Source organism: Bicyclus anynana, chromosome Z, assembly GCF_947172395.1.
Source record: "Bicyclus anynana chromosome Z, ilBicAnyn1.1, whole genome shotgun sequence".
NCBI lineage: Eukaryota > Metazoa > Arthropoda > Insecta > Lepidoptera > Nymphalidae > Bicyclus > Bicyclus anynana.
Genome location: NC_069110.1, coordinates 11,778,862 through 11,899,470, shown reverse-complemented (window position 1 = coordinate 11,899,470; position 120,609 = coordinate 11,778,862). Strand labels below are relative to the sequence as shown.

Sequence of the window (120,609 nt, the reverse complement as noted above, 5' to 3'; positions counted from 1 at the left end):
CAAGCGCGTAGGTTTCTAGTTGAAAATAGGTTAATTTTCTTATGATTTTCCAAGATTTCCAACGTACATTGGTTTACATGTTTCACGCCTGTTGGTATGGCATTTAAATTTAGCATGAGGGAACCTGAAATAGATGCTCGTTAACGGTAACCTATTAATTATTATTTCTATTTATTTGCTCAAGTCAAAGTCTATAAGCAATGCACATTTCTCACTAACGATGACGCAAATTTTCGTCCTATTTTGGTATCGTATTGATAGACTCAAGGATATTGAGTTAAAATCAATGATATTTTATACTATAGTACGCGCGTTAACAACTGAGTCTTAGGGCCATAAATCATTTCTCTATATCTATCTCGCTTGCACTTATGGGTCTTATGGAGCCGTCTAGTGAAGGGTGTAACAATGAAAGACATATTATCGATAAGTAAAGTTTATTATCGTATCTTGTTCACAAAATTAAAAAAATTAACAATATTTGATTTAATATAATACATATTTCATATTATATAATTATTAACTAAATAAAATTAATCTTCATCTGAGTCTTCATCATCAGAATCTTCGTCTTCTGCCAAATTTATTATAAGCGGCGCGTGATCTCTAATTAGAGCTTTTTGTAAATCTTTGTTTTGAAGTTCTTCGGCATGCCTAACACATTTGGCCCAGTCTTCTCGTGTGACATTTTCTATGGCTCGGTGGAGGTGATTTTCGACATCTGCTATCTTGAAGGTATTATTATTCTTCGCAACTTCTCCCTTTACTTGTGCCCAAATTAATTCTATTGGGTTATATTGACAGTGATATGGAGGGAGCCTTATTACTTCATGACCTCGTTCATTTGCCAGATGGTCTAAAGCGTAGACCTTCTGCGGGTTACTGGCTTTTACTTTTCTTATTAATTCTTCAATAATTTCGTTGCTGGAATATGGAATCTTTTTCTTTGTCAACCATTCTTGAATTTCAGCTTTCCTCGTGTTTCTTGTGGGTATCTTTTCCAACTGTATCGAATGATAGCTTGCGTTATCGACAATTATAACTGAGGGCTCTTCAAGTAGATTCAGGAATTCGGAAAACCATGCCATATATGTTTCGCCATCCATTTCTGTGTGGTAATCAGCATCCTTTGATTTCACCGCTTTAAATATTAGCTTCGCATCTGGAACGAAGCCAGTCCTTGCAGAACCCGCATGGCAAACTATTAATCTTTGGCCTTTTCCCACAGGCTGATTCTTGAAACCTCCTTCATCGTTGCTTCCAAGCCACATCCTCTTTCTTGCATGGTTTTGATTAATCCATGTTTCGTCTAGATAGAAACGTGGTCGCTGATCGTTAGTTCTTCTAAGTAAATCCAATTTCCTTAAAAAGTCCATTCTAGCACAAACAATATCAGTTCTTTCCATTAAATATTTACGTCCTTCGCTATTTTTCTTATACTGGAACCCAACCTCCTTCAGTAGTATTCTCATTGAAGTGTTGCCGCATTTAAAATCGGGTAATTGTTCACGGAATTTTTCTAAAATTTTCGCCACGGATGGATACTCTCCATTCTCATAAAATGAAGCTACAGTTCGCTTCAACACACTTTTATCAAAATCGTCAATATTAGTGACGGTTTGTGGTTTCTTAAAATTTGTTCTTGGTATACAGGTACTGCCTGATTGTGATACTTCCGTCTTGATTCGGTCCACTGTCGCTCTGCTCACACCACAAACAAATGCGGCCATTTCACGTGGTTTGTTGAAATTTAGAGAAGCCACTTTATTCGGATCACTTTTCAATTCATTGAGAAACAGGAATACGTTGTGAATCAGTGTTCGAGCTTGAGGGCTAATATCGCCATGTAATTTCTTCAGATCAACGTTAGAAAATAAAGTATCCATAGTGCGCAACGAGTAACACATGAATGTATTTATTTAATTGCAGTAAACACATTTATAGCAAAAAAAATACGCAATGCAATTACATTAGAAACCGACCAATCAGAATCGTCCAAATCATTATTGACTCATCATTAGCACGTGCGCAGGTAGCCGTTTATCGATAATTAGGGTGCGCAGGTAGGCGCGCTGCACATTCCTATCTTTTTTGACTTTTATGACCGGACGACTCAGATGATAACGCGCATACTATAGAGACGGGGCATTAGTGCATCAAAACTGAGGTGGACTAATGTATAATTGTCTTAATTTAATTTAGTCGCTTATTATACAACGAACGTTATCAGTAAACAAATAATACCTAAAGTCAATATGTTCAGGAAGTGTAAAAACTATATACATAAATATATAATGGAATTAAAGACAAAATTGTGCATGAGTGTGCTCAGTGTCAACGCGATTTTACCGTTATGTGGAATGTAAAGTCAAACATTTTGTTCTGATCGTCTTATTCTATTGTCTTAAACACACATTAAAAAGCTTTCGCTTGAGTGTTGAATCAAGACTCGAATATAGAATCCAAAATCTCTGAGACGGCACGTTTTGTGAAGAGATATCTCACTCTGACCAGTTGCTTACGCACTCAAAAATCTGCCATGGGAGGACTGGACTTTAAAAATTGTAATAGTGGTACAATATACTCGTATTATTATGTTTTTAAAAGCTTTGTGGGAAATTAAATTAAATAAAATTATATATAAAAAAGAATCTGCAACTATATATAAAAGGCAATATATATTTAAAAATTCTAATACTTTTAATTAAAAGTAAAAATTTAGAATGTCAGTCTTCTTCCGGACACTAACTTCGACTTAAAGTTAAAAGAACTTATCAATCACATTTGTTTGCCCATTTTGGTATTTAAGACCAAAACGGGCTTTTTATTATAATACCGTGCTCAGAAATTTGTTTATAGTATCTGTTCCAAGACGTAGGCATGCAGATATATGAATCGGTACATCGGAACATCGGTATATGAACTTACGAAGCTATTCTACAGAATCAAATTCCATTGAGCAGACCACGATCGATATGCGCTAATGAAATTTATAAGTTAACCACAGTTCTACCAGTTTGATAGCATTTGATGTTGGCTACTACTACTAATTGCTATAAAGTTATATAGATGGAGTGCCAAATTAATGCAATAAAATACTTGTGTATAAAACTTTGTACATAGTTATATCGTTAGTTAACTATTGAGTAATCCCGGAGTCATAAAGCTGCGATAAAGGCAAGTGCAAATATTGCAGATGTACTATTTCAAACAAAAAATAAGGAAAAGTAGAGAAAAAATGTGGAAGCCTAGGCTGTTCTGAGTGGTTATACCTGCAGTGGGAGAACGACTAATGTGCCACTTTAAACAATGTATTTGTTACTCAATTATACAATCAATTGCAAGTTATTGTCTACGATCGATCTTGTCGTATAGTGTTGTTCATACACAATACACAAAATACACCAAAGTTGTACTTAAAATGTTAGACTGTCAGAGAGAATAAAAAGTGATTTAATGTCTGAATGTCACCTTCGTGTAGATTCAGTCAACTTGTAATTGAGAGAGACAGATATCATTATTTACCTAAATTATCGTCTAGACATGTAGCTTCATTATCCATCAATAGAACTATTAATATCGGCGGGATACTATCTTCATACTCCGTAAATACACCTTTTTCTTTTCGAATAAGCTGCAAATAAATTTACTATAATTATACACGTGATCCAAGTGAGCGTCAGCTGATCCATTTGAAAAGCTGGTTTTGTAATTATATTGATACACACACACACATCATAATTTGCAGAGATTATTTATAGATTTACTCTTATTTCTTCCGTTAAATTTTATTGGTACTACTAAAAGATTATAATAATGTTTATTGATGCTATGTAACCTTTCGTACTGCTGCTCTTTAAACAACCTTTCGGTTCTTGGTATAACCGATAGTAAGTGGCGTGCACTTCATACTCGTACTTGCAAAAATGCACTGCCATTACGATACCCGTACTTTAAGTAACCATACCCTAGTTAAAATCCTAGTGCACGCTAGTCGGACAGTCCTCTGTGCAAAGGATGCTAAGAGGGAGAAGAGACGCTGATACACATCTCCGGCTACGATTACACTACTTCAGAGTGGATTTTAAGGTTATTTTTGATGTTTTTTGTTTGCTAGCACCCTAATACGAAAGATCAATACAAAAAAGAATAGAAATTCCATAATTTTATGTCATGATTCAAAAACTGTAGATACGTCATTTGTTTTCTTTTCTGTATTATTATTATTTAACAGGTTGTTACTAATCTAAAACACTAAAAACAGCCACTAACTAAGTAAGTTTTATTTTATAATCCACATTGAAGCAGAGTAACCAACATTTGTTAAAAAAAAGTTTTTTTTCGAAATTGGTACATTTTTGCCCCATATAACATAATGCAGTTTGATAGCTAATGCTCTCTACTATCATTCTTTCAAGTGGTCGCTATGTGTTTCCAGTGACTCTGTATGGATTGAATACCAATTAATCTACACAATAGTGTCCAAGGGTGGAAAAGGCCCAGAAAGGAAAAAGAAGCAGAAGAATATGAACCTTTTGCATAGTAGGTTGATAATAAAAATTAAAAATCATCCGCCAATTAAAATTGCATTCACCAGCTACCATTTGGTAATGTACATCAGTTCGCTGGGATTCATTTTCAGATCCCAGATACCTGCAATAAATTACAAAGAAAAAAATGTATTCTGGAAACTCACTATACATTGACTTGATTTTAGGGATTCTAACATTTAAACAACCTTACGTTTTATTACCGAGTAGGTAATGAAAATTGAAGTACAAAAATATGCTGATGATGACTTGACTTGTTGTAATATATTTCATCTGGATTTCATCTGGTCTGGATCCTTGAAATCTGCTAGCTCCCAAAAACAATACAAACTCCATAGTTGTACTCATCTATAGTTATAGGAGCATGAGCTGACAAACTTTCAGTTTTTATAAAATGACGAAGGTCTGTCTCTCCGTCTATAAGCTGCCGTGAGTATTTTTGCTAATATAGAAATTCAATAAAATTAAAACCAAAACCAATATTGTGTTTTACCGTTTTTTCATTTTAATATTTTCAGGGTGTAATCTAAAAATGAAGAAAAAGCATCGTGAACTCATACCCACGTGAACACCTACACATCTCAGAATTTTGTTAATTCTCAAGGTATGAGAAGTCTATCGATACGCATTGGGCCAGCGTGAGACTCGTACTCAACAGTGAGCCAAATATGGGTATATATTATTGATGATGATGATGATGATGAATCTAATAATTATAAATACTTACGCTCGCACATATAAATCTGTACTCCTCGACGGATAATTGGCTTGTGAATCAAAAGCTCGAACTGAATAAACTGTAAGTCTCAGTTGATATTCTTCCAATTTCCTCGGAGTAATATCAACGGGAGGAGGTATGCTTGCATCGGTGTTTAAAGGGAAAATATCCACCCACATGTGTAGTTTACCCTAAAATAAATTAATAAAAATGTGTATTAAAAATGTAGCAGTAGATAGAATTACGTAGTAAAAAATGTAGCAGTAGATAGAATTACGTAGTAAAAAATGTAGCAGTAGATAGAATTAAGTAGTAAAAAATGTAGCAGTAGATAGAATTACGTAGTAAAAAATGTAGTAAGTAGTAGTAGATCTTTTACTAAGAGCACATTTCGGAAAACTATCGCTTATTACTGCCGGAAAGTATTGTATTATTGTGTTCTGATAAAAGGGTATGGTTGAAATTTAAAGTGAAAGGTCACTCTTCACGAAATCTCGAAAACCGCTTAAAGTAGAAAGATGAAATTTGGCAGGGAGGTAGTTTATAGTTAGTAAAAATCCGCTAAGAACAGATTTCGCGACCGGCTGGATAAAGATCTATGGGTGGACAAGGTCGCGGGCGTCCAACTTCATTTTCGTGATTTCGTGATGAGTTAACTTTACGCTTTTCTTTAATTAAATAATAAATAATATTTTTTTAGGGATAAATAGTATATTCAATGTATACATGATCAGTTCCAGGTTTTTCCGGATTATATAGCGTCCTCGTTTCAACATGTTCGGGGACTAAATGGTAGCCACATATTGGTATGGTGTGCCATTTACGCAAAATACCTAAACATAAGTTCTGTTTGCGTTCTGATGCGGAAGATAACGTTATCTCTGAAAAGAGTAAAACAAACTAAGTTGTAGTTATTAAATCTATACAAATTTTTGAGTGCTGAATGTTGCGATTCCTACATATTGTATTATTGTCAAAATCGCTAACTATGGATATAATTATCATTACGAATCACCATTACGGATGACGTAATTGAACTAAATTATTGAACATGAACGATCGTTCAAATCTTTTGAAAATGTATCCAAGGTCGAACTCAATAAACTTGTTCATTCTAAAGTAGTCTCTATTAAATTCAAAATAAGCTTTTAAGTCGATTGGGGAGTAGACGCTTAGTCGTCGCGTGGTGCGTACGTGACAATCGTCCTGAAGTAAGCGCGGCCACAGGCGCGACGTCATAGCGTCGAGCAGTAACCAGGGAGTTAACTCAGTCAAAAAGGTGTGTCACAAACACTCGGACAGGGGAAATGGAGCGGGGTTCAGTGACTCCGCTCTGCACCCTTGCTCCGCTTCGCATTACTCCGTTTTTCCGCTACGCTCCCTCGCTCCGCTTTGGCGGACAAGCAGCCTTAGACAGTAGAGTCCTCTACAGCAGCGGTTTCACCATTTTTCGGCGGAACCCTAGCATAAGAAAGAAGTAAACTAAAGACGGAAAACTCTTACGTCTCGTGGCGAGTGGTAGCGCGCCAGAAGCATATCGGTTTCCTCCATGGAATTTTGGAATGCAATATTTTTGAAACAAGTTAATTGAAAATGAATAATAAATTACTTCAATTAATATTATCTCAATTGAAGCGATTTACAATATGGAAATTTTGAATTTTCGAGAAACTCTAAGGGCCTTTCACGGAACCTCAGGGTTTCGCAGAACACCTCTTGGGATCCGCTGCTCTACAGCATTATAAAGTTAGTCACACTGATGATGATGACCTTCATAATGAAGATGATGCTAATGATAATGAGTTTCTACATTTACCTCTCTCTGTGTCTTTATATTCAACGCCATTTACCATCACAGTTATGGTGTCGGAGAAAAATAATGGCGGAGGCAAATGGTTTATTGAACATAACTCTTCAAGTATTGCTGAGGGCTTGATACAATCGCGCCAGTTGTATTTTTCATTGCTGTAAAACGGAAAAAATTGGAATTAACGACGGCTTCCGTGGCGCAGATTTACAAGATGGAAGTCCTGGGTTCGGTTCTGGCATCCCCGGCTGGACCACCACCCTACCGACAAAGACGTACCGCCAAGCGATTTAGCGTTCCGGTACGATGTTGTGTAGAAACCGAAGGGGGTGTGGATTTTCGTCCTCCTCCTATCAAGTTAGTCCGCTTTCATCTTAGATTGCATCATCACTTACCATCAGGTGAGATTGTAGTCATGGGTTAACTTGTAAAAAAAAATATTTGAAATACAGTAAGTATAAAGAAACTAGTTAATATTTTAGTGAAATTTAAGAGGGTTGTAAATGCATGGGTTGTTTGATTGAAATAAATAAATTTCTTAACCGTAACTTTTATTTATTAATAGTGAACGATTTCGTCTCATCCGATACTTTGTATAAAGGGAATTAAATTTCGCTATCTCTCATATTCTATTCTAGTAAGAAAAAAGTCCAATCTTCAATGTAACACACGTTCTGTTCACTCATTAATTATTTTTATATGATATTTTTAATAACAGTGCTTTGAGAATTACAATGTAATTATATGATACTAAAGTGGGTAACTAAATATTAAATAGAATAACTAATAGACTACAAGCCCTTGAAAAAAATTACCTGGGATATGAACTAAAGTGATTATCGCTTAGAAGGCTGTTACTATATCAGAAAATAACTCTGAGCACTATGTCGTCACTTCTGAGCGGTACAGATGAGTACGCGAGTGAATGGAATTTCTCAGGTACAAATGATGAATTACGACGAATTATTAATGTACGGCTTTGTTATAGTGTTAAAGATGATTAAAAATAAATGTCGAAAAACATAGTGCTGTACTAAAGTGGTTGTGCCGGAAGTCAGTATAAATTTTTATAGGTAATTATTATACCTTTAAAAATTTATATAGGTATATAGGTCATTTATTACTGAACGACATTTGTGTAATTTCTTTTCTATACATATACAGATAGGTACTTTACTCGTAAACCCTGTACATATTACATATTACATAATGATCCGGTTCAAATTTGACCCGAGGGATATAAACGTAAAAAAAATCTATGTTAAAAAATAAAAAAAAAATAATTAAATTAATAACGAAATTAATTTATTATTAAACACGGATAAACTCTCGTGATAATAGGTCGGAGTATGCCCAACTAGTTTCGAACCCATACGGGGCCCTTAGTCATGAGCAGGTTCTTGCATCGTGGCGCGATCCAAACTGCGAAGCGGCTGCGCGACGCGCTGCTGCTCGCATTGCGCGCTGGGAGAGGGGTTGAGTGGTGGGGAGTTCCGCCTCTCTCTCGATCTCTCTCTGGATCGTGCCGCGATGCAATATCCAGCTCATGACTAACGGTCCCGTCTGAGTTCGAATCTAGTCGAGCATACTCCGACCTTATATCAAATGTGTTTTAGCCGTGTTTCATAATCAATTAATATGAATAACACTCACGATAGTTTAAATTCTAATTACGAAATATAAAAACTAGGATCAAAAGTTTACGAAAAGTCACGAAACGGATGATGATGATAATGATGATGGATCATCAATAAGAAACCAAAAAGTGCCTTACGAGCTATATTCATACGGGAGACCAACTCGAGCACGATGCTTTGAATAAATTCTATCCTCTAAATCAATGTTAGTACAGCCTAGAAATTTATCTGGTTGTGATTGTTCGTAGTTGTAGAGCGATATTGTCAGGAGATATTCCTCTGGAAGTTTGCATTTAAATTCGTACATCCTGCAAAATAAAATGTAATTGTATCTAATATACTCGAACTATTTAGTCTACGGAACCCTGCGCTTCGCGTGGCCCGATACACAATATGCCGGTATGTTTTTAAATAATTAATTATTCATGTGGGGGTTTGAAGACTTTGCACATATTTCTAGACGTCATGACAAATCTAATGAGCTTTAACATGTATTTTTTTTTCGCGATATTAGTTTAAAGTTTTTGATAACGTCGTATGCTTAAGTAGGTACTATGAATAGTACCTACTTGCACTACAGACTAGAGTGTGACTACTGTTTCGATTTTTTTTTAATTAAGTGTTTTGTTTTTTTGTGTTTTTGTTGTAAGTACCTTATTCAAATGGATATTTGACCATTTCGATAAGGGACTTACAACTAAATGTTTAAATTTCGTCTGACACTATAAAGGTTGACGAAAAGATAAACGATATCGTTTGTTGAAAATGATCAGCGCCATCAATGGCGGCTTGCAGAACTAACCGTCCTTATCAAATACATTGCAGTCAGCGCGGGGCACCTATCCGAATAAAATATTATGTCTTTACATATGATTGGCGTTTTGTAAGGGAAACATATAGTCCATTTTTTTTAATTAAATATATTTATTTAATCAAAGTATGTTCTTGTACCATTGCTTTACAAGCACACGACTTATTGTTTCGAGTTTGCTTTTCAGCTATTAATACTTAAGCTTAATGTTTGCTTTGGCTAATGGTGTTTAATTTAAGGAATGGTGTTTTCACAAGAGACTTTTTTTTGTTTATTGTCTTTGTCAACAACGGATATTCTAAATTAGATTTCAAGATTTGAAAACATTTCAAATTCCTTATCTCCACTGACATCCACTGCTAATAGGTTAATTCATACAACACGTAAATAGATTAGTGTTAAAATAAATTTAAAAAAAATGGACAATCCAAAAGTGTAAGCATTGTAATTGAATTTTCCACAATAAAATTGATTAATTATAAATTGAATTGCAGGGAGACGCTGGATGCTGGCGGCTCGATATCGTTGTGCTTGGAGGTCCATGCAAGAGGCCTATTTCCAGCAGTGGACCTCCATCGGATGGTAAGATAAATTAAGTACGAAATTATATTACTATAATACAGAATACACTCAAAGATTTCTACAATTAGTTATGTAACGTGCCTACAAAATCACCGCGACAAGTGATCTGAATTTCTAGTCCACTGAGCACAGACATGCACAACTCTGTGTATACTTACATTATATATTTATATGCATATAGCTTTTACACTTCCTGAACACACAACTCGACATTGTAGACAATATTATTTGTTTTAATAACTTTCGTTGTTTACTATTATACTAAATGAAATTAACTCAATTAGCCACTTTTGTTCGCCTCAGTTTTGATGCGCTAGAGACATATCTAATAGTACAATATCTTTGACTGTACCTATACTGCATAGATCATAAAATAAAATTGTCGATTTATGAGTAGAGTTGAGTAGAGAATATATATTTTAATTTAAATTTACGTCAAACACAAAAACAAAAATAAAGAACATTACTTACTCTTACCTGCCAAATAAAGGGTTCAAGGTATTTGCTACGTAATTACATCTGTTTCCCAACTGCTTCTTACCACAGTTAAGTATTAAGTATGGATCCAATTTCCCGGTAAAATAGTCTTTGGTTTTTAGATTGAATCCCTTCACCAAGTAAACCCTTACTAAAAAGCTTGCTGGATCGTTACAAGGGTGATCATGAAAATATCTGCTAGATACAAGATTTAAATTAATACACTATTCAATACATTTTGTATCCTGTATTTTATATGTTTTTAGTTCTAGTCTTTTCTTTCATCAATTTTTTATTAATTTTTCATTTTTTATTTCAAAATTTGTTTGTAATAATTTTATATAAAATATTTATGTACGTAGTAGTTTACTTTATAGTATTGTAATCTGTGATTTCCGAAGCTGATGTCATAGTTATAATTTTAATTTATATTACTATTATTATAATATGATTATGTACTATGATGTTGTAAACCCTCAATAAAAAAAATAAAAAAAAAAACCTTCACCCAAGGTCACATGTCCTGGGATCTGCTCGTGATGTTTCCTCTACCACAATGAAATAAAATTAATGATTTGTTTGCATTGATTGATTTTTGCAAAATCCCTGTCAAAGTTACTCGTCGTCGTCACATTACAATACAGACGCGGCGGGTGTTTTTGTTTATTAATATGTACAGGTAAATGTTGTGTAAATGTAAGAAGGTTTTTACCCTTTATTTAAATCAACGCCGCTGTCAGTAACTGCAACCGTTTTACCCGGTGGGGGCCACCGATATATTGCTATTCCCGCCTTTAAAATCCCGCACAAGCACTGCTTGTCATTTTCTAGATCTGTTTTCTTTCCATTATAAAGTTTAAGCGAAGAACACCAATCTCTAAACTTAGAGAACTCCGGTTGACTTTCAAGCTCTGAATCGTATATCTACACGAAAACAACACTTTGCAATAAAAAGGATTAACGATAAAATACAGATAGATTAATATTGCTTTATAGATCAATATCTGAGGAAGTTCTCTGAATTTTCAGATTTTGTAACAATTTTAGTAAAATGTTCTAACAACAATTAAGTATATGACGCTCGAGCGCCAAAGCGCAACTCAACTCTATACTTTTCGTGTGTATAGGTACTGTGTAGCCTCATAAGCGTGACTATACCGAATACACGACTTGTAGTTGCGTGCACTTCATAGATGCAAAAATACCTCGCCTACCCTGAGGATTTATTACGAACCTATGTTGTAGGAAGTATTTTTCAATTTGTACATATAGTGCATTACCCTATGAATATTATTTAAACGGGTAAATACCACGATAAAACGATGTCGATATTTCGACCCAGTTGCATGGATCGTGGTCACGACGGGACTGAAGTTGCGAGATGCGAAGTTGACATCAGCTGTTAGGGGCAGAATCGATCTACGCTCTTTCTAGTTCTTTTTCTTTTTTGAACTACCTTGCGTTTTTGGCTGTTTAGGCAAACCACACTCACGACATCGCTTTTATTATAAGGCGTTTCGCGGCGCCCTCTATGTTTGCACAATTCTACCACCGGGTGCAAACCAAACCAAGAAGGCGCCGCGAAACGTCGTGACCATGATCCATGCAACTGGGTCGAAATATCGACATTCAAAATATCGTCGTTTTATCGTGGTATATACCCGTTTAAATAATATTCATAATGAACAACCACGAAATAAGTCTAAAATCATTAGTGCATAACTTAGTTAAAAACCTTGTGCAAGCCACTGAATGGTCACTAGCGGTGGTTGATGTAGGCTTGCGACTATTGCTTTGCGATCAGAACATAGCCCTATACCTTAACCGGAACTACTTACTAAAGGACATTTGTACAACTAAAACAATAAATAACTTACGGTTATTTTATCTGCTGCATTAACATTGTCTTCATCTATAAAGTCCTGTAAATGGTTTAACATAATTAACTTGCTAACAATAATCTATACTGATATTATAAAGCTAAAGAGTTTGTTTCTTTGAACGCGCTAATCTCAGGAACTACTGGTCCGATTTGGAAAACTCTTTCAATGTTAGGTAGCCCATTCATTGAGGAAGGCTATAGGCTATATATTATCCCCGTATTCCAACGAGAACGGGAACCACGCGGGTGAAAACGCGCGGCGTCAGCTAGTCATATATAAAGTAGTAGTCTAATTCACAACAATAATTAGACTATACTTTTTTACGCGCGGTAGATAAACACATTTATTCTTTGTTATCGTAATCCATCAGTAAACTAACTATCAAACCCCTCGTAAATTGACCTGCATTTACACACGTTTTGCTTTTTGATACGGTAAAAAAATTATCAAATTGGTTAAGCCATTTACTTTTCACACCACCATCGAATTCTTATATACAGGTTGCTGGGAAGTATTTTCCATAACTCTGGGGTATTAATTCTTTACCGAAAATAAAAAAAAAAAATCAAAAAAATGTGTTCTAAAATTAATATTTTCGGAGTAAATAATATTTCTTTTGTAGATATTAAAATGTGTCCCATAAACGTATCCTTATAATTGTGGCGTAGTCAAAATATAATATTTTATAATGCTAGAATAGATAAAGGCGTGTGTTACACGGATAGTCAGAATTACTTAATAAGGTTTTATATTTTAGTTGAAAAATTAGTTATGCAGTTCGGCTCCAATAAGTGGGCTCATCAACGCCTTGAAGTTATGGGTAATACTCCCTAGCATCCTGTATAAGCGCATAAAAATTTTCTATGTCGCCGATGGCACTCTTGTGAACTATCAAAGCGAAGCTTGATTGGGATAGTTTTTATATAACACAGAAGTTATCTTAGTATACTCTCAATACGAGTATAAACAGTATATTAAGTCACCTTACTTACTTTATTGGATCTTAAATATTTCAACCACCAATCACTTTCATCGTCACTAAGTGCAGTCCTCGATAATGTATGTTTATTGCTATTCAATATAGGTAGCAGTGTACATTCTTCCTCTTCTGGTTCTTTATAGCAACATTTTGGCCATTTTCTGCGTTCTACTTTACAATTACCGGAAGACCTTTTAATATAGTTGTTACTTCCGTAATCATTTGCGTGTTTGAATTGCGAAAATTTCTTTATGAATAACATTTGGTTTACTGAAATTTTTAATAGTTAAATGTACATTAAAATTATAAAGAGGTAAAGTTTGTGGTGATGTAGGAGGTAATCTCTAAATCTACTAAGTCTATTTTGTAAATTCTCTTACCCACTAGAAAATTACGTTATTTGTGAGTATAATTTTATCCCTGTATTTTCACAGTAACGGGAACTATTCGGTGAAATCGTGGAGTGTCGGCTAGTTAAATATAAATTACCATGATCACTGACTCTGCAAGGATCCCTGTCAGAATTAAATGACAGGGATAGTAATAATATCTCCGAGGCAAGAGGATGGAGAAGGAGAGAATTTTTAGAATGAAAAACGGCTCAATATTTTTAGTCTGATACAAGACTCGAATCCAGAACCTCATGAGCATGATACTCATCATTAACATATTTTAAATAAATGATGAGTATTGCCTTATTCGGCTCACTGCTTCAATGCAGATTGGCAAACTTTGCACACCTTTCAAGACACGTGATATTTAATTTCCTAAAATACACAAAACTAAATATATGGAGATGCATGTCCAGAATCGAAGTCAGAATGACCTCTGATTCTGGGCATGCATCTCCATATATTTAGTTCACTCCATATATTAAATTCACTGAGCTATAACGGCTCTTAACACAGAAAACTGTTAAAAAAAAGCATTTGTGAAGCGAACTATATTGTGTTCTCGAATCGCGTGATAAATATACCTATTACCTCACGTACGTGATAAAGAAAGAGTTTATCATTCTTACCCACCTTGTATGAAATCTGAAGACGTTATCGATGCGCGACTAAGTGACGCATCTCTTTGTTCTTTCGGTTGCCAACTTACAATATATTTCGTAGGGTTCTTTACACTCTTCGTACCGAGGTATAGAGTTCTTCCAAAAGAGCTGCTATCGAATAACTTAATATTCAACAAAGGATTATAACACGCGTCATGTAAGGGTGCTTCAAATATCTCTGACATACGACCGTCATAAAAATTGCAGTTCGCTTGTTTATTGGCAATGACTCGTGATTTTATGGCTACGTCTTCAATCTCAAGAATGACCCCGGGCTTCTTTGAAACATTCAGGCTACGTAGACCCCACCAGTATACATCAATTCTAAAAAAACGATCAAACAGGAAATACATAAGATTCTCATTTAATTTCTTACTTACTATATATATCATCACGACACATAGTTGCATACCTAACTATGGTAGACGCTGGCATGTTATGATAAGCAAGAAAATATTATGGTGTCTGCGAATGTACCAGGTTGTTGCGTAGTCGTGCGTCAGTCAGTACCTACCCTAGGTAGATAAAACTGATCAGCCCCCCTAGCCTAGTGGCACGTCGATTCTCTTTCTACGATCGCTAACGCTTCGAAAACTAGAAAAATGTATGGGAATGACAGATCTTGATCACGTGACCTGTTGATAGCAAATGTCATTACCATACATCTTTCTAGTTTTCGAAGCGTTAGCGATCGTAGAATGAAATCGTCGTGCCACTTGGCTAGGGGGACTGATCTCACTCTCTAACTTGATCAAAATACAGGATGTTCGGGAGTTTTTCCCATAACTTCAAGGTATTAACGAGAAAACTTATAGGAACCGAATTGCATATCTAACTAATATTTTATTAACTACAAAAAAATATGTTTTCATACAAAGTAATTCAAATAATACCGACTATTCATGTAACATACGCCTTTAGGTAACAAACGACAACGTTGCTTTTTAAAACATAAATACGTTAGGTTACAATATTATAATGATGCGTATAAGGGTCACATTTTAAGATCTATTTACAAAAGAAATATTATTTACTCCAAAAATATTCATTTTAGAACACATGTTCCTTGAACATTTTGAATTATTTTTTGTTAAAATATATAACCCTAGAGTTATGGGAAATACTCCCGAGCACCCTGTATAGCATATAAAATAATATTCAGAATGAATCTTAGTCTTAAGTTCGTACGTGGATCTTCCGATAGATGTCGCTATTATACTGGCATGTTTATTTATAATTAACTTTCTAATCAGTGGTACATACGTACTTATATGAGGTAAATTTTGGTAATGGATTTATCGGTAGAGTTTCCTGATTCCCAGGTACATTAACTTCTTTGCAAGACAAAGCAGATGCGACGTAGCATTGCTCAACAGAACCGTATGTTGTAGTTTTCAGCACCTTTTCAGGTATCTAAAATGAGAATAAAAACATTCGTTAATTTAATTACTTAAATAAACAAAATAAAAACTCAGCTCTGATTTTAAATATTTTACACACACAATTATTTTTAAATATAATTATTTTTACAGCGCCATCTACGCAAGTACGTTAAAAAAGCTGAAAACTACATAGGTGGAGACACATAAGATGAAAAAGCTCGAACCTACAAAACTGCCTTTTATTCTAAAACTTTTACAAGCACCATACATACGGTCGTAAAAAAAACAATAAAGTAGCGCCATCTAACAAGTAAGTTAAAAAAAAACGTTGACACGTGAGTTATGCTGAAACTACACAGGTGGAGACACATGACAAACCTACAAAACTGCCTCTCATTCCTAAACCTTTACAAGCTCCTTATGGTCGTAAAAGAAACAATAAAGTAGCGCCATCTACACAAATATATTGAAAAAAACGTTGACGTGAGTTATGCTAAAAACTGCACAAGTGGAGACACATGAGATGAAAAAGCTCAAACCTACAGTACTGCCTTTCACTCGGCGAAATAGTTCACCACTAATAACACAGAGGTCGCTGTATACGTTTCAGTGAAATTCCAAAGCTTGATTCATCACGCCGCGAATCCGAATCATCTTTTGAGCCAGCTCTACACTCGCGCCGCATATTCACGCCGTGATATTCTCAGACGACTCTAATTCCAATGAACTCTACACAAGAACACGTACTTTCATAGTCGTAAAACTTAATAAAATAGTTCGCATTGCCCGACGTGAAAGAACTAATTAATATGGCTGATGACGAATCTTAAGAAAAATTTTGATAAGTTGTAAGCCGCAAAGCCCGCGAAGTCCTCTACATTCATAATAATTAATGGTGTTCACGAAAACTTTGAATGTAGAGCGCGTATTAATATATGATCAAACGAACTTCTAAGTGAAGTTCGATCGTTATTATGAGTTGCATCATTAGAATATTAAAGCGCATATTAATTAAATCTAACTTTAAAGGCCCCCTCTGGTGGGAACTTACAACACTACGATAAAGGCAAAAGCTACTTTCATGTTAACTACAAAGCATGAAGCATGCAATCCAGACTAAAAGCTATTCCTGCTCCAAAAGCTTTTAATAGATGGCGCTTTATCAACAAAGTACAGCGACGGCGAGAGATGGCGTTACTTTGTTAATAAAGCTCGTCAGCTTAGCAAAAATTTTTTTTTTCTAATGGTAGGTGTAGTAAGGTTTTTAATGAAATTCTTAATAACAAAGAGGCTCAGAGGTGTTTGGATCAGTTACCACATTCACACAGGAAATAAAGAAATTGTAATGAATTTAACCATTGTAAAATAAAATAATGTATGATTTTTAAAAGAGCAACTGTTCAATTTATTGCCGGCGCTTTTGAGTAGATCCTATCCTCCGAACTAGTGGTAGAGTCACTAACTTACTCGTCGTTATCAACCCATATTCGGCTCACTACTTAGCTCGAGTCTCTTCTTAGATTGAGAGAGGTTAGGCCTTAGTCCATCACGCTGGCCCAATGCGGATTGGCAGACTTCACACACGCACAGTATTAAGAAAAATCTCTGGTATGCAGGTTTCCTTACAATGTTTTCCTTCACCGTTTGAGACACGTGATATTTAATTTCTTAAAATGCACACAACTGAAAAGTTGTAGGTGCATGTGCATGCTCCGGACCGGATTTGAACCTATCCCCTCCGGAATCGGAGGCAGAGGTCATATCCACTAGGCTATCACGGCTCAATTACTAACTTACTAGTCCCTTTATAAGAAAACCAACTTATGGTTTCAAAAATATCTACTTGTTGATTATGCATATTCGAAAGAAATGAATTTAGAGTAGGGCAGTTGACTCATATCAAATTTAATATAAACAATATTGATTTCGTGTAGTACATGGAATAAGGGGCCGAAATATATCGATATTAATTAATAAAAATTGAGGATTTCTCATAAAACTAAATTTAAATCGTGTATTTTTTCAAATTTTCCAAACTAACACAGTTGATGTACTAAACGTCAAAGTAGGTAATTGTTAATTAATATTTTTGTCAAACGCTTCGTTTGTAAGGGATTTGATATAGCGACGTCATGAAACAGTTGAAATATAGACCGTCATGGCCGACAGGCGTTTTGGCTCGTATTGTCAAAATCATATTAAAAAACTAAAATTTTCATGTAATCACGTCTCAAAAAATATGATTTTTTTTCAATCTAGTAGAACGATAATGTATTATTTATGAACATTTAAAAAAAGTGTCACTAGTCTATTTGTTTCTTTTCTGTGTTTTGATCTGCAATCTATACTAATATAATAAAACTGTAGAGTTTGTTTGATTGAACGCGCTATCTCAGGAACTACTGGTCCGATTTGAAAAATTCTTTCAGTGTTAGATAGCTCATTTATCGAGGAAGGCTATAGACTATATATTATCTCCGTATTCTTACGTGAACGGGAACCACGCGGGTGAAACCGCGCGGTGTTAGCTAGTAATAAATATATTAATTTCATTTCATTATATCTATACTCACATATAATAATTGGACGGACAGAAGTACCACGCCAGTACATTCAGTGCCTTTGTACAAATCATACCACTCTAACTTGGGCGCTAATTCGGAATCTGCGTTGTCTCTCACCATTGGATGAACTTCGCAACGGCCAATTAATTCAATTTCCCCCTATAAATTAAAATAAAGCCTTTGGTATACAACTAACACAGAAATATTAGAGATTCTCTTCAATAAGAGAAATACGTCCCACTACAGTCTCACTCTACCTTATGCGGCCTCCGTAGCGCAGTGATATGCGCGGTGCATTTACAGGAGGTCCTGGGTTCGATCCCCGATTGGGGTTTTCTTAATTGGTCCAGGTCTGCCTGGTGGGAGGCTTCGGCGGTGGCTAGTTACCCTAACGACAAAGACGTACCACCAAGCGATTTAGCGTTCCAGTACGATGTCGTGTAGAAAGCGAAAGGGATGTGGATTTCATCCTCCTCCTAAGTAAGTCCGCTTTCATCTTAGATTGCATCATCACTTACCATCAGGTGAGATTGTAGTCAAGGGTTAACTTGTAAAGAATAAAAAAAAAATACCTCAGACCTCGTAATACAAAGCCTCACGGAATAACTACTGGCTGTTCATCTATACATAATATCGGATGCCGCGCGGTTTCAGCCGCGTGGTTCTCGTTCTCATAGGAGTACGGAGATAATATATAGCCTATAGCCTTCCTTGATAAATGGGCTATCTAACACTGAAACAATTTTTCAAATCGGACCAGTAGTTTCTGAGATTAGCCCGTTCAATCAATCAAACAAACAAACAAACTCTTCAGCTTTATATATTAGTATAGAAGTATAGAGTATAGATAACAAGGAGGTAATTTTTATCGTACTGTGGGTAACAGTCTCTGGATCCACTGAACCGATTTTGAAAAAATTTTTCACCATTAGAAAGTCACGTTATTTGTTAGTTTCAAATCTATATATTGTCTCCGTTACACGGGATCGTCGAAAAGTGGTTTATTATTATTTATGTTACGTCGAATTTCACAGGTTATTGATTGATACGAACCGATAAGTCGGTATTGTTGACTTCCACCAAGACAATAGGCGGATTGTTAAAGAGACGCTCAGAGGTCATGTGCACCATTTTGTTCATCTTGAGAACCTGATTCCACACAGGCGATAGCGTTTTACATTTAACCTTAAATAAAAGAATATTAAATTATTCATACGATCTAATGTATTGTAAACTACCTCGCTGATCAGACATATTTAGTTGATCATATTACATTTTACATTATCAACCCATATTCGGCTCACTACTAAGCTCGAGTCTCTTCTCAGATTGAGAGTGGTTAGTGGCAGACTTCACACACGCAGAGAATTAAGAAAATTATCTGGTGTGTGGTTTCCTCACGATGTTTTCCTTCACCGTTTGAGACACGTGATATTTAATTTCTTAAAATGCACACAACTGAAAAGTTGGAGGTGCATGCCCCGGACTGGATTCGAACCTACGCCTACCTCCGGAATCGGAGGCAGAGGTCACATCCACTGGGCTATCACGGCTCTCAGTTGATCATATACTTTGTCAGAAAAGTAACGTATACCGAGGCAAGTCTTTATTTTATTAGTCTGAGGTTTTGATCGTCAAAGATCACACAAGATCAAGAATGTAATTTTAATCACATACGTTAGCGATTCGGAGGGTGTTTAATTATCCGTTCTACCCCAGCCACAAATCTTAGTTACGCATATGGAAACCATCTTGTAACCAAATATTCTCGTATTATATCATTTGTTGCTCATAGCGCTTCATTAATCCTTTCGACATGGTATTGGGATAGTGAAAATTTAAATACGTTCATTTTACTATCTCATTCAGAAATGTAATAAGGATCAGAACAAATTGATATAAATATATATATATTTAGGTAAACAAGATGAAACATACGAGTAAATGGTTTTAACTAATTTTCTATTAAAAAAAGGTTCATGATGACTTGAAAATATTGATATAACGGTACAGTTCAATCAATGTAATCTGTAAAGGTTATTAGTCAAGTCAAGTAGTAAGTAAGCAGTTACTAGTCAAGTCAAGGAAACGAGCTAATAAAATTATGCATACTGCAGATCTACATGAATTATAGCGGTTTCTTTCATTGGCTGTCGATTTTTTTTTATTTTTTTTATTTTGTATAAGCAAGCGCTTAGCTGCAATCACGCCTGATGGTAAGCGATGATGCAGCCTATGGTGGAACGCGCTTGCCCAGAAGATGCCTATTCACTCTTGACTTGAGAATACCCATGTTGTAGGTGGTGGGACAAACGGAAGCTGGAAGAGCATTCCACTGCAATTCATGAATAATATGAGACGAATATCTTAGCATTCCATGGATTCACCGTGCGTGAGCCGGGTCCATCGCGTAGTAGAGAGAAGAACTCCGAGCAGAGTCCTGAACTTGTGACTACAGGATGTAGGGTTCAGAAATTCCTTGACGAGTTCTCTGCCCGTGTTGTTCTCCCTGCCTAGCCAAATTTGGTAAGATCCTATTCGAGCAGCTTTGGATACTCGTTCTAACATAGAACTAGCTGCACTTCTAGTGAGGCCAAGGTCTTTAAGCAAGTTATAGAGAGATTTTGCTGGTAATCCTCTCGCACCTACTTCTACGGTGCAAAGACTAACTACATAGCCATTTTTAGTTAGTTCATTTGTTAGGTCATAATATTTTTTCACTTTTAAACTGTGGTCCGGAATGTTAGTCTCCCACGGCACAGTAAGCTCTACAAGTAGGTACTATTCGCTTAGTTTGTTTGGACAAAAGGAAAGCATTCTATCTCTACATACGTAATTAGGAAGTGGAAGTGGGATATGGAGATTCACATTTGCGTAACTAGAATAAATACCCATTCGAGATTTTGTTCGACTGAAACTTTACTAACCTTTGTCTCTATAACGCTATTCATGGCATTAATTCTAACAAATGTTTGAAGAGAGTCAATTCCATTTATATTACTGAATAACTTTGCCTTGTAAATGAAAGCCCGACACTCAACCATCTGTAAATAAAACGTTCTTTATTATTTCGTTTTTATCGTTTTCAATGTGAGCACCAACGTAATCCCTTCGCGTTGTTAAGTAAGAGTCGAACGAGGTAAGCACATCCCACTCGTATGTACACCTATCGAACCGCAATGCCTCTTAAAATAATCCGCGCAGCATCGGTGTTCGCGTACGAATGTGATTCCGAAAATTTACACACCTACCCTACACGTGTACGAACATTATCCTAGAAAAACATAGATGATAAAATATACAGAAAAATATTTATTGTTACTATAATAAAAATTATAATATTTATCGATTCACTACTCTTATGGCCGTAATACGGCCTCCGTGGCGCAGTGGTATGCGCGGTGGATTTAATGACGGAGGTCCTGGGTTCGGTTCTCGGCTGGGCCGATTGAGGTTTTCTTAATTGGTCCAGGTCTAGCTGGTGGGAGGCTTCGGCCGTGGCTAGTTACCACCCTACCGACAAAGACGTACCGCCAAGCGATTGTAGAAACCGAAAGGAGTGTGGATTTTCATCCTCCTCCTAACAATTTAGTCCGCTTCCATCTTAGATTACATCATCACTTACCATCAGGTGAGATTGTAGTCAAGGGCTAACTCGTAAAGAATAGAAAAAAAAATAGAATAAGTTAGGTTAGAATAAATCACTATGCAGTTACACAGTATGCGTCTTACCCGCACAACGTCACGGAACGCAAGTGTGGTACGACTTTTTAGTTTCCCCGCGCCCGCACCCCGCAGGCAGTGCTAGTTGTTGTTGCATACATTTATTATATGTTACAACTAGTACACATGAAGTTCAAAAAAATTTAAATTGTATGTGCCGAACTTCATAAATGAGTATGGTAAGCGAAGGCTGGAACATATTGTTCGAACAATCTTTAACGGTTTTCCGGATACGGTAAAGAATCTATTAAAAGATACTAATATACTCACGAACGTACATAAGCAAAAACTAAAGAATAGTAGATTGTTATACAAGGGGCTGAAACGACCCATTATATACGAGAAATTTTTAGAAACCGAGTGTATAATGGGTTTAGCCCCGCGTGTTACACTATATTTTTTACTACGATTGCGAGAAAATAAAATAATTCCGTACGGTAATTCAATGTTTTACTTTAATTAAAAGTTAAATGTACGAACTTGGAAAAATTTATGTTAAGAGAGATGCTTTTACCCGGTAGCGGTTTAATTTCTTAAAGTTTCTTCGTAATTAACTTCCTCAAATGTAGGAAACATAATAAATATATACATTTTACGTGTTTTTCCTTAAATCCCCTTTGTACATTTTTACCCCTTACGTAATGTGAACTGGGATGAAAATAATTATTCACGCGAAAATATTGTGTTCACCTGTACCAATCTGGGGATTGTTGCATCAGTGAATTTAGTTGATAATTGGAAATTAAAACACCTGCGCCCGTGATCACCATACTGTGCACTTGCGCGTTAGCTGCTAATTGATTCCATTTAACGATATAGTTATATCGTCATCAAGGGTTTTTCACTCAGGTTTTTTTTATATTTATATTATTTTAACAGTACGAGATCCAGCATCAGAAATATTTACCCATATTACGCCATTTAACTAGACAACCTATTTGCAATGTGTTGCTGTTATGACAAAAAAAAATTGTTGTTGTGAATTATTCATAATTATCATATCAGCCGATGGACGTCCACTGCAGGACATATGCCTTTTGTAGGGACTTCCAAACATCACGATACTGAGCCACCTGCATCCAGCGAATCTCTGCGACTCGCTTGATGTCGTCAGTCCACCTGGTGGGGGGTCGGCCAACACTGCGCTTACTAGTGCGGGGTCTACATTCTAGCACTTTGGGACCCCAACGTCCATCGGCTCTTCAAACTATGTGCCCCGCCCATTGCCACTTTAGCTTCACGACTCGCTGAGCTATATCAGTGACTTCGGTTCTTCTGCAGGTCTCCTCATTTCTGATTCGATCACGCGGAGAAACCCCAAGCATAGCTCGCTCCATCGCCCGCTGAGCGACTTTGAGCCTTTTTATGCGGGCCACAGTTAACGACCAGGTTTGCTACAAATTGTTAGAAAGTGCGATATGTAAAGTCTAACGTACCATAGTACTACATTTTATACACATATTAAATGCCTTAACATTTAAATGGTAACCGCTGGGTAAGCTGGACTCGAACGCGGATCTTTGCCTGTACAGTCCCATCCAAAGAAGGAGCTCCACTTTTCCTGCGATACAATGGCAGCTACTAATGCAATTTACGTGTTTTGGACATACAAGAGGCTGTAAAATAATAATGATCAATTCAACATAATATAATTGAATAATACATAATATCCATAGTACGTAACAAGCAGATAACCATTGTAAGGTACGGCAATATTTATAAATATGAATTAAAATTTAAACCTCAATTTTTTTCAAAGTAAAGTGAACTTTAAGTAGCAGTTATTAGGTCTACTTTACTTTGAAGAAAATTGAGGTTTATAAATGTATTCGTCAGGGTTAGTAATACTATTTAAAGTATAGAATAGAGATGTCATCAGAATTCAGAGCGTGTGCAAAATTTCATCCTACACGAAGACCGGGAGGTGGGCCAAATTAAGACTCCAAGATTTTTTTTTACATACATAGTTAAAGTGATTGGGGAGGCCGCCATATTGGAATGACGTTTTCTTAGCAAGTCATGTATTGTCATCAGAACGCAGAGCGTGTGCAAAATTTTATCCTACAGGAAGACCGGGAAGTGGGTCAAATTAAGACTCTAAGATTTTCTTATATACCTACATAGTTATAAGCTCGGGGAGGCCGCCATATTGGATTTGAAATGACGTTTCTTAACTAGTCATGTATTATCATCAGAACTCAGAGAGTGTGCAAAAATAGCATTCTGCACGAAGATCGTGAAGTAGGTCAAATTAAGATTGCAAGATTTTCTTATATACATACTTACAAGTAAAGCTAATATAAAGCGTGTAGAAATCCAAACATATTCCTATAATTCCTATTAATTTAATTTTCATCTGTGGAACTATCTACCGTTTGTTCCGAAAATCCGATACAGCGGATATTCACGGATCGTTAGCAATTATACGCGATTAAACACTTTACACGATTTCGATCACTTGTTATTGTGTATAATGGCTAGTTAGTAAAAACAAGTAGAAGAGATATTACACTCATTACGGGAATTATCCTGCACATACGGATACTTTGCCGTAGTCGAGTACGATACTAAATATTGTCATTTAACGCTCATTTGTATCATCAAGCAGTATTGATGTGTTTTGATCTGAATCTGAAATTTGGCACTAAAGGATAAGCTCAGGATATAATCTCATCTTTCTTTTATGAAATTTTCAGTAAAAATTGTCAGCCTGGAGTGGGAAATTGGTGCTGTTAAACCCTAATCCTTGAAGAGCAAAGTAAGTTTAACCCTACAGTAGCCGTGCAGTCTTGCACCTATAAGTAACGGAAATGGTCGCGCAGATTACATATTGCTAGCCACAAACGGTCAATTATTCTGACGTTTCTATAGCACCCATGAATATAATTGATCGTGTGTTGGTCACTGCGTACATGACTTGTATGGTATGCCGCGTAGGTACTGCCGTTTGCTTTTCAGAGACGTGAGAATAATTGACCGTCAATGGCGATCTTATGTAAACCATCACCAGGGGCGTAGTTACCGCCATATCAGCCGTATCAGTAAGGGCCCCGGACTACAGGGGCCCCTTACGTGTGAATGCAAAATTAGTAAAATGCATCAGGTAATTCACAATCTCTCCCTGGTTAAGGGTGAGCCTATAAGTTGGAAACATACGTTAATTCACTGTCATATTTATTTAAAGCGAGCATTTTTCTTTCTTTTGTGAGAAATCTTTACCCTCCATTTAGGCCCCCCAATTAACTTTGATTCAGGGCCCCACCAAGACACACTACTCCACTGACCATCACAATTAGCGGAGCTCCATTGGCCTAATAATGGTGACTGGTGCTTGTGCAACTCTGAACAGGTCTCTCAAACGTTCATTTGAAAATACCTTAGCAGTGCAATAAGCTAAGGCTATCCCTTTCAGCATTTTGTATTGGTAGACTACATACTCGTTAATTATATTATGTAATCCGCGCGACTACTCCAGGATTAAGGACTCTTTTTTTTCCTGAATCTCTTGTCTATCTCCAGAATACTTAATAAAATTACTTTGTAGGGAAATTGTAGAATCAATTTCTTAAAAAAATTAACTTACTTTCATATAAACGGTTTGGATCCGTCCACAGTCCTTGCCACTTTGCTCAGGTATCACCGAATGTATAACATCAGCTGCAGATATTTTCATATATGCCACTCTGGAACCTTCATTTAATAGCCATACTATGATGTCGGGCCAGCCTTCGTAACTCTATAAATTCGAAATAACTTTACAACGTCTGATCTTTCGTACCACCTTAATCTTCGGTTTAAAATATATTTTATACATCATTTTTTACTTAATTAACATCAAGAGGCTCGATAACTGCCCGCTGAAGCATTGCTTCAACTAAACCGAACGTAACAAAAATAGGTATTTTGAAAAAAAAAAATGGAATATTATAACAGAGTCGCGGGCATCAAATAGTGATTTTTTTCAAAGTTTATGTGAATAAAATCAACGAGACGTCTAAATTTTCTATATTTTTTTCAAATTCGTGTTATTAAGCAATTTACTAAATTTAATTTAGTACAGTAGTATTCATAATATATTTTTTTTGTATAATCATCATCATTATCAACCCCTCTCTGCTGAGCTCGAGTCTCCTCTCAGAATGAGAATGGTTTTTTATAAATGGGTTAGGCCTTATAGTCCACGCTGGTGGACTATAAGGTCTAACCCCTAATTTTTTGGTATAACTAATTAAAAACATAGAAAAAACCATACTTTATGAACGATGTTATTAAGGTTTTGCACCAAATTGTGCAACTCCTTTAAAAAGCATTTGATTGTTTTCTTCGTGATATCTCTAACATCAATTTCACAGGTGGACGAAGAGACGAGTTTCAGTTTTGGTCTGTTTTTTAATTTAAACGATATCTGATCCTGTATTTTTTCCTACAAATAAATAGCTTACTAGTCAATTATTTCTTTTTTCTTTAAATACCTAACGTTTCACTGGAATGCATAGATAGAGAAATCTCATATGGGAAATTTAGATTAGGTATACATATCTTTTTTCAATTTGTTCGAGCAGAATTTAGTGTAATGCATCGATACAGAAGTCTCTCTGCCGAGACTTGTTCTATAGTCTATGGCATAAATAGGTATATTTTACTCTGTACGGACTCTTAAATCTATCGGTAAATAATAAAAATTGGCTGTGACAGATGGACATTCGGACACACGAATGGGTCTATGGGTTCCGTTATCGTACGTACGTTCCGGAACACTAAAAAATCTTAAGTAAAACGAAATCAACAAGATTAGATCAAAATAACACAACAAAGTATATTCAAAGAAGACAAGAAAAAACAAATAATTCTGTAAAATGTTGGAACGAATTGAATATGGCGTGCAATATTTTCTTAGTTGATTGAGAGAAACATTGCTATTTGACTCAGTACAAGACAGTCCAGGCGCTTTACTATATTATAATGGAGCGCCTGATATTTAGAAATATATATACCAATATAAATACGCAACGCAAACGCCTCGCTGGTACAGTAGTTAGCCTATGTGGCTTTGGAGTCATGGAACCCCTACTGAGTAAGAAAAGCTTGCTGAGCTTTTCTTACTCAGTAGGGGGTGTCTCATTCTTCTAAGAAATTTTCAGTTAAATTCTCAGTGCGTCGTAGAGCACGTTTAAACATCGGTCTCGATTATTATCATTAAAAACTTTAAAGAAAGATGAGCCCCGATTGGAGTAGCGTGATGGGTTTAAGCTCTATATCCGCTCTCCTATAAGGAGGAAGGCCTGGACCTGTGTAAGCTGACAGTATATTTTTAACTATTTTAGTAACTTTCTATAGCTATAACAATGTTAGATATATTATGTAGGTACTTGTACGTAATAAAACATCTTACGATTTCCTCTTTCTGCAGAGCCAATTGTTTCAAATCCAATTCAGTATTATACTGTCGCATCATACTTATATCTTCGCCGTCTGAACTATCCGGGTTGGAATATTGTACAATGTCTAGGAACTTTACAATATGGCCCGAGGTGTCGTCTAAGGCTTTGTTTAGTTTATCCAAGAGATCGTTAAGGGCTATGTAATCCAACTTCTTCAGTCGATGTTTAACTTCACCGATCGCTATATTCTATTCAAGGAGCCAGAGGTGAGAAATCCGATGTAATATTATGATATAATTATATCATAATATTACATGGGGTTGCTCACCTCTGGCTAATTATTCTACTTGTATTTTAGGAATACTGTTTGGCTTTGTTTATAAAAGTAAAGTGTACAGACAGAACTGAGTTTACAAATCATCTGTCTAAAACAATGGAATTCATAGACATTGTGGGGTTGCCCCCAGGGGATCGTACACCCACTGAGTGTCGAATTTAAACTTTATGTGTTTGAGAATTTGATTCTCAGCGCGTGAATGCAACATCTGTGAATTCCTCTATATTATGTGGTTTCTAAGGTTTTTAGGTTCCAACTTCTTGAAAATATTCTAAATAATTAACAGTGTGTTTCTTGTGCTGACGTTTTTTTTATTTACTAACAAACGCGTTTGTGCTGTCACCTTTCTAATAATTCCAAAGCCATAACGTCTTTCTGAAATAAAATAAAGTCGCCTATTCACAATCAGGCAGATTTGTCGCTAACAACCAGTATATGGAAAAATCTGCTTGTGCATGCTACGGTTTGCGGTTAGACAAATCCCCTGACTCAATAGCGTGCTTTTCATAGATGCAAAAATGCACTGCCTATTCTAAGGATAACACAAACCTGTTTGGGACCACAGAATATACTTATGCACGCCCACTGCCCTGACTAGTTTGTACATGGAGGTAAAAGTGCATGGTTTATTTAATGCTGAACTTGATATTATGACCGATGGCATAGTGTTAGCAACCAACAAAGACAACTGCATGTGCACGGCTCATCAAAATACATAAGGGTCTGGTCTCAGAGGCCTCAGAGCTTCAAATGACTGAGTGCTAGTGTGGTGTGGGCAATGACGGATTTATCTTATAATTAGTAAAGCGTGGAGTGAGGCTCTATGTTCGTGTAGTGAATAGCGGGCTGAAATGTACATTGTTAAGACTATTTACACATAGTTACTGTCATCTGAGCGTGACAGTATTGAGGAACCACTACTTGAGTATGTTTGTGTTAGACAAACAATGGTTTCTTTTGCTCCAATTTCGGTATAATATACATAGTATAGGTATAGTACAGGCATAATTGTTGTAAGACCTGTCGTGCTGTATGAATATTGATATCAGAATATTGGGCGGTGAAAGGGAAGGATAGGTAACGAATGCATGTGAACGAAATGCATGAAATGAAAAAATAAAATAAGGAATGAGTAAATAAGAGGACGTCTGAAGGTGGCGCCAGTGACAGAAAAAATGAGGAATAGAAAGTTAGCTTGGTATGGACATGTAATGCGAAGGGAGGAAAGTCATATTACTAGAAAAATGTTGAATGTGCAAGTGGAAGGACATAAGAGGTGAGGAAGGCCAAATAAGAGATGGTTGGATTGTGTGAAAGATTACATGTGTGTAAAAGGAGTGGATAATGATTTGACGAGTAATAGAGACGAATGGAAAAGATTGACATATTTTTCCGACCCCGCTTAAGTGGGATAAGCGTAAGGAGATGACGATGATACATAGTATATTTACAAGTGTGACGACAAACCGGACTGGATTCGATTTGATTAGGTTACTTAAAAGTGCCGTCGTAGCGTTCGCTAGTTGTAGTGAGTGCATTGTCGACTGAATCGTCAAACCAACATCTATCTATTAAAAATTTTGACCCAATAACGTGCTTATTTATGTGTTCTGTTGTTGTGATATATATAAGAGTAAGTGTAGACGATCAGCTTTTGCCTAACTGTATATAATGTAATTATTTGTCAATAAATTCATGATCTCAATAGACTCGTGAAAAGTAGACATATGTTTAACTTAATGATTGTTATTGTTAATACAGGTAGAGATCAAAACAATATACGAAAAATATAATAGGTATACAATAAAATCATGGATATCGAATATTTTCTCTCCTGGTAGGGTACATAAAAGCGAATTCGAATTTCGAGAGCGAAAAAGTGCAGCTTAATGGACGTTGGACGCTCCATTATAGTATCCTATTACTACAATACACTCTTTTTAACAAAAAAATTCAACCGAATAAAAATCACAAAAATAACTAAAAAGCGAAAAATAACATCGTATGTGCTACCTTCTGATTACTTTGAACGCAGTGACAAGCCAGTGGCGTATTAATTAAAGCCGTTTCTGAAAGAAATACGGGAAAGAACTGTCTGAAAATCCTTTAACTTCATGATTTATACGGCTTGAGGTAATGCATCTCAGGGTTGGATTCAAAGTAATCAGAAGGCAGTACATACCTTGTTATTTTTCGCTTTTTAGGTTATTTTTTGAGTTATGAAGTCGTCGTTATCAACCCATATGCGGCTCACTGCTGAGCTCGAGTTTCCTCTCAGAATGAGAGGGGTTAGGCCAATAGTCCACCACGCTGGCCCAATGCGGATTGGCAGACTACACACATGCAGAGAATTAAGAAATTCTCTGGTGTGCAGGTTTCCTTACGATGTTTTCCTTCACCGATTGAGACACGTGATATTTAATTTCTTAAAATGCACACAACAGGAAAGTTGGAGGTGCACGCCCCGGACCGGATTCGAACCCACACCCTCCGAAATCGGAGGCAGAGGTCATATCCACTTTGTTATTTTGGCTCCAAGTTAGTCGAGTTATGAGGTAACAAACATTAAAAAAAAGGCATACACGTTGAATTGGGAAATTCCTCCTTTTTTTGAAGATGGTTAAGGCACGTGCTGTTATTACAAGAATTGTTGCGAAATAGATAAGAGATAAAATATTGAGAACCTTATCAATTACACTAGGTAACTGATCAATTTGAAGACTTATCTGTGTGGGTAACTTTAAGAGATCATATTAAGCAACAATTTTTGTATTTTACAAAAAGGATTAGACTGTTAAAAATAAGTACCAAATTAGCAGCAATTCCGTGGATCATGTTGTTTCTATACATCCTGAATCTGAAGTCTGGAAGTCTAGTAGCGATTTGAAGTACAGGGAATGCGTTGCAGAAAAATAAGTAGCCATAAACAGGCTGATTGTCAACTACTTTCAAACATCCTGTATAATGCATCTTATGTGCTCCTTTAACAAAAAAATAGTATAATCTTGCATTTCATCATATTTTATAATTAAATAATATGATAATAAAATATAAAACTCACGAGTTTCGTTCATCATGTACTTAAATTCTGAAAAAAAAAATATTTTTGCCAATAATCTATACTAATATACAGAGGTGAAGTTTGTGGTGATGTAGGGTTATGTCTAGATGCGCTACACTCAACTTGCGGCCCGCGGGCCGCATGCGGCCTTCCCGGCTTTTGTTGTTGGCCCATCTAGGACATCTGATATTAAAAAAAACATTATGGAAACTAACCCCGCGGGCCTTTTACCCACCGATAGTCGCCCGACGCCTCACGCGTACTGTACTGTACTATTAGCATCTCTTGATTTATACGCAATTTAAAAAAATAATTAAACAAATAAAAAAACCCGACTGCATAAAGAAATAAAACAAGCTCAGTCCAGAAGTGTAGAAAGCAATTAGAAAACAGTCGGGACCTTAGATATTGGATAGAATTATTTTCTTCTACATTATTTAATAGGTGCCGACTGTTTAATTTCGGATTTATTTGTTACGTTTATTACAAAGTACGATAACTTATACGTCCAACCGAGGTTAAGCAATATATTCTACGGAACGCTCAATATATTCAATAAATTCTACGGAACGCTCGACTCGGACTCGCACTTAGCCGATTATTTAATTTAGTCTATTTTATAACTTCACTTCACAAACCTGCTTGCACCTATAGTCATCCGCCTCGCGTATTTTGTATAGACAACTAATAAATAACGTTTTTCTAATTGTAGTTTTTTTTTAACATGGTCATGATATACCATTTTAGAATCCTCACAAGAAGCACTTGAATTTGATACCCATATTGCAATATTAGAAAAAAATAAATTTTTTTCACCTCGAGTCTATAGAGTCTCACAGTCGTCTTGTTATTTTTTTTTAGTGTCACCTATCTAAGAACACTTGGGTAATTGAGACAAATCTAACGATATCCTAATTACGTAAATCCGTTCAGTGGTTTGAAAGATATGAGGTAATAAAGAATATTACATACATACAAACATACATACATATATACATACATACATACAAGATACGCGCGAAAAACATAACCCTTCTTGCAGTCGGGTAAAAACTATTATCATACCTATTACGAAAACCTAAGAAATGATTTATTTATTTTTTGCGGCCTACGATACTATGACTATACCCCTGTTTGTGGCCCCTTGATGAAAAAGGTTGAGTACTATTGGTCTAGATTTACTAAAGTTACTTTGAATAAACATTTACCACAATTACCGTTATTTGTTAGTGTTATACACTACATTTCGACAGTATATTTACTATAGTTTCGGTTCCCGTAAGAGTACTGGAAACTATGTGGGTGAAACCGTGGGGTGTTTCCTATTAGGTATTTAATATAAGATAAATATGAAAATCTCGGTAAATAAATAACTCACATCTTGAAAATAAGTTTTATATTTACCGTCTTCAGCCAAGTTGTCTGAAGGCATCTCACTAATTGTAATAGCAACGCCACAAAATGCACCAACTATTTCTCGGTCCAATAACGACACCTCAAATATTGGACAAAATATACAAAAATCTTCCATGAGCCACAGATTTTCCTTAGACACAAATAATAATTAAAATACATATTTAATGACATTGTCATAGGTCCCACTCTGCCGTCATAATTAAAAAGGCCACAACTAACATTTTGTAAATGTTGTGCCCTTACAAGCATATGCTATCTTTGTCTAGTTTGTTGCTAAAAATGCACCAAAAATTAGTCAGATAGGCCTTTTTTCCTGATTCCAAATATGTATATAACTCAATTTTGAAAAAAATGTTAGTTGTGCCCTTCTTAATTAAGACGGCAGCACTGTATCTCATAAGAAGGCACAGAATATGGATGACGGAGTGAGCTATGCTGCGATCCAGCACCAGAAAGTGCAGTGTCGGTCGACCTTTATAAGGTAGACATCAAGTGGATTACATCCCCGTAGCCCAGTAAACGCTGGATGTTGAGGGTTCAAGACCGTGGTATTTGGAAGTCCTTATAGAAGACCTATGGCCAACTGTGGACTTCATCGTCAGATGTGCTGCTGATGCCGTGTCTAAGAGACGTGGTATGGAGAAGAATGGGATGTGAGATGGAAAAACCTTTAGTTTAGGATATATTCTGAGTTGCTGTATTCAATATTGAGGTTACCAAATTGATGAACTTTTTTAATTGCGTAGGTACCTATAGCTTGGCAACCTCGTTCGAAACACTCCCGATTTTGCGAGCGGGCCGGGGGGCGTGTAGCGATGGATGAAAAACCCACGACTGATGCACGTCACTTTTCCGTACGCACAATTTAACATCCGCGCATTCTTTCCCCCTGTCGCCCGCATATCATGGAAGTGTTATCAATAAACTTACCAGACTATGTAAAAAAAATTAAATCATTACTTTAATGAATAATATACGAGTATGTGATGTTTTTACCGGTTTCATAGGAGCGACGGGTTCCTTGGTAATACTTCTAAGTGTTTGCTGATAAAACGGTACGATTGTGTTAAGCGCAATCAATAAAGTACCACGGTGATAGGGTCCATCTTCATTTATCCCAAAAGATCCTTCATTCACCCCAAGAGACCCAATTGATGTGCCGTACATATGAAGTAGCGATGGGCCAAATGTCGGCAAAAAACCTCAAAAATAAAATGTACATCTTTAAAGTACTATCCTACGTTATAACAATGAACGAGAAAGTTTTTATTGGTGTAAAAACTATGGATTGAGCTGAAACTTGGAATGGAAACTATTATAGTCTTAAGAGCGCGCAGCGCGTCGGTAAGATATGGATAAAATTGATCACGGAGCGATTGACGCGCGACGCAAATTTTATGACGTGAGCGCCAAAACTATTTTTACCTAATTGCAAGTAAATTAAACAACATAACGAAAAACAAAATGGCCATGTTCAAGATATATACCTAATTTTCTATACAAAACAAAAATTTAAGAAAATAAGTTTGCTTTTCCTGAGATTGAAAGCAAAATGTGAGCAAAACAAGTATTTTTCAAAAAAATAAACTATCGAAAAAAGATTTACAAATTGTGTATTTTGTATAGTCATAACGAAGCTAACACTTTGAAATATCATTTACTCAAATATCAGGCTCCTAACTTTTCCAAAATCTGAGATTCAGAACCATTTGTAACCACCAAATTACATATTGCACACTCTTATGTGTGTCACTCAAAAAATACATTTAATTTTTCCATTGCAATTTCCAATCCTGTCCTATTACAATTTTATACAACGGTAATTCGAAAGACTATATTTCAGTTCTTATTTCTGATGCCTTCGCTTAATTTTAGATGATTTAAACGTGTCAGGCACAGAACGTGGCACATTATCTTCTTAACATTAATATCAATTTTTAGCGTTGCTATATTACAGGCCATACTGCCCATCCACTCATTTATTAACTGAAACTGGCAGTTTGATACTGTGTCGATCACGTTAACGTAAACGCGAATTTCTAACGAAACAGCGCCATCTGTTGCACTACTGCACAACGGTTTCAATTCCATGTAAATTAATGAAAAAACGGTTTCAATGATCTAGTGGCCGAACCTGCATCTAGTGGCCGAACCTGCAGGCGCAGACGCTTTCGGCGACGAAGATGGCGACGAGATGGATGACGCACATACCGGATTTGACACCGCCCCAGCGCAGGATAGCGAGTAATTGCAGTCCGCGCGGGGCACATGATTGACATCGTCGACTACCCTTAGGCCGAAAGGTCTCAGCCCCGAAAGGGGCTGGAAGAACATGACCGGGAGAACAAGATCCCCCGCGCCTTACCCGGGCAAGGAGGCATAGCCTCGAGGCCCGTACCCCCACCTGGATTTTTGTCCGGGAGGAGATGACCTGCCTGCAAATTCGCATTTACGTTAACACAATAGTAAAAGTATGAAAACATTGAAAACTCCCACTAAGCACTCAGGTACTTTTTAAATCGGGAAGCTTCGTTATACTAAGGTTCAGCATCAGCATTTGAATAAACTAACCATTTTCGCCATCATGAGATATCTGTCCCAAGTTTAAATAAGCGCAAGCCAAAACTCGAATAAAGCATCCCTCAGCCGAACAAACTTCGAAGCGGATAAATTGACTCATGTTTGGAAACATTTCCACTATCGATAACTTTTCGCAGAATACGGGATTTACGCTTCGACGAACTGTTGCAGTTTTCGCCTGCAATTCAATAATTTCCATATTTATAAATCCTGTGAAGAGTAGTATATATACAATCTGAATCCGCTTTTGTTTATTTGCCGTACTGTATATTTTATTTTCATCGTAAATAATCTATACTAATATTATAAAGCTGAAGAGTTTGTTTGTTTGTGTGATTGAACGCGCTAATCTCAGGAACTACTGGTCCGATTTGAAAAATACTTTCAGTGACAGATAGCCCATTTATCGAGGAAGGCTTTAGGCTATATTATATTTTCAAAAAAATTAGGGATCCTTCCTTAAACTCCAATAATGTTACCCGAGGTGTACAAAAGTATTATTTGGCATGGCGTGCGCTGCCAAAACTTTTGTTGATGTTAGAATAATATAATGTACTACAACTTTGCAGAACACATCGTTTTCTACAAAAAATATAGCGACAGCATATATCTGTCTTCTATATTTTAGCAGATATAGTACCTTTTGTACTTTAATAAATTATTTAATTCATGTAGTAAGGTTTACGTCATTATTTACACAACTAAACTTAAATCCTTATCAAAATAATAGTAGTATCCTTCTCAAAATAGTAATGTATATTTATGATTGCAGATTTTAAGCCCAATTGATACTTGAATTGGACTGCTAAAACTTTAAACAGGCAGTTACAACTTTTTATATCATTCGATTGTGACCGGTGGGCTACACCCAAATAGGAGTGAACCAGTAACGAAATTGGTTTGTAGAGTTACAATGGCCACCAAGACGAAGATCGTTCGATTATTCGACACAACATTAACATATTGAATGGACAATAATAGGGAGTTTATTGCTGTTTTGGCAAGCAATAGTAAATTAGAAGATTTTCAGACATTAAAATGTGCGCGAGTGATATTATAAGGGTTCCGTTTTTGTACTACGTACGTTTGGAACCCTAAAAAGTGTAGGTAACTATAAAAACTATAGGTAAAATAATAGCCATGATAGCCCAGTGGATATGACCTCTGCCTCTGATTCCGGAGGGTGTGTGTTCGAATCCCGGTCCGGGGCATGCACCTCCAACTTTTCAGTTGTGTGCATTTTAAGAAATTAAATATCATGTCTCAAACGGTGAAGGGAAACATCGTGAGGAAACCTGCATACCGCATTGGGCCGGCGTGGTGGACTATTGGGCTAACGCCTGTCATTCTGAGAGGAGACTCGAGCTGAGCAGTGAGCCGAAACAAGACTTTGAAAAAAATAATCTGAAAGGTTGTCACCCATCAAGTCATGGTATCACCATCAGTACGTAACTACGGAGTTAGTTAGTATCACCATTTCTACCATTCATTAGTTCTATATTTTATTTTATAAGAGAAAATTATAAAATTTTTCATGTTTTTTATAATTTTATTCATTGTTAGCCCAGTGGATGTGACCTCTGCCTCCGATTCCGGAGGGTGTAGGTCCGAATCCGGTCCGGGGCATGCACCTCCAACTTTTCAGTTGTGTGCATTTTAAGAAATTAAATATCACGTGTCTCAATCGGTGAAGGAAAACATCGTGAGGAAACCTGCATACCAGAGAATTTTCTTAATTCTCTGCGTGTGTGAAGTCCGCCAATTCGCATTGGGCCAGCGTGGGACTATTGGCCTAACCCCTCTCATTCTGAGAGGAGACACGAGCTCAGCAGTGAGCCGAATATGGGTTGACGACGATTCATTGTAAATAATTTTAAAAGAGCAACTGTTGTATAGATAGCCGGCTTCTCAACCGATTTCTGAACCGATGGTAGAGTCTTCTTTGTCTGACTTGATATTTCAAAAATTCTTGTAAACTAAGCTTTCTTGAAATCAATGAATTTTAAATATTTATTTTTTAAATCAAGCCGCAGGAGCCCTACGAATATAATATTTAAGAATGTCCAGCGAAAAGGTTGCTATTATGCAAATATCTAGTAACCTAGGACCTAGAACATTATTTCCCCAAGAACATATTTTTAAAATAAATTTAATGAGTAGAGTATTATCACTGCTGCTGAATAATATTATAAAGACGTAAAGTTTGTGAGTTAGGGAGATTGTAGGAGTATCTCTGGATCTACTTTTGAAAACTATTTTACCAATAGAAAGCTACATCTTCACCTAGTAACGAAGGCTAAATTTTATCTTCATTTTCTCACAGAAACGGGAACTACGCAGGGCGTCTGCTAATTAAAAGTAAGATCAACACTTGCGGAAAAATATAGCTTGAGTTTTAAATAGCAAATATTTTAAAGGGTTAGGTACCCTTTACGTAGTTCTAAAATAATATAAATGAAGAATAGGCTTACCACAAGACCACAAAAGGAAACCCGGACAAATGTACTCGGAGGTTTCCCCGAGCGTCTATCACCTTGTGGCTGCGAGCCACTTGATATGCCAAATGCTTGGTATATCGTGATCAAATAATTGGCCAATTGCTGTTCGGAACCAGAAGGCAGGAGAAGATTGCTGGGTAAATTATGCAAAAAAATTAACAAATATTAAATGTCAAAAAAAAATAATAGAAGAATGACATTATGAAATGTATCTTCATCTTGTTGGTACTGAATTAATTATATCACTTTGGAGCATGACATCTGCTATCACTTTTGTTCAACTTACTTACCAGGCTTACTTACCTACGAGTATATTCTGTTCAGGGATTCATCATTAACAGCCGATGGACGTTCACTGCTGGACATAGGGCTCTTGCATGGACTTCTAAATACGACAGTCTCGAGCCGCCAGTATCCAGCAGCTCCCTGCAACTCATTTGTTGTCCTCGGTCCACTTAGTCGGGGGTCGACTAACACTGCGCTTACCGGTGCAGGATCGCCCAACATCCATCGGCTCTTCGAACTATGTGGCCTGCCCATTGCCACTTCATCTTCGCGACTCACTGAGCTATGTCAGTGACTGGTTCGTCTTTTTTTTATTTCTGATTCGATCACGCATTGAAACTCCAAGCATAACTCGTACCGTCGTCCGCTGAGTGACTTTGAGCCTTCTGATAAAGGGTTTAGGGGTTAAATAAATCATTTTAATAAAACAATCTTACTCATCCATTTCCTTATTTGTTTCAAGCAGACTTGTAATATGTGTTTCTCCTCTAAATATAATTGATATATCCACTAGTAGAAATCCAGCGGTTAAGGCCCGTGTTTGATTTTGGAGATTTGAAAGTTGGACCCATTTATGGAAGACTTGATGATCTATAAAAGTTTGACCCTTCAGAATTGTTTATCCCTCAAACTTTGTGTATGTGATAGGTATTTATGGTGAATCGGACAAAACATTATCAAAGTAAATCATGGTGGAGGCGCGTTTAACTTATAAGTAAGTAATAGTTTATACTATAAGAGAAAGACCACAATATTATGCAACTAAAACAAAAAGCCTGACCAGTCTGTGATTAGCCTTTAGGCTATTTAAACAATTGCTTAAGGTATCCCGTTTAGAAGGGGGGGTGGACCCCAGAGGCACCAAACATACATTTTTTGTAGTTCTATGTATCCTTAATAGACCCATCGAATGGGGGAATATTGCTTAGAGTATCAAGCTTCCTTAAACCGGCACTGGGCCTGACTAGAACTTTAAAAATAATCCAATTGGTTATTATGTGTCGGAATCAAGATATGAAGCCAATCCGAAAATAAAAAAAAAACATAGATTTTACACAAACATTATCATTAATTTTTTTCATTTTTTTATTATGCATCTCTCTCACCCAACGCTTGACTACAATTACGCCTGATGGTAAGCATTAATGCGGTCTAAGTTGGAGCGCGCTTACCTTGAAGATGCCTATTCACTCTTGCTTTAAAGGTGTTCAAATTATAAGTGTCAGGAAACACAAACGCCGGAAGGGCATTATCATTACTTACGTGGTTGTATCCAAACAGTCCAGAGACCGATACTAGCTTCACCAAGCAAAGAAGATGGAGCATAGCATCTCGGTTCCATTACAGCGAGCCATAAGCTTGACTGCTGGATATCACGAATACTTGTGCAAAGCTCGAAAACAAAACTCTACAAATATGAGATTTCATTACTCGATGTGTACTGTTTACCAACAAAAAATTGGAAATGAAGGTAGAAAAAGGTTTATTTTATATTAAGTATCTATTGTTTGTTTATAAAATGTTACTCAAAATATATATATTAACTATATCTAATTGTTCTAAGTTATTAATCGAATTTAATATCATTAATTTAAGATCAAATTAATTAAAATTATTATAAAGTGTGAAATATACCATAATTTTCAATTTGTTTGTTGGTAAACAGTACACATCGAGCATGGCTGTAGTATAGAATATCTTATTATTGTTAATATTATAGGATTCTATATGTACAAGTACATGTAGTTGTATTTCAAAAACGTCTTCCGAAAAAAAAAATGCTTACACCATTTTGCAAGTATTGCCATAAAAAATTTCCAGGCGTAAATATAAATAATTTAATACTGCTAGCGTATGGATCTATGGTTTTAATTGAGCTTGTCGCATAAACATTATTTCCGCCATTACATTTTTTTTTAATTTGAATAGTATTGAGGTGAATTATAGACAATTTTACAATTATTGTCATCATGAAAAATCAGCTCTAGAGTAGGTACATGTGATTTGAAGAGTCTTAGGTATTATAAAAACTTGATTACGTATCAATAAATCAATATCAAAAAATATTTTCAAAAATACTTCTCTGTAAACAGGTTCCTGCATATTTCTACGAATACTGGTCCTGTGTTTAATTTTCCCGAGGTTCACGATTGCGTAAGAATTAAAGGAATTGCGATTGACCCAAGCAAGTTTTCTGGCTTCCAAAACATTAACTGAAATCTATAATTAAACATTCACGTAAAAGGAAATACGTTTAAAATAAAAAAAATTACGTCATGTCAGAAAATTGTTGGTATTTATGTGAATTACAGCTTGAGAAATGCTTTACAGTATTCCTAACTGCTCTCAATGTTATTTATGCATACTGTAATCATACATAGTCTTCCAAGCTGATCACAAATAGTACCTACATTACCAGTTGTATTTGTATAGATTAGTTTATACATTTTTATTGGATTGATCAGAACACAATTGTACACCTTTTTTAAACAACATAACCAATAAGCCGTCTCTCAAACTGCAAAAGACCGCAAAATGTCACATATGAAAAACATTCAATTAAAATCGCATACACTATAATTTACATCGACTCCACTGGTCTGCAGAACGACGACGGGCATCCATTGTATTTCGTGCAAAAAGGCAAGCGCTCCCACCAATAAGGGTTCGTAATAAATAATTTATAAGAATCGCGTATACATAACCTGAAAATACTGAGGCATCGCTTCCGGATTGTACTCATTTTCAATTCTGTATATAGGCGGCCGGACAACTTTTTGCCTTCCACGCTTCTCTGGCGACTTGCGCCGCATGATTTTATAATATATTTTTTAATGAATCGATGCGTCGGAACAGTATACACTTTGCGGCATAAATAAATCACGAGGCAAGGCGAGTTTCTTTTATAACGTCATCTGGGACATGTTGATTGCGGTGGATGACAATGAGAATTTGACGGGTTTTGACGTTTTGGGATGGTGTTTTTTTTTTGTGATGCATGAGTATACTGTTTTGAGTTTCGTCTTGTTTCGGGTGCCTTTTATATCGAACCGGTAAATGGCCGATAATTACGAGAACTTGACGAGACCGTATGCTTTTTCACTTATTTTCATGTTAGGAAGTATTTAACTACTTTGTTATGAAATTTAAACAACTATGTATGATCTAAATACCTGCGGTAGCCAGACCTTTGCTATTTTTATAAAAACTCTGTCTGAAAAGTTTACCAGTCAGTCCATGGTCCTGCTAGGTAAGTAGTAAGTGCGGTACGTTATTACAATGGAGTTTAGATCTTAGTGGCATTGGACCAATTTGCGTTTGCGTGATCGACTCAGAAATATGGAGATCCGTTGAAGAACCAAAGTCACGGATATAGCTCGGCGAGTCGCGAAGCTGAAGTGGCAATGGGCAGGGCATATCAAAGAGCTGCTGGGCTTTTGGGTCCCAAGGTATTGGAATGGCGACCCCACACCGGAAAGCGTAGTGTTGGTCGAAGGTGGACTGAAGACATCAAGCGGGCTGCAGGGAACCGCTGGATGGTGGCGGCTTGAGACTGTGGTGGTTGGAAGTCTATGCAAGAGGCCTATGTCCAGAAGTGGGCGTCCATCACCTGTTTGTTAATGATGATGATGAAGATAAGGCCATTGTTCTCCGGAAAGATATGAGGAACCATGTCCACAGTCACGAGTTTTGTGTCAACTTATCATGTATGCAAATTTTAAAGGTGTACGGCGAAGGGTTGCTTGAAGCCATTTTGAAGCTAAAGCAGAAAGCTAAGCGAAATCTAGGATTTATCATCCATTACCATCATGACTTACTTATGGTAGGTGTTGGTAGAATAAATTTTAGAGCGAATAAAAATTGATTGATGAAGTACCTTTTCTACCTGAAATAAAGTAAAAAGTTTTTAATTATGTTTTCCTTGTATGAATTCAGAATACGCTTTTCAACCAACGCTTTTCAACGAAAATCTTCATTAACGTTACGAGTACGAACAATACACATTCCCAATACTTTCAGTCGAGGTATTAAGTAATCCTGTTAACAAGATATTTCTAGAAACATTATCTTGCTGAATATATTGTAATCTGGATTCATGTTGTTTGCAGAAGTTTTTGCCGTGACAACGTCTTATAATTCGATGGAGCCGGCTGCACACTCGAAAAAAGGTGACGTCATGTGTCGTTCTCTCTCTCTAGGGCCAACTTTTTTTGCAAGAAATAAAGTATATTCTGGTCTATGAAGATTAATAAACAGTATTTTAGAAAAAGCGAACATATTCTTTCGAAAAATCAAAAAAAAAATTTGAAAAAAAAATTCGAAAAAAAAAAAAATTTCGTTCAACTATCGTCAGTAAACCGACTTTACAGACAACCGAATTTTTTGTTTGTTTCTCCGAATAAAATGAAATCTCTATATGTGTTTTTGTGAGTGTGAGTAAGAACTTCACCATCTTGTTCCTACTTCTCCTTTCTACCACAGAATAGCAAGACGCCGCGAACGGTGCATCCACATACGTCGAGGATATCCAGGCAACTCGTATGAAACGATTTGCATTTACATTTCTAAATAGCACAGCAAAAATTTAGAATGCCCTTCCGGCGTTTGTGTTTTTTGACATTTATAATTTAAACAACTTCAAAGCAAGAGTGAATAGACATCTTCTAAATAAGCGCGCTCCGACTTAGACGCATTAACGCGCTTTTCCATCAGGCATAATTTTACTCAATCGCAACCCTACTCGTATATTGCATAAAAAACAGTAACTTTATTATTTAGCTCAAAAGTTCTATTGTTATTAAATAATAATAAAGATAAAGTAAAGTACGAAACGAGAATTTATTGCATATAAAGTTTCGCTTTTCCTTTATTAACCTTGAACCCCTATTATGCAACGGTTTCATAACTTACTAATTAATCGTTGTGCGTTACAGGCGTTGAAGTGAGGTATTGTTATCCAGCGATGCAGCGAATATCGCAAACAATAGTGTATACCGTTGAAATAAATCGTGCCATGAGTCTGTCTTTATGGTAGACGATCCAATTTAGAAACGAACTTCACCCATCTGTTTAATGGATTAAAAATATTTTACAGTAGGTTACCTTAAAATCCCTGGCCAAACTATTATTAACCATTATTAACTATCATTATTCATAGTTTGGAAAGGAGTTTTTGAGGCAACCTACTCGTAACATTTTATTGACAATCTAATTTTTGATATAAAACACTTTTCATCCATTAAACAGATTGGTGAAGGTCGTTTCTAATACGGATCTTGGACTTTTATAGGTCGAGAGCCTATGAAGCCAGACAACCATTTTAGAAAGGCTGAAAGTTCGTCAACCCTTGCTCCCACCATAGGTAAGTACGGTTTGAAGTTTGGACCATGGAGGCTTTGGAAGGTAGCAGGTTACAAGCTCCTCAATTATTGACCAAGTATAAAACGCCAGTTCAGCACCTTGAGTTGAAGTGAGTCGCAGGTTTCTGGATGCAGGCAGCTCAGGATCGTCATGGTTGGATATCCTTACCTAAAAAAAAGACCTATGCCCTGCAGGGGACTTCCATCGACTGATATGATGATGATATAACTAATTTTTTTAATATTTTCTACATATCATCATGAGGAATCACGTCTCCAGTCACCAGGCTGTTAGCATTGTGGCAATCCATTGCTTGTAAAATTTCATTGAAAAAAATTCAAAGTTGTTTGAAGAGTTGCTTAGATAAAAGAGTGGTAACTAGCCACGGCCAAAGCCTCCCACCATCCGGAGATCGAATCCAGGACCTCAGTCTTGTAACACTCCGAAACCAAAAAAAAAATATACATCGTCTTTTATCATCATTAAAATATCTTCAATCTTAATAATAGACGTATTTAATAGATACATATTGATGGGCGATCGCAAGATTTATACAACGAACTAGAGTCACACGCCAGATCTTCCAAAATCGCGTGCTATGCGATCTTGTTAAAATATCTCCAAGATTTATAACGCCGCATCAATATTTTAATGAATTCTTTTGCTACTGTAAAGAAACAACATAACACAAGGCAGCTATAATTATGTACAGTTAAATTTATGATGAGTTATCCAACCATAGCGCAGGGCTACATAAGGCTAGCGACCCATTGTCCGATTTTCAAAAACATTACACGATTTTTTTTTCTTCAAATCAAATCAAATAAAAAATCATTTATTTCAAGTAGGCTCAGTTTACAAGCACTTTTGACACGTCAGCTGACTATTTCTAACCATTCTACCACCGGTTCGGAAGGCAGATTCTACTGAGAAGAAACCGGCAAGAAACTCAACAGTTGCTCTTTTTAAAAAATCATACAGTATTATAATTTTCAATTGATGATAACATTACAATTTCTTATAGTTTTGGTTTTTGTGTGAAGGTGGAAGCTGATCCAATGGCCTACAAGCGCTTTTATCTTTAAGGAACTCATCAATAGTTTAGTAAACTCGACTAAGTAAATGTTTCTTAACACATTGCTTAAAGCTATGCATTGGCAGGTCCATCACAGTCTTGGGGATCTTGTTATAGAAGAGTACACCCAAACCTACAAAAGTTTTTTTTTACTCTTTGGAGACGATACGCAGAAATAACTAATTTATGCCCGTGTCTAGTAAGACATGGGTTTAAATCTACTTTTCGTTTGTACAGATCAATATTTGTTCAATGTATCAATCTATAGCTTGGCTAGTTCGTTAATGACACTTTCACAGGCCCCCCTCCAGGCCCGCGCGGACCTTTGAGAGTGTTACGAACGAATTTGCCAAGCTATATACATACCTACTCGTATTATAAATCAGAGTCCTCTGCTGCGTCTTTCCGTCGATTTGCTATAAGCTCACAGACTGGATTTGCATGCGGTTTTCACCAATAGAGCGATTTATAAGAAAGGTATAATATACAATTTCTCACACACAAAGATTTGTGTAGATTATGGAATATTACGATAATTGTTAGAAGTTTCGGAAAACATCAAATTTGGAAGCATTAATCAAAAACGCTGCTTAATTCCTTGGAGATATATAACAAAAAACATGCAAGGTGTGACATTCTTCTTTTATTGATCTAGAAAACATTGTCTTTTTTACGCGCTATATATTAGCTTCACTTGTAATTATGTATGTAAGAAAATCTTGGAATCCTAATTTGACCCACTTCCCGGTTTTCGATTAGGATGAAATTTTGCACATGCTCTGAGTTCTGATGACAATACATGACTAGCTAAGAGACATCGCAAATGATGATATTTGGACAATTAAGAAGAACGAGGTTTTCCTTAATTGTCCGAATATCATCTGAGTTGAACTGAAGAGAAACTGACTTTCTCCTTGACGTTTCAAAGTTTTGTTTCAACGAATTTTGAACTTAAATAGGTAATGTTCGGTTAAAATAAAACAAGATTATATTTATAGGTCACAATATATTACTTTTATAGTATAAATAGGTTTACAGATATTGTACATACATTACTATAACTACATAGGTACATTTCTTAATCAATATACGAGTACTACCTTAAAAACCAGTAGGTATTACACGAAAATAAGAGGTTCTTATTTACCTTATTTTTCAGAATTCCGGTGACCAAAAATCATCTCTTTATGATTTACCTATCCAAACTGATCTACTTATTCTATTTTCGGAAGACGGATTGACCTTGGTTGTAGTGGTAAAGTGTATATAGACAGGCACATGTGAGTGAAAAAACAAGCGTCAGCAAATTAGTAATATGGTTATAAATTATCTCCTGTTCGTATGTTGACGCTAAGTAACGCTTTTTTGATGCCTGTATTGCTGTATACACAGAAAATAAAAACTTTAAGCTAGGGCTACTTGTTATATCCATGATTGTAAATAAATTATAATTTAACAAAGCATTAATTGATTATGAAACACGGCTAAAACTCACGTGATATTAGGTCGGAGTATGCCCGACTAGTTTCGAACCCATACGGGGCCCTTAGTCATGTGCTTGTTCTGGCATCGCGGCAACATGAATAACACTCACAATAGTTTAAATTCTACAATTAACAAAGCATTTCTGGGGTGCGGACGTTCCTAGACACCCACCAACCGATAAGTCCACATACCTGCAGCGCAACTGATCGTGTGTTGGTGGCGATCTGCATGTCATCAAGCACATTGCGACCAACTCACGGTCAGTTTTAACGGATGTCAAACCGTTAGCGCTGCAGGCATGTAGACTTATCGGATGATGGGTGGCTAGCATTAGTTTCCACATAGAAACCTTAGTAATTCTAAGCCATACCGTCTTCCAAAAATATAATTAATACAATATTTAAATACACCAGTATTTTTATTGAAAAATATTTTATTATTTTAATATTTGTGTAATTGTGTTAAATGTGTGGTACTTAGGTGTGTCAAAACGGTTAAATGGATTCGGATGAGATTTGGCACTAAAGCAGCTCATGTAACTCGTGTTTATAAACTCATGTGCTCATGAAACTTTGTCTATAAGACATTGTTGCGTATATTTACAGGCGTATGAGGCTTTACACCTTGGAACCTCGGGCTTAGAACACAGAGACACTTAGTATGGCCTCTTACTTGCAGGCCCTGTGAACGTATTGCTCTGTTTAGGTTATAGTTATTCACTAACCATCAGATGGGTGCGACACGCACTTGGCCAATTTTTCCAAGCCCACGCGCTGTGCATTGTAGGTAAAATTAACATTTTAGTGTTAATAATGTACAGAATTGAATTGATTGGAAATGAGGAGATCCGTAGAAGAACCAAAGTCACCGCTCATAGCTCAACGAGTTGCGAACCTGAAGTGGCAGTGGGCGCGGACATAGTTCGAAGAATCGATGGACGTTGGGGTCCCAAAGTGCTGGAATAGCGACCCCGCACTAGTAAGCGCAGTGTTGGTCGACCCCTCACCAGGTGGACTGACGACATCAAGCGAGTCGCAGGGATTCGCTGGATGCAGGTGGCTCAGTATCGTGATGTTTGGAAGTCCTTACCGAAGGCCTATGTCCTGCAGTAGGCGTCCATCGGCTAGTATGACGGTGATGATGAATGTACATAAGGATCCCTAAATTGAAAAATGGTGTCGTCACATCAAAAATATTTTCAAGACCTATCCAACTATACCCTACGCTGTAGGGTAGACGAAACAATATAATTCTCAGTCTTCTAATTAATTAACAAGCGGAAAATTATATGTTGGTCGATTAAACCTCATAAATAATTATTTTTATGATTTTATTATGTATCCATGAACAAAAAAAAAAGAAATATGTTTGACTGGCAGATGGGTTTAGCTAACATTTGACCATATTTTTAAAGACATCAAAAATTACCTCTCAGAAATAAACGAGTAAAACATTGTCATTCCAACTTTACATGTAGTACTAAAGTTCTAGTTTCTCAGTTAACATGGGTACGGTGATAGTTGCCTGTATGATGTTCATAACACGTACATACTATTATCGTAATCTTTCAGAACTGAAACGGACTGTCACCCGCACTATCCTACGAACTGTAATCTAGACTGTATGTAGTCTCTGAGTTAAATCGCGGACGGACAGACGGATAAACGAACATGGCGAAACTATAGTAGTCCTCTAGTTCCAAGTTAATATTTATTTAACACATAATTTTTTAAAAAACGTATAATTCAAATGTTATAATGTCTATATCATACAGTCGTTATATATATTATTACTAACACTGAAAACGCAAAACTTATTTTATATTTTATATAGGTACATCCTCGAGTTCGAAACATAATGGAAAGCAAATTATTTCACTTCAGAGCTATAGATATATTGGAAGATTCTCGGAAACTTGTAACAAAGCGTTGCCCGGCTACTAGTAATTGGCATACATCCATTTAGTTCAGTTCAAGGTAGCGACTTATATCTCTATTCTCTTTAGATCAATACTTGAATAGGATATTCGTTTTGAACTCGACTCGACTTCGTTATGTTCTATTCAGCCATCCTGTACCTATGGTACACTATTAGCCATAATGGTACACTAAGTAGGCACAAGATATATTGCTTCATAGGACACCGGACACCCTTGAAGTTATCAATGCTTTAAGCCTTAAGGTATAAGAGGGCTTGGCGGTACGTCTTTGCCGGTAGGGTGGTAACTAGCCAAGGCCGAAGTCGCGCACCAGCCAGAGCTGGACCAATTAAGAAAATCTCAATCGGCCCAGCCGGGGATCGAACCCAGGACCTCCGTCTTGTAAATCCACCGCGTATACCACTGCGCCACGGAGGCAGTCTGCTCATGACAGCGTCTTAGGCCATAAGTAATGGCGCGTGTAGGGTTCTTCATATTATTAATATTTGGTTATTGATTTTAACTTCAAAGCTTTTGTCTACAAAGACATATAACTACTAGGTACATAAAATAAACCCGATCTTTGTATTTTAGAAAAACTATTAAAATCCTAGATTGTTGAAGCAGCACAAAGACCATTGTATTAATTTATTGAAAAATTCCAGGAAAAAGAAATTATGAAGGAAACTCATTTTCTCTTATGTTTAGTATAGAGTGTCATAAGAGAATTCTCATTACAACCATGTCATACCAAAAGCGCTGTCATGAGAAGCTCTACTGTCAATGTAAAGTGCGATGGACTTAGAAGGGGTTTGAATTTTTACACCGATTTTCTCCTGTAAGTCGTGGTACATAGAATAATAATGCACACATTTAATAAAGCAGTCGTGTATTGTATAATTATATCCTATATTCTATGTCTATTTAGTAGGTATTTGAATACTAAGCTATACTGACTAGTATCACTTCTTATAGTAACCTAGTGAGCTAAATTATTTTGAGTAGATTAATTTAAATGCAATCGGTAAAATAATATTTAATAACATTTTTAATTTAAAAAGAAATCTTAATTATAACTTCACTAATAACATAGTGTGGTGTACTGGGTGGGTAAATAACGATTAATAATGAATCACTTAGAAGAGACATATTAATAAAACATTTTATTCTAAATACGTATGTTTAAGTTAAAATTAAAAATTTTGAAAACCCCCGAAGGTCATGAAATTATCTAGAATAACGATTTTTATGAAAGAAATTCTTTCCATAGTAACATAAAAGTTTAAGTAGTATTTTGTGAGCTGGACTGAAGAAAATTATTTACTTACTAGCTTTCAAAAAAACCGCATCGAATTCGGTCCACCCGACCTGTGCTACGTTATAAATTTGATGTCTGTCTGTCTGTGGCATAGACAGACAGACAGACAGACAGACATCAAATTTATAACGTTTTGTTGCGTCGGGGTTTATAAAGAAAATAAAGTGAAAAAATTACAGTAAAAGAAAGTAAGTAGGTAATAGAGAGTACGTGCGAGTAAATATATTCGTATAGTGTACATTGCACCCATAATGATACACAAGTTAGTGATAATTTTAGAATAGTTTTTATTTTAGGTCCAAGAACGTAATAAATGCGTTCAAACCTATTAAAAAACTATGGATTAAAGTATTTAAGTAATTTATGTATTGACACTTAGAAGTTTGTTATAAAGATGAGCATTACTATGGTACTTTAACCATTATTATAACCCGTGTGCATTAACTTGACACCTGGCTACCAAAATCATCCATAAAAGTACACACATTATTCAAACCAGGTGTTACGCACGAGATATAGACTAAATACTCGTAAATCTAGTTACAAACAATTTTTACAGACTTATTTATGATTTTTACTTACATAATAAAAACTTATTACAACTACGGTATATCCAAATACGTATTAAAATGCGCTAAAATATGGAATTATAATACATTTTAGTGGAATGTAAAATAATAATAGTATTGCTAATACTAAAAAATATTCATTCATTTGGTATTGAAATTATAAACGTATATTACTTATTAACACATTCGCTGCGGCACTGATTCTTCTGTACTTTCTTCTGGTGTGGTACGAGGTCAATTGACCTCGTAACTTTTAAAGGAGCTAGGTGTACGAGGTCAATTGACCTCGTAACTTTTAAAGGAGCTAGGTGTACGAGGTCAATTGACCTCGTACCGCAGCGAACGTGTTAACATTGTTACCAACAATAATTTAATATTTTACGAAATTAATAAAACTTGCTAAGTAATGGATTTAGTGCGAGGTAACTGTATACTAGATCGGTGGAGGTAACAAAAACCATTAACAAGAACAAAAAAATATCAACATTAAGGCCTCATTCGCACGAGAGTTAAAAAAGCGATGCGTTAAAACACAGCGTTGGCGGGCGTAGCGTATACGAGAAGTTGAATGAAGGTCAATTTCCAACACCCAAAATTGAAAATGCAACATTGCTCAATAAAAAATCGTCGTGTTTTAAAGACGCTGTTACTTGGGAATGCATTTGTTGTGTTTGAATGCTTTATTAACGCCCGTTAAAAAAATCGTGCGAATGAGGGCTAAGAAAACAAGAAACCAGTTTAAAAACTGGCCGTTAGATTCATACAATTGTTTACAGAGTGTCAGTACATTTCATTATAGGTCATCGGGTGGGGGGTGTGGACCCTCAGATCGTCTAAAGCTTGGAGAGACTCTGATAAGATCATGGTGCTTGGCACACTCGGTGGAGGTACGCCGCCGACCAACGCCCCGTTTGCTGGATGTCCCAGGTTGCCGTTCATCATAGATCCATGCTGGCTGGACTCTTGCCTCATCATATTCCGACGCCATTTTGCTCTTGCGTTTTGAAACCATACCTACAAACGATCTACATTTTAATCCTACTAATATTATAAACACGAAGGTTTGTATGGATGTTTGGATGTATGTTTGGATGTTTGTTACTCTTTAACGCCGCTACTACTGAAGCGATTTGGCTAAAAGGGTAAATGGTTTTGGAAAGGAAATGGATTTTACTCTGGATTAACACATAAGCAACTTTTTATCCCGAAAAATCCATGGTTTCCCGAGATTTGCGAAAACTGATGATTTTAATGATATGAATGTTTGTTACTCTTTCATGCTTCGACTACTTAACCGAATTAGCTGAAATTTGGTATTGAGATGTATTATAGCATGGATTAACATATAGGCTACTTTTTATCCCGGAAAAATCCATGGTTCTCGAGGGATTTGTGAAAAACTAATTTCCACGCGGACGATGTCGCGGGCGTCTGCTAGTCAAAATATAATTGTTTATTTGGACCACCAACAACATCACATCACACTACTATGTGTAAGTGTGTAAGTATGTTTGTTCCGCCTTTACGCTGCAGCACTGAATTCCACACGGACGAAGTCGCGGGCGTCCGCTAGTCATATAAACAGAACTAAATTGCCTTAAAAACTAGTGCAAAACATATAAGTTTACTTCAACTTGATATACTTGGCTAAAGTGATGATCATCACGTTCGGTTCGGTGTATTATAATGTATACATGTAAAATTTTTTGATAAATAAAATAATACTGACCTGCAATACCCTTTTTGAAAGACCAGTCTTTTGAGCCAGTTGTTTAAGATCCTTTGCGTCAGGGTTCTGATTGATTGCAAAGTATGACTTCATGGTGCGAAGCTGGTGATGCTTAAAACTGGTGCGCATGCGTTTAGTGCGTTGATTATGGCTCGAAACACTACCCGGTGAAGCGACTGACGAGTCGTAAGCCAGCGACTCCATTGATGAAGAGAGATCCCCGCGGTGAAGTATTTCTGTAAAGATTCATACTTCGTTACCTAGAGTATCGAGTTGACCACATGAGCACTCATACTGTTTAACATAATATAAAATATGGGGTCTGCCATAGAAATTTTAATAACATGGCGATAGAAATGTCTTTTATTCGTTAATTAGTCACTACGCACATGATCGTTTTAAATGGGTCTTTTATTGGTAGATAGAGGAGGTTGTTGAGCAACATATAGGCTACTTTTAATTCTGAAAAAAAATCATAATTCCTGTGGCATTTATCATCTGAAATTCACGCTAACAAAATATCGTCCGCTAGTCCTTTATAAAATGAGATATTATGTCGTTCTATTGAGTTTTATTCTAGACGAAAAGAAAATACACGATTCCATGACTAAGCCCGTGCGATGGATGTTATAAATAAATAAGCAAAAAACTACAGCAACTTAGTCACTGGTCTCAGCCACATCCTATAGTTTTTCTATTGTTGGTGACAGGAAGAGCACGGACTGATGCTGACTCTGATTGCAGATCCGGTTGTGGTTACAGACAAATTGCATTGATTTCGATGTTTTTTTTTTACTTTTACATTCCTTGCACATAAACAAAAAACCAGATTATTTTGTAGACTTACATGGATTACTGGTTAGGTAGTAGTAATCTATTATTAAAATTAGTTTTATGTTAATCACACATAAATGAAATTGAAGTGCCGTCTGTGTTTTCTGAAATGCTTATAGAATACATATCACATAGTATAAAACAAAGTCGGTTTCTCTGTCCCTATGTATGCTTAAATCTTTAAAACTGCGCAACGGATTTATGCGATTTTTTTTTAATAGATAGAGTAATTGAAGAGAAAGGTTTATATGTATTATATATGATAAAATCCCTGGTTCCATCGGTATTTAGTAAAAGCTGATCTCCACGCGGATGAAGTCGCGGGAGTCCGCTAGTTTAATACTAATTCACAAACAAACTGTTTTAAGGTCCGTCGCATTTCTTTCTAAAACGATTCACCCGATGTTAATCTGGGACTTTCACTGGAAAATAGAAGAGTTTAATGAACAACATTAGTTTATTCCCCAGAAAATTATCGCGAGCAGACTTGGTAGAGTCCTTTGTTCTATAATATGTATGACAAAAGTTAAAGTCAAAGTCAAAATTCATTAATTATTATAATTAGGCTTAAAGTAAGCCTAATTATAATAACTTTTGAAACGTCTTTTGAAACAAGCACTTTTAAAACGTCAGGTAATAATATTAGATAATGGTGATAATAAATATTTGAAAACTAAAGTAACGAGAGTTCCAAACGCGCGTTGGTCCGAGAAAAATTAAATGATAAATAATATTCACATTCATCATGATTATATAATGATTTATTTATTTTGCTATTATCCGTGAAAATTCGGCGAACCCATGCGACAACGTCACCCAGGTCTGACTAAGTACTCTCTACGTACGTTTCACCCCGAAACCGGAGCATCCTCAGGAGATGTTGACTCTACAACGTGCAATCAGTCAACATCTCCTGAGGATGCTCCGGTTTCGGGGTGAAACGTACGTAGAGAGTATTTTGTCGGACCTGGGTGACGTTGTCGCATGGGTTCGCCGAATTTTCACGGATAATAGCAAAATAAATAAATCATTATATAATCATGATGAACTTCCGCAAAGTAACGCCTGCTTCTATCCAATAATATTCACATTGACATATGGATTAACCCTAACCTGGAATCCGCTATGTAACAGAAAAATGATAGATATTAAAAAAAAATTGTAATGCTCACAAACGTTTAAAATATAATTAGTTTGATATGACACTCCTAGTCTGATATTCATAACTGTCTAGGCAAATAACAGGGGATGATAAATGTTAAAGTAATTGAAAGATCCTGATCAAGATAACCATTATCGCACCGAAAGGACGGTCGGTTAGACCCGGTGGCGTAATTTATTAATTTCTCGCCCCAAACCTCTGGGTGGTTGTGGTTGCGCACCGGTGCAAGAACACCTAATTATTTATAATTAAATATTACAAACCTTGTTTCGTTAATTTACTGCCCCTTATGAGAAACTATTCAAAAGAACTTCTTTTTGTTAATAACGTTTATTGCTTATTCATAGAAATAAGGGAGAACTAAAGATTAAAATAATATCTAATTCTTTTCTTTTCTTTTTTCTTTTTTTTTTTTCTTTTTTTTTATAAATATACTAAAACAATACACATCACTATCTAGCCCCAAAGTAAGCATACAGAGTAGCTTGTATTATGGGTGCTAAGATAGTTGATATTATAATATTAATATACAATTATATACTACATATAAATACTTATATAATGTATAAATACACACAGACACTGGAAAACACCCATGCTCATCACACAAATATTTTCCAGTTGTGGGAATCGAACCCACATTATTTCAATACTAGTTGACGCCGCGCAGTTTCACCCGCGTTGTTCCCGTTCCCTTAGGAATACGGAGATAATAGCCTATAGCCTTCCTCGATAAATGGGCTATCTAACACTGGAAGAACTTTTCAAATCGTATCAGTAGTTCCTGAGATTAGCGCGTTCAATCAAACAAACAAACTCTTCAGCTTCATAATATTAGTATAGATTGGTCGATGCCGCATAGTTTTTCTACTCAATTTGTTTATCTATTTTTATCTAATTAATATTCTGGCTTTTCTTTTTACCTATACTAATATTAGTAGATATATAGATAAATAAAGAGGAAAGATTTGTTTGTTTGTTTGTATGTTTCGAATAGGTTAAGGATTTGGAACTACAGAACTGATTAAAAAAATTATTTTACTATTGGGAAGCTATTTATTTTTTAATAATATTGTTGTAATAATCAATCAAGTTAGAATCGCAAAAACGAAAATACGATGAAAATGGATGAAGTGTCTTGTCAGAAGTTATACAATCCGAAATTGACCCGAACTGGGAATCGAAACCAGGACCGGAACTACTGACTGCGCCAGAGAGGTCTTCAAAAGTTCTCGTTTAAGATTATCACTTGTCGTCAAAATAAACCGGCATATTTGTTTGGGGAAAGACTAACGACTCCGTTATCGCGGGCAGTTGCTCTCACCATTAAATAACTAGATTTTATTGACAGAATTAACATGTTACCGACTTTACGTGAAACCTTTTTTTCTCTCTAAAACCCGGTAATAAAGCATCGCGGTCGTAAAGGCTTCGATATTAACGATTGGTTGTAAAAAAATAAAGGAGCCATGCAGGAATACGTGTTTTATTGCACAGATAGGCGCCGCGGTTTGTGGTGCATGTTTAAAAATTAAACATCAGAAATCAAAAATCAAAATTAATTAATTTCAAGTATGCTTACTTTACAAGCACTTTTGAAACGACAAATTTGGCTATTTGTAAATACTTGGCTCGGAGAAGAGCCGGCAATAATCAGTACCTACTTAAAAGTAAGTTAAGCTACAATAAAAATCAGGGACACATGAAAAATAATAATAATTATTAAAATTATTAAATTATATAACACTGACACTGCTTCAGAGGGCCTAGTGGTAGTTCTATACTGTGACGATCACGTTAACTTAAACGCGAATTTCTAAGAAATTGAAACAGCGCCATCTAGTGGCACTACTGCACAACTGTTTCAATTCCATATAAATTCACGTTTACGTCAACGGGATAGTAACAGTATGAAAATATTGAAAACTCCCACTAGGCACATGTTTATACAAACAGTTTATGCACATAAAACGAGTGTAGTCTGTCATCAGCCCCCGATGCAAAAAGAGGTGTGTTATAAATTTGACGTCGATGTCTGCTTTTTGTGTATGTGTCTGTTTGTGGCATCGTAGCACTCAAACGGATGGACCAATTTCAATGCAGTTTTTTTCATTTGAAAGTCAGTTTCCTGGCAGTTTTACTTAGTTATGTTGGTTAATATCGATCCTGCTCAGTAAGAGTAGCTCTTTTCCAAAACGATGTGAGGCATTTTTAACTCCCGAAGCAACAAAAAGAAAGTTCTAAGTTTGATGTCAATGTTGTATGTGGCATCGTAACACTCAAACAGTGGGATCGATTACGATGCGGTTGTTTCATTTGAAAGATATTAAGTCAATAATTTCTTTGATCCAGCTCACACATTGTAACACTATTTAAATATTCTGTTATGATGGAACCTCTGACATAAAACATCTGACTTCTAGCCTTCGGGATTGTTAAAACTTTAAATATTAACTTGTTTTACTGCAGTCTAAATATGTGTTCATCCTAGACTAGATTGATTCGACAAAGGTCAAGACAAACTTATAGGAACATTTTCTATTATGTTTTCTATATCGCTAAAGTCTGTCACTTGGGACAATAACATTAATAAAATTTTGGAAGACCTTGTAAAACGATATTGATGTGAAAGGAAAGCTGTCAGTTTGAGTACATATTTTATTTCCATCCAGACCTTCGGTAGTTATCGAACAGTTCATGGTAAATCAAAGTATGTCAATTGTCACAGAATAATGCCGAGAACGCGTCATGAGCTAAATTCCTCATCCTTATATTATTGACATTATCAGAATTACTTTGTTATGTTTCATTATAACTTTTAGCGCTTAGTTTCTGAGTTTTTTTTTGGACTGCACGTGAATGTAATGATGCATACCTAGGACATATGATCCAGTTACGTAGGTCTAATTTCGAGAAAGAGGTGAACCGCCGAATCTAACTGGGCTGGGCTGCATTCGAGAAACTTCGCGATATCTTTTCGTCCGAAATTCCTCAGTGCCTGAAGACAGAAGTCTTCGAACAGTGCGTGTTGCCTGTGACGATGTTCCGAAACTTGGTCGCTAACTATGGGGCGGGCGATAGAACGAGCTATATTAGGAGTATATCTGCGTGATCGAATCATAAATGAGAAGATCCGTAGAAGAACCAAAGAGATCGATATAGCTCAACGAGTCGCGAAGCTGAAGTGGCAATAGGCGGGGTACATAGTTCGAAAACCCGATGGACTGGTGACCATAATTAGTCGAAAATTTAAAATTAAAGTTACGAAGGTTCCAAACGCTCTTTGGAATTCCAAACGAGAAGAGCCTGCAACAAACGTTCTAAGCTTTTATCATTACTTAGATGACTTTAGCTGTCTTGTTGGTCCAGTGGTAGGTAAGCTTAATATGGAGTTTCGGAACATGAGATCCTAGGTTCAAATCCTGGGTTGAGGTACGAAATACTTAGTTTTTCTTTTTTATAAGAACTTTCATTCAAAAAAAAATAATTAAAAAATGAAAAAAAAAATAGAATTTTATCCAAACTGAGAATGCTACCGAGGAACATGGAAATTCTTTCAAATCAGGTATCAATAGGCAAACACCGTCGATCTGTAATTTTTTTGATCAGATTAAGTCGGTTCTTTTAGCCATCGCCGCCTAAGTGGAATGCTGCTTATCTATGGCCATCTATCTGACAACACTCGGTCAATGAAGTTGTTAGTAGTCTGTATAGAGCAATAAATAAGTAGCTGTTGTTTCGTGTCAAGTACTGACTATTTATCTAACATACACTTTTAATAAATTTCATAACTTACTGGTCGACCAGGGTAGCACCTTGGTCTTTTTGATGTGAACACATTTTTAAAACTATACTGCGTTAATAAGAAGCAAGTAACCATCAACCCATACTCAGCTCACTGCAGCGCACGAGTCTCCACAGAATGAGAGGGGTTCGGTCAACAGTCCACCACGCTGGCCTAATGCGGTTTGGCAGACTACTCACACGTATTGTTATCAACCAATATTCGGCTCACTGCTGAGCTCAAGTCTCCTTTGAGAATGAGAGATATATCATTTTTTATTGTATTTTCGTTTTAGTGATCATACACTTAAATACATAATAACCATGCGCTGATGTTCATTGACACTGCATGTCTAACTTATTATGCTAATCGGCGTAACAAGTAGGTTACGGCTGTATATAACAGATCTAAGAATGCCTTTTTCATTATTTTGGCTAGAGTAGTGCCTGTTTTTAAATGTGGAGATCGGAAGGATATAACAAAATACAGACCAATATGTATATTATCGGTATTTTCAAAAATATTTGAATCAATAATCTGTGAGAGACTAAGTTGGCATTTTAAATCACTGTTAATAGATAATCAACATGGCTTCATAAAAAAAAGATCAACTATATCAAATTTAACATTATTTATAGATGACATTACTGAAGCACTAGATAATACTGATCAACTTGATTGTGTTTATACAGATTTTTCTAAAGCGTTTGACGTTGTTGATCACTGTATATTGATAAAGAAGCTCATCGGTTATGGTGTTTGTGGAAATGTTATCAATTGGATGGAATCATATCTAATGAATCGTGAAATGAATGTTGTTATTGGAGGCTATCAATCAAAAACATTTATTGCTACTTCTGGAGTGCCACAGGGTTCCAACCTTGGGCCTACATTATTTGGAATATTTATCAATGATATTATAACTTGTTTTCAATATTGTCAATTTCAGCTGTACGCTGATGACCTCAAAATTTATACGAAAATAAAAGACATGAATGATTCTAAAAACATGCAAAAAGATTTAGATAGACTTTCTAATTGGTGTTATAATAATAATATAAAATTAAATCATTTAAAATGTTTCAGTATTACTTTCAGTCGTAAGGTTAAGAATTTCAAGTTCAATTACAGTATAAATGGAAATATATTGGAAGATGTTAAAATTATAAAAGATCTTGGGATTACATTAGATAATAAATTGAGCTTCATACCACACATAGATAGTTTGGTAGGGAAATCTCTCAAGTTATTAGGTTTTATTATTAGAAATACAAAAGAATTTAAAAATTCATCAACAAAATTAGCCTTATTTAATACAATGATCAGAAGTAGACTTGAATACTGTTCAGTAGCATGGAATCCGTATTATCAAGTACATAAGGATAGAATTGAAAGAGTACAAAAAAAGTTTTTACGACATTTAGCATTTAAAGATAAAATATTGAAGGAAAGAACCAAGTATGATGATCTCTTAAAATTTTATAAAACGGCTTCACTATCTAACCGTAGAGATTTGATAGACCTTTGTTTTTTGCACAAAATTGTTAATTTTAAAATAGATAACTCGGAGTTGCTGAATAGGGTAAAACTTGCTGTGCCGAATAAAAATGCTAGATCTCACATTAAAAATAAACTAACTTTTAGGCCAAGAATCACAAAAACTAATCTGGGGAGAAATGCTCCTATTGAAAGAATAGTGAGATCGTATAATAATATTTTTAAAATGGCAAATCTGGATATTTTCAATTGCGGTTCTAATTCTTTTAAAAGTAAAGTTAAAAAACATATGTCGAAGAATAATGTACTTTAAATGCATTCTGTTTTTGTTTTAAATGTAATTACTTATTGTTAATTCCCATTATTATTGTTGTAATTACATTTTTTTTTCTTTCTTTCATTTAGTTTCTTTTTTTTTATTTTTAGTGGTAGGTAGATTTAGTTTTTGTTTCTTTTGTTTTTAATGGTAAATTAAGAATTGTATTAAAATAAACGCATGTTGAGTTAGCCTGTAAGTGGGGTGTACAATGTAGCATATTACATTTTAATGCATGTTATGTTTAATTAGTCATAAGTTTTTTTTTTGTATACAACGTTGGCTTCCGAATAAATAAATAAATAAATAAATATTTTGTAGCCAAAATTACCAGCTACTGCATTACAAATACGGATAGTTTAAAACATGAACATGCAAAACGTTTAAAACTACATAAACTCTACTCTTTCGCTTAACTATTGGATCAAAAGTCGAATACAGAAGGCAGTGATTCTTGAGACGGCGCGTATTGTGAGGAGATTCCTTACACTGAAGCCCTGACCACCGGTCGCTTGGGCACTCAAATGTCCCGCAGCGGGAGGGTTTATTTTTTTAATTAGTCTTAATAGTGTTTTGTATTGTATTTTGTAATGTATGACATTGTTAAAAATTAAAGGAGAAATTTTGGCGCTTATTTGGCCCAAAGGTTAATTAATCCTTGCTATCCATAGGGGTAATAGCGCTAGTGTATTGGGTACTTTGCCTCTGGATGAACAATTAGATGGTGTGTATTTGTTATAATTATTTTATTTATTATAAATTAAAATTTAATATGCTGTGTAATTCTTAGTTAATTTATATATTTTATTCGTCATTCTATTGTATTGAGTGTTAATGTATATAATTAAATTGAGTACTTTCCAAGGAGAAATAAATAAATGAGACAAAATCTAAAAAAAACTGTTAAACGAAAACTGGTGACATAGATATTACGTTCGTAAATAAATCATGTGTGAACTGACCCATTATTGTAGTTAATTAAGGGTTTCACTGTGTGCTTCGGAGAGCGAGTTTGGTTCCGATTATTATCATTAACATCTGATGGTTATCGTTTACCCTAAGTAGTGAAATTATACTAACCTGTGCCGTGTGATTCATTATTAAAGTTAACTGCCGACAATATTTACCCTCTAAACAAAATGGGACCATTTTTATCTTAACACAAGGTTCTGTTTTTTTTTTTATTCTTTACAAGTTAGCTCTTGACTACAATCTCACGTGATAGTAAGTGATGATGCAATCAAGCGGGCTAACTTGTTAGGAGGAGGATGAAAATGCACCTTTCGGTTTCTACACGGCATCGTACCGGAACGCTAAATCGCTTGGATAAACATCTTTGCCGGTAGGGTGGTAACCACGGCCAAAGCCTCCCACCAGCCAGACCTGGACTAACTAAGAAAATCTCAATCGGCCCAGCTGGGGACCGAACCCAGGATCTCCGTCTTGTAAATCCACCGCGCATACCACTGCGCCACAGAGGCCGTCAAAAGTTAATTTGTTTATAAAAAAGTTGTTTAATAAAAGAATACTTTAAAAAAATAGTTCAATTAACTTCAAGAGCTCTGAAATATATAGTAGATGAAAAAATAACGTCGTATGTGCTATATACAGGTGTTTTGAAAAAGAATAGGTGAGAAGATGACACTTTTGTTTTATTTTGATTTATATTTCTTAATTCCGATGTAAAGGGTATTGGCTAGTAGAATTAAATATACGGACACTTAATGTCTTAGGTTGTTCAACGCTGGTTTTCCACTTTCCATCAGGACCAACTGCCATTACCGTCATCTATTACCTACTTACTACTTAGGCATAGATCCATGGTTACAACGACTTTTATCACAGCTCATAGCCGAATCTTTTAGAACCCGTCTTTATTTTAATTTTAAATTAATATGTAAATATGACTGTATTTATAGATGACCATGCTATTTTTTTTTTATTTGCACACAGATAATCGCCAGCATATGCCTGCCATCAATAGAAATACGCTATTTCTTATCTTAAGATAATAACGAACGAGCCTGTCAATTTAACATGGTCTCTGATTCGAAAGACCTGACTACCTTCATTAGACAAATAAGATAATACTAATTTAAAAAGAAAGTTTGGGATATTATCTACCATTTTTTTCATATACGGCAGGTGACCTCGTGGTGCATTTAGGTCGACGGTACAGCCATTTATTTATGAGGGGGCCTATTTGAAACGATCGCCCTTGTTTACTAATTCAAATTTTGTTTTTATGGAACGGATTGTTTGGCGGCTCTTTAAGCTGATCATTAACTTTTAATTAAACTTGTGGGTGATGGAATCGTAATGATTAATGCGGTTAATGTTGTATGTTAAGTCGCTTTTATTACTTTCATCAAAAGTGTGTTTTATTTGAATAGTTAAATAACTAGATACAAATATTATAAAAAAATAAGTTCATATTTAGTTTTTGCTTTTAGTACCTAGGTACTTCGGAATTTGTTTTTTGTAAGAACATTTTTCTATTAAGTTTTCTATAAAATTTTATTAATTTATTTTGCAAGTTGGCCTATTCACTATTTTGGTCTTTATTATCAACCTATTAAAATAAACATGTAATTAATTGACAAAATTTCATCTACCTACTGAGTGATATCTACCATTAAGCACCGGATGCAATTTTTACATAGAATCTTAATGTCAAAGATAGTGAATTAGCCTGCAGGACAGCATTATTTTATACCAAGTGACAGTCTTTTGTTTTTACGATCACCTAACATGATCATTTTAACGAAATTAACATTATTTCGTTGAATAAACATTACTACTAGCTACTACTAGTGTGTCGTGTACGTGAGGAAACCTGCATACCAGAGAATTATCTTAATTTTCTGCGTGTGTGAAGTCTGCCAATCCGCATTGGGCCAGCGTGGTGGACTATTGGCCTAACCCCTCTCATTCTGAGAGGAGATTCGAGCTCAGCAGTGAGCCGAATATGGGTTGATGACGACTACTAGTGTGTGTTAAGTGATTTAATTATAAAAGCGATGTTAGATGATCACCAAAAAGGAAAATCAATGAAAAGCGAAGGCTCTTGTTTTGAATCGTACACTGAGATGAATAATTTGTAATTAAGTAACCAGCAGGCATACTTCAAAGATAGTCAATAAGACTATCTTTGAAGTATGGTAGTTGACATATACGAAATTGAGTATATATGTAACAAATGTCATCCGATGCTTACTGGTGGACATGACACAGTATGCAAATGACATTTTGCCAATTGGTTTGATGTTTATTTTAATAGGTTGATAATAAAGACCATTATAGTGAATAAGCCAACTAGTACTATCCTGTCCTATCCTAGAGTGGTCAACCGGTCAACTATTCATAACTGACTTTAAGTAAACACTTTTAATAACTAACCTACGACTTGATTGTAAGACAAAAGCTTTTAATATGGTCAATAAGGAAACAGTTCATATCGTTGACCAAAATCTCGTAGCAAGTGTTTCCAGCTAACGCATTATAACGTTTATTTATGTTTTGTAATATGTATCTAAAAAACCACTATCATCGGCATTATTAAAGTGCCGCTAGCCACAATGTAGAATAACTTTTTGAATCAGAATTTCAAAGTAAATTTGATCTTATTACCAACACATACGGTTTATATTTGTATTTTAGTTAACGATTGAGTGAAAGATAAGCGACAGAATGTCAATCCACGCGATGCCTGTTCCATTACTTTTTTTATGAAATTAATTAATTATAAATTTCATTTCATTTTGTGTTTAACAGTATATGTCGAATGTTTTTGTATAACACAAGTAGATGTAAGTTCTACTACTATGTATGTTTTTTGGTATGTATGTTATTAATTTTTCAAATTCGTAATTCGAATTTCGAAAATAAAAATGAAAGCGTTTGATTTCTTGCAAGATAAACAATCGTCGTGAATATTTTGTCCTATTCTTTTGCGTAGACGATGCGATATCAGATGTATAAAATAGAAGCTTTGTAAAAAAAAATCAACAGTCTTCGGAAACTAAAAAACAAAGTATAACATCGTTTTTGAAGGTTATTCTTAGACTTCTTTTTCTATATGAGACTCAAATTCGTTTAACAAATAATATTATTTTTATTTGGGCGATTATACAATTCGTACATTGCAAAACAACAATTAAGTTTCTGGAAAATAAGTAGGTTACATTTCCACATTATAGCAAAATATGATACCAGAAAACATCTATCTCATACGAAACTTTGAATTGAGTAAGATTTAAGTGTCAAAGTTACCCTAGTGAGTGACTTTTCAATGATCAATATTTCGATTATCGATAAGTCACGGAACCTTTTCAAGAGCGCTTAGTTCCCATTATCGATGTCACGCGCGCGTCTCTAGTGGCCGTGTTTGCCAACATGGCGGATTGTTTGGCGGGAAAACACTAATTGATAACTTGTAGTGGCCTATAAAAGATCGTAGATATTGGGTTAATTAAATATCGTTGTACTAGACGTAACTTTGTATCTTTTACGCGAATCGTGTGCGTAATAAAACATGTGTTTTGGTGATTTCTCTGGCGCAGTTAGTGGTGATGTGGTTCTCGACAGAGGTCCTGGGTTCGATTCCCAGCACAGATCAGTTTGGGGTTTTATATTTTCTAAATAGACTCAAGTCAAATCAGGCAAACATCCGGCAAAGGCGTACCGCCAGGTGATTTAGCGTTCCGATATGACGTCATATAGAAACCATCAGAGGTAAGGGTAACGCTAGAATAAACGTTAGAACGCTTCCATCTGTATCATCACTTAACATTAAAGGAGATCTTTTTTTTTATTCTTTACAAGTTGAATTTGACTACAATCTCACCTGGTGGTAAGTGATGATGCAATCTAAGATGGAAGCGGGCTAACTTGTTAGGAGGAGGAATCCACACCTCTTTCGGTTTCTACACAAAATCATACCGGAACGCTAAATCGCCTGGCGGTACGTCTTTGTCGGTAGGGTGGTAACTAAACACAGCCGAAGCCTCCCAACAGCCAGACCTGGACCAATTAAGAAAAACTCAATCGGCTCAGCCGGGAATCGAACCCAGGACCTCCGTCTTGTAAATCCACCGCGCATACCACTGCGCCACGGAGGCCGTCAGATCGCAGTTAATGGCTATTTTGTCATTGAATAAAAAAAATATATGTTTAGCATAGTTAAGGTTAAAAGATACCCATGTACGAGTAGAAAGAGTGCAGAATGAAGCAGAAATTTCTGGTCGAATTCAAGGGAAAAGTAAGCTTTTCCCCTAAACTCGACCGCGTGTTGCGCTTATGAACTTGTTATCAATGTAAACTTTAATTTTGCTAAAAGTCACGAACATTCGCGATTTTCGTGAAAAGTTTTCGCTTCAATTATTAGGTAGCGACTAGAATATCAGGGCCTGTAGCCATGTTGCACGTCGATTCTCTTTCTACAAATACTGACGCTTCAAAACTAATGTATGAAAATAACAGATTCGATCGACAACTTAATCAAATGTCCTGTCCTGACCTGTCAGTAGTGAATATCACCCCCATGCATTTGATACTTTTCGAAACGTTAGCGTTTGTAGAAAGAGAATCGACGTGCCGCATGGCTAGGGCCCAGGTATAGCGGAAAGACGTGTGGCGACGCGTTGACGCGTGGTCTCTGTGCCAATGTGAATAATATGTATTCTTATAAAAAACTATTCCAATTCAATTACAAATTTAATTTAGAATAGGATCGTATTTATTACTTTGTAGGTCCTAAATATTATTATTGTTGGTTTGTTTACTTTGCGTACGTAACAAAGTATCCCGTACGTTTATAGTACGTAACCCGTACGTAACAAAGATACCTCTTTGTTGAGGAAGGCTGTATTGTTTGCTTACCTATATCACTCGTAAACATCAACAATGGTTCTCTTTTTCGTTATTATTGATTGAATATAATATTATAGTACGTTTCAATTACCTGTGATATTGTACTAATGTAAATATAGATAATAATGCTAAAAGTAAAATAGGTACATACCTATTTATCAACGTTTAACCACAATTTATCGATAAATATAAACTTTTAGTTTCAAGCGAAAAAAATAACTATGTTTCATTCTGTAGTCCATTCAGACTTGTGCTATGATTAATCGGGTCGAGAAGTCACACAACCTGAATTCACCTCAATGAGTGCTTCGCATTTCGACGCCATAAAGAATAATCCAGACGGCCGACCTCGCCGATGGGTCCAACACATCCAACCACGTTTTTCCTACTCTGGCTTACTAAGCTGACGCGTGCGAAAGAGGGACGAGAACAGTTTTAAGAGCGTGTCGTCTATTCATTAGTTGTGATTACAGCCGAGCCGGGGTGAATTGACATCTGGGACGCTCGCACGGGGAATCCGTCCTCGTACTTTCCCTTCTGAGATTTTTGCAAAATTTTATGCGACCATAATATTCTATGAAATATGTATCGTATATTTTATAAATATTAAGGCGAACATCATCATCGGGTTATAAATATATAGAATAGTTCTTAAAGCTACTTGTGAAAAATTTATAGAAAACTAGTGGAAGTCGCTAGCGGAACTCTCTCAAAGGGAAACGGAAAGGCGGCGAGGTATTCTATTTTAAAACTCGTGCGAAAGGAAGGTAAATGCTTTATATAAGCATTTTCCGAGTCGAATGAGGAAAATAACTAAGGGGCTGATCATTTTTAATTACATTTTCATTACGTAGGTTTAAATAAAAATTCGCTTTTTATATGATAACATTCGCAAAGGGCGGCTTTGCCTTTAAAAGAATTTTATTTAGTATTTACTTACCTAAAGCTGTGCTCGCCATCCTCATCGTTTGAACTTGCATATCTTCTGGGGAACCTTGGGCCACTTTTCTCTTTCTTGGTCTACCCTTTTGGCTCGGGCCTCCATTGTAGTATTGGTTTGGTGAATCCCCCTCGCTATGCATTTCTTGGCACCTGTTTAGAAAAGTGAAAAATGTATATAGCATAATTTTCGGGAACTATGTGTAATTCTGTTTTATTTTTTCTTACAAAATATAGTCTCGCATTATTGCTTTTCTAATAAAACTACTTTGTAGCACATCGGTTAGTTGGTTTCTTTTGGAGTCTATAACGGTAGAAACAATTTTTGTGTTGTAGGAAATAGTAGTCTGAAGCGGATATGACGTCGCTCGATCTCTTGTTCTTGAGTCGGCACCACCTAGCGACGGCACGCTAGGTGGTGCCGACTTGTTAGCATAAAGAGTAGGGAGTTAGAGAGGGATAGCGATCGGGCGGAAAATCTCAGTCTTTTCCAAATAATTGGAGAGAAACAGGAATACTGGTCTTATTCAAAATATACAACATACACATATTCCTTAAAAAAGTTGGAAGTATTTGAAAATGCACAATTTCATGATTATCTACTTCTGCCTTTATCTTCATGAATTTATCTATAGGAAAGTTATGAAATACATAGCTAAACTTCAAAGTGAAATTAAAGTTAAAAGCCCGCAAACTGTGCAACGTGTTACAAAAAAAAATACGAATGTTTGAATCCGTATGAAGAAACAATGAACATAATGCAATTAACGTGTATACATTCCAACAAAAAATTCGCCAATATCCTTGAAAAACGTTATATCTACATAGTTAAACTCATTCGTTCTGCGATTATAAAATTGTGTAGAACTTAGTAGTTCATTATTTTAAAAACTTTAATACGCGTAGGTGTAGAATAAATACTTATGAATGTTTAATAAAATTATTAGTGGTGAAAATATATTTGAGTGCTTCATTTATTATATTTTCACCACAAATAATTTCGAAAAAGTTACACCGCTATTGAAATGTGCAAGCCGGATAATTGGCGATTTAATACATAAGAATATCAAAGCATCAGAGTTCGTACTGCACTACAAAAGCTGACTTTACAATTGCATGATATATAAATGTATCTTTGTAAAGTTTATACAAATCGATATGTGCCATTAGTACCGAATTTCACGCTTATTGATAAAATGCTTTGCGCACGTAGAGGGGATGACTGAAAGGAAACTAACGAAAGGGATTTATAAGGAGAGTGTGAATGGAATTTTTGGAAGGGAAAGGCAAAGGCGAATATTTCTGAAATAAATTCAGGATATTCTCAATAGAGAGAAGCAGAGCTATTTCGTAAAGAAGTTTTAACATGACAGTCTGAGTTTCGAATTCGTCTCTAACTCTCTCTATGTATAGTTTTGTGTTAGAAAGAGAGATATGAACGAATTCAAAAGTAACACATCCAGTTATTCTGTAGGTACTTATACAGAAACAGAACAGTGTTACATGAAAGTATTAATGAGAATGGAAGAAGTAAGGGCGAAATGCAAGGATCGTAATACGTACTCATAGCCAAAAAAATTCTATCGTTTAATTATTCATCATTATCAACCCATATTCGGCTCACTGCTGAGCTCGAGTCTCCTCTCAGAATGAGAGGGGTTAGATGAATAGTCCACTACGCTGACCCAATGCGGATTGGCGGACTTCACACACGCAGAGAACTTAGAAAACTCTGTTATGCAGGTTCCTTCATTGTATGATACTTAATTTCCTAATATGCACAAAACCGAAAAGTCGGAGGAGCATGTCGCGGACCGGATTCGAACCCACACCCTCCGGAATCGGAGGCAGAGGTCATGTTCACTAGGATATCACATTTTTGTATAAGAAATATATAAGTTTATTTATTAATTATCTCTTATTAGAACGATATCCGGCATAAGAAATATATTATATTTTCTCTCGTCTGTGATTTCTTGAGATAAGAAATAAATGATAGAAAAATATTCACATAAACACATAGCAACTAGATTGTTAAGCAATATTGCGGTCGGATAATAGTTTTTGACATTTTTTTTATTAAATTTATTTCATCTACTTTCCTCTTTGATTAATTTAGAATCATTGTACAGTAATTAAAAGTATATACCCAACAGAATTGATAACGTAAAGGTTGCTTTCACACTGCAACTTTGGGATTGCCAGATTTATAAACAATTGAGTAACTTTATTTATAACAACATTTGCTCGTAAAGTATTTCACCAATTTCAATATCGTAATGTATCTCATTACGCACATGTGCCGTAATGTAAAGTAAAATGCACATGGTGCCGTAATGTAATAAAACCTTTGTCATCCGTCTAAAAACGAACGGTACTTTTTTAAATTTTGGCAAAGAGTTTTTATGTCAGAAAAGTGCTCATCATTTTATGAATAAAATTAACTCTGTGAGATAAAATATAATAAAAAGTCATGTAATTTTAATAATTTTGACAATAAATGTCAACCATTTATCTGTATCAGAAACACAAAAATATTAATTTACTTTATTAGTAATACTGGCGGTTTTTTGTGTATTTGTCAAAAAACAAACGCTAGTGTGCGCACTTTGTTATCTGTGCAAAATTACAAGCGTATCAAAATGTCATCATAAGGAAAACAGGCAAAAATGCTAATTAGTTTTCAGAAAGTGTGTTCAAAGGGTGTTTCCTCGCAAATGGGTTATAAAACGTCGTATGACATACGTGCGCTTTGATAATTACAGCCTCTGCTTCTATACTATAGGTCTCGCCAAGGCTCGAGCTTGCAATATCGCCTCGGCTGTAATTTTCAACTTACCGCACTTATATCATAATGTACTATTATATATCATAATCAGCTAATTAGGCGTTATGTGAAATGAAAGCTAATTTTTGCAAATGTTGCCTGTAATGTTTGTTAGTTCCTGGTGTGCTTGATTTTACATAATAAATATGTCTAATGTGTCTGGTCGCTATTTAACTAGGCAACCTATTTGCAATGTGTTACAGTGCATTTTATCTATCATTTATTTCTTTTCATAAAAATATAAAAGATGAAGGTATATATTTCTAATGCCGGATCTTAGACTATATTATAGTCTGTTTTGTAGGAGAAATATGGACTAATAGGACTGTACCTATAACCCAAAAAATTTCAATTTGTAAAGTAATCATAGAAATAGTGAAATTTCTCATATTTTAACGATATGAGAAATTTCACTATTTTTTTATACGAACGATAATGAAAGTGAAATAGAGTAAAAAAAATAACCTATGTGTATTTATGTCATCGCAGCTAAATCGTTACCTGTAAACACTATTGATGTCCTCGTCACAAAAATCATCCATACACGCACTGTCATAGTGAGGTCTGCAGTAAATTAGGCCGTTTTTCATCCCAAAGACATCGCCTTTCGAAAGTAGGGTTCCGCATGCAACGCAGGTGAAGCATGTGAGATGGAAGACCATGTCGCGGGCTCGCATCACCAGCTCGTTCGCCGTGATACCGTTCCCACATCGAGCACACCTTTTCACACAAAACAACCTGAAACAAATTTTTACCTTTTTGTCCTTGTCAGAGTCCTTAAGGACCTACTATACAAAAATATTGCGTCTTGAAGGGAATACAGTAATTTTGAACGCTGATTAGCGTCCGGTCCTAATTTTCATCGGACCTTAGGCTAATCTAGTGTAAACATTTCACTCTGTAGGTGTAGGTTTTTTTTTAAATGTTACGTTACGTATAAATCTATATATACATTCACAATTGACGAAGTGTATGTAACGCGAAAATTAAAAACTTATTAAAGGGTTTAAATCTAATTAACATTAGCTGGCACACATTTTTTAAAAGAAAATCTAAATTAATTTCTTTGATATATTTATTTGCTATTTTTGTTTATTTTTTCCATTTCCCAATAGCATACTTCATTATCGAATGTAATTGTATAAAAAATTATAGCAAAAGAACCCACAAACTTTGGATACATCAAATATAACTAATGGATCAATCGTGTAATTTTCCAAAACTATTTGATAATATTATTCTGAACACACCATATGGTGGACATAGACAAGTAAAGGGGAGGATGTTTGTCAAGTTACAATCTCAAGTGTCAGAGTCGATAAGGGAACCCCGGACAATGACGGGCACACACCTGTTATGTTTAGACAACTTCGCTAGTATTGCAGGGAAATTGAAAATTATTTATTCGAATGAGCCAAAAAAGTTGTTAGTAAAAATTTTACTTTACCTGTTCCAATTATTTAAATTGAACTGTCTATCTATGATCGATGCATATAATAAAATAATATATGAATATACAGGGTGTTTCGTAAATATTTCGACATACTTTGATACGTTTGACACTTTGCAAGGCCTAATAAAATAATGCAATATTTATGTTAGCCGAAATTTTACGGTTTTTTATGTTATATTGATTTTTGTACAAATCCCTTCAGTACAGTTTAGTCAAACCATGTGCTGAAAAATTACTTAAATTAATTGATTTTATACTTGGTAATTATTTTTGAATAGTTGTTTTAGGTAATGAAAGTTTAATTTTTTCTACTCCAAAGTAAGTTTTTTTCAAAAAATGAGACAAACTCTTTTTTCCATGTTTAACTTTTTTTATAAGTAATGACGGTCACATTGAAAAAAAACATGTACTAGGCAAAGTTGTACATCTAGCTTAAAACATGTTCATTTAATAAGGATTCCAAAGATGTAAGAGCACATTATTTTCAAACATTTCGTTACAATTGCTACTTTCGTTTCGGAAGGGGTCGATTATGTAAATAACTTTTTAAAATTTGTGCCTGTCACTTAAATAACAAAAGAATTTACATTGAATCATACGATAAACGGTAGTGATAAAAACAATAATTGGAATTTAAGTTGATTTCAATAGAAAATTCTACTCATTTGCACCTCGGTGCAGCTCCTAGAGGATTTTTTTAAAAACTTTTTTAAAAAAGAATATTGATTAATATGTCATAAACACATTTTTTTTAATTATATACTTCTATTATAAGTATTCGATTCATACATTTTCTGACTAAGATTTCAAGCACTTTTCTTATGTAATAATTTGTCTTATAATATAATAGATAAGCTTTTATTATTGATTAACTAATTATTGAAACATTGACGTAATGACTAATTAGCTTCCTAACAAATCTGATCGCCTTTACTGTAAGCCAATTACTTATCGAATCTAACGGAACCTAACTAAATTAATTTGTCGTATTATATTAATTATCTCAGGTTGGTAACTGAAGCTGAAAGTTGATTACTAATATTATTTCAAAAACTCCATACACTTAGACTTTTTCTAAACCCAGATGCAAAATGAGGGGTGTTATAAGTTTGACCTCGATGTCTGTCTGCGTGTGTGTCTGTGGCAGCTAACGGATAGACAGATTTCGATTTCTTCATTTGATTTCACTTTCCTTGCGGCAGTTTTTAGCTTTCTTTAAAAAGTAATGATTATTATTTATAAAATATAGGTATGCATTTTGACATTTTTAGTATTAGATACTTTTTTGTTGATTAATTATGTTTATTATTTGATTTTACAATTACAATGATTATAATTTATTCTTTTATTAATTATTATAATTATTTGATTTTATATTTATTTAATCATTTGCTTTCGAATTTATTTTGTTTTGCAAAAATTTTGTATTTGTAATATAAATTGTTGTATGCCAGAAAAGGCCCAATACATTTGATTATATGTGTTCTCAGCAAATAAATAATAGAATGGGGATGAATATATTGATTTTTATGATACATTCGAGTAAATAAGGTCAATGTTAACTAATTTATGCATAAAAAGCAAAGATTGTCTGGATATTTGCAAAATAAATAAGATTATAAAATTTCAAAATCTATTAAAAATATTTTATCGTAATTAGATAAAAATTTATACAGTTTTAGCTTCCTTACATTAAATGTGACATTTTTTAATAAATGAACTACAAACATAAACGCACAAATAACAAAGATATTAGTAATTTTGTTTGAATGCACATACAAATCTAACGATCATTACATTACCTACGACGTCATTAGTTCGTGCCATTTTATATGGGGCGTTTTTCAGGGATCCGCGGCAGCCGCAAATCCCCTTTAAATCCCTGTAGCTCCGAAAACAATAATCGCAGATACCCTGTTCCTTTTACAAAATTGCTTTACTATTAGCATACTCTGAATTTATATACAATTTAATAAACTATCATCATTTCTATTGAAAAAAAAATCTTATAGGTATAAAGAAAACATTTAATGCTCAAATTTTTGTATATATACGCTATTGTAAAGCTAAGGTAAACTTAGCTATTAACAAAGTTACGCGTGTTAAGGCACAAACATGCATAATGTATTTAGTGTGGTGAACAGGTGTGTGAATGGAGCAAGTGTGCCCGATATTGAGTGACGTACACACTGCCCCTTAATTGCAAGAATTGATACGTGACAACATTGGAAAACTGAATTCTGAAATATTTATAGCTTTTTTCACCCCGCCTAGTCAACTTTTTCACTGACATTAAAATAAGTAGTAGTAATAGAAGTTTTGACGGCCTCCGTGGCGCAGTGGTTTGCGCGGTGGATTTACAAAACGGAGGTCCTGGGTTCGATCCCCGGCTGGGCAGATTGAGATTTTCTTAATTTGTCCAAATCTGGTTGGTGGGAGGCTTCGGCCGTGGCGTTACTATCCTACCGACAAAGACATACCGCCAAGCGATTTAGCGTTCCGGTACGATGCCGTGTAGAAACCGAAAGGGGTGTGGATTTTCATCCTCCTCCTAACAAGTTAGCCCGCTTCCATCTTCATCCATCCATCCATCCATCACTTACCATCAGGTGAGATTATAGTCAAGGGCAAACTTGTAAAGAATAAAAAAAAAGAACCTCTTTACGTCGAACCAAGATAAATCGAAAATTTGTTCGGCTCGAGAAAGTCAATAATATATATGTTTGTTACTCGTTTTAATTCTCTTTAATTCAAGATAATGGCTCCTACCGATAATATTATCTCGAGTTGTGGAGGAAAAATTAGTACAGAAATAAAAAAAATTCCGCCTCAACTCGGAAGAATAAATTAGGCTATTGGGAAATATAGCAAAGTTTAATTTTATCTACAACACGATAATTTAACATTAATTACCTCTACAACCTAAAGTATAATTGAAATTTAATTTGCGAATCCTTCGCCTCTATAATCTCAAATATTTTCCTATAAAATTCGCCTAAGTCGAAAACCTTCGTAAATCTAAACTCAAAGTTTTCAATTGGCATCTTAAGTTCAAGTGATGTTCCTCTGTTTATATTTAGATATTGATTCTAGAGTAGTAATAAATATCTAGAGTATTCGTCCACAAAATTAAATCTTCACGTATTTGTATTTTCCATTCATTGTGCAGGTAATGTTAATTAACGTTACATGTAATGATGACATAACAACGCTCAGCTCTTGATTTCGCATTGGCATAAAGTATGATGTCGCAAAATAGCGCAAGCCAATTATAATGCATTTTCATACAATTTACGGTGAAAATGTTTTACGAGAAACTGTAAAAACCTGAATGAAATTTGATTATAATTTTTTTTTATAAAATTTATTTACAGTAAATTGTACTAAACACATTTAATATATCAGAAGGTCTATTAAATATAGGTGGAAATGCTATTTGAAACCTATTAAGTGACGTTTATTGGAAAACACGCCTGTTTTATATTTTTTATTCTTATTTATTTAATTAAATAATTAATCCTCACAATGGGAAGAAATAAAAAGTACTTAGGAAGTAAACAAAAGTAACATCGCCACGTTAATTAATTAACATCCTGTTCTGAGCTCTCGTCATCGATTTGAGTCATGTCCATTGCTATGTTATGAATCTTTACTGAATTTCACATAGGAATCGGTGATTCCGGTCACAGAACGGTAAAATGCTCTGATTATAAATGGAATTCAGTCATATTTTTTTTTAATTTGGTAGTCTACATGACTTTGCATCTTGTGATTTTGTGATAGACGAGCGTTTGCACGTAGTACTAAAGGAAAGTTCATTAACGAAATAAACCTTCTGTCTATAATTGTACAAACTTGCTCGGTCTTTCATCTAACCTCGTCTCATCGATTTGCCGTGTGGTAGAGGGGAAAACACCGAGCAGAACCCCGTACTCTCCCCTTCTCCGCTCGTGTTGTTCTCCCTACCTAGCCAAATTTGATAATATCCTTCTAGAGCAGCTTTGTATACCCGTTCTAAAATAGAACTTGCTGCATTTCGAGTGAGGCCAAGGTCTTTAAGCTAGTTATAGATTTGCTGGTAATCCTCTAATTTTTAGTTAGTTAATTTGTCAGGTCATTTATTCACTTTTATGATGTGGTCCTTCGGAATGTTACAGTGGAATTCATAGACGTTGTAGGGGCACATTCAGGGGATCATTCAGCTGAATGTCGAAATTAACGTCTATTTGTTCGAGAATTTGACACTAAGCGTGTGAATGCTCCCCTGGTGCGCCTACGACGTCTATGAATTCCACTGTTAGTCTCCCACGACTCAGTAAACCAAAGCTAAACGAACTTCCTAGTTTGTCAGCCAAATTATGTTATAAACTTACCTATAGTAGTCTTCCTTGCAATAGATATTTCCGTCTCTTGAGAAGCAGGTCAACTCGCTGTCCAAAGGCAGACGGCATTCGCAGCAGCGGAGGCAGGAGCCGTGCCATTGTCGGTCTACCGCAAGCAGGTAATATCTATGCATAAATGAAAATGCTGTTTTTTTAATACGATTACGAATTATTATGAGCCTAATTTAACAGCCATCCTACCTCTAGCCTTAACTATACGAAGCTTAGATACAGAACCCACTATGCTTAATGCGTGGCTAAGGTGATAATGATAACTTAATTAACGAAAACTATCACATGTTAATGCTATCATGTCTTTGGATGGCTAGTTAAAAAAATGTGAGCCTTGGTAGCCCAGTGGATATGACCTCTGCCTTTGATTTTGAGGGCGTAGATTTGAATGCGGTACGGGGCATATACCTTCATCTTTTCAGTTACCTATGTACATTTTAAGAAATTAAAATATAATAGTGTCTCAAACGGTAAAGGAAATGAATCGTGAGGAAACCTGAATACCAGAGAATTTTCTCAATTCTTTGCGTGTGTGAAGTCTGCCAATCCGTAATGGGTCAGCGTTGCCTAACACCTCTCATTCATTCGGAGAGGAGACTCGTGCTCAACGGTGAGCCGAATATGGGTTCTTAATGATGAATAATAAAAACCATATCCATATAAGTATATTATCTACTTTTCTTAATTTCTGAATTAAATTTTACTTATGATTCGATTTTCGCTTGAATGTATTTACTCTTGAATCCTTCTAGTGTTAATGTATTTTATTAAATTTAAATATTATATTATAATTATAATATAATATAAATTAATAACAAGTAAATGAGCATTGAAGACCGCAAACGATAACCGTTTTTAATTAGTAAATAATAGAAATATAATTATATTGAAATTGATCTAAAGCACGTCAATGTGACGTCAATGATTCCTTCTTCGTTTATTATTAACTAGCATATGCCCCGCGGTTTCACCCACGTAATTTCCGTTCCCGTGGGCTTACCCACGGGGTAAAATATAGCCAAAATAATATATAAACACGGATTCGGCTCATAGCTGAGCAGAGTCTTTTCTCAGAATAAAGAGGGATTATGCCATAAATCCACCACGCTGGCCCAATGCGGATTGGCAGACTTCACACACGTAGGTAGTTATTAGTGAAATTGTAAACATACACTACAATTCAATATTTTTATTCAAATAATTTATACTTTTATATTATTCATTTAGTTCTTTACTCAAAATATAATCAAAATATCTATTTCAGCTTACAATAATTTAAAGTTGTACCTGTCCTGTATCCTGCCTCCGCATCCAGCACATTCGTCTGGGGTTGAAGGGGACCCCTCCGAGCTTTCTCGTTCCTTTAGCATATTGTTGTCCGTTTTTCTCTCCGGAATCGACTCTGTATCTCAAATAACAAGGTTCAAATCCCCTTGCATCTTCTCCTCGCTACCGTTTAATACAGACATGGTGCGCTTTTTGCTCTATAGAGTCGGAGTAGAATTTCTTGAATAGACCTGCAGAAATAAAAAGCTTTTTACATTGCCTAGATATGTTACAGAATAATTTTAATATGTAAAAAAATCATGTTTTATTCAGATTCAGAAAATTAATTAATCTTTATGTCAAACAGAAAGTTTTACGGCCTGTAGTCCTATTATTAACGAGTGCCATTTACAAGCGCTCTTCATCTAATTGGAGGATACAAAATACTTTTCAGCCATTTTAAAAATATGGTATATATTCTTATTAGAAAAAATAGAAGAACATATCGCTATATTTCGTCTCGAGATCAAAGAATTTTAACCCTGCGAAGTATTTTTATTCGTTTTTATGTGAAAACCTCCAATTTTGCTCGATAGCTATAGAAAAAACAAGCTATGAACTAAAACGATGAAATTCCGATAGCATTTTTCACCTCTCTTCACTATTGAACTAAAAATTCATATTTTAAAAAATACTGCTAAGAGTATAAATGGTTTATAGGAATACACTACAGTTACAAAAGGCGTGGAAGTGGATAATGGCGGCTCGAGACCGTTGTGCTTGGAGGTCCATGTAAGGCCTATGTCCAGCAGTGGACGTAAATGAAAATGATGATGATGATGCCAAAAGTAAAAATGCCTCTATAGATGTTTAATGAAACAATTACTTAACCGGTTTCACTTTATTCTAGTAATAGGTGTCGGTTAGTCTAACTTTTGTAGCAAAAATTGGCTTAGAAATGCAAATAAACCAAGAAAACTGAATTTTGGATACGTGGTCCGCCCACGTGGAGAACCTCTTTTTAAAAAAATACCTTTACGGATGTTAGGTTTAATAATTGTTCTTCCTTTGGACATACCATTTGAAAGTATAAGCGTATATTTTCTATCTACCAACCTAGCAGTATAAATAAAAAAAGGCAGAACATAAATTTGAATACGCCATACGGTTTTCCATATAAAACGCTATCTGCTCCCTTCTTAGCATATCATTTATAATTCTGCCGCGTCGACGTGCACAAATCAGCATCTGTATACAATGGGGCATCTATAGAATCTTATGGAGGTTTATACTAACCTCGCTTTTATTGGGAGAGACAATGGAGATTGTTTGTACGTTTTTATTTTATTCCAATCTTGGCGACCGACGCGTAACTTTACCTTGGTAAATAACTATATAGATATGGTAAATAACATAAATACCAACGTCAATCTTGTGATAGTTACACAGAAAGGTACACACAACTCATCAAAAGGATAACTTCAGTATCCTAAAGATGACATAAGTGCAGTAAAATTTTCATAAAAATGTAATGTAGATACAATGTTTCAAGAGAAACTAGCGGACGCCCGTGACATCGTCGACGTGAAACTCAACCTACCTACCCCTACCTTACCCCTATCCTACCCCTACCCTACCCTACCCTACCCTACCCCTACCCTACCCCTGCACCTTTTTCTAATTTTCCGCGCAATGTTTAATTTTTTTTCTGTCATAAGAACCTTCTCCTCAAACAAATTAAAAAAATAGTTAACTTGGTCCAGCCGTCCACGCATGATAGCATGACCAAGGGATGGATTCATTTTTATATATATAGATTATTTCTCATAGAGATAACAAAAAACATAGACGACCTTTATCCTAAATTCATTTATGTATATAAGACTCTATCAAAAAAAACTTCACTTACACTTACAATTACACTCAGATATTCTGGGTTAGATCTTAAAGCTTTGTTATAAACATGCCTTTATGTTTTCAGCAAAGCTTTTAAGTCTGACTCTAATTATCTGAAGTACAAACATAAAAATCAGGCTGTCCAGCGCGGAAATGCAGCCAGTATTGTCACCATTCCACGTGGACATTGTACTATTATAAAGATAAGATAGCTTAAGGTCTCTATTGTATTTTTTCTTAATAAAAAAAAAAGTTATTTACAAACACTGATGAATCTGCGACTGTGATGATGTATAATGGAAATAATTTGACTAGAAGTAGAATAAAACAAAAACTGCATTTTACGCCAACACTTCTACTTATTTTAGTAGAGAAAGTTAGTCTGTCTGTCACTCAAACTGACTGCTAACGCAAGTTAGCTTCACGCTTAGTTAGAGTGAAAAGGGGAATTGTTAATCATGACTTAGTAACATAAATAATATTTCTTTATACTTCTTGTGGAACAGGTGACTTTTTCTATTTACCCGTAAGTGAGGAAACCAAACTGCGCGTAATTAGAGCAATGGCTTACACACATTACGTGTAGTTTATATGTTTTTTGTATTCTTTACGATTTAGCCCTTGAATACTCACTTGATGGTAAGTGATGATGCAATCTCAGATGGAAGCGGGCTAACTTGTTAGGAGGATGAAAACGCTAAATCTCATGGCGGTACGCCTTTGCCGGTAGGGTGGTAACTAGCCAAGGCCCAAGCCTCTCAGCTAGACCTGGACCAATAAAAAATAACCAAAAATAAAGAAAACCTCAATCAGCTCAGCCGGGAATCGAACCCAGGACCGCCGTCTAGTAAATCCACCGCGCATACCACTGCGCCTCGGAGGTCTTGATCTAAGCCATATTATTCTAATTTAACTCCATCACATTATAATTGTTATGATTTGTTTTTTTTAATATGGTCAATATTCTTAATCCCCTCAAATTAATTAGAAAAGATTGTGTTGTATGTGTGGTTACTACAATTTATAATCATAGTCCAGCGGACATCGAACGAATCACCAGTAATTTATCGACCTTCAGTTTCAGCTACTTTTTTTTCGTTAGGTATGTAATATGATTGTTTTTAAAAATAATATTACACTGTTTAATTAATTGAATATGCAATTTCGAAAAGGGCACATCTCGGATATTCTATACATACATCTCACAAATATAAAATATCTAATAACATATTTAGATTAATTTTTAAATAAATAATTTTAGTGATTTTCGAAGGATAATTAACACAAAAAGTTAACACAATAGTTATATTTAGAAATTACATAATGGTTTCGAATATAATTAGTTCTTTTTAATTCCTGGACATTTAAAATTTTCAAAGATGTGCCCTTTTCGAAATTGCATATTCAATTATAACTAGCGGACGACCGTGACTTGTGCCGCGTGGAGATGGGTGAATTTTGACTTTACGGTGCTTTAATTTTAAATTTTAAATATTCGATAATCACCACTACATTTCCTGACGTTTTGGAAGTGCTTGTAAATTAAGCCTAATTGAGATAAACGAATTTTGATTTTGTGTTTGCCTTTCACTCTGTATCATATTATGTTGTCATCATATATTAAAGATAACGACAACATTTAGACCAATGGCTTAACGTGCTCTCCAAAGCACGGGAATTTAACATCAACAACTTCCCGACTCCGAGCTGAAAATTTCTCAGAACTCAGTACCTATTTGTAGCCCGACCAGGATTCAAACTCCGAACAATTACATGGCAGTTAATAAAATATGGCACTGGGCAGCCTACATAGTTCGAAAAGCCGATGGACGTTGGGGTCGCAAAGTGCTGGAATGGTGACCCAGCGAGTTGCTGGGAACGCTGGATACTGGCGGCTCGAGACCGTTGTGCTTAGACGTTCAGAGGCCTATGTCGACCAGTGGACGTCCATTGGCTGATAATAATGATGATGATGATGAATAACGTTCTTTTACATTTAAATCATATACCACACATCTACACACGCTTTATGATAACTACACTTGCCTAACTACATACATATTTTAGTGTCAATAAAAAGGTTTTATACAAAAATCCATTAAAACACAAATGACCAGTTGCCTTATCTAATCGAAAACAAAATAGCTCCTAAAGTTTTTATCAAGTATTGCGTTTATTAACCTAAAACTGTAAATAGTTTTATTGTCGTTGTTAGTTTTGATAAGGGTGGAACTGGGGTTTTAAAATTAAGAGCAATCAACGGTTTTATTGTTTCATGTTTCTGTTGTGAGCTCTCTATTTCGCGATATAAATAAAGCAGCTAAAGAATTTACGTATTTAAGTAATAAGTATAGTTCATTCCTTTTAACAAGTCGCCCTTTGAAAAATGTCGGCCGAATATTCGCCACTACACTGAAGAAATATTATCATAGTATTAATTGATTATGAAACACGGCTAAAACACACGTGATAACCCATACGGGGCCCTTAGTCATGTGCTGGTGCACCGCGGCACGATCCAACCGTCATCAAATCAGTTTAGATCGTGCCGCGTTGCAAGAACCAGCTCATGACTAAGGGCCCCGTATGAGTTCGAAACTAGTTTATACGTAGTACTTATAGCACGCACATAAAAATAAACTAATCAAAACACCGGCCGCAATTATAATTACGTCGTGATGAAACGAAAAATACCGTTTGATTTAACAATATACAATATACGGAGACGAAATTTGCAATTGCAATGTATAAATCGGGAGCGAGGGTAAAAATGACGCTCCATCCCCACTGGGCCTCACGCAGCCTCCATACACCCCGCACTCCCCTCCGAACACGAACTCACATAGCATTTGTTACCAAGAAAATCCTACATTTCAGAGGGCATAGCTCTTGCAAATCCTGCTTTGTGTGTGTATTTTCCATATCACAACTGTGAAATCATCATAATTATTTTGACAAATAAATAATTAAGCTTTTTACTAAATGGAAATGAATAATGTTAACTATTTTTAAATGTTAGCTTTTTGTTCCGTTAAAAACAAGAAATACTCGTGGAAGAATTATTTCGATACGTTAATTAATTCCCGAGATATAGAATTTTAAAGTGAGCGCGCGGTGATCAGTGTGCCTAGTGGGAGTTTTCAATATTTTCACAGTCTTACTATAACGTTGACGTTTACGCAAATTTATATGGAATTGAAACAGTTGTGCAGTAGTGCCACTAGATGGCGCTGTTTCAATTCCTTAGAAATTCGCGTTTACGTTACGTGACAGTATCAAACTGCCACTAGGCCCTAAGCTCGCGTTTAACGCCGTGACGTCATTTCATCAACATTTGCTCGCCCGTTATAGGCAATTTCGTACTTCTGCCTTACCTACTGACGAACTAATGGTTAGAATTGAAAAAAATATTTTTGTGTTGAAAAGCCCGTTTAACGAGAAAGGCTACAAGCTACATAACATCACGCTACGACCAATAGGAACAAAAGCACCGATCAAAAATGTGGCCAAAACCACAATTGCTTAATCACCTCTTTAATTTTTCAGTGAAAATTTTATTAAAATCGATTCAGCCGTTGCATCATCATCATTATTAATCCATATTCGGTTCACTGCTGTGCATGAGTCTCCTCTGAGAATGAGAGGGGTTAGGCCAATAGTCCACCACGCTGTCCCAATGCGGATTGGCAGACTTCACACACATAGAGAATAATTAAGAAAATTCTCTGGTATGCAAATTTCCTCACGAAGTTTTTCCTTCACCGTTTGAGACACGTGATATTTAATTTATTAATATGTACATAACTGAAAGTTAGAGGTACATGCCCTGGACTGGATTCAAACCTACACCCTGCGTAATCAGAGTCAGAGGTCACATACACTGGGTTATCACTGAATCATATTAAGTTTCAGAGTCCGGACAAACAGGCTAATAGAAAGACAAAAATTAAAAAAAGAAGTTGTATATGGAGACCCTGGAAATGGTTTAATTTTTTCTGACACACCGATAGTCGAACTAATAAATGGTTGTTAATAAGAGACAACTAACACCCAATTGAAATTAAAAACTCTCAATGGCGACAAGACATTAAAATATCTAACTTACCCCACAATTTTGTATTCGTAATTAGATAATTGCTCCTTACAAGATTAAAACACTTAACCCACCAACAGTGGCGCATGTATCTGTGAGACCGGAAGATATGGGTATGATTCCTACCTAAGTGATGATTACCTACTTAGTATATATATGAAGTACCTACTTAGTACCTAAGTGATGATTATGTGATACGATTATTGATTACAATTTTAGCAATATTACATATAAATGTCTTATAGTCCGTAGAAAATTTTGTACAATTACTATCAAGTTAATTTTTCGTGAGTAGCTTCTGGATGAGATCAACTGTTTTATTTATGAAAATTCTTGATTCTGGTAGCTAACTAAGTTACCAAAAAATAAAAATTTCTAAACGTCGGAACGAGATAATGTACCACGCAATTTATAGGACATTCTGGCTTTCAAGTTGTATAACTATTCATTAATCAACAGTAAAAAAAAACATCTGATTAGTAACAGCTTTTGATAAACTACCCTCCACCCAACTTTATCGATAACGAGGTTATTAAACATTTGTATCCAGCCGTTTTTTTACTGTTATTTACTTTTGTTGTAAAGATACTCACGAAAAATTAAATTGATAGTAATCAATTGTAAAAAATGTTCTACGGATTCCGGACTATTATGTATAGTTCAATAGTTGTAAAGAAAATATAAAATTACCAGTGTTATAAATGTGAATAGAAAAAAAAACCTTTAAAACGACTACATTAAAAAAGAGACTAAAAAGGACGAAACAAGAAAATAAATCAGATATAAATCGCGAAATGCATAGGTTTGTACCTATGCATTTCGCGTATTTCGCGTTCACCATTATAAGTGGTCAAGGTAGAGCCGTGGTCGCACTCAATACCTTCCACCATGTAGGTATAACAGAGGTGTTAGAGGCAATATCACGAAAGGCAAACAGTAGGGGTTTGAGAAAAACTCAATTCCACGTGGACGAAGTCTACAAATAAAACATTTTAAAAAATCTTCACTTGAAATCCCGGTGCGTGGGACCGACGTCACCAACGATGTACCTAAGTCAAATGTTGGTTGTTGGTGGGTTATGTAATGTGGTGTCCAGTGGCGAATGTCGCTATAAGTAATTATTCCTCTGTCCGTAGAAGATCAAATCACCTAATTGCATATGTAATTATGGTCTCCAATTAATTGATTTCCAAGTAGGTACAGTTGCTTAAACGAGACAAAGCAATTACAGTTTCCTCTCACAGTGTATGTGTAATTGCTATGTCTCGGTAACAAAAAACCTTTTTGCGAAGCAACTTGAAACTTTCTTCCTAATTGAATCAACCTAATCAATACATCTTCATGTCTTCATTGTCACCCTATTTTAATGGCCAACTACAGGACCAGCCATCCAATTCATTAACTTTGACGTATGTTAGCAACCTAATGTAATTAAGATCAAATCAATAATAACTGCATTTGTTTTTATTACGTAGTTAACAAAAGTTAACAATATCAACTGGTGAATATCATCTACCTACTCTATGATATCCACGAAGGGTTGTCTGTAGGCACTGGATAACAATACTCGTTAAATTAATGACGACTAACCAGACGCTTACTACGGATGTATATTGTCAGCAACTATAAACCATGATGGAAAAACTAGCTGCTAATTAACCGAAATTGGTCAATCGCTCCCGCCACTGTTGCTTCAGCTGGCCTATTCACTATTTTGGTCTTTATTATCAATTTATTAAATTATACGTCAAATTAATTGACAAAATCTCATCTGCATACTGATATCCACCAGTAAGCACCGGATGACATTTGCTACATAGAATAGACTTGGACAACGCTAGACCACACACAGCACAACAGACGGCTAACAAATTAGAGGAGCTTCAATTGTAATGTCTAAGACGTCCACCGTACTCCCCGGGCGTTGCCCTAGCAGATTACCATTTTTTTTTAATTCAGATAAAGGAAAAACATTCAACTTCGATGAGGCAGTCCAAAGCGCCTTCAAAGATTTTATTGATTCTCGTCCCAATTATTTTTTTTAGTAAAGGGATCAATGAACTACCTATATAGATGACAAAAGTGCATGGATAACAATGGGTTTTTTTTTATTCTTTACAAGTTAGCCCTTGACTACAATCTCACCTGATGGTAAGTGATGATGCAGTCTAAGATGGAAGCGGGCTAACTTGTTAAGAGGAGGATGATAATCCTCACCCCTTTCGGTTTCTACACGGCATCGTACCGGAACGCTAAATCGCTTGGCGGTACGTCTTTGCCGGGTAAGTACATATTTTGATTAAATAAATATATTATATTAATATAACACTAAAAAAAAAAAAAACAAACATTGTACCGTTACCCGTTATAACATTGCACAACAACCTGTAGGAAATAAAAGCTTTGTGATACAGTATGAAGTTTTATATTAAGTAAATTACGAAACGGGAGAAGAAAAACATTATTTATTATAGTACAAATATTTTGTAATGGACAAATAAATAAAAAATCAACCGGATGAAAATTCCTTTGTAAGATTTTAATAAGAAAATTAATTAGAAGGAATGAGTACCTACGAGTACTATCATCTAACGAGGTTGCGTAGATTGATTACACCACAATTAAAACGTTCAGTTATAAGGAAAAGTAATGCCTATATAACATTTTTATTTGATTTTTTTTAATCTATACTTCATATTTTAAGGAGATAAAGTTTATGGTATAAGAAATTAAATATCTCGTGTCTCAATCGGTGAAGGAAAACATCGTGAGGAAACCTGCATACCAGAGAATTTCTTAATTCTCTGCGTGTGTGAAGTCTGCCAATCGGCATTGGGCCAGCGTGGTGGACTATTGGCCTAGCCCCTCTCATTCTGAGAGGAGACTCGAGCTCAGCAGTGAGCCGTATATGGGTTGATAACGACGAAAGTTTATGGTTATTGTAGGGGGTATTTTATAGATCTACTGAACCGAATTCAAAAAATATTTTACTACAAGGAAGCAACGTTGTTTAAAATAAGACTATATTTTATCCCCGTGTTCTTGCGAGAACGGAAACTACGCGGGTGTAATCGCGGGGCTTTGGCTAGTTTTTTTATAATAATAAAATAAATCGCTAAATGTGTTGCTAAACGCTTACATCGAAAACGTTTGAATTAATTTGGCTAATTATTTTTTTAGAATATTCCTTGAAGTACAACGATGGTTTTTACGGGCTGAACAATTTAAAAAAAATGCCTGAAATAGTCTTAAAAAAATTTTTCCTATACAGACGATTCGTAATATTTTTTAAAAGTCAATTTGAACTTTAATACCATAGGGCAGGGGTAGAGTAGCGGTAGAAGTAGGGTAGGGTAAGGGTACGGTAGGGTAGGGTAGAGGAAGGGTAGCGCTTGGATAGGGGTTGAGTAGGTGTAAATTTTTTTTTTTTTTTAAATAAATAAATATACTTAAACAATACACATCACTATCTAGCCCCAAAGTAAGCATACAGAGTAGCTTGTGTTATGGGTGCTAAGATAGTTGATATTATAATATTCATATACATTTATATACTACATATAAATACTTATATAATGAATAAATACACACAGACACTGGAAAACACCCATGCTCATCACACAAATATTTTCCAGTTGTGGGAATCGAACCCACGGCTGTGGATGCAGAAAGCAGGGTTACTGCCCACTGCGCCACGCGGCTGTCAAAACGTGTCACGTGTAGGGTAGGGGTAGGGTATCTGTAGGATAGGGGTAAGAGTGGGGTACGGTTAGGGTTGGTAGGGGTATGGAAGAAGTGCACATGTAAATCAAAGAGAAGCTTGACCGGGTCCACAAGTTTATAAATAAAAAGACCAGTCAAGTGCGTGTCGGACAGTTGTACGTCGACCGAGATCTATCTATGACCTAAGCAGTACAACTTTTCTGTACCGCTAATAATACGTACTATTTTGCTAAACGTTATTTAAGATCGATTAAATAATTAAGGTGTAAAAGAATGACACGCAAAAATAACATTCGCACGATCGTTTTTCCTTACAATTTAATTTATGAGCCTGATTTGTTGTGAACTTTGAATAAAGCTGTGAGGAATAGTTTACTTAAGTAGGTTACGTAAGTTCAAGTAAACAAGCTTTCTTGTGAGAATGAAGTAGGTTTCAGTTCTCTGTAGTTTAAACTTTAATGCTACACTGCAAACTTGCATAGACTGAACTCGGCCATGGTTAGGTACAACATTATTATTGTACTCTTCAATAATATCTCAATATCAAGAGATTATTTTTTTAACTCATAACTTTGTATTTCAAACTTTTTAAATATTAAAGTAATGGTAGATGTAGATAGCGTTTAAAAACACACGATTTGTAAATAAATAGTTTCATTTCAGCTTATTATATTATATATCACACGTACAAATATTCTTATAAAAAGTGGAAGGGGGTAGACACATTTTTATCTACACTAATATTAAAAAGAGGAAAGATTCATATTTATGTATTTAACGAATAACCTAAAAACTCAGATTGGTTTTTAATGGTTTTTTTAGATGCTATTTGTTTTTAATTTTTATAGTATTTTTCAATTGGGTATTATTGTCTTGGTTTTCTTAAAAAACAATTAAAAGCAATACATTCAAATGTAATCATCTCAATTAATATTAATTATAAAATGAAAAATTTGTCGAATGTGTAAGCTCCTTAACGGGATCTCGACGGCGTGACCGGAAGGAAGTCGATATACTTAGGTGTATGTGAAGAAAGAAAACTGTCAACAGACTTCATACATGAACTTGGTGGAACGGATATCGGAAAACAGGTTGAATGCAGGTTTCATTCATACGATTCATTCAGTGTTGTGCAACTTCATAACAAAACTTTTACTGTAGTTCTTTGAAAAGGTCATCACTAAGAATAACGTAGAGCGAAGCTCGGTCATAGATATAAATAATCATAATTTTATATTTTTAGACGGAGATTCAATTCATTCAAGTATATTCAGTACAAAATCAATCAATCAGTAAGTAGTCTATATTTTAATAGTGAAGCGAAGGGTTCGAAGGTGCTGGAATTGCATGCCTGCACTAGAAAGCGCAGTGTTCATTAACCTCTTGCCAGGTGGACAGATCAAGCGAGTCGCAGGGATTCGTTGGATGCAGGCCGCTAAGGCTCGTGATATTTGGAAGACCTTACAAAAGCCCTATGTACTGCAGCGTACGTTTATCGGCTGATATAAAACTAGCACAACGAGGTTTCGCTACCTTCGGTATAAATTTCGGTAGTTTTTTATATTTTGCTAAACAATTTTAAACTTCAGTAACATTAGTAAAATCAATCTTTTAATTGACTAATTTTACTAACTAATTAACTTAATTGGCTAGCAGCCAGATGCAGCAGGAGAGATGTTCTATGTGGCGAATTTATTTTGTTACTAGCTGATCTAACAAACATCCTACCATAGGTCAATTTCTTCATAAGACACCTTTTTTACAAAAATATGATTCAAATCTTTTTTCGATAGATTAGATAATTCAATACAACAACAACTAATTCAGACACAATTGTTTTTTTTTAAGATAGAGCAAAATTCTAATTCGAAGAAAAATATAAATTAGTAGGCAGTCAAGTATAATTTATCTAAATTACGTTGTTTAAACTTAAATAAGCCTTCAACCCTGTAATCATACATTTCACATACAAAATTGACATCGTAGGTTGTCATGCGGTTACCAAACAAAGGTTGCTTACAGAAAGCAAGCATCAATAACGTCTGGTAATATCATTTCAGTATTTATGAAGCGTATAAAGAGTAAGTCGATAGCGACATGATGCCAACGGTGACGCTTATTATGTCTGTGAGACCGGGTGAATTCAATAAATTCCAATAAATTTTGCTACCGCCAAGTATTTTCGAGTATTTATCGATTTGTGTTTTTTAGTAGCTGCCGCATACAAAGTCAAAGTAGGCGCAGGTTTTGGAGTTTTGGTGCCAACCCGGTCTGTGAGACCGGGGTCACCGGATTGTTATAGTTGAAGTATGGAATATGCACATACAATTTTTTGTGTCAGTAAGATGGAACGTTTTGTTTATTTCATGTAAGTAGGTATCTGTTTCGTAATTAACGAAAAGTTCCAATTGATTCCAAAAATATATTGTGATTTGACTTTTTTAAAGCAAATAATAAGTAAAATTTCAATTAACATGATATGATTAATTAAATATCTTTGCCTAATAGTCAAAATACGTATAATAGTAGTAGCTATTGCTGTTAGTCAAATTGACGTAACCATTGGCGAGTTAATACTTACTGTTTTGATAAAAGTTTAAGCAGCAGTGACATGATTCACGTGGTTTTATTTGTTTACATTTACTTATGAATCCGAGTATTGTTACTTATAAATAGGTGATAATACGTTAGGCTAAACTCGAGAACACGAAACTCTTATAAAAAAGAGGCTTCAAAATTGGCAATACTAATTCTTTGGCCTATATTTAGGCCATAGAATTAGTATTGCCATACAACGTGGCAATACTGCCAGCCTTTTTGGCACTTTACCAATGATCGTCGATTCGGACGAATTCTACGACGCCTGAGGCTTTAGATGTAATTTAAATTTAGTATATTTCCTTTTTATTTTTTTTAATATGTAGTTATAGATAAGTAGGTACGTAGTTTTAATATTATTGTAAAACTTTAAAAAGTTTTTTTTTTTTAATTCTATTTAAAAAGGTATTATCGTCAATATGTCGACATTTAAAATATATCTTCAAAATTAAGAGAACTAAGATATAGCAGACACAGAATACACAGAATAATAAGCTGCAGATTAATTTGTAATTTAAGGAATAGTCAATACGAAGTACCTACTTTAAAAAGATGAAATTAAAGTACCTAACCTACTTTTATTTGGGGATCATTTATGGTATGGTATATGACAGGACAACGAATTTCAGGTCAGATAGTAGTTAATAATAATGATTACTTAGGGTTAATATGACTTGAACAGGACTTTAAATTGCTATTTTATCGATGTACTAAATGAAAAACAAACGCGTACAAACCAATTAAATGTTAAACAACAATCAACCTACAAGCACTAAAATTAGTTTTACACCTAGCAATGCCAGGACTGAATTAATTGACGACATACCATTTACACGGACAATTGCTCCTCTAATTAAGTAAGAACGGGTAATTTCCGAGTCTTTAAAGCATAACTGTATAGCATACAATGTTCAATTATCTAGCTAGACCCAATTTTGATAAAAAGAAAATATACCTATACCAATATAGGTATATGTATATCTACCTATAATACCTATAATGCTAGGTATATGTATATCTACCTATATTGGTATATATTTCCTATTTATATAAACAATGGGAAATCTTGAAATTCTCAATCTTGGAATTGCTTGATAAATTTAGTGAAAATTTAGCATCATCACCTTACCCTTATCCCATTTAAGTGGGGTCGGAAAAATATGTCAATCTTTTCCATTCGTTTCTATTACTCGTCAACTCATCATCCACTCCTTTTACACACATGTCCTCTTTCACACAATCCAACCATCTCTTCTTTGGCCTTCCTCTCCTCTTATGACCTTCCACTTGCACATTAGTGAAAATTTAGCATTAGACAAAAATTCTCTTAGAATGATTACGGCACTGAATAGATGGTAATGCAGCTGCAGAATGTAGTAAATGAATATAAAGCTTATGATCACGTACAGTAACTATGAAAGGATAAAATAAATAATTATAGTTTGAAGCAGAACCAGAGCGAGAGAGATATTATTCCGAATTAAGATTTATTATTTTATTTGAACTTATGTAGCATACAGTTAAAAAAATAACCTGTAAACAAGCAAATTTGACGTAGGTAGATAATATAAGGTTTGGAAAAGTCTTTCTGGATTTGTCAGCTTCTTAAGTTGGTTCTGATCAATTACTTAGTCCTGTGATATCCTATACCATAATAAGTACTAACACGGTAGTTACAAGATAATACATTGATGAAAATAAAATGCTCTATCTACGGAAATTGCAAGCATGCTTTGGTATTTTGAAGCATAGAAATCACTTCAAAGCAAGTGACATATGATTAGTATTATTCATACGATAATATTACGAGTATAAGTGCAATATCACCGAACGTTATCCTACATTTTTAATTGACTAGAACTTCCACAGAACTCAGATACATGACTAAATAGGAAATTGGCAGGCAGGGTTAAGGACTAAGTTTTCACTGTAGGATACAAATCATCCTAACAGTGGAATAATATATATGATAAAATAGCGAAATAATAGCAAATCATTGATAAAAGGACCGTGAGGACCTCACTCATAAAATATAAAATCTAAATTATGATAAACATCTACAATTTATCAAAAAAAAAAAATAGTCAAATACCTAATGCCGATTAACAATACAATAATCAGTGATTTAAAGTTCACTAGTAATACCTAACGCAACCAAACAATTAGTTTAGATTTTATACTATTATTGTAAAACTTTAAGACAATTCGAGGCAATAGTCAACTATTTTAAAAATGTCACAAAGGTCATTGCAGCTGAGCCTACGCAATTGAAATGAGGAGCGCGTAATCTAATTATAAATGGGTTGTATTCTATTAATACGACGTAAGAAGGTCGTGTTTACTACAGTTGTCGTACTCTTATTTGTTTACTACGTAACTGATAAACAAAGTTCATGGCGGAAAATAAAACTGCAACTATAAAAAAAATAGAGCAAACATAAACAGGTGTAAGCTTTATAATTACCCCTACTGTAACGGGGCCAAAAATATCATAATTCAATTACCTCCTAAGTCCTTAACCAGCACGGACTGGCAACGTCGCGTGTAAATTTCACCGCCAAACAGTTACAATACGCATTCAACTGTTCGTGAACGCGGCACTGTTCAAGCCCGGCAGACATCTGAGGGGGCGCAGCGATGCTGCGACGTTGCCACGCCTCCACCTCCGAAATCGCCAATCGCACGCCTCACTCGCCGAATAACGTTTTGGTATTCGAATGTTCGGCGTTGTTCTTATCTCTTTCTGTACCGCAAAATGCTGTTTGTACCAAGCGAGATGCATTGATTACAGTCGTTTAGACCTATTTTTTGTTTTGACAAATCGAATGGAGTAAAACCGCATAAGTTTGAAAGTTGCGTAGCGATTTGGAACTCTAAAAGAACTTCGTATTAAAGCGAAATATCAAAAGTTCAGTTTTTCGGTATCAGCAAAATTGGTTGCGATATAAAGCTACAGAGTTTAAGATAAATACATCTCCTACCTATGACAGAAGTGATCCAATATCCATTTGTAGATAATATTTGATAATATATTTCCTTTTTGGATAATATTATATGTATCTATAGAATTTATACTATTTTAACATTGGACTCATTCATAAAAAAATCAATTTCATTAAATCTTTATACATAGGTACCTACTTATATGTATATTTTAGTATATATTTACATCATTTTATATATTCCTAACTAATTTACAATATTATGATAGTCTCTCTAAAGGAGCCTCTTTGCTCCATCTTTTGGCGGAGTGGAAGAACATTACAAGTGATATTTTAATGAAAATTATTGTGCCAGTTATAACCATAATTACAAATATTATATTGTTATATGTTATTAATTATATGTTAATAATTAAATTAACATACTTACATTAAGGGTTACTAAAACTTTGTTGTTTACGTATTTTTAAAGTATGTAGGTAATTTCAAATTGTTAGAAAACTATAATTAATGTTTGACAAGTTAATGGTAATTAATTTTTCTCTTATTATAATGATTTAACCAACCTATCCAAAGTAAGCTACATAACTTTTATACAACAATTCAGCTTAATAAAGCATTATTAAAAACAAAATAAATAATTACAACGTTTTTTTCAAATGTCCCTTTTGTCGTTTTTATTTACCTACGCATTTATCTTCTTAATTTTCATTAGGAAGTGTCTCTCGACAAAATGTCAATTTTTTGTGGTTGCTATGCTTTTTTGCGTTGCTAGAGACTCTAAATGTTTGATCTCGGTGTTTTTAGTAGGGTTACTACGAAGCTAAGTGATTGGGGACATCATTTCTCATAAATATTGTCCCTGTAATTAGAGTCCCTTAAAACCTGCTACTTCTCAAAGCCACCACGGTTCATACTACAAAGTAGCCTATCATACCTATGGCAGGAGCATGGGCTGACAAACTTTTAGCTTTATAAAATCACAAAGGTCTAGATATCACAGTCAAGGTTCTCAGTGAGTAGTGAGACTGCCTACTCGGTTCAAAAGCAGATTCTGCCAAGAAGCACAGTATTTAGTCTAGTAAAATAAATGTTACAATGATTTGCAATTTATAATTTACTTATTATTTTTTTCTACTTAAAAAAAATTCATCATCTAGGTAGATGATGAATTTTTTTTAAGCTCAGTAAGGCTCAGTAAATAGTTAATGGTCTTTGACACATTTTAATTTTTTTGTAAAAGTAATTAACTTAAATTCTATGAGAAGTAATAACAAAATATTGATGTCGAGTCAATCGAAGTGGTGATTTATCCACTACTATATGAACTGATGGCATTATGAGTCCGGAGATGATGTTGATCATAAAGTAGAAAGTAAATACTATGAAAGAATAACATAAAAATAACTTGATGCATCGACTTACTTTAAAGAACCCGGAATTCTCAAGTCCAAATCAGCTGTCCAGGTTCTCTTTGCTGGTGCTTACCTACCCTGATATTAACAGTTCCGATAGGTATCTATCTATAATGCCGTCAGTAGTAGGAATAGGTAGAATAAACTTGTAGCTCTACCAAGTAAGCCTTTTGCCATCATAGATTACATCGTTACTTAACATCAAGTAATCGTAGGTAAGTATCCGAAGCAGGTACCTCCGTAGTATTAGGTACCTATTCTATGTCGCAGCCAAGGACTAACTAATCATTGAATAAAAGAAAGTAGATGTGTAAACACTGCACTAAAGCGATAATGCAATGGTAGATGCGGTGTGGCCAATGTTACAAAATATTTACCAGAAGACCTCTCTCCTGGCATCACGCAACTCTGCTGCAGCACCAATGAGGTGCGTTTTAATTTACGGCAAACATAGGAAATATATATTTTGTAATTTAACTTTTAATTGTTCACGCATTGTTTTTTCTTCTATGACTAGTAGTTTTTTCTTCTATGTTAGCTCTTGACTGCTATCTCATTCAAGGCGAGGTTATTCAATTTGCTGGTTCTAATACTCTTAACAGACGTCTTTCGACGGCCTCCGTGGCGCAGTGGTATGCGCAGTGGGTTTACAAAACGGAGGTCCTGGGTTCAATCCCCGGCTGGGCCGATTGAGATTTTCTTAATTGGTCCAGGTCTGGCTGGTGGGAGGCTTCGGCCGTGGCTAGTTACCACCCTACCGACAAAGACGTACCGCCAAGCGATTTAGCGTTCCGGTACGATGTCGTGTAGAAACCGAAAAGGGGTGTGGATTTCATCTCTCCTAACAAGTTAGCCCGCTTCCATCTTAGACTGCATCATCACTTACCATATAGTGAGATTGTAGTCAAGGGCTAACTTTTAAAAATAAAAAAAAAACAGAAAGGCTATTGGTCTAGTTATGCGCCAGCTCTTGGATCTTGACGTAGTTGGAATGGATCAGATTCCAAATTAATAAATATTTTGGTGTGTGAAGATCAGAGGCCCAAAGTTTCAAATGCAATTGAGACTTTAAAAATTATATGTTAGGTATAATCACGCAGATCTCTGAAAGATTCTAGATTCAACACCGAACACCTAGCGCACGCAATTTTCTTAATTGGAATGTAAATTAATTACGTATTTCAAAAAGTACAACTTTCATTATTTCGCGAATCATCTGTGGAACCCTTTACCTACGAGTTATCCCTACACCACATGCACCCTCTTCCAGTTCACCCTATCTAGGTATACGTTACAAACAGTTCTGTGCACAGTTAGTACATGGCTGTTAGTAAGTTGCCATTTATTTATTAAGCAAGGTGCTTGAATCGATATAGTTGTTCAAAGTCTTTGTACCTATTTATAATAGTGAATAATGTGGTAAAATCAATTTATCTACTTTCAAAATGTCTGAAATCAAAATTAAATTAGATAACTTCCTTAATACTTTAATAGTAAAGACGTGCTTGTATATTTTGCGTGCTTGTGCGTGAGAGGGATTAAGCTAAAAGTCCACCACGCTGCCCCAAAGCAAATTGTCAGACTTCGCACACGTAAAGAATTTAGAAAAATCTCAGGTATGCAGGTTTCATCACCTTTAAATATTTTTAAATGCACTAGTGTGTGCGCATAATATACACGTGCACTTTTCATTCTTTTACCTTTATATTCCGTTGGGTCGGCAGAATCACACGATCGGTGAAAGCTTAGACGCATGACCGACGACTTTACGTGAAGCACGGAGTGGTACCAACACCGCCAAAGATCAGGCCGCTATTGAGGTTTCTCCAAGAAAACTAAAACCTGAATGAAAACCAGAATGCGAATCCCAAGATTCGCATTCTGGACTTCATTGTACTTAGTTATCCATTTTTTTAGAAAATTATCATATTGTATCATCAATAAGCCATATTCGGCTCACTACTAAGCTCGAGTCTCCTCTCAGAATAAGAGGGGTTAGGCCAATAGTCCACTATGCTTGCCCAATGCGGATTGGCAGACTTCACACACGCAGATAATTAAGAAAATTCACTGGTATGCAGGTTTCCTCACGATGTTTTTTCTTCACCGTTTGAGACAAGTGATATTTAATATCTTAAAATGCACACAACTGAAAAGTTGGAGGTGCATGCCTCGGAGTGGTTTCGAATCCACAACCTCCGGAATTGGAGGGTGAGGTCATATCCACTGGGGCTATCACGACTCTTTTTATTAGCTAGGATTCGCCCCCTAGACTTCATTGTACTTAGCTGTCCCTTTTTTAGACTTATAATATTAGTTATGCAAATAATTACAATAAAATACACTGTTGTTAGATCTCGCCGCTTTTGACCTTTTAAAGTTATAATATCTAAATAATATATAAAATTATTGTTAGTAAAAAATAAAGTGTGCTACAGCATTAAAATATCAATACATACAAGTTCTCAGAAACATGCTTCATATTAAAAAAAAGTAACTAATATTATAATGTATCGTAGATATTACTGTTGCTTTGTTGTAAAAATTAAATTGGATTTACTAGGAGCAGTTATTACCCTCCGGTTGATATTAATTAAGCAAATTTACCTTTTAATCTAATCGCACACTTCCTTGTAATTTTAAAAGCTTTACTGTTATTTACACTTTCTATTAAATTGATGGAATATTTTTTAATCTAATATTATTTAGTATGTAATTTATAAAAAACAATTTACATTAACTTAGCGCATTGACTTATAAAATAATAATAACTATCAAGCTTATTGATCCCTGGTAGGATTCATTCATTTGGCTCATGGAAGGTTTCAGCCTTGGCTAGTTACTACCCTACCGGCAAAGACGTACCACCAAGCGATTTAGCGTTCCAACGATTTGACTACGATTTCGTATGTGTCGGTGCAGATTTTCGTCCTCCTCCTAACAAGTTATCCAGCTTCTTTCATAGATTGTATCATCACTTACCATCATATGAGATTGTAGTCAAAACGAACTTGTAAATTTGTTGATTTTACAGAAAAAGTAGATTACCTACCATCACTCTTTTTTCTACTAGTATATACTTATAAACGTATATTCATTCAACATAATCACTGAGCTATTTGAGTAACTATTTTCATAAACTGTTTCGTAACGAAGTTTGTTTTCAATTCAAAAGTTATTATAATTTATTCTGAAGGTATCAATTCCTTTTTTTACGAACTACAAAATTAGGAACTACGAAACACGATTTTGTCAGTGCCTCATAGATTTCCATTGATCCATAATATTTTACACGGCACAAAATTTTAGAATTTTTGGTCGGTTGTATCATCTGCATAAAATATGTTTCAAACGCAAAAGCCAATCGTCCATAATTAGGAACGCAGCAGTACAAAGTAGGTGTACCTTTAATGTGGAATAAAATAAACACAGAAAAGCGCGATGGAGCCGCGCGATACCTTATCAGACTTCCACTGATAGTACGAGTAGAAGGGAAAAATAACCAGATTGATTAATAATATTATTGTTGCTTTAATAATTATTAACTGGGTTTACCTACTGAAATTGTAGTTAAAATATATTCTGTTGTTCCGTATGTGTTGTGCTAACTTAATATTAAATAATAACGAACGGCCAATAACGAACTCTAAACTTTAAAGTTTATAGCATCGCCGAAAAGTTGCCTGTCTATCGGTGTTCTACAAGATATATTTCGGGGAATGCGCTCAGGAACTGTTTTATCTTGTGCCACCTTCACCGTTCTACCACAGGAATGCTAGGCATTGCAGAAATTTACACCGCTGCGTCGTCGATATTCCTCGGACGCGGACTAAGCGGCTTAGTTCCTCTTTTCTTATACGTACTGCAAAGATATGGAATGCTCTTCCAGCTTCCGTTTTCCCCATCACCTACAACATGGATATCTTCAAGTCAAGAGTGAATAGGCATCTTCTAGGCAAGCGCATTCCACTATAGTCTGCATCATCGCCTACCATCAGGCGTGAAAAATAACTACAAATTAGCCCTGCTGAAGTTCCGCGAAAATAAACGATGAGGCCGTCGATATTATAACACAAGAGCATATTACTTACATCTCTAACACTTGTCCGCGTGAATTTACTCGCTTCGTACAAATAAAACTACACAATGTCTCGTCTCACCATCGCCGACAGATTTATAATAATTAGAAGCAATACACACAGTTTTCACGATTATCCAATTAAAAGTGTAAAAATTAAAACCATAATCTATGCTTTTATATTTTTTTTTCTTGAATTATTCTCTGCCCACGATTCACTCATCGTAAAAAAATCTATGAAATATGATCATGGTCATCCTATTTTGATTGCTCAGAGGAGACAGAATGTGATGAGTTTAAGCCCAACTCGAGTCCAAACCGGATTTAGATTTCCCCCTAAAAGGCTGCTACTCAGAATTCTTTGAAAGAAAGAATAGCTCAATATTTCATAGCCCAATGTACAATATTTCATAACCCAGCACTGCCTTACGAATAAGGCAGTAACGAGAATAACTTTCTTGGCTGGCCCATTCATGAAAGCTTCAAAAATAATTACATACCTTTAAACAACTATCAACTAATAACTATGTAAATACATAAAAAACTTTAGTTAAATGTAATTTATTAACACATAATGTAATTGTTATTTTGTTCGATTACATCGTGAATAAAGTTCTTGTAATACCAGTACTAAACATTTATTGACGCTATTGCAGTCGAGTAACAAAAAATTTATACAATATTCTAAGTTAATTATTTTTTTCTTTTTATTTTATCTTTTATTTTTAATGTGCAAGTATGTGTGTATTTTCCTTCTTGTTCGTTTATAGAATATCCAATAAAATAACATGCAGAATAATTAATCATAGTAGAACCTATACTTACTTTATCTTTAAATCACTTAAAGTACTGGATAAGAAATTGTTGAAATTAAATTATTATAAAACTTATTAATTAATTATTAAAAAGTTTTACAATTAGAATTACAAAATACCATAATAATTTTTTAAACTCTCCGAACACAATGACCGTGTGTAGCTAACTCTACCTTGGTAGCCGAAAATAAACGCCGTTGCTTTCATCTCGTTATAGAAAGACAATTATATCTCTGCTGATTGACGACATCGCTTTTACGCTGTAACTCGACGAACTTAAGGTCTAAAATACGTCAAGCAAATTATAAATTAAATAAAACGCCTAAAATTTAACGAAGTAATATTATTAAAACGCACAATTTTAGCAGGTATTCTTTATTATTTAGGTTATGTAATAAAGCTTTTGATAGATTTTCATCCGAAGAAAAAGCAGAGAACGTTTCAGGTAAATTCGACGCGTAGGTATATATTTTTAAAATATGACCACGCAAAACTTTGTACCGAGTGATTCGATTTTGACACTTTTTTTCTTATTAGAAAAAGTATACCCCGAAGTAGATCCCATATAAATTAGATAGAGAAATTGTAACCCTAAATGTAGAAAATAGGGCATAACTTTAATTTGAATTGGAATTATTGTAATGTAAGACCACGTACAACATTTAACACAGTGGTCCGATTTTGATATTTCCTTTTTTATTTGACAGGATATACCTACCTCGACTTTGGTCCCATATAAGTAAAGTAAGTACTTAAGTACCTGCCCAAAAGTGGGCAAATAGGGGTGATTTATTGTTGAAAGGATTTACGAAAAAAATCATCTTTAGTGATTTTTTGATCAGGTAAATACGAGATACATTTCTTTGATGTGAACACAACTTCCGCTTTAAGTATACCGTATTTGCCACGATGTCAAATACGGTATATGTAATGATTTTACTTGGTGTAATCATCAAAGATTTAAGAAAAACACAACACAACTATTTTGTCCTCTTTAGGTAGCGTTGAACGAGACCGCTCTTTTTACATCAATTCCACTTCATGAAATTAATATCAATTGTGGGCTCGCCTTCTATAGCCACATAAAAACAAGTTCTTTGTGACCAATTGAGACAGGATTCATAATCAGGCTTGTTGAGTATTCTGCAGGTGTAGCTGACTGGCAGGATATAGGCACTCGGCTTTTGTTTTGTGAATCTCAAATTATTATGTTCGATTGTGATGATTTCTATAGGTTTTTATAGAATATTTGGCGTAGGTTGTGTTAGTAAGGTGTTTAAGACAAGCAGGTTTGTGTAAATTAAACCTACCTACCCACTATTGCACTATTGACAGAAGCTTTTCGTATTATTCGTCGTTATCAACCCATATTCGGCTCACTGTTGAGCTCGAGTCTCCTATCAGAATGAGAGGGGTTAGGCCAATAGTCCACCCTGGCCCAATGCGGATTGGCAGACTTCACACAAGCAGTGAATTAAGAAAATCCTTAGGTATGCAGGTTTCCTCACGATGTTTTTCCTTCACCGTTTGAGACACGTAATATTTAATATCTTAAAATGCACACAACTGAAAAGTTGGAGGCGCATGCCCAGGACCGGATTCGAACCCACACCCTCCGGAATCGCAGGCAGAGGTCATATCCACTGGGCTATCACGGCTCTCGTATTATTAATATTTAATAATTTAATTTGACTAACAGAATGTTAACGATAGATTGAGACCGGCGGCTTAACGCGCTCCTAGGAACTGTAGTGTTACACCACAAAACAGCTCCAGCCTGAGGGGTTTTCACTTAAAATTACTGAGGATAAAGCAACGACATTATATTGTGCCTTCATAAAGTAACACTCAGTAATAGGTACTTAGTCTGTTAAGTCGATCAGAACCTCGAGATCCAAAACCACAAAGGCTAACTTCTAAAGGACGATGAAACCGCATTAATTTTATTTATTTATTTATATATTATTCATATATTATATTATTATTCCCTGTCTTCTGTGTGTAACCTGACCATGTAGTGAGCTGTTAAAATAGAATGATAATGATGATTTATCAGTTTGAGGGTATATGAGTAAATAGGCTAATCTTGATAAAAGAAACATATAGCCGTGATAGCCCAGTGGATATGACCTCTGCCTTCGAATTGGTAGGCGTAAATTCGAATCCGATCCGGGGCATGCACCTCCAACTTTTCAGCTATGTGCATTTTAATAAATGAAATATCACGTGTTTCAATCGGTGAAGGAAAACATCGTGAGGAAACCTGCATACCTGAGAATTTTTTTAATTCTCTAGGTATGTGAAGTCTACTAATCCGCATTGGACAACGTGGTGTACTATAGGCCTAACACCTCTCATTCTAAGACGAGACTTGTTCTCAACAGTGAGCCGAATATAGGTTGCTAATGATGATAATAAAAAACATGGCTTAATATCCGTTTTTATTTAACGATTCATCAGGTAAAATATTCAAGCCCAGGCTTAGGTAAGCTTATAACACCATTAAGTATTTTCACTTTTAATATTAGCATAATATTATTTAAGACTATAAAGCGAACTCACTTGACTAAGATGTTTCTTTTATAATAAGTAACAAGTTAATTAGGCCGGCGTTTCTGTAGTTTAATTTACGTTCGAATTAAGTAGGCATAGTAGATGGAGGTGCCTACTTTTAGAACAAGGTTTGGGTTCAAATAGACTTTCTTATTATTATGAATTTTCGTTATGAAAATTCATAATTTAAACTGAGAAAAATAAACAAACATGTTTTTGCAAGTACGACAATACCAATAATAATAGTACCAAAAATATCTGGCATTAATACCGAATCACGTTCATGGACGTTGGGGTCCCAAAGTGCTGTAATGGCGACCCCGCACTAGTAAGCGCAGTGTTGACTGACCCCCCACCAGATGGACTGACGACATCAAGCGAGTCGGATTCGCTGGATGCAGGTGGCTCAGTATCGTGATGTTTGGAAACATAAGGCCTATATCCTGCAGTGGACGTCCATCGGCTGATATGATGATGATGATGATGAATACCGAATCCTTTACTACATAAGTCTCGGCTACCGCTTTCTTCACTTCGAAAAAACTAAGTAAGTGATAAATAAAATACAAAATGTAATACAATACGCTATTAAATAAAAAAATCAACCCTCCCATTGCGGGGCATTTGAGTACCCTAGCAATTAGCAAAATAACAAAAGCAAATGTGATAAGGTCTGTAGCCAAGTGGTACGTCGATTCTCTATCTACAAACGCTAACGCTTCGAAATTTAAAAAATGTATGAGAATGACATTCGCTATCGACAGGTCACGTGATCAAGTGGTCGATAGTGAATGTCATTCCTATACATTTTGTTAGTTTTCGAAGCGTTAGCGTTTGTAGAAAGAGAATCGACGCACCATATGGCTGAGGCCCCTTGGCTCCAGAGTGAGGAACCTCCTAACAATACACACCGTCTCAAGAATCCCTGCCTTCTGTTTCCGACTCTTGATCCAACAGACAAGCGAAAGCTTTTGTATTGGTTGCAGCTTTTTGGTATAAGACCATTGACTGAATCGGAGTACACTGTAGGTGTATAAATATTTTGTTATGAATCACAGAACAGAAAACGCTCAAGCTAATGCTTGTGTTATGAATAATAAGCTTAGTATATTATGTTATCTATGGTTACGAGTTTATACGTATATTTGCTACATTGAATAAAAACAATTCATGTCGTATTTAAGGAAAATCTGAAAATTTATTATTATAAATTACGATTATACAATTATGTTGCAACTACAGAGTCAAGTTTCCGCGTAAAATGTTTATTTTCCCGCGCGTCGATGAGTCCTTTTTATTGATTCTCAAAATTTTGTATTATTTTTATTAATTCTTTGTATTATTTATTACAGGGCCGGTTATGGACCTTCTGAAAAATATTCGATGGTTTTTTCAGAAAGACTACTTTGTTATTATTTTGACATTAAGTATGAAAGTGACAAAACCTATAAGACTATTCCACACTTATCAAAATGTGTAGAAACCGAATCGCTAATTTGTAGTCCTTCTTACTGCTAACACTTACAATACACAGAATAAAGAAACCTTTTCCTTAAACCCATCCGCTTCAATCTTAGTTTAATCTACCCGCAAAACCACATGAAAATCGGTCCATTATATTTGAATATACATTTTTATATAACAAAGAATAACAAAACAGGAATATACGAGTATAAATACAACATGTTTTACCTTGTCTACCACTGGAATTTATTAAAGGCAAACATTTGCTTAGTAAGGAAAAGTAATTTGAAATTGTTTGTATTCTATAAAGGTGCTGTGTGCTTATTGTTTAATAGAAATCTAAATTTGTTATGAATAAATTAAATTCTATTGATATAACACAGTGTCTCACTACTTTACCTACTTTAACCAAAACTTTAGTTTTCTAGCTCTTTGTTCGTTTAGTTTAAACGCTGCTTGGGCAAAATATGTATTAATGACATGCTTAAACTTAGTTTATATGAAGTAAAGTTGAACCTTTTTCTTCTTTAGATTGCCTGGAAGAGATCGCTTTTTATAAGGTCGCCAATTGTGCATTTTTTATTATTTTTTTTTGTATGTTTCTATGTGGTGTACAATAAAGTGTATTTTCATTTCATTTCATTTTCATTTTATCTATACTAATATTATAAAGCTAAAGAGTTTGTTTGTTTGTTTGTTTGTTCGATTGAACGCTCTAATCTCTGGAACTACTGGTCCGATTTGAAAAATTCTTTCAGGGTTAGATAGCCCATTTATCGAGGAAGGCTATAGGCTATTTTATTCCGGAATTCCTACGGAAACGGGAATCACACGGGTGAAACCGCGTGGCGTCTACTAGTTTAGAATAAGGTGGTAACCAGCCCCTGTAGCCAAGTGGCACGTCGATTCTCTATCAACGATCGCAAACGCTTCGAAAACTAGAAAAATGTATGGGAATGACAGATCTTGATCACGTGAGCTGTCGATAGCAAATGTCTTTCCCATTCATTTTTTTAGTTTCCGAAGCGTTTGCGATTGTAGAAGTAGAATCGACGTGCCACTTGGCTACAGGGGCTAATCAGGCAATTTTCAAGGGGCATATTTGTTGTCGGACGCACTAAGGTCTGGAAAATCCCCACCACCATGGTTGGCCGTGTTCATAGTTTTGTCCAACTTGCCATGAATATCACATACACTACGTACCACATAATTACACGTTAGGTATAAAACTTTGCCAACATAGATATTCGTTTCAAAGTATTTTTATGGATATTGTTGGAAGAATGTAGTCTGGCTGGCTGGCTGACTCTGTAGTTGCAACATGAGGCATAGACGTACCGCCGATTTAGCGTTCCGGTACGATGTCGTGTAGAAAACGAAAAGGTTGTGAATTTTCACCCTCCTAATAAGTTAGAGCCTTGATAATCCAGTGGATATAACCTCTGCCTCCGATTCCGGAGGGCGTAAGTTCGATTCCGGTCCGGGGCATGCACCTCCATCATTTTAGGTGTGAGCATTTTAAGAAATTATATATCACGTGTCTCAAACGGTGAAGGAAAAAACATTGTCAGGAAACCTGCATACCAGAGAACTTTCTTAATTATCTGTGTTTGTGAAGTCTGCCGATCCGCATTGGGCCAGCGTGGTGGACTACTGGCCTAAGCCCTCTCATTCTGAGAGGAGACTCGATCTCAGCAGTGATCCGAATATGGGTTGATAATTATGAACAAGTTAGCTCGCTTCCATCTTAGATTGCATCATCATAGTCAACGGCTAACTTATAAAAATTAAAAAAACAATAACAAAAATCTGACAAAATATGTTCATCTATTTAACATGACTTAGTTCTGTATTCGAACTAAGGTGTCCAGGGCAGTTCTGATGGGATCTCGTCAATTTGGATGGGCGGGAAGAATGACTTAAGCGGGAGTGTTATCTACTTTTAAAGGATATCCTTAACCCTACATCCATAAGTTACAAGTCCGGAACTTCGCTTGTGAATATTCTCTGCCACTCAAGGGTTTATTGGTAATATTCTTGGTGGGAATTGTTAGACCTGATAGACTTTCATTTAATATTTGTGTTTTCTGTAAGCTCTAAAGCCGCTTCTGATTTCGACCCATTCCTAACAATAAACTTATTTTATGTATTAATTGGTGTATTACAGAAACGTTAACCTTTTATTATGTGTATTTTCTCCCTGTCTTGGATAGTTTGAAGTTTTTCACCTTGTATTGAGGAAACAGAGATAAAACGGCTCAATAATAATTGTATTACGGATTTCCCTTGTGTTCAAAATAGACTGTTTTTCCACACATTAATGAGTTGTGCAGTACATTAATAATTACAAAACAAACCGCAAAATTATTGTGGCGTTAAGTTTTGGTTTAGTGACGTAGATGAGTACCTATCTATATGACGTCAGGGTCAACCTTATAATATTATTATATCACATATTGATTTGAATTAAATTTTTTTGAAAGTTGTTTTTTTTTATTTTATCAATTCACCTGACCATCACTGACCATTTATTTTACTGTTTTTTTTTTCAAAAGTAATAAATTATGCTTTATGTATAGACTGAGTCGTAGAGGTCGTCAAGACTTTGTGTATTTTCAATTTGAAATCTATACTTTTGGCACTGATATTAATGGTCCCGGGATTTATTTGGTTATACATATCTTTCATTTATTTATTTTACTTTACGATGACGTTGTAAAGTAAAAGCAAAAACTCAATGTTAGTTTATTAAGAGTGATACAGGGGCGGATTCATGACATGACACACACAGATGGTGATTTATAAACATGTTTCTGCTATATCGATTCTTAAGTTTCACACACAAACGTGCCTGTCAGTACCCCTAGACACTAGAACCAGCGCTTAACTGTCCTCAGAAAATATAATGTCATCATCATCAATATCAATCCATATTCGTAGGCGGCGGCCTGGCGCAGTGGGTACCCTACTTTCTGCATCCACGGCCGTGGGTTCGATTCCCACAACTGGAAAATATTTGTGTGCTGAGCGTTCCGATACGATGCTGTGTAGAAACCAAAAGGGGTGTGGATTTTCATCCTCCTCCTAACAAGTTAGCCCGCTTCCATCTTAGACTGCATCATCACTTACCATCAGGTGGGATTGTAGTCAAGGGCTAACTTGTAAAGAATAAAAAAAAAAAACAAAAAAGCCTACATAGTTTGCACGTTATTCAATCTCATCCGATTTTAGAAATTACGAAAAAACGGAGGAAGTTTCTCAATTCAACGCGTATATTTTTTATATTGTAATATTAATATTGTATCTTGACGGCCGCGTGGCGCAGTGGGTAGTGACCCTGCTTTCTGCATCCACGGCCGTGGGTTCGATTCCCACAACTGGAAAATATTTGTGTGATGAGCATGGGTATTTTCCAGTGTCTGTGTGTATTTATACATTATATAAGTATGTTTAAGTAGCATATAAATGTATATGAATATTATAATATCAAATATCTTAGTACCCATAACACAAGTTACTATATATGATTACTTTGGGGCTAGATAGTGATGTGTATTGTTTAAGTATATTTAAAAAATAAATAAATAATATTCGGCTCACTGCTAAGCTCGAGTTTCCTATCGGAATGAGAGGGATTAACTAAATGTCTATCACACTGGTCCAATGCGGACTGGGAGACTGGGGAATCGGAGGCAGAGGTCATATCCACTGTGTTATCACGGCTGTCTACTGTCTGGCTACATGTCCAGTGGAATTTCACGGCTTTGAAATATAACGTATATACTGCAAATTACAGAGCGTATTCAACGGTGTGTAACATCAGTCGTCAACAATTCGGCGTGTCTCACGTAAGCGTCAGGTGTCACGCTGAAAAACGCATACACGCTCTCGAATTTCAAAGGGCGGTGGATTAAAGTGTTGCCGCCTCGATACGTGCCTCCAGTCGCCCTGATAGAACGCACGTGGCCGTTGCAAAGGGGTGACATAATTGGACTAACCCGATTTTCCCCCAATTAACTCTAAATAGACTATAAAATTTTAATTATTTACATTAAATTTTTATTTTCAAATGTGCAAAGCAATTAATAATCAACCGAAAATATAATTTGCCTACTTTATCGTTTGATGTATGACAAAAAAAAATTAAAGAAAAGCCAGTATTTTTTAAGTATTGTAGTTAAATTATCACCACCGGGAGACACAGGTTATTTTTTTTTAGTACAAGGTATTATGTTAATTTTGTATACGAGGCAAAAATCCCTACATCCAAACAGCCTGAAGAAAGTAGGCATCGGAAAACACACTGAATTCAGAAAGCCTGAATATTTTATGTCCATCGACGTTAAAGTTATTATGCTATGTAGGCTACGACAAAAGGGTGGCAACACCTATAAAGATCGACATAAGTGTGAATATATCTCAATTTGAATTATAAAGCGCAGGTGCCACGAACAAAGGACTTTTTGTTTCGAACTTCTTTTGGTTAATAGAAGAGGTGTTAAACGCGGACTCACGGCCTTTTGTTAACGCAATGATAATTGGATAGTGTTTGTTAAATGGATATAGTGAAATATGTTTTAAACGGTATATACCTACTAAGGTATTTCGATGAATTTATCATTCAATTAAACGTAACGTACTTGAAGAGTTTGTTTGACAGTTCTATTTCTGAAATACAACATTATATACTCCTTAATGAAAAGCTGTTGTCAAGAATTATTTTAAGAGTTCGACAGTTTCCTGCAGTCATCTCGAGGTTGCTGTACATTTAGTTGAATTTTCACGAAAGAAGACCTGTTCGCGGGCTCTTCTGTAAGGATGTTTAGCATCTTACTGTTTAGTAGTCAATTGTGTTCAATTATTTTGTTATCTTTGCATAATTTTATATCAGGACCACTAGAAGAGGCATCCGATTGATCCGCTGCAGAGGACAATCATAATTTCCATCAAGGTAATAACAAGCAAACCAAAACATGTATTTATTTATTTTTTACTCTAAAAGAAGGCATGTTCTACTTTTTAAACCCGTCTAGTATAATATGTTCTATAAGTTTGCCATTCCAATGGATTGTTAAGGACGAAAGAGGTACAAATTCAATTTTGAGAGTCTCTGCAACTGCTTTGCAATTTGTGAAGTTCGGGAAGGGCTAAATTCTGACACGTAGGTACTGAAGAGGGACCGAGGGGAAAAAGGAAAGAGGAGTGGTTGCCTCTGCGAGTTTCAATTGCAGTTAAAATATGATAGAAACACTAAAATGAAATATTAGTGAAACTATCATCAACGCGACCATACAATGTTATTGCTAAAGTTTGATACCTGGTAGCGACCTTCAAATCCTAACAAATAATTAAAATAAAAAAATAAGTTTCGTATTTAGACGTATATAAACGAATAACAAGGTGTCCTGTTTTATTTGATTAAGAGAGCAAGTAAATTACTGCTACTGTTTATTTCGCCAATATGACGAGAGCAGTCCTTGGAGAATTAAAAATTCCTTGTTAATATAGTTACCTCAAAACCGCCCCGCAAGGTTTTCGCGAGGCCTCTTTTAGTGTAAGTGTAAGCGAGGACCCGATTTACCAACGCCTAACTACGCCACTGCAATCTAAACACATAGAGATAGTTTAGACCACGTTTAGACCTATTACGTTACCATAGTTAAGACGTATTTGAAGTACCTATGTAACAGTATTTAAATAGATATGTATCATTTTGAAAATTAAGATATTTTTATAAACGGACATTGGTCACGACTTATTTTCTTGTCTTATCCAAAGTAATCGTACTAATTAAGTACTACAAAGGCAGAAAGTTCAAGAAACTTTAGGAGAGAGACATTAATCAGGAGAGAGTCGTAAATCATTTCATTCGACTGGATTCTAGGTGGCATGTAGGTATAAATTAAAATTTAATTTAAACTCTTAAGAGGTAAGGTGTATAATGGTTACGTGTTGCGGAGACGCAAGCCTCAGTTGCTGGTGGTACCGAGCGGACGTACAATTTTACTGTGTGAACTCACAAGGATTGCTGAGTGGTGTATTTGTTATAGCCAGTAGTATTAATTTTTAGATGTATCGTCGTCATCAACCCATATTCGGCTCACTGCTGAGCTCGAGTCTCCTCTCAGAACGAGAGGGGTAAGGCCAATAGTCCACCACGCTGGCCCAATGCGGATTGGCAGACTTCACACATGCAGAGAATTAAGATAATTCTCTGGTATGCAGGTTTCCTCACGATGTTTTCCTTCACCGATTGAGAGACGTGATATTTAATTTCTTAAAATGCACACAACTGAAAAGTTGGAGGTACATGCCCCGGACCAGATTCGAACCCACACCCTCCGGAATCGGAGGCAGAGGTCATATCCACTGGGCTATCACGGCTCTACATGATTTAAATGTATATATGATGATTTAGATGTATATATTTAGGTAAATAGAATTAAGTTTTAGATTTATGATATAGTGGTAAGCTAGCGAATTAGGTGGTACCTGTAAGGCTAGTTTTAAGCAATAAAAAATAAATAAATAAATGTCCTAAATACTTGTTTTATTAGAGCAACAAAAGTTTATTTACAGGGCACCTGCACAATTACGTGGGAAAACTAAACGTAGAACGGAACTTTACATGTATAATTAAATAAGTTACTCAGTCTCTCACAAATTAACACGTTTGCAATAATAGTGCAGTCTTCATCAAACACTGGTTACAATCATCATGAAACATCAAAATAACAGTAATAATTACAATTTTTATGTTAGCATAAACGCTGCCTTGAGACTTTTAAATATAAACGCTTTAAAGTTTAATAACTCGAAACCTTCTTTATAGTATGGTCTGTATCTGCAAGACGGCGTGTCAGTCGAGGTTATAAAACCGTGTGTTAAATTATAGAAGTAGTTTTATAAATCTTCCTGCTATATATTTTTTTAACTGCATCCTTGAACCAGCTAGGTTAGCTGGATATCCTTTAATTCTGGTTTCGAATTTCGACTCGAGCTATAAGATGTTTTCTTTTTCTGATTGTGTAAGTGCTCCTTGATGTGACCTCAGCAGAGTCACCGGCGGGTTTGGGCGAGCGCAGAAGCATCGCCTGATAAGGCCCGAAAGCAGAAGCAGAGTGGATTGGCGGATACAGAGTTATTATTTTTTTCAAGATGTCACAACCCGTGCATCTGAGAGCGCCTTATGCCATCGATCCCAGTTATTATCATTATTACCAGATAGCGGCTGTTAGACTAACATTATCACCCTAAGCCCGCCAATCTGCATTGAAACAGCGTGGTGTGTCAATGCTCCATGTTCCATCTCCTATAAGGACAGACAGCCCTGAAGGGGGGTTATAATGATGTCTATATTAAATATAATTGCAGTAATTTCGAAAAAATTCCATGCACGTCATATTGATAACCTCGTCCTTTTTGGAAGCTTAAAAATCGCTCATAAGGTATAATTTATCTCGATTATTACAAGTAAATAAGATGCATTATTTGCTTAAATACAATATATCTAACCAACATAATATATAAAAGCCATTTATTTGAGTAATAAAACATATTACATGTATTTACGGCCCGTCGGCGCTTGCCTTATAATCAACGATTTATTGCTGTTAACTTTATCAAAACCGAACGCATGTCTTTATTTACTACCTCGTGAGAAAATTGACCCGACTCTTCTCAGAAATGTTACCTTTTAATTTCGAAATAAAGACAGAATCCTACAAGTTTTATTGAAGGTCTATTGGGTGTTGTATTTATCCTTTTTTTTCGCTACCTTGGAATGACAGACTGGAGTCTCAAGTGCCATATTTTTTTCCTCAAGTGTTTTGGTAAACGGCACCGCGGTACCTTTGTAGCTCAAAATTTACAGTAGCGTGTTTGACGAAAAAACTATGTGCCCGTCAAATTATAGGATCAAGATGTTATTATAGGACCTAAGTATAATTTGGTCTTCAATGCTATTATTTTAATTTTGCTTCAAATTGTACCAAAAAAAATGTAAGCAAACAAGTTACACTAAGTAAAAAAAAATGCAAAAATCTTGTTAACTTTGACGGCCTCCGTGGAGCGGTGGTAGGTATGCGCAATGGACGGAGGTCCTGGGTTAATTCCCCGGCTGGGTCCAAGTTTTCTTAATTGGTTCAGGTGGCTGATGGTAGGCTTTGGCTAATCGTGGCTAGTTACCACCTACCGGCAAAGACTTGCCGCTAAACGTCGTGTAGAAACCGAAAGGTATGTGGATTTTTACAAGTTAGCCCCCTTCCATCGAAGGTTGAGTCATCACTTACCAGGTGAGATTGAAGTGTTCACGAGGCTATTCAGATTAGTTAGGTCACCGAGGTAGGGGTAGGAAAGAAGTGTTCATAATATGTCAAAGCGAAGCTTGACCTGGTCCGCTAGTTACCTTATAAAAACGGCAAAAACATTATGTTTGTTGTATTTCCATATTTTATTTTTAGTATTTGTAGAGGCAACACCAATCGATCATATTATGTGAAAATTTCAACAGTCTAACGCACGGACATAAGATATCCGTATTAGAAACGACATTCACCCATCTGTTTATTGGATGAAAGTAGTTTTACATCAGTACGTATGTTAAAATATATTGCGAATAGGTTGTTCACAAAATTCCTGATCAAACTATGATTAACCATTATCATTAATGATAGTTTGGCCTGGAGTTTTGAGGCAAACTACTCGCAATATATTTTTCATCCAATAAACAGATGGGCGAAGGTCGTTTCTAATACGGATCTTAAACTATCGTAATAGGGTACAGTTTTACCCTTAGAGCCTTAGATCCTAAAAAGCGGTTTAGTAGTTAAACCACAGAAAACATTTATGTACAAGTTATGCCGTGAAAGCTATTTTTTGCATTTATTATTTCGCATAGATTTATACCTAATATAAATGTTAGGGTTTAAGGATACATAAGGAACTTAAGCTAACTTATCGTAATAACTATACAAATCATGCCCACGTGGAATGGTGGCAAGAATACTGGCTGCATTTTTAGGGCTTAAAAAAGAAGATTAACCCATTATGATATAGTTTATTTTTAGGAAACAAAGGTCACATACTTAAATTTATGAGACCGACAAAGACACGGACAGTTCGTTCAACTTAACGATAATACGTTATCAAGTCTTCGTTACTTTTAGAATACTCGTATACTAGCGGACGCCTGTGACTTCATCTGAACCATGAATTTTTTATTATACAAAACGTATGAAACTTTTTCTTGGATGATCCAATATCCAATAATGTCGAAAACCACATTAAAATCCGTTGCGTAATTAATAGATCTAAATGAAGAAACGCCGTAAGCGAATCTTTTCTATATAATATTACTTATACCTATATCTCTAAGGGATTAAGCAGCATTTTTCAAGAAAGGTGGCTTGACTTTTTCCGACTCTACCAACAATTAACGTCATACAATATTTTCAATCGATTAACAGAAAATATGAACAAATAATATACCAACATTTTGACGGCCTCCGTGGCGCAGTGGTATGCGCGGTGGATTTACAAGACGGAGCTCCTGGGTTCGATCCCCGCCTGGTTTTCTTAATTGGTCCAGGTCTGGCTGGTGGGACGCTTCGACCGTGGCTAGTTACCACCCTACCGACAAAGACGTACCGCCAAGCGATTTAGTGTTCCAGTACGATGTCGTATAGAAACCGAATGGGGTGTGGATTTTCATCCTCCTCCTAACAAGTTAGTCCGCTTCCATCTTAAATTGCATCATCACTTACCACCAGGTGAGATTGTAATCAAGGGCTAACTTGTAAAGAAAAAAATAAATCCTGATTAATTACTCTACTAACACTATTGGTGAAAATCGCACAAAAATCTATTTTTAAGTCTTTGAGGTATCGCAAATTTACTGAGAGACACGACAGGGCACTTTGTTTTATAATAATATGTATACATAAAGGGATGGGATTAATTCTATGCTAATTTTAGTTCACTATTTGCTTACAGATCACGAGGTTTCACACCCGGTTCAAGCTAACGAAAATTACGAGTATATTAATAATATTAAACATTGAAGCTAGTTTACAAGGACGAGCTCAGTCTGCAGTGACTTTATTTCTGGGTAAGCAGAAAGTACTATGAAAAGCTGCTCTTTTTTAATAAAAATACTTTATTATTAACTTAATTAAGTTTTCGTTTCAAGATTTTTTTAGTATCACCTCGGAGTTCTAGCGCTTGGTTTTTATATTATCACGGGTTCTTAAAGATAAGTAGGTATTATTATAATCAAGTTCTGACGAGTTATCGTGTTAGGTGCCAGCCAAGTGGCAAGTCGATTCTCTTTCTAAGATCGCAAACGTTTCGAAAATTAGAAAAATGTATAGGAATGACAGATCTTGATTACGTGAACTGTCGATAGCATCAAACCTGCAACCTTGACAATTACGTGTGTGAAGTCTGCCAATCTGCATTGGGGCAGCGTGGTGGACTACAGGGCATAGCCGGTCTCGTTCTGAGAGGAGACTCGTGTTCAACAGTGAGCACAGGTTGTTGTTTAAGGGCTGTTCAAATCAATCATATCAATAAATAATATTCCTCTTTAACTTCAAGAACATGTGTAACAAAACAAAAAAATATCTCAATTGCAAAATAAAACAATGGTGTTTGACAGCGAATTCATTTAGCGCCGGCAGCCCATTCATCAGAGTCTAAACACACACGACCGGGCCGGGGTTCGATTCCAATAGTTATGCAAATAGCGACTGAGAATGTAATGAGTGGCCGGCAGTTATTTAGAACTGCCTCGTAAGTCAAACGCTGCTTCGGGATTGAAGTTCGTATTGGAAAAGCCATGGACATGTCCACGCTAATACAAAAGGTATTTTTTTCATAAAAACTAAAATGTATTTTTTTTTATTCTTTACAAGTTAGCCCTCGACTACAATAAATAAATAAATATACTTAAACAATACACATCACTATCTAGCCCCAAAGTAAGCATACAGAGTAGCTTGTGTTATGGGTGCTAAGATAGTTGATACTATAATATTAATATACAATTATATCACACAAATATTTTCCAGTTGTGGGAATCGAATCCACGGCCGTGGATGCAGAAAGCAGTGTCACTACCCACTGCGCCACGCGGCCGTCAAATCTCACAATCTCACCTGATGTAAGTGATGATGCAATCTAAGATGGAATCTGGCTAACTTGTTAGGAGGAGGATGAAATCCACACCCCTTTCTACACGACGTCGTACTGGAACGCTAAGTCGCTTGGCGGTACGTCTTTGTCGGTAGGGTGGTAACTAGCCACGGCCAAAGCCTCCCACCAACCAGACCTGGACCAATTAAGAAAACCTCAATCAGCCCAGCCGAGGATCAAACCCAGGACCTCCGTCTTGTAAGTCCACTGCGCATACCACTGCGCCACGGAGCCCTTCAATGTTTTTGTTGTTAGTGATTTGTTTATTCTATATTACTACACTACCTATTTCCCTCGCCTTTGTTCACGTGTAAACATTTTGATCTTTTCCTCGGGAATAGTAGTTTGGATGATACTTGTTTTTTTTTATTATTTGTTGAAACATATATACAAATATATTATGTTTTTATCTGTCAACCTTTGAAATAATTATGAAAAAAATGGTGTAGTTAAAATGGAGTTTTGAGACTTGTAATGGACAGTAAAAAAATAGTAGGCAGGATTTTAATATTTGTAGAATTTCATCATCATTGAAAACATATCTCGTGCGAGGTAGGTGTAGTAATCGGTATTGTTTTTTTTATTTATAATTATTCTAATGAAGCCGATTTAATGTTACAATAAAAAGATTTATATACCGTAATATTATATAGGTATATATTAAAGTATATACCTATTTTGTATATTATAATACAGAATCACTTACATTAATGTGAAGTTTACATTTTTAGCTTAAGTTCCTTATTGTATTCTTTCTCAATAAAAAAAAAAAAAAAAAAAAAAAAAATTAATGTGAATGTTAAAAAAATATAGCGTGAATACTACTCCGTGGATGTTGCTGTGAGCCCATCTCACACCTTGGCCGCGCACGAAATTAATAACATGTTGATTTTTAATTTTTGTTCTGCTCTTGCACTTATTATTATTTAAACTGAATTTCGAGACATTATTTATGATTATTTATATAACATATGTTGATCATTTTTCAATGTTTCCACACAATTAACACTTCATTTCACTGTTAATATCTTTTTGTTTTGGCGATTTGTTTCTCTTATTTATGCCGATTTCAGCGTCGGTGCAATGTTCTGATAAACAACAACACCTTGGTGTCATTAATGCAGATTAATTGAATATAATCTTAATATATACATGCGAAAGGTCAATCATCACGAAATCTCACATATCGCTTGAAGTACAAAGATGAAATTTGGCAGGGAGGTAGTTTATAGATAGTAGACGTCCGTTAAGAACGGATTTTGTGACAGGGCCGTATTAAGGAGGTCTAAAGGCGGACGAATTCGCGGGCGTCCGCTAGTGTTTTTATAAGTCATTACTGATTTTTGATTTCAGCATATTATTACTTAGTAAATATTACTTTAAGAACAGAATACATTACAACCTATTAATATTTAGAAATTAGGCCCTGTTTTAAAATATCGATTAAAAATTAACTTTCTATTATTTTCGAAGGGCCTACTTAAATTATCTACAATAAAATATTCATTAATTTTATTCCTTAGTATATAATCTTTTTATAAACTAATAATTATTTATGTTAAGATGGTATTTTCATAAATTCCAATTAGCAAAGTATTGGAAATTAATGAACTAAATATTTCATCTTAACAAAATATCGTTCATGAATATCTGCAATACTAGACGATCCAATTATAATTTTCATCTTTTGCCGTCTTTTCATCATGGTAATACCCTCGTTCCTGTATTTGTAAGTGCCCAGTAGAGACCTGGCAAAATGTGCAATGAAATAGTATTGACTGCAAGCTCAATTTAGCTATTGTTAGCTATAAATGCTCATAACGTAGAGTCTACAATAGGCACTAAGCTCTAAAATTGGTAATAACAAAAAGCAGCTATTAGCCAAAAGTAGTGCAAACAATACAAAAACATTCAAAACAATAAAATTTGTACCGACTGTATTGCTGCAGTTTTATCCAAGTCGGGCTCTAACCGTCAAGTGGTTCCGTCCAGAAGAAATAGCGGTCGTTTATGACCGAACAATTATATTGTTTTTTACTGTTTGGCCCGCGGTTTATTGTCGGTTAGTAAACGCGGCGATCCGATCGGATTTTGTTACGCTGTAAAATTTGATTGTTTGATTTTTAATTGCTTTAGTGCAGTGCTGTGTTTTGATTTTGAATGCAAGTTTCAAAACATAAAACTTACGTATAAATAGTGTTGTATACTACGTATGTAGTATACAAAACTATTTATTAATACCTAGTCCTTCTTAGAAATACTTAAGTATAATAATTTTATTACGTCTTTGTCAACCCATATTCGGCTAACTGCTGAGCTCGAGTCTCCTCTCATAATCAGAGGGTCTACCACGCTGGCCCAATGCAGATTAGCCAGAAAATTCTCTGGTATGAATTTTATAGCGAGAACTCGCTTATTACGAGGATAAAGCTCGTCGATAATCCTGGAAGTGAATCCTTCTACTGAGTATCTAATAATATTATAATAATTCGTTATTTAAGTAGTTATAAACAAAACAATAGCAACCGCCGGTCATAATTTGATATAGGTAATATCATTTTTAGTCGTGAATGTTTAGTTTCTTGAGAGGAATATCTTAGCAATCCATGGATTCACCGTGCGGGTGCCGGGTCCATCGCGTGGTAGAGAGAAAAACTCCGAGCAAAGTCCAGGCCTTGTGATTTGGATGTAGGGTTAAGGAATTCCTTGACGATCGATCAACACTCCCCTCCTCTGCTCGTGTTGTTCTCCCTGCCTTTCCCTAGCCAAATTTGGTAAGATCCTATTAGAGCAGCTTTGGATACACGTTCTAATATAGAACTTGCTGCAGTTCTAGAGAGGCCAAGGTCTTTAAGCAAGTTTACAGATTTTGCTGGTAATCCTCCCACCTACTTCTACGGCGTACAGACAAACTACAAAGCCACACAAGTTCCTTTATCTCTCATATTTGTTGTAAAAATTGTGGCGTAGTTACAGTGCACCGGATCAGTTTAACTAAAACCTGAAACCTCCTCATATAAGGTTTGATCTCATACCCATGCAGCTATTTGAGATTTGAAAATTGCATTGACATTGTTATGATTGATATGATGACGATGTTAATATGAGATATCCTTTGATATACGATAGTTTTCTCGAATCATCGATGCATCGAATTATCAATTTATTGCTTAGATCTGCATCCAATTATTGTGTAACAATAGAAGGGTAAGACCACCTAGTGCTTACACCTACTTTGGTGTAAGCACTAGGTGTAATGTATGAAACCTATAACGTCATAAAAAATGTGTTGACGACAGAATAATTAGCGATTCCTTAAATATGGACCTCATAAGAAGGCTTTGAGTCATCCAACTGCAGATGGAGCTACAACTATATGGATATTGGATAGCTATGCTCGAGATATCTCTGGAATTTTCAACCAGAAATCCGCAAAAGAAAGTCGACCATATAGCTCAACTAGTTACGAAACTAAGATGTTAATAGGTAGGACACATAGTTCGAAAAACCAATGATCCAAGGTGTTGGAAAGGTGATCTCGCGCCGGAGTGTTGCTGGAACTCTCATTAGAGGAGCTTATTACTTAAATCGGGTTAAAGACAGTTCACTGGAACGTGGCGGCTCGTGACCGTGTTTTTTGGAAGGCCAAGACAATGTAAAGTGGTATATGGCCTTTGGCTTTGGAAAATGATTATGATGACGTCAGACTACTTATACTTGGTTTCTTTTTTGTATAAATACCAAGGCCAAGACCACCAACAAAATGAAAACGCGAGGTTGAGTTCACGTCAAGGAACACTTAACTTACCTTATCAGCCAATAGCCGTCCACAGCTGGACATAGGCCTCTTGCATGGACCTCCAAGCACAACGATCCCGAGTCGCCAGCATCCAGCGGCTCCTGCAAGGAACATTGCTATGCTTTATCGTGCGCATAGATATTCCAGCAAATTGAGAAATTTTGTAGAATTGGCAGTTCTGATAAAATACTTCAATTATATTTTACTAGCCAATATATATATTCTAAGATACGCCAAAGTCACTGAACATCGGTATGTTCGGTAAATTTCCTCGTAAAAGGAATAACACAGTCTGTAAAATTTTCATGTTTTACGGTGTCTTAAATTCTACATAAAATATCGTTCACAATTTACGAGACAACTTAAGAGGAGTTCTTGATTTTTTAATTATGCTCGGATAAATAAACTCCTTTAGTAAAGATTTGATTCTGCAGTGAAGAGTCCCATAATGGGAAAGGTTTTATGAAGGACCCTGAGTGACGGGATTTCCTGTTTAGGGTTTCGTAGTTCAACAAGGAACCCTAGAAAGGATGAAAATCTTATTTGTTATTACAAATTTAATTATGTAGGTACATTGAATGATAGGTTAAGAAAGAAGGGTACTGTGGTACATTTAAAATGAAACAAAAACGGGAGAGCGGCGAGAACACCAATTTATACCATTTGCGACTGCACTCTCCGCAAACCTACCATGAGGTTGGTGGGGCACCCCATGTGGTTGGTGGGGCGCCTCATAGGGTTGGTGCTATTAACCTTCACCGTTTGACACACGTCATATTTAACGTTATAAAATCCACATAACTCTGAAGTTGGATGCACTTTCAACTCGGATTCTAAGACAGAGGTCATATCCACTGGGCTATCACGGCTATACTTAGAAGATTCTAGCTAGTATTATAAAGAGGTAAAGTGTTTGGAGTTGTAGAGTAATCTTTGAATCAAGTGAATTTACTTTTGAAGGTCTCCGTGGCGTAGTAGAATGCGCGGTGGACTTACAAAACGGAGATCATGGGTTCGATCCCCGGCCGATTGAGATTTTCTTAATAGGTCCAGGTCTGGCTGGTGGGAGGCTTCGGCCGTGGCTAGTTACCACCCTACCGGCAAAAACGTACCGCCAAGCGATTCAAGCGTTTAGTGTAGGACCACAACCTAACAAGTTAGCCCGCTTCTATCTTGGACTGTATCATGACTTACCACCAGGTTAGATTGTAGTCAAGGGCTAACTTGTAAAAACAGAAAAAAAAAATTTAGACCTTATTATTAAAAAAGCCAAGTTATTTGGCTCAAAAAGGATCAATTTATATATTTTTCCCCGTATTCCCATGGGAAAGTGAAATTTACGGATAAAACCGGGACGCGTCTGTTAGTATTAAAACAATGATGGTATTTATGAGTTCACTGTATTTTTACATCAACTATCAAAACCAGCCCACACAAAACACATTCATCACATAAAGACAGGGAATAATAGTGCCCTTGGGATAAACAAATTACTGTACCTACTCATAGTGTATCATTCGTTGATGCATACACGTCTCCTCCGGCGAAACATCACATTTAGTTTACGTTACATTACGAAAGCAGGAACCTAATGATCTTGAAATGTATTCTGTCAATAATTTATCATAGTATTATTGACTTTATCCTCAAATCTTGGTTCACAGATAATAGAATATGTAGGTTATCTATGTATATCATTACATAACAGAGTCACATAATTGTAATAGACTGTAGAAAATAATGTTACTCAGAATTTGGCTAGGCACGGAGAATAAAACGAGCAGAGAAGGGAAGTTTGAGTTAACTATCAAGGACGTCCTTAACCCTACACCCATCGGTCACAAGTCCGGGGATCTGCTCGAAGTTTTTCTCTCTGCTACACGATGGACCGAGCACCCGCACGATGAATCCATTAAAATAGATATTCGTCTCAATTTCTTTGAAAAATATAAACTCGAAGTTTCATAACCCGACAGACTCGAACCTAGAACCTCGCGATACCTCATAGGCTGACCAACGAGGTAGTTAGCGGATTATTAATACCATTTAATTAGTATACAATTTAATGTATACAATGTTCCCATCGCTCGTAACTGTGGTATTAACTTAACTATTTGTGGTATTGTTCCACGAATATTCTTGAGGTTTTTGCGTAAAAATAATTGCGTAACTATAACTCAGTTGTACAAAATATGTGGCGATGTAATATGTACGGAATCCATCTAAAGGTATGCAATCCGCACAGCTTTTTCTAAATTTTACTAAGTTAACGAACCATAAGTATTCTAGATTTTTTTAAACACACAATAGAATTATTTTACATAATGTAATATTATGTAGCGCCGTGATATCCCAGTGGATATGACCTCTGCCTCCGATTCCGGAGGGTGTGGGTTCGAAACCGGTCCGGGGCAAGCACTTCCAACTTTTCAGTTGTGTGCATTTCTTAAGAAATTAAATATCACATGTCTCAAACGGTGAAGGAAAAACATTGTGAGAAAACCTGCACTCCAGATAATTTTCTTAATTCTCTGCGTGTGTGAAGTCTACCAATCCGCATTGGTCCAGCGTGGTGGACTATTGGCCTAACCCCCTTCCCGAGGCTCACTTCTAAGCTCGAGGGGACTCGAGCTTAGCAGTGAGCCGAATATGGGTTGATGATGATGATGAATGTAATATTGTTTTAATTACATTAACACTAAACCTTTAATATTAAGGTCTTTCCGACTGAATTACGGCAATCTGATCTAGAGACTAGCTTTCAACGTAGGCCATATTAAAGTGCACAAGGATATAAGTAAACACAGGCGCACTCTGTATTCCCTCATTCTCGTAAGATGGTACCTAACATGTTGTATATAGATAGAGTAATCAATCAATCAATATTCATTTATTTCAAATAGGTTTACAAGCTCGTTGGAAACGTCAAGTAATAATATTATACTCAAAATAATGGTGATAATTATTAGTCGAAAACTTAAAATTAAAGTTACGAGGGTTCCAAACGCGCCTTCGGCCGAGAAAAGCCCACAACAAAGCGTAAACGTATAACCAGTAGCTTTATTATGTGCCTTCCGAGTCACATAGTCTACAAAACCGAGCAACTGGGACAATACAAAACCTGAAAGTGCCGGATAAAATCAAGTCATCGACAACTTAAACGCTTCTAAATACCTTAGTGAACTATTAAAAACATGCATGGTAGATTATTCTTTTTTTATAGATCTACAAAGAAGTCTAAAATGGCATATATTATCATATAAAGATAACTATACCCATTTTATCACGTACCTACAATAAAGGCTTATATAGATTCTCTCATGTATATCGATATCACACTAATATTATAAAGGCGAAAGTTTGTGTGTAAGTGTATATGATTGTTCCTCCTTTGCGATACTGAAGCGATTTGGCTAAAATTTGAAATGCTAATAGATTTTACTCTAGATTAAGACAAAGTTATACTTTTCATCCCGAAAAAATCATGGTTCCCGCGGGAAGTCGCGAGTGTCCGCTAGTGATGAATAAAAATAAAATGTTTATATAAGGATCTATATCAAAGTCGGAACTATGCAAAAAGTTAACGTCAAAACTTGCGTGCCAAATCATCATTCACAAGAATCATACGACTAGACACGTAATGCCCTAAAAATATAAAAAAAAAAGGAATGAGTGATTATTTTGAGGATGTGTCGTGTTTTTGCCTTGTCGCGCATGAGTGCGGTCGCGGCGACGGCGCCTCGGCGCGCGATCCTCTCCGGTTACAAAGGGCAAGCCCGCTCGCTGCCCTACCACGTGTCCACGTGACAGAGATTCGGATACAGAGTATCAGTTTATTCATTTATTGAGGTATAGAGTTGACGACCTCCGTGGCGCAGTGGTATGCGCGGTGGATTTACAAGACGGAGGTCCAGCTGGGCCGGTTGAGGATTTCTTAATTGGTCCAGGTCTGGCTGGTGGGAGCCAACACCCTACCTACAAAAACGTACCGCCAAGCGATTTAGCGATCCGGTACGATGTCGTGTAGAAACCGAAAGGGGTGTGGATTTGCATCCTCCTCTTAACAAGTTAGGCCGCTTCCATCTTTGATTGCATCATCACTTAACATCAGGTGAGATTGTAGTCAAGGACTAACTTGTAATGAATAAAAAAAAATACTGATGAATGAGATAATATATTATATTTTTATGCTCATCATCATCTATTGACTCCTGCGGCGTAATGGGTGGTGGACCCTGCCTTGTGCATCCACGACCGTGGGTTCAATTTCCACAACTGGAAAATATGCTTGTTATGATCAAGGGTGTTTCCTGTGTCTGTGTGAATTTTATACCCATATATATACCCCATATGTATTGTAATAAAAATACTTATTTATTGGTTTTATTTATAACTTAAATGTAACGGGGGGGGGGGGGTAAGGGGTCTTGAAGAATACAACAGCAGCGTCACGACGTAATAATACTTTATTATAGAATGAAAGTACTACGTATTACTATACACGAAAAGAATTAGAA

General features: G+C 35.6%; 1 protein-coding gene and 1 pseudogene across 1 annotated transcript; both read right to left on the bottom strand.

The window, feature by feature from the left end:
- Positions 1–3,517: 3,517 nt before the first annotated feature.
- Positions 3,518–40,538, bottom strand: LOC128199741 (otoferlin-like; annotated as a pseudogene).
- A 4,609-nt stretch (positions 40,539–45,147) lies between these two features.
- Positions 45,148–90,467, bottom strand: LOC112045833 (LIM/homeobox protein Lhx2). Its single transcript, XM_024082182.2, has 7 exons — positions 90,338–90,467; positions 75,545–75,774; positions 74,237–74,371; positions 68,912–69,148; positions 65,585–65,736; positions 51,181–51,416; positions 45,148–50,465 (listed from the first exon to the last, which is right to left on the bottom strand). The coding sequence occupies exons 2-7, from the start codon at positions 75,625–75,627 to the stop codon at positions 50,232–50,234; spliced, it is 1,077 nt and encodes a 358-aa protein (XP_023937950.1). The 5' UTR covers positions 75,628–75,774; positions 90,338–90,467; the 3' UTR covers positions 45,148–50,231.
- Positions 90,468–120,609: the final 30,142 nt, after the last annotated feature.

What these genes read in the sequence shown, in the direction of transcription:
- LOC112045833 (XM_024082182.2), bottom strand. Translation starts at nt 75,627, where the DNA reads ATGCTAAAGGAACGAGAAAGCTCGGAGGGGTCCCCTTCAACCCCAGAC. An exon ending in GACATCAATAGTGTTTACAG is followed by an intron (nt 65,737 to 68,911) that starts GTAACGATTTAG and finishes TTTTCTAAACAG; the next exon opens with GTGCCAAGAAATGCATAGCG. An exon ending in GATGGCGAGCACAGCTTTAG is followed by an intron (nt 51,417 to 65,584) that starts GTAAGTAAATAC and finishes GAATCTTTACAG; the next exon opens with AAATACTTCACCGCGGGGAT.